Genomic DNA, 144,179 nt, shown 5'->3' with positions numbered 1-144,179 from the left:
AGCAATGACTGTATTTTCATAGAACAGCCATACTGTGAAAGAGTATTATTGCTCCAATTCAGCATTTTTAAAAAATATGTCTTCATTCCTGGAGAAAAATCCTAAATTGCCCCTCATTAAGTAAAGATCCTTCAACACCTTTAAAGTTAATCTTACAGGATGCTGAATAACAATATTAAATAATTGCTTTAACAGAGATGACTGAAAAATGTGCAGAATTCAAAAACACCTACCTTTTATATTTTGAGCTTAACAGATCCTAATAAAATGTTCACAGAAATTAAAATATTTTCTAGTTCATTTTGATAGAGAGACAAAATATTGCCTCTCGTAGTATATGAAGTACAGAAAGATACCATTCAGCCTCCAAAGTAGTCATATGAATCCTGTGATTCCTTTCCAATTGTATTTGCCTGACCTGGCTTTTCAAAATAGGAGGCACTCTGTAAGCTTGATGGAGCTTTGATTTTTAGTAGGAGAGGATGGACTCAGCAGGAAAGCAGAACTCGTAGAAGGAGCTTCAAGCTGATAAGCAAGACTCAAAGATGTGTCAATCAGGACACTGTTCTCTACTGCTGTGTGCAAACCCCCTGAGTTTCTTTGCGTTATATATTTTAAGTGAAATCTGTAACTCATTCTTCCTGAATGAGAAGGTAGGAATTTTCTCACACTTCTTGAAAACCATTATCCATGGAGGACAACTCCATTTATTTATTAGTCTTATAAAGATATAAGTTTCCTATGTATACTGTTTGCAACTGCACTATACTTATTACTTAATGACACTTTAATGTTTTGAACTTTGGAGGAATAAAATACGCCTCATACCATTCTATAATTTATCAATAAGGTAACTCTTTGACTCCTTGCTGTTTCTTTTTTTTGTTTGTTTTTCTTTTGTTACATTTTTGTGACAGTTTAGGCTGTGCCTTTAAGCTTGGAGGTACAGTTGGTGTAAAAAGGAAAACAAAAGAAAGATAATTCTAAACGAATTTCATTGGTAGATGAGTGGGATGCAGTTTTACAATCGTACATTCTGTTCTCACTCTCTGTCTCTTTCTCTGAGAATGCATGCATACTGCCCTTGGACAGAGAGGCCACTTATCAGCAAACAAGATAAGAAAAAAAACTAACGTCTTAGCAAAGCTTTGAGCTGACTGAAATTGCCCTAACATCCTTTTTTTCTACTCTTCTCTTTTCTTCTAATTAACTGGAAGGAAAGGGGGAGGGAGAGAGGCTGGGGGGCACCTGGGGTGGAATCCTCCTCCCAAGGAAGATTTCTGTGTTGTTTCTTTCCTGTAAATTCTTGTGTAATATTGTAAATACTGTATATTTTGTATATATTCATTGCATTCCATTATTGCTTGTAAAATACAGCTTCATTCTCTTCTCCGACTGGGTTTCAGCTGATCTTTTTGTTGGTGTGGATGGGCTAAACCATCACACTACAACATTTTTTAAATGGAAAATGTCTCTGATTTGTTCATGTAAACAACAACATAACTAAAAAAAAAATCTAGAGAATACTGTTTTATATGTATATATCCCAGTTAATTAATCCACTGAACTTAAATTTGGAGTTACATTTCATTGCACCTTACAAAAAGCTGTTCATGAATGCCTGTATGAATATTTTTTTACGTATTAAATTATCACTGTGTTACCAGACTGGTGGACCTTTGTTTGTTGTGTGTACCTAGGCAATAAAATTCTGGTACAGAAGGAGATATCTGTCTCCAGCCATTTTCATTTCACTGGTTGAAAATATCCATGTTGACCTACCGAAAATGTTGGTAGGTTGATGGATGACAACATCACCATTCTGCAAGCAAATTAATCACATTGGATGCAAATCCCAATCAACTTTGCAACTTTTGCCAATAGAAAAGATGTACAAAGCAGCACCAATAACGTAGTTTTGAAATGGTGCAATATTGTTGCAACACATACAACAAATGGAGAGTAAAACAGATTGGTAAAACAAGATCAATCAAACCACAGGCAGCAGTTTGGGTTTACACTGAAGAATGACATGAGATTGTATTTTACATTTTAATCCCCTGACAGAGCACAGAATATAATGGAATAGAGAATACAGAATAAATCAGGTTGGAAAAAAACTTTGAGATCATCAAGTCCAACCTATCACCCAACACCATCTAATCAACTAAAATATGGCACTAAGTGCCTCATCCAGGCTATTCTTAAGCAATTCCAGTGAGGGTGACTCCACCATTTCCCTGGGCAGCTCTGGACAGTGTGCTGCCCCAGTCCTGCCTCATTGAGCTGCAGTTGTAGATCTGCCCTGGCTTGTCTGCCTGGGATTTAAATGTGCCGCTGCAGCATTCTCTGCCCACACTGTGCTGGCCTTTTGGGAGAGAAATAACTGGCCTGGGAGGATTGAGGGGGATGTGCCGCTCTGCACAGTGTGCTGCCCCAGTCCTGCCTTGGTGCACTGCAGTTGTAGATCAGATATTTACTTAGAAGAGATATTTACTTAAAAGGAAGTAAAGCTTCTTAGTATTTAGTGTATTAATTGCAACTGATACTCTAGTAACTGGTCACATAAAAATTGCAGGCAAGTAATATTTTTGTGACCTTTACAAAGTAACCCATTTTTAACCAAATTTTGTTCCAACCGATAAATTTTTTACTGTATATAAGTCTTCAAATATTTGATTGTTGATTTAATTTTACATAAATTAAATATCAAGCTCAACAGAAATAGTTTGCTACAGTTTTTATAAGGTAAGAAAAATGCACTGTTTCACAAACTACTACAACTTCAACATAGAACTAAAAACATGAAGTCCTCTAAAAGCAGTTAGGGGACAATTAATTTAATACCACCATACTATCACATAGAGAGAATTTTATTCAATAGATCACTAAACAGATATATATGAAATTATACACAATGGAAAATTAGACTCTACCACTATTCTGTGTGTTTTATTTCCTCTCATCACACTGAGTTTTATGCTATGTTAAAGGTTAATGCCACTATTACTGCTTTCACTGTCTGAGTTTATTGAAAGCCTTAGGACATATAATTTAGTAAAAACTACTTGTGAGGGAAGAGAAGATTCAGCTTTCTTCAGTGTAAGAAATGAAAAGCTTCTGAAGAAGGGGAGTTTTTCAATAACCAAATATTGCAAACACAGCAGCAGGAGATTTCAAATACTTGTACAATACTACTTTTCCACAAGTGGTCAATGGACCCAATATAGAAAAACCTAATTTTGTGAAGAGTCTCGTGATGATAAGTATTAAAGCCCTGCAGTTTAAGAATAAGAGTAGATGAAAATCTCATTTCAATTTCTAAAAAAGCATGTGGCTAGTCCTCATGACTGCAAAGCAATGCATGGAATATTAACCCAAAAGCACCCTAGAGGCTGAAAAGAAAGAAGAGAAATGTAAATGAACTAAAACTTTCTTTTCTTTAACAGTCTTGCAAGTTTTGGTGCCTGACTCATGCATTTTTAGCCTTTTTGTGTTGGCAACAGTTTTGGCTCTGACTAGTGAACTAGTTCAGAATCTGAAGGTAGAAGGCAATTAAGTTGAAATTCAAAATGTAATGATGGAGTCCATGATTCTGGAGTATGAAAGGAGTGACAGCAGCAAAAATGTGACAATGTATTTAGAAAAAGAAACATCGATAAAGTCTGGAAACAGGTTGATATGGCCCCAATGGAAGGACTTTAAAGCAGAACCAAAAGAAAGGTAAAAAATGTGGAGTTTCAGAGCAGCTGGCAATCAGGACCCACAATTGCAAGAATGGATGTGGAAGAAAGATAACTATGCGGACAAGTAAACAAATATGACTGTAGCAATGATGGGGATGAATCCCTTTATTCAAAAAGTAAGTATTTCTAATTGATAATCTTGGTGAGTTCCTTGAGTGTGACCCATGAAAAAAGCATTAAAGATATAATTCTGTTGATAATCATCTTTAGAATATATACTGATAACTCACAGATAACTCACAGATACATTTTATAAAAGAATTCAGCAGAACTGGAAGATTTCTATACATGCTAGAAAAAGAATCTCAATTAATGAAAAACACCTAAAAATAAATAGACTAATTAATTGTCTGTCATGTTGAATAAGGATGATACAGTTTAATTTCTAGCCATGAAAAACAAAATATAGGCATTGTGTTTCAAAAATCAGTTATAAGAACAATTAAACACTGGAAAGAGTATGTAGAAAGAATGTCCATTGAAGGAAATATAAGAACAATATATTCAAGACTGGTTTAGTACTTTCAGTCTATGTCAGAGCAGGGAATATGTTAAATCACTTGTCCAGTTTCCTTTCATGTCGTAGAGGACATTATAGCAAACAAGTGTAAAAAATTTGCACTTTATTTAGGAGTCTATCCCTCTAAGAAAAAAAATATTATTTTTTTGTGTGCTTAAAGAGATTTATGGTTTAAATGCAGACAAATTCTCAGTGAGACTGATACCAGTTTTTCTTGATAGCCTGTTTATTACTATTCTGATGATGAGTTATTTATTTTTTAATAAAGTTTATCAAAAGGTAGTAGACATTATAGACAAATTCAGGAACATAGTACACTTTCTCAGTTCCAATGTGGGAAGTGATTGTGCCACTGTACTTGGGCCTGGTGAGGACACAGCTTGACTACTGTATTCAGTTTTGAGTGCCACAGAATAGGAAAGACATTGAGGTCCTGGAGTATGTCCAGAGAAGAACAACAAGGCTAGTGAGGCCTTATGGCCTTATATGGAAGGCTGGAAGCTGGAGAGCATGTCATATGAGGAGTGGTTAAGTGAGCTGGGATAGTTTAGTCTGGGGAAGAGAAGGTTAAGGGAAGATCTTACTGAAAGGAGGTTGTAGTGAGCTAGTGCTGGTCTCTTCTCACAAGTAGTTAGTGATAGGATGAGAGGAAATGGGTTTACATTATGCTAGGGGAGGTTTAGATTGGACATTAGGAAAAAACTTATTTACTGAGAGAGTGGTGAGTCATTGGAACAGATTGCCCAGGGATCTGGTGGAATCACTATCCCTGAAGGTGTTCAGGAAGCATGTTGATGTGGCACTTCAGGATATGGTTCAGTGGTGTAGTAGTTGGGTTACACTTGGACTCAATGATCTTAAAGGTCTTTTCCAGCATTAGTGATTTCATGATTCTATAATCCTCATCCCTTAATTCAATAGGTTAACTCAATGTGATGTGCATTAACTGACTTAAGAAAATATATATTTTATAATATATTCTGTGAATATATACTAAGGCAATATACTGTGAATATATACTAAGGCAATTCAAAAAGTGACAGCACTGAAGGGTTAAATTCAGGGAGCAGAATTTCAAGCAATGCTCGGCTGATAGAAGGGGATGTTTTAGCCTTGATGGGTTGTAAACCCTGGGATCAGAGTACAGCTGTGTAGATGAAAACACAGAGCTGATTACAAATGGTCATTGTGACCTAAGAGTAAGAGCTTGTAAATATTGTGGCAGAGTCCCTGGTCTTAGGTCTAACGTCTGTTTAAACCTTGATAAGTTATATGTGTTAGTGTGATACTTTTTTGTCAGCCAATCATGAGTTTGTAACTGTCGCTTGGACAGATCTAATAACCAATCACAAGCTGCTTTTTGATTGTGTTAGCCTTTATGAAGAAAAATTTTGGATAATAAAGTGACACTGCTTGCAGCAAGCTGCGTCCCATCTCCCAATCATGGTACAGCACATCTTAGGATAGAAAACTAAGACAATAAAGAGAAAAATGGTTATTCCCTAATAAATGAAACATCTATTTAGAATTTTTTTCCAGAAACAACTTATACACAGTTTGTCATACTTTGTTTTATTCCCCTAAATGCCAAAGATAAAAATCCTCACCTTGTTGTGGGTTTGGGACTTTTGGGGACTTTTTTTCTTCTCTTTTTTTCTTTCTCTTTCTGTGCCAAAAGCAATTGGAAGCAGAAAGGTAAAGATATTTTTCTACCTTTAAGGGTCCATTTGCCATCTTTTTGGATTTGTAATAACTGTTAAGCTTGATGGCAGCTCAGGCAGGCTTATGTTCAAGTGCCTTCTTCAGCCTAATTCTTCTTAGGCATACTAAGGTTTCAGTTTTGAACTGCCTGGGTTAGAACTCACTTTTGCTGTTTTTTGGTAAAACTAGTAAATAGCAGCTAATACCGGTTGAAAAAAGGTGACATGAAAGAAGAGGTGATATGAATTGAAGAAAGCCAGATGTAATATTTTTTAAAAATCTTTCCTTTCACAATAATTTTTTGCATAATTGGTTAAAACAAAAACCAGCTTCATTGTAATTTATGCTTACCCTTACATTGCCTCGAGAACTTCAGCTTACCAGGGAAAGCAGCAGAGTATACAAATCTATTTGCATCTGATGATCTTGTGCAAAAAGGTAGATTGCAAGACTATTTCTTGCAAGGGAACATTATAAAGTCTTCCTTGATGCTGCCTCTTTTTACACCTGCCTTGATGCTGCCTCTTTGACACCTGTCAAAAAGTTATTTGTTAAAATTCAGGCTAACAAATTAATCACATTACCAAACATCTAAAGAAGGTACAAACAAGACTCAATTCAACAGAAAATCACAGTCAGAATTAAGCTACAATTTAATCTTGATTCTAGTTTTGTAATATTATGTTCTAAATTTTTTTTTTTAATTTTTTTTTTCTTTCTTGCTGGCCTAAATAAAAATAGCACAGAAGTCACAACAGCAAGGACTTCAAGGACTGAGAGTTAGAATTCACCATGCCTCTTGTGCTGAAACTGTGCATATTATAAGTGGAGAAGAAAGTATTAAGAAAGGAGATGGTAAATGATGATGAATATTCATAACAGGAGAGAAGTCAGGAGTCAGGAACCTACAGCACAGGGAGAAGGATTAGGTGGGTTTAATGTATAGTGTATCCACTACTACATGAAAATGCCTGAATTCCTCTCTACACCTCATCTGGAACTTTTATTTCCCTTGAGGTGAATATATAACACTTTGAAAGCCAGGAGCACAAAATTAAGATTTCTTAGATTTATAGAGCAACTAGCCAGAATTCAGAAATGGCTTAGACTGACTGGAAGTGTGAAACATTTAAGTCAGGGTGTGAAATTCGAAGTTTTAGAGTTACCATGTAAATAAAGTTCCATTTAGAGTAAAATTCAAGATATTTAATATAGGAAATGTACTGCTTTCTGATAAGCAGCTTCTAGGAAATATATCAAACAGAAAGCTGCAATTGCCCTATGTGCTCGTAGTTTCTAAAATGTTAATGACTTGTTTAGAAAGAAGAAATTGAGGTGGAAATTGTGACAGAAAGAACTGTGTGTATAGTGAGATATAAAAAAAGAACAGTGTATGTGTAGTAAATGGCAAAGTCACTCCATTGCTCTCAAGAGTTCTCAGAACGGGTGTAATTGCCATGTACTAAATCAGTCATGAAGCCATATTTGCCCTTGCTATCACTACCTATATTAACATCTATAACCTTCTAGCATGCATATATTACATTAAAATCTATTCACTATGACCACAAAACTATCTCATTTTAAAAATGCCCATAAGCAAAAAGAAACTCTTAACAGTGATAGCTTAAAAATGGAACAAGTCAACTACAAAGACAGCTGATAAGGACAGGTGTAAATATGATATTTATATTCTATAAAGGGAAAACCAAACTAAATAACTAAGATGTTTATTTACAAAAGCAGATTCTTAGAGTACAACATTTTATGCTGTGCTTGCAAGAACTGTGATTTCTGAAAACTAGGAAATCCCAGATTTTTAGACCACAGACTGATTTTTGTTCATTTTCACTGGATGTGCCAACACTCTCAAAGCATGCACTTTTTCAGTCTCTCTCTGTATTATATGTGCCAGCTATTTGAGTGCTGAATAGCTCTGGAGGATTACCATTTTGCTACATTCTGTTTCATCATTCTTCTGCATGCAGTACTAACACAGCACTTTCTTTAAATCATGATTAAACACCCAGACCTCATTCATATCATATGCATTTTCCCCATACCAAGATCTTTGCAGTCTCTTGACAAATACTCTTCAACACAGAACTGATGTCAAATTTATACGGTATTAATATACATATGTACCTTCTTCATCTGTCATCTTACACATACAGGGAAAAGTTTCATTCCTTCCTAAAGAAACATGTTGCTGACTTCTTAATCACTTTGTCACAGTCTCAGCCCTGGTGAAAGCAAACTGCTCCAGTGAATCCAGAGTCTGACTTGCTGGAAAGTTGCTCCGTGAAGAAGAATCTGAGACACACAACATACTAAGTATGAGTTAGCAATGCACCCTTGTAGCCAAGAAGACCAGTGGTATCCTGGGATACATTGAATGTTATAAGAAGGTTGACGGAGATTCTTTTCCTGTTCTGCCCTATTGAGGTCACACTTGAAACATTATTTCTTGTTCTGGGCTCTCCAAGGAAGACAAGGACATACTGGAGAGAGTTCAAGTGATACGAAGATGACTGCAGTACTGTTGCATCTCTCTTACAAGGAGAGGCTGAGAGACCTGGGATTGCTTAGCCTGGAGAAGAGGAGTCTGGGAGTCTTACCAGTGGTTATCAATATCTAAAGGATGGGTTTGAAGGGGATGGAGCCAGTCTCTTTTTAGTAGTGCCCAATGACTGGACAAGGGGCAAAAGGCACAAACTAGAACACAGGAACTTCCACATAAACATAAGGGTTGACTTTGACCGTGATGGAGATTTTCAACGCCTGCCTGGATGTGATCCTGTACAACCTGTTCTAGATGAACCTGCTTTAGCAGAGAGATTGGAGTAGATGGCCCCCAAAGGTCCTTTCCAACCCATGTCATTCTGTGATTCTGTGAAGTAACAGATATATCTAACACAGATCTTTTGTCTGTTTATTTGTTTGAGGTTTTTTGTTTGTTTGTTTGTTTTGAAACATCCATTCAATAATTTAAGTGTAATGAATGGAAGAGTTTATTCTTGGACCACTTGATCACATATGTAATGTATAGCATTCCCAATTGTATGGATTGGCAGTTGAATAATAATCTAAACTGGCTAAAATTATATAAGCAATCCGCCAGAGGCATATAAATGATCCTGCAATGATGTGCATACATTATGATAAAGTAATTTTTACTCTGGGGAAGAATCAAATAGATAATGGGAGTGGTGAACCTATTAATCAATTTCAAGCAGTAATTCACAGTTCAAGTATTGAAAAAGAAAATTGTTTCATGTGTGCAAATACTAAGAAATGGAATCCTCATTAACACTGTCTAATCTTTTTAGTCTGAAGTACATAATTTATCTGAATTGTGTAATTTAAAGGTCAGACAAATCTTCCATTTTTCAAACACAAATACAGACCTGAACTTTCAGAACTTCTAACATCCAAAAATCCATCTTGCTCCATAGCTAAAATTCTTGCCAGATTCAAGTCTACAGCTTAGAGATGCTGAAAACATTTCTCAGTCTCAAATTTTATTGTCTTAATAAGTAGGGATCTCTTAAAATAAACTTTACTTGAGCCAAGAAATTGTTTCCTTTTTTCAGAATTTCACCTGATAATTCCAATGGCAGAGATCTCAGGGCAGTTTGTAATATACTCAGCCTGATGTCATCTTTTTCATAGTTATAGAAGGTTTTATTGGGATTCTGTTTGGGGATTCTTACTGAAATATATACTATTAAATCACCTTCAGCCAGTTGCTGTGTTCACAGCTGCAGCATATCTGAGAAAAGACAGGCACTTGGGCTGAATGTAATATCAAATTATTTCATTTTCCTCTGACTGTTTCCAACTAACTTGTTAGGAAAAATCCCACAACAACCCCACAGATAATAAATTCTAAAGTTTATGTTCCAGTCAGGCTTCTATTAACAATAAAATGTATTTTAAATATGCAACCAAGATGTGCTTCTAAAGTATGCAAAGTTTGTTTTATCTATAATGTTTGTAAGTTTTATAAAATGAAAGGCAAAACATCTTTTCATTTAAATAAATGCATTTTGCTGGCATGATTTAGACATGATTGTGCTTGTGTTGGGAGGAAGAACACCTTCAGTCATTGAAGGCATAGTGAAAACATTTTTTCCTCCTGTTTACATGGAACTTCCTATGCCTCCACTTCCATCCATTGCCCCTTGTCCTGTCATTGGGCATCACCAAGAAGAACCTGACTCTATCCTCTTGGCACTCAGCTTTTCACAGTAGTATCACAGTATCACAGTATCACTAAGGTTGGAAGAGACCCCAAGGATCATCAAGTCCAACCTGTCTCGACAGACCTCACGACTAGACCATGGCACCAAGTGCCATGTCCAATCTCCCCTTGAACACCTCCAGGAATGGTGACTCCACCACCTCCCTGGGCAGCCCATTCCAATGACGAATGACTCGCTCAGTGAAGAACTTTTTCCTCACTTCGAGTCTAAACTTCCCCTGGCACAGCTTGAGACTGTGTCCCCTTTACATATTTATAAACATTAAAGAGGTCGTCCCTTAGTCTCCTCCTCTCCAAAGTAATAAAGAGACCCAAAAAGCAACATAAAGGCAACTGAGAATATATCTTTGATAAGCCAAGACTGAAAAAATTAATGCTCCCTTCTGATCTTAAGGAGACAATCTGAAGGCTTGGAAGACTGCCATAAGATAACAGGAACACTGTAATAATGTATTAGTCAGGTTAACAAAAAAGTTTTAAAGCTCTTGAAAGAGAAATTCTTATTTTCATTTTACCACTTTGAGAAACATATTTTACTGTTTTACTGATTCTTGTGGTTCCATGGTCATGCCTGTAAGATGTATCTGAATTTCTGCTATCAGTGGTTGGAAGATGATTTGCTGCCTTATGAGGCAAAATTCAAAACTATTTCCAATTGTTAAAATTAAAAGAAAATTTAAGTAACACACAATATAGCATATTAGTATGCTAGTTGGAAAATATGTTTTCTCATAAAACTTCTGAATATGAAATAATGAAAAATAAATTAAAATTTCCATATTCATTAATCTGCCAGCAAGTATTTTGAGGAATAGATTCCTTTTTAAAATATTCTACTATTAACTTAGTTTCTCTAACAGAATCTCCTCAGATGTTGTCTAGTGTTAGTTAAGGCAACAAAGAGGATGAGTTGCCTACCACGTTCACTAGCGTGCACTTCAAAAGATCAGACTTTGGCCTCTTCAGAGATCTGTTAGGAGCAGTTTCATGGAATGAAGCCCTGGAAGACAGAGGGGCCCAACAAAACTGGTTAATATTCAAGGATTATCTCCTCCAAGTCCCAGAGAAATGTGTCCCAACAAAAAGGAAGGCATGCAAAAATGCTGCCTTCCCTGCATGGAAGGCAGGCAAAAATGCTTCTGTATCTGTGCATGGATAAAAAAGGTGCTACAGGACAAATTTTAACACAAAAAATAGAGGTCTACAGAGGGTGGGAGCAAGGGCAGGTAGCCTGGGAGGAGTACAGAGAAGCTGTCTGAGTAGACACACAGCAGGTCAAGAAAGCTAACGCTATGACAGAATTATGAGTAGACAGAGAGCAGGTCAAGAAAGCTAACACTATGACAGAATTAAATTGGGCCAGAGATACCAAGGCTACAAAAAAGTCCTTGTTATAGGTACATAAATTACAAAAGAAAGACTAAGGAAGAGGTTAGCCTGCTCCAGCAGGGGACAGAGGATTTGGTCACCTCATATAAGTTTAAGGCCAAGGTACTCCATGACTTTTTTGCTTCAGTCTTCACAGGAGGGATTCTAACCACACCATCCAAGTTACAGAAGGTAAAAGCAGGAACTGAGAAAATGAAAAACTGCCTACTGCAGGTGAAAATCATGTTGGAGACCTCCTAAAGAATTTGAAGTTGTAAAAGTCTGTGGGACCTGGTGGGATATATCCTGAAGGAACTGGCAGATAAATTTGGTAAAGCACTTTCCATCATATCTGAAAATTCCTGGCAATCTGGTGAAGTTCCCACTGACTGGAAAGGGAGAAACAATGCCCATTTTCAAAAAGAGACAAAAGGAAGTTCCAGTGAGCTACAGACCCATCAGTCTTACCCCTGTTTGGCAAGATTATGGAGCAGATCCTCCTGGAAGGCACATGAAAAATGAGGAAGTGACTGGTGAAAGTCATCAGGGCTTCACCAAGGGTAAATCATGCTTCATAAGTTTTGTGGCATTCTGTGATGGGTTCAGCATCAATGGACATGGACCCATGTAAAGTTGACACTGTCCCCCATGATGTCCTGGTCTCCAAATTAAGAAGACATGGATTTCATGGGTAGAGCATTTTGTGATAAGGCATTGGCTTGATAATTGCACTCAAAGAGTTATGGTCAATGGCTTGATGTCTAAATAGAGACAAGTGACAAGTGGTGCTCCTCACAGGTTGATACTGGTTGATACTGTGACAATTGTTTAACAGTTTTTTCAGTTTCATGGATGGCTGTGGGTTTATTAGATTGGATGGGAGCAGAGGGAAAATGGGAAAGAAAAGCAGTGGGAAAAACATAATTCAAACATAATAGCACCATTTCCCTGCACTGAAAATCATGGCGTTGTCACAGAAGCAGTTCCAAGTTTCGTGGTGGCAGGGGAGCAGTGCTGTGCTACATGGTCCTCTCCAGGCTGCAGTGTGAAGCGGGGCTGTGGCATGTGTCTTGTCTCTGGTACGCAGGCAGCAGTGGGAACAGAGCAACACGGAGCCGACGGGTACAAGCCACCTGCTGCAAAGCCCTCCAGGCACACAGGCAGTGGTGGCAGGAGAGTGGCAAGGGGCTGTGCAAAGTAGGCAGTATGGAGTGGCGGCAGGAGCACAGCAGCAGCTTTTCTGGCCCCATGCTCCCTCCTGCTTCCCTGAAAGCCCCCATTTCCTCTCACCCCTAGGAGCTGTGCAGAGTGCTGTGTGCAAACCTGCCATTCAGTTGCACTGTTTGAGACAACCAAAACACCTTACAGACATGAAGCTGTGTGGTGCACTTGACATGCTGGAGAGAAGGGATGCTATCCAGAGGAACCTTGACAGGCTTGAGAAGTGGGCCAGTGCTAACCTCATGAAGTTCAACAAGACCATGTGCAAATTCTTGCAGCTGGGTTGTGGCAGTCCCAAGAACAAATACAGGCTGCATGATGAATGTATAGAGAGTAGTCTTGAGGACTGCTGGTTGGTGAGAATCTAACCATGAGCTGGAAATGTGCACTTACAGCACAGAAAGGCAAATGTATCCAGGGCTGCATCAAAAAAAAGCATGACTAGCAGGTCATGGGAAGTGATTCTCACCCTCTTTGCTCCCCCCCTCTCTCATTAGATCATGCCTGGAGTACTGTATCCAGCTATGGAGCCCCCAATACAAGAAGGACACAGAACTGTTAGAGTAGGCCCATAAAAGGCCCACAAAGATGGTCAGAGGGTTGGAGCACCTCTCTTATGAAGACAGACTGAGATTGTTGGGGTTCATCTTGGAGAAGAGAAAGCTTCATGGAGACCTTATAGCAGCCTTCCGGTACATTTGGAGGAGGTCTACAGAATAGTTGGAGAAGGATCTTTTACAAAGGCATGTACTGACAGGAAGAGGAGTAGTGCTTTTCAACTGGAAGAGAAGTTACATTTAGCTTAGACATAGGAAGAAGTTCCTCACCACGAGGATGGTGAGGCACCGGACGAAATTGTCCAGAGAAGTTGTGTGGCAAGTATAACCACCCTGACAAACACAAAAGTCTGACAGACACCTGACAAAGAGTTGAGCCTTGCTAGAGGGTTGCTAGAAGCTGATAAAGATCAGCTTGGCACCTCACAGACATTAACTGGTGCTTCCAGACCCAGACTTCTACCCTCCTTTTGTGTGATTCTGTGGACTTGGCCCTGCACCTAATTAGAAATTGTAGCAGTGCAGTACAAATCTAGTTCCACTACAAAGACATTTTGATTTTGTGTCCATGCAGCAAGTAGCTTGGCAGTCAAATGTTCTCCCCTTAGAACAGGGTGCCATCTGAGGAGAATTCCACAGATTGAGTGAACCCTCACCCTCTCTTTGGTGAGTGTAGATTTTGGGTACCTTTGAGTGGGATGTTTTCTCTTTATGACTGAGTGCTCACACATTGCGGTTCATTTTTCTGGAAAGAATATTCCTTAATGCTTAAGGTTAAAGCTTAACTGGTTGTGCAGTAGTATATTCCTGACCTACATTTGAACTTGTAATTGAATTATGTTGGAAGGAACCTAGGGTAATTTTGGTTACAATAAATCCACATTGGCTATTATTATGCATTTTGTGGGCGCTTCTCGCAAGCTCCAGCCCTGGAAGTGTTCAAAGCCAGGTTGAATGAGACCTGAATGAAGCCAACCTGGCCTATAAGGAAGTGTCCTTGTCCAATGCAAGGGGGATTTGAAATGTACTTTTGTTTTCTGTCTTCACAGTTTAAATTCTTACCATTTTATTTATCATTCATGTTTGGTATGAGTGAGAAAGACTTCAATGTCCTTACACTCTATTTTATTAGATGTCTGAAAACAACGGATGAGTACTGAGTAAGATAGTATCTCGATTCAATTTGTTTTGCTGACCTCACCTCTGCTCTCCTTTTTATTCCATGTCTTTCTATTTATCTAATCCAGTTATTTGTCCATCTTTAAAAGATATCTTTTTGGTAGGTATACCTCCTGGAAGCTTTGAGCAGTAACTGTCTTTTACTGTGTCTGTATTTCCCATTAGATTTAGAGCCATTAAAATGATTAGGAGATTGGAGTATCTAATATGCAAGGAGATGCTGAGAGAGCTGAAACATTTTAACTTCAGAAAGAAATATCTCAGGTGCATTTTATCAATGTGTGTAAGTAGATGATGGGAGGGGGATTCAGGAAGACAGTCAGATTCCTCGTGATGATGCCCACTGAAATAAAGATTGAAATACAAGAACCTCTACAGAAGAACAAACTTTTTGTACTGTAAGGAAGCACAAACACTAGGGAAGTGTCACAGCTGGAGTGACACACTTCACTTGAAAGAGAAAAGTAGTAATATGTTTATTAATATAAATCAACAATTAAAAAGATCAATAATAAATGTTACGGTAACAAGATTTGTTGGCATGATACACTTAATTATTTACTATACAGAGGACAGGGTCAGGCAAAACTGTCAGGGAAACCCTCCCTTTGAGTTAAGAGAGCTGGTCTGCTGCTATGTAGTAGAACTCAAGAGGCCCTGGCGCTGCCCAGTATTTATGGAATAAGACAATCAACTTAGAGTCACATTTGCATGCCAGCTGTATTTTGGATGAAACATACTCAACTAGCCATTAGCTGATGAGCAAAGCTTATAGCCTTTTTTGTGTTGTATCTGTGTCTTTAGAGTTCAATTTAACCAGAAGCAGCCCTCTCAGCCACTGCTGGTGGCTATTGCTGTAAGCAGATAGGGTGAGTTGAAGCATACAACAAGCAGGCAGCCAAAAGAGGTTGTGTAATCTCATCCTTAGAGATATTCAAAACCTGACTGTACACAGCCCTTGACAACTTGTTCTAACTGATCTTGCTTCAAGCAAAAAGGTCTCACATTGCAAGTAATGTCCGCCTACCACAGACCCCTAGGACTCTTACTGAAACTATCTGGTGAACTTAATGGTTGCCCCTCTCAGTGCTCCAGTTTCAGAAAGTTAGAATACTTGATAGATTTATTAAAGTGACAAATACAACAGATTCAGGATTTCTGGTGATAAATGCACTAACTACAAATAATGAGTCTGAAGTTAGTAACTCACAGGTAACATCCCACGATGTATCTTTGCAATAGCTTCAATATACAGTAGAAATACTAGCAAAAAGTTAATCTGTATATTGAACGTGCAATTTTTACCAAGAATGCATCCCTGTTGTGGTGGGTTGAGAGAGGGCCTAGCTCTCCCTCCCCCACAGAGTAAGAAACCACGGCTAAACTCAGTCGGAGAAAAAGCAGGCTATATTTACAAGCATATATGGGAAGCAGGTTATATATAAAACAATATATATATACAGGTATCTTACAATATATACAGAAATATACAGCAAATAAACACAATCAGAGACCAGACCCCCAACAGAGGGGGCTTCCCCCTGTGCCCTCCTCACCTGTCTTGGAGGAAAAGGAGTGTAACCTGTCAACCATTCCTGTTTCTGCTAAATCTTCGGTCTTTCCCCTCCAGAGATGTGTCCCCTCATGGTTTTTTATATAGTAACCTTGTCTGTCTCTCACTTCCATGATTTGAGTGGGAAGTTGAGTAAAATGGCCATGTACATTTAGCATGTACTTTATTTGGCTCATTATCATACTGAGGTGTGTAAACCTCAATATTCATTTCAGTCCATAAGGAGTGGTCATAGTCAGTTTTGTAGTATGCATGTGTATGTACAATAAGATAGGTAGGTTACATCTATTTTAATATGTTAATTGACAATGATCCAAATATGACTAAAGTTGGAGAGCTGAATTATTCTACACATGACTCAGAGTAAAAACAAAATTAAAATAAAGTTGGAAGTTAATCAGATTATTGTATAACTCAAAAGGAAGATTAATTAGTACTGATTTGGAAATAGAAGGAAATATTTTTGCATTCTGAGGAATTATGTCTGTCTTCCTTAAAAAGACTTTCAAAATTATTTTTAAAAATATTTTTAAAAAACCCTTACATGTGGGAGGTGCATTTCCATGTAAAATAGGAAATATCTCTTGAGACATTTATTTTGTCAAAAAAAAAAATCCCTTCTGGAGGCATGGGAAAAGAGAATTTTAATTAGCTTTAAACTGTGTGACGGTTTGCACTTGGTAGCTTGACTTTTAATGTCAGTGGTTACTCAGAACACACTGCATTTGCTCAGCCATGTGACATCTTATGTCTCTTACAAAGATAAAGTTTCATTTTCTTTTACAAGGTCAAATTTCTGAGGAGCAGTACTGATAAAACTGGTTTGGCATCAAGTACAAGAAGCTATCATGCTGTGCTAACCAGCATTACTAGAATCCATGTGTTTGTAACAAAGCTGATAAACTATGTGCTGCAGTGACTTAAGTTGTTCACAGCCTGTTTACAGGCTTTACTACCTAGCACTTTTAAAGAAAGGGGAGTATAAGTGAATATTGCTGGAAAGAATTTTCCCTTTCACATAGAAAAGATCTAAAATATCGCTTTATCACTTCTTAGTAATTAACTAGACTTTGATAGTCTGCATCTGATTTGGAATCATAGAAACATAGAATTGTTAGGGTTGGAAGGCACCTCAACAATTCTCTGATTCTATGATTTAATCCAAAACTGTTTATCTTGCATTTTTAGAATTTCACACGTTCTCATATTTAAAAATTTAATCTCTATTAAAAATTGCTGTTCCTTGCCTATGATTTTGCCTAAATGGTTTTTCCATAATAAATGTTAATATCATTATTGTTTACAATCAGGTGTGAGTACAGTTAGCACAGCAAATATGGAATCAAAATAATTAATAGAGATCATTTTTCTTGTGCTTCATGACCAACTTTTTGTCCAGCAAGTCTCCCTGGTTGTTTTCTGTCAAGTTGCTTTCCAGCCAGTTGGCCTCACAGCCTGTCTAGGTGTCTTCGTTTATTCTTGCCCAGACATGAGACTCTGCTAAACTTTATGAGATTCACATCAGCTCATTTCCCCAGATTTTTTGAGGTTACTTTGAGTGACCACCTATCTGATAGTGCCACTTCTCCCAGTTTTACATTATCTGTGAACTTCCTGATAATGCACTCTGTCCTATCATCTAAGTTCAAAGAAGGGCAATGAAGCTGGTGAAGGGTCTAGAGCACAAGTCTTATGGGCAGCAGTTGAGGGAACTGGGGCTGTTTAGTTTGGAGAAAAGGAGGCTGAAGGAATACCTTATTACTCTCTACAATTACCTGAAGTGAGATTGTATTGAGGTGGATGTTGGGCTCTTCCTCTCTAGTAACAAGTGATAGGACAAGAGGAAACAGACTCGGGTTGCACCAGGGGAGGTTTAGATTGTGTATTAGGAGAAACTTCTTCACTGAAAGGGTTATCAAACACCAGAATAGGCTCCCCAGTGAGGTGGTTGATTCACCGTCCTCAGAGCTGTTTAAAAGCTGCATAGAGGTGGTGCTAAGGGGCAGAGTTTAGCATTGGGTTAATGGTTGGACTCAATATCTTAAAGGTCTTTTCCAACCAAAACAGATGTATGATTCTATGATCTCTCCCTACAACTAACTGAAAGGAGGTTGTTATGAAGTTGGGGTTGACCTCTTCTCCACATAACAAGCATCAGGATGAGAGGAAATAACTTCAAGTTGTGCCATTTTTAGAAAAATATTCTTTACTGAAAGAATGTTTAAACATTGGAAAAGACTGCTCAGGGAATCACTGTCCCTGGAAGTGTTCAGAAAACATGTAGATATGGCACTCAGGGACATGGTTTAGTGGTGGACTTTGCAGAGTTAGGTTAATGTCTCTACTTGATGTCTTTTCCAACATTAATGATTCTATGATTAATGAAGATGTTAAAAAGTACTGAGCCCAGCATCAGCCTTGGGAGTACATTATTATTGACTGGCATGCAGATGGATTTTGTGATACTGATCAGGATGCTCTGAGTCTAGTATTTCAATTTTCAATGCACCTTCAAGTCCAAAGGACTCTGAGTCCAAATGACTATGCTATGCCATAACAGATTTTACTATCTTATCACTGAAAACATATTAAATCATACATAAAATCTGCTTTGGTACTTAAAATTATCAGTAAAAGCATTTCAGTTTAATTTATTTCTTTAAAATACCTTTTTTGGTGGGGGTGGTATGTTTGGTTTATTTTCTTAGATAAGTGCTTTCTATACTGAATCATTAAAAATAGATTAAATTATATTATACTATGGCTAGAAAATAAGATCATCCCTATAGGGAAGTAAGATCTATAACCAGAATTCATACCAAAGAATCATAGAATAACTTCAGTTGGAAAAGACCTTTAAGACCATCCACTAGTCTAACCACTGACCTAACAACACTATTGCCTTTAAACCATGTCCTGAAGTGCCATATGTACATGTATTTTTAACACCTCCAGTGATTCCATCACTTCCCTGGGCAGCTTATTCCAATGCATGACCACTCTTTCAGTAAAGAAATTTTTCCTAACATCCAAGCTAAACCTCCCCTAGTGCAACTTCAGCCCATTTCCCCTTGTCCTGTCACTTGATACTAGGGAAAAGAGACCAACCCATACTTCACTACAACATCCTTTCAGGTACTTGTAGAGAGCAGTGAGATCTCCTCTCAGCCTCTTCTTCAGACTAAACAATCCTGGTTCCCTCAACCACTACTCAAAGACTTTTGTTCCAGACTCTTCATCATCTTTGGCCCCCTTCTCTGGACATGCTCCAGCAACTCAACATGGTCTTCATGTAATGAGGGGCCTAAAACTGTACAGAGTACTCAAGGTGTGGTCGCATCAGTGCCAAGGGCAGGGGCACAATCACTTCCCTGCACCTGCTGGCCACGCTATTCCCAATACAGACCAGGATGCTTTTGACCTTCTTGGCCACCTAAGAACACTGTTGGCTCATATTCAGATGGCTGTCAATCAACACCCCCAGGTCTTTTTCTGTTAGGCACCTTTCCAGCTGCTCTGTCCCAAGCCTGTTAGCATTTCATGGGGTTGCTTTGACACAAGTGCAGGACCCATCCCATCCCTGGAAGAGTTCAAAGTTAAGTTGGATGGCACTTTGAGCAACTTGGTCTAGCAGGACGTGTTCCTGCTTCTGCTGAGGGTTTTGCAAATAAATGACATTTAAGCTCTCTTCCAACCCAAACCATTTTATATTTCAGTCCCTGTAAATTTGTGTATACAATAATCAAGTTGTTGTGGGTTTTTTTTAACAGGTAATTCAAGTCTGTCAATCTGTAACTTCCCTGGCTTAATATCTGGGTGTGAGTTCATACATAATCAGGAAAACCATGGTGTTTAATTTTGGCTGTTTGTTTGGGGGGGTTATTTATTTCAAATACTGTTTACAAAACATTACATAGACACCCCATTCCTTCAAAATATGGCTAAACCTCCTAAGTACATGAGAATATAGTTAGTCAAAAGACCTCCGCAGAGATTCAGCTGTCATATAATGCTGAAAAATACTCAGATACAAAAGACTAGTTTTATGATACCAGGAAACTACACTTTAACTGTCTGCCTGCCTGCTTTTCAGACTGCTCCTTCTTTACTGAAAAAATGTGGCTTGTGGCATAATGAGTTATTTTAGAATGGCACTCTCATTAAAAAGTACTATTTTATGGCTTGAAATTTGAAATAAAAAATATGGAAAGCATTTTAAAATATGCAGAGTTGCACACAAGTTTTAGCAAAGCAAAAGATCTTTCTTAAGGAAACAACAAAGTCAGTTTTCTTCTACACCTATCATTTACACAGAATAGAACTGTTCTGAGATCTGCAACTGCAGCGCACCAAGGCAGCAAAGGGGCAGTGCACCATGGGAAGCGGTACCTCCCCCCCCGCCATGCCCCTGAGACAGCTTTTCTCTCCTGAGAGGCCAGTGAGGTGTGGGTAGATTCCTGCAGTGGCACATTTAAATCCCAAGCAGATGAGCCAGGGCAAATCTGCAACTGCAGCACACAGAGGCAGGACCAGGGCAGCACACCATGCGGAGCAGCATGTCTTTCCCCCATCCCCCTGAGCCAGCTTCTCTCTCCTGAGAGGCTGGCACGGTGTGGGTAGAGACTGCTGCAGCAGCAGTGCTTTCACCAGAGGGAGGGAGGTGCTAAGTCATGTGGTCTTGTTCCTGAAGTGTTCTCCAGTTAGGTCATGCAGCCAGCAATAAGGATGGTTGCAACTTGTTGTAAAGCTGTCTTCAAAAGATCTGTGTCGACCCAGACTGAGGTCAAACATAAACAGGCAAGTGTTTGGGGCACTAGAAGCAGAGTGCCCAGGTGGCCAGGAAGGCCAATGGCATCCTGGCCTGCATTAGGAATAGTGTGGCCAGCAGGAGCAGGGAAGTCATTGTGCCCCTGTACTCTGCATTGGTTAGGCCGCACCTTGAGTACTGTGTCCAGTTCTGAGCCCCTCAGCTTAAGAAGGACATTGAGACACTTGAACGTGTCCAGAGAAGGGCAACAAGGCTGGGGAGAGGCCTTGTGCACAAGCCCTATGAGGAGAGGCTGAGGGAGCTGAGATTGTTTAGCCTGGAGAAGAGGAGGCTCAGGGGTGACCTCATTGCCCTCTACAACTACCTGAAAGGTGGTTGTAGCCAGGAGGGGTTTGGTCTCTTCTCCCAGGCAACCAGCAACAGAACAAGGGGACACAGTCTCAAGCTGCACCACGGGAGGTTTAGGCTCAAGGTGAGAAAGTTCTTCACCGAGAGAGTCATTAGTCATTGGAATGGGCTGCCCGAGGAGGTGGTGGAGTCACTATCCCTGGAGGTGTTCAAGAGGAGATTGGACATGGCACTTGGTGCCATGGTCTAATCATGAGGTTTGTGGTGACAGGTTGGACTCGATGATCCTCGAGGTCTCTTCCAACCTTGATGACACTGTGATACTGTGATATTTCTGTCTAGATTTTCATGTCTCTACTTCTATTTTATTTAGTTTAAGTCTCATACAGATCTTCTGCTTTCCAAAATGGTTCGACTATGGCAAACATTGTATAAATATTTTGCCACACAAATAGGATTGCAGTGTTGATTTTAATAATGTAAAATGTCTTCATGAGGAAGAAAAGTAGTGGAAAGGAACCCAGTGGCATCATTATTTATTAATGAAAATTCATTAAATAGTCATATAAGAACAAGAATTGAGCATGCACTTAAGAATTATTAACATAATAGTTTTATTTATCATCAGAAATGTTGCTTTAGAAAGCGGCCTGTTTGTATGGAATATTATTTTTAATAGGTTCACTCAAATATGCAACAAAGTACGCTCAAAATGTATACAAGTTGTTGGCTGGTATAAAGTTAATTTTCTTCATAGTATCTCCTATAATGCTGTTTTGGATTTGTGACAAAACCAGTTGTTAACACACTGATGTTGCAACTGTTGTTTAGCAACACTTACAGAGTTTCAAGGACTTTCATCTTTCCCACACCACTCCCACCAGTGAGTAGGCTGTGGGTGCACAAGAAATAAAAAGAGGATAAGGCTGGTACAGCTGTCTTCAATTGACCAAAGAAATATTCCATGGCATACCATGTCATGGTCAGCATCAAAAGTTGTCAAGCATTGCCTAAATGCAGATACTATGAGAGACCTTGCCAACTACTCCTTAAGAAAGGTACAGATTTCCATTAAATTGACATAACTCATATAACACTAGATGGTAGGTGAAGTGCCTATTATATTATTGCATATCCCTGCTCACTACAATACTTTTTCCATTAAACTATAAGGAAGAAAGGAGAAAGGATTTTTTTAATTTGCCTTTTGAGAAACTTGCAAAATTAATCAGTTAACAAAGCAATGCTGTTGATAGGAACTGGACTGAGATTTAAGGCAACACTGCCTTCGATATTGCCTTCAATTCTCAGACACCTGAGTCATTGCAGTCTCATCTTGTCCTATAAGAAAAGATATATCCTAAAATCCTTTACATAATAGAATCAGACTTTAGAAAGACATAACCAAGTACCTCCACATTTCTGTTGCCCTTAAATCACAATTCACAACCACTGTGTGGAGTTGGGTTTAATGGCTATAAAATCCTCTTTCAATTTACATGTCATACAAATGACAGAAACATGCTGTAAAGAACATTACTATTGATATTGTTGTCCTTATGTTGACAAACACAACTGACTTCTTTTTTCCCCATCTGTGATTCTGACAACTCATGTAGACTCTGATTTAAATTCCTTATTATATATGGTCAAGTACCTTAACTAAAGGAAGGCTTGCAAATAAGGTCACCTACTAAAGGGAGTTGGTTAGCTCTTGGATTTGGTTCTTTTTTATAGTAGTCTTTTAAAACAAAGGATTGCACATTGTCACCATGAAATGTCATCGTAAGAGATATTTTATTCTCAAAAAAAATATATAATTCTACTCTTTTCATATTTACAATTGTCTTTAAAATTTAATACATATTTTTCATTGCTCAAAATCATTCTCCAACAAAATATATGTGTGAAAGAGCTAGGGGAAAAGTATAAGCCTTCGTATCCAGTCTGCAATTTATAGAATTTATAGAACAAACGTCATATTGTAGAAATCAATGGAGGCTTTGTGCTTGTCATGGGTGGATAGATCTGATGCTGCTTCATCTTTTGGCAGATTAAATTATTCCATAATGAGATCTATTTGGCTATGTCATTATGATATCAACAGCCAATCTAGTGAGTTTGAAATTGTTTGGGCAGCTCTACAGAACATGACAGTAGTTCCAATGTACCTAATTTAAGTACCACCATGTTAAATGCTAGCCCTTTTTAAACGTGTTCACGGGAAATTACTTTTTAGCTCCAAAATATAAAATACAATACAGTGCTGTAAATGTTAATGTACACCTGTTTGGAGAATTAAATTTGTAATTTTAATATAAAAAAACAACCCACAAACAACCACAAAACAGAACAAAACCAAACAACCCCACCAAAACCAAACCAAACAAACAAAAAGCCAGAAAAGAAACACAGAGTGCAGATCAAAAGGATCAGTGCCTAAAGGGTAATTCACTACCAGTTCATCCTATGGCATGCAATGAAAGAGATCTATAAATACAAGAATGTGGAAAATGAATGTTTGTTTTCTATTTAATTAATAAAAATTATGTAACTGATCACATGATACTGCTATGTGGCTGAGTCAAAGCCAACAAAATGTGGTAGAATAGAATAGAATAGAATAGAATAGAATAGAATAGAATAGAATAGAATAGAATAGAATAGAATAGAATAGAATAGACCAGGTTGGAAAAGACCTTTGCGATCATCAAGTCCAACCTATCATCCAACACTATCTAATCAACTAAACCATGGCACCAAGCACCCCATCCAGTCTCTTCCTAGACACCTCCAGTGATGGTGACTCCACCACCTCCCTGGGCAGCCCATTCCAATGACCAATCACTCTTTCAGTGATGAACTTCTTACTAACATCCAGCCTAAACCTCCCCATGTGTAGCTTAGATTGTGTCCTCTTGTTCTGTCACAGGTTGCCTGGGAGAAGAGACCAACCCCCACAAAGACAACCAGTTTACAGTATACAGAAACAAGGAACTCTGATATTTCCCCTGTAGAAAGTGTTTTCATGTTCCCAAATATTAAGCTTGTTAATCCTCGAGGCATTCTAAATCAACCCTCCTTAAGACTGCTGTGTCAATGGGCTAGGAGGGATCACTTCCTCTAGGACACACACCCACAGTGCATAGTTGCAGTAGAGAACATTACCCCATAACAGAATAAATACAGTGATTTAGAAAGCAACTATCATATCAAACACAGGAGATAAATATATCCCCTAAAATAATACTATACAAACCCCATATTTTTATTATTTTCCTCTTTTCAATATACAATCAATTTCCCTGTAGTTAATCTGTTTTCTTCTCTGGAACTTTGTTATTACTGTATTTACATTTTTATATCTCTTTCTACACATTCCAGTTTTATCCATTTTTATGCTTTCTTAATTCCACAATAAACTAATGTTACATGAGGCTCATGTGAGCCAGAGGCACGATGCTCTTCCAAAAGTCATACAACTTACTTCTGTTTCAAATGTCTGCAGTTGTGGTTGCTTTAGGTAAGAACTGAAGATCACCATTCATGTTTTAAACATTTTTCTTTGTCAATATTAAATGGTCTTTGTCTGCATCTGGGGCAACCATTTATCCTTCATTATTAATAAAAACAGCTGATCTCCTATCAAAGCAAAGTTCAACCAATTCTTCATTTAACAGGTAAGCATTCATGCTTGGTTCTGATACCTAACAGTGATGACAGTAGACAGCTTTTCCTTTAGTTTTATTTTGCACTAGAAGATCTCATATAGCTGCAGTTTTATAGTAAGCGTAATCACTGCCAGTATTACTCTGGTATGCACGTTTTCATTCCCTGAAGGTTTTATAGTGATGAGTTTGCAACTACTTCTTCAACAGCATAACTGGATGGCACATCAACCTCAACTGGTCTCTCATTTGCATCACTCATTTAGCCTACTGTATACTTATGATTTTTATGTAATCCAATTGTATACTACTGTAATGCAGGGAGTATGCAAATAGAAGACAGATGACAGCAAAACAAATTCTTCACAGGGAACAGAAAACATTATGATGCATATATGAGGCACGTAAGAGTTCAGATTCTTGCTGGAGAATATTTTGTGCTCATACTGTTTCCTGGACTTTCAGTTCAGAATTATTCTTTAGTAGCTGGTTTTCCAACTCTTGTTTCTGCACACATAGAATCTGTAAGTGGTTCTACTTCTTGAAAATACCTCCTTTTGGGTGCATTGAGCTGTTTATTTGGTGAATTAATATGTAAACCCTTTCATTCTGATTCTGTTGTCACACTTTTGTTCTGAATGTGATTTGATTCCTCCCAGGTCACAAATGTCTGCCTTTGTTTGTTTTAATTTTTATTATGGTTGGGTTTGGTGTATGCCTTTTTGTTATTGTTTTCATTTGGGGGGGTTCATTTGGTTTGTTTGTTTTTCTTTTGGTCTCCCTCATATCCCTGCATAGAGCACAAATCTATATATAAAACATGCCATGTAATTTCTCATATTTGCTGGTAATTCTTTATTCACTTTAATTCACTTTCGAATTTCTATGTCCCATTTCCAAATGGTCTGCCATTTTGCAATTCATTTGTAAGATTCAGGGAGCTCACACCTTTGCCAAAACTCACAGCAGAACTCTCAAAATCAGATCATTCATAACTTTAGAAGTGAGTAGGTAAAGCAGAAGTAGTTAACTTTTAGCGTATTTTCCTACATCCTTCCTAAAGCACCTTCTACATCACAAAACTGAGTAAATAAATTCTTAGAGAAAACTCCATCTGGTTTTGTCTTCATGCATGTACATGGAAATGAAAATGTTAAAAATATAGGAAAAAAGTCATTATTTCAATGGATAATGTCCTGTAGTAACACAGCTCATTCTCATGAGCCACTTCCCTCACAGACAGATGGCAGAAAGTGACACACAAAAAAACCCCAATCTCCAAGATAAGGATAAGGTGCACAATTACTTTAGCCTTATTTCACAGAAAAGCACAGCAAAGCAGAAGCAGCAGCAGAAGCCAGGGATATAATGATTCCCCAAGCCAAGCATGTTGAAGACACCCCAGTGGAAAAGACCAGTATCCCAAACCTGGAAACAGGAAGCATCAACCATAACAGGAAGCCTCTCATATTACAGTCAGAACTTCAGGCCCCATGATACTTGGCTCTAGCCAGTACTTACATATTAAAATTGGCATGATGTCAGCATGGTATTGAATGCACATCAGAACATTTAACTCAACCCATGACAGACAAAAAAGATTGTTATTTTTTGTCCATGTCTGCTATGAATATTTATTTTACATTATTATATTGTTAACTGTTGGAAAGAGCAAAACCACGAACAGAATTGAAATCGAAATTACTAACTGCATATGTTCATATGTTTTAGAAGCAGCTTCTCATTGTCCATCATAATTTCACAGCATATTAAATATTATTTTTTTCTGTATGTCATGGATATTTTCAGCATTAGAGAATATAAGAAGCTCATTAATTACCTTGTAGTGCCATTACTTTCCTCCTAAATTACATGGTTGATTCCTATTTTATATGTAAGACTTCAGTTTTTAAGATAATGTCTTTTTTTTTTCTCTTTAAAAGATTTACTAAAGCAATGAGATCAACTTCATGATTAAATGTTTTGACATGAACAGCTTATCTGGTTTCTTGAAGAGAGTGGTTGCAGATCATCCTTTATCATCAAGTACAGGAATGTAAATGCAGGATAGATTATAAATACTGAAATGGTCTTGTAGTATAGTTAACAATTTAAATGATTTTCTAGAGATTCAAAATACTGATGGACAAGAGAATTTAGTCACAAAGCTGAGCTATCTCCCACCAGATAGCAGTGATCACTACTGCATTAGTACAGGCAAATCGAAAATAACAACAGGGTAATTAAAGGGCCATCAACAAAAGCATTTCTAGTTTCAAATTAACACCTCTACATGTTCCAAATGTATATGTACTGTCTGATTTTTGTTTGAATGTGTTACAAATAGGAGGAAATCAAGCTGAAAAAAATTGTAAAAATATATATGTTTTATTTAAAACTTAGCTCCACCTCCCTCATAGCGTAATACAAAATTTATAAAGGTCCAGATGTTCAGTTGTGGGTTATCTTCACAATAGTAAGGGCTGCAAATAATTTGAGCACAGCATTTGGAAAAGATAAAACTGAAATTAGTAAATATCCCACTCTTAACAGGAAAGAACTTCTTGGGGACTCAGCAATACATATCAATGCTCACAAACACGTTTCGCTGATTGTGGAAATTCCTGTTAAGGTCACTTCTTAGGGGAGGATTCTCCTAAACTGCTCCAGCTGTTATATCCACACATGGGGAAGGAAACCTGAGACAAAGAGATCTTCTCTCTGCAACTGCCACATTTTATGAAAGCCAAGTTTGTCAGACATCACAAAGGAACCATTTCCAAGTCCAAACAGAGAATACAAGTGAGCACCAGGAGAGACAACCATCTTTTCTTGCCTAGACTTGTGCCCAGCATGGCAGGGCACGTGGCTTGGGAGGAGAGGTCATGTGAGTCTACTGACCTGCAGCCCTGGGTGCAGTAAGGTATCTCACCCTGTCTCACTCCATTCCAGCTTCTCTGCTTTCCCTCAGCCTGGCTTCACAGGCTAGGGAGGAGCTGTGGATGCACTGCCACAGAATGTCAGTAATCCTGTAAATTGAGTAAAATGAACAGTGTTCTCACAGCTGGGTTTAGCAGAATTTTAACTACAGGCCTCCTTTTACTCTTGAAGCTGAATTATGAGTTACCAAGTCATATTTCAGAGATGAGTGGTTTGCAGCCTCATATCATTGGAACTTTCTGGCTCACACTTCAGCATTTCCAAATCAGGTCACCACTACACAAGACATCCGTGTTATTGAGTTGCTCTAGTTTCTGCTTGCAGAAATGGACTTTTTTTTTGCTGCAATTCTGTACCAGTGAGTTTCACATCATAAAATGTTAATGAAATCCCTTCTAACGTTACTACTATATGAGGAATTTGGAATGAAGTGACTATTTATGCCATACTAGTTTTCAGCTGCCGTACTTGGGAGCAGAATACAGAATTAACCAGGTTGGGAAAGAACTTCAAGATCATTAAGTCCAACCCATCACCCAACACTATCTAATCAACTAAACCATGGCACCAAGCACCCCATCCAGTCTCTGTTTAAACACTTCCAGTGATGGTGACTCCACCACCTCCCTGGGCAGCCCATTCCAATGGCCAATCACTCTTTCTGTGAAGAATTTCTTCCTAACATCCAGCCTAAACCTCCCCTTGCACAGCTTGAGACTGTGTCCTCTTGTTCTGGTGCTGGTTGCCTGGGAGAAGAGACCAACCCCCACGTGTCTACAACCTCCCTTCAGGTAGTTGTAGACAGCATGAAGGTCTCTTCTGAGTCTCCTCTTCTCCAGGCTAAGCAACCCCAGCTTCCTCACCTTCTCCTCACAGAGCTTGTGCACCTCACCAGCTTTGTTGCCCTTCTCTGGACATGTTCCAGCAAGCCAACATCTTTCCTAAACTGAGGGGCCCAGAACTGGGCACAGTACTCAAGGTGTGTCCTAAGCAGTGCTGAGTACAAAGGCAGAAGGACTTCACTACTGAAAATAGAGGCAAAAAAGGTGTTGAGTACCTCTGCCTTTTCCTCATCTTTAGTTATAATATTCCCCTCCATGTACACTAATGAGTGGAGGTTGTCCTTGCCCCTTCTTTTGCTATTAATGTATTTATAAAAGCATTTTTTGTTGTCCTTCACAGCAGTGGCCAGCCTAAGCTCTAAATGGGCTTTTGCCTCTCTAACTTTTTCCCTACATGACCTAGCAATATCCTTAAACATTCCATGGTTTACCTTTCCTTTTTTTCCCAAGATGTTATACCCTCTTTTCCCCCTTAATTCATTCAGAAGCTTATTGCCCATTCAGGCTCTCTGTCTACCCTGTCAGCTCATCTTCCAGCACACTGGCACAGTCTGTTCCTGTGCCTTCAGGATTTCTTTCTTGAAGTAGGTCCAGCCCTCCTGGACCCCTTTGTTTTTAAGAGTTGTTTCCCAAGGTACCTTCTGAGTTAGTTCCTTAAGTAATCTGATGTCCAGAGTGGAGGTTTTGTTGCTGCCCCTCTTAGCTTGACTGCATATTGAAAACTCAATTATTTTATGGTCACTGGACCACAGACAGTCTCCAACCACCACATCTCCCACCAGCCCTTCTCTATTTGTAAAAAGAAGGTCAAGCAAAGCCTTATCCCTGGTAGGCTCACACAGCAGATGTGATAAGAAGCTATCCTCCATACACTGTAAGAACCTTCTAGACTGCCTCCTCTCTGCTGTGTTAAGTTCCCAGAAGATCTCTGTCAGGTTAAAACAGCTCATAAGAACAAGGTCTGGCAATCTTGAGACAGCCTTTAGCTGCCTAGAGAGTAATTCATTAACCTCTTCATCCTGGTTGGGTGGTCTGTAACAGACTCCAACCAAGATGTCAGCATAGTTGGCCTTTCCTCTAATTCTCACCCACAGCCACTCAACTTAATCATCCTTAATCTGTAGTTCCATGGTGTCCAGAGCCTCCCTGATGTATAGGGCCACCCTCCACCCTTCTCCCTCACCTGTCTCTCCTGAAGAGCCTGTAGTCATCAATTACAGTGCTCCACTCATGCGAGTCATTCCACCATATTTCTGTGATGGTGACTACATCCTAACTTTCTTACTGCATCAAGGCTTCCAAGCTCCTCTTGTTTGTTACCCACACTGCGTGCACTAGTGTACATGCACTTCAGTTGAGCTGCTGGTTTCACCCCTGACTCCTGCTTACTACCCTCAGACTACTGTCTTGGGGGACTTGTTTCAACTCCTTCCCCCTGCAAATCTAGTTAAAGCCCTGTCAATGAGTCCTGCCAACTCCCTTCCTAAAACCCTTTTCCCAACCTATTCTTTATTTGTGAAAATGGACAGCTAATCTTGTTTAGGAACATGTTTCTTTTAAACACTATGCAAGTGATGATAACCAATTGCATAGCTGGGGATAACGTTGTGTCATACTTAGAGCAGCAGAAATAGCATTACAATTATTCTTTAATTATAATAGGATATAGGAATAGAAGCTGGTCTGAGTTTTTAAAAAGTATGAGTCCCTACAAATTATTCAATCAAAAATGTTAGAACATTCAAGAGCTGACCATCTCTCACTTCAAGTCTACAATTAAAATTATTATATTAGAAATTTTGGGTTAGTTTTGAAGACAGCTAAAGTCTATTAACTCTTATGTTTTCAGCACTGTCATTCTTTAGGGATCAAAATATTTGTGAGTAAGTTCTCTGGTGTTTTATATATTTACACAAAGCAGTTCAATTTCTTCACATATCTGCGCCTACAACAAACTTAACTGACAAAGTATTTCTTCACCTGTGTGGCCCTGAAGCTTTTTCTGGTCATCATTACTTACATCACATCTTGAAAAGAAGATCCTATACAAAATCATTGGGGGAAAAAAAAGGAACATTCCAGCTTATTCAATTAAGGCTGGAGGTTAGGAAGAAATTCTACACAGAGAGAGTGATTGACCATTGGAATGGGCTGCCTGGGGAGGTGGTGGAGTCACCATCATTAGAAGTGTTTAGGAGGAGACTTGATAGGGGTCTTGGTTCCATGGTTTAGTTGATTAGGTGGTGTTGGATGATAGGTTAGACACAATGATCTTGAAGGTCTCTTCCAACCTGGTCTATTCTATTCTATTAATTCTATTCTATTCTATTCTATTCTATTCTATTCATTCCATTCCATTCTATTCTATTCTAGTATGTTGTGACTAGCCTATTCAAAGAATTCCAATTTTCTCTCAACACAGTTCATATGCATGGCATAACACATCTGTAAAGAGCATTTTGCTCATCAAGTTACTGTGTTTTGCACTAAAACATATAATAAATTAATAAAAACTAAAAGCAGGTGAACTCAAGTTCTTTCTCTATTGGCATTTATCAATTTTGAAATTGTTTATTCCGGAGAATAAGAGTTCAAAATCAGGCTATTACCTTAAAATAGATCGTACAATTCAGTTAGGTAAAAAAAAGTAAGATACGTCAGAATGCCATGCATGAACATAACAGCTAAGAATTTTACATAGTCATTGTATGTTCAAAGATTCAAAATAATGCAAACATTATTTTAAATTCACCTGATGAAATAACCAGAAATGTGGAGGTTTTGTCTTCTTTCCCTGAACTTTGTTTACAAGTACTACTTACTGGAAGATGGATGAGCTTTCTCTGAAATAGCTGTGCACTGCAGTGTGAAGCAGATGTGGGGCTTTGTCATCCCCTTTGCATTTCCTCAGGTTGTCAGCTTGTGTGAGGGTTTGGTGGTGGTGGTTTTTTTTTTCTCTTTTTGGCTCCCCCACATCATCTTTTTAACATATGCATTACTTATTCAGAACTTTTTAAAAATGCATGTCATTGAGTGGAAAAACTGCTCTGAGTTCACAGATGTGAAAATTCAAACCAGGGGATAAATTCTAAGCCTCAAGTACCTTAAAATATTGGAAAATTCTAGATGACTGCAGGACACAAGCTGATTAATGTTTAGTTCTACATAATAAACATCGGGGAAAGGGATTTGTTCTTACTGTGACTACTGTCTGTGATACAAGCAAGTTCTGTGACAGTGCTAAGTACACAGAGGAGGAAGGGAGAAGTGCAGTGAAACTCCAGGCATCACTCTTTTTCATTCTTTTTCACCAAGCTGAGAGGAGGGGCCAGATAGAATCTACTTAATAGGAAGTTAAAGGTGTCAGTGCTAACTAAGTTATCTAAGCCACACTGTGGAATTTCTTCTTCAGGAGCTCAACCCAATAAAAGTTTTAGAGTTTTTAAATATTCCATGAATGATGAAGTTCAAGAATGGCATGCAAAAGATTCCTACTGAAATGGCTCTGCCCCCCTTCATGCATCAGATCTCAAATTAAATTCTTTCTGGCATATAAAATTATGCTGTAGAAAAACCTGCCACATACAAGATTGTATGTGCAGATTAGAACAACAGCTACTTCCTGTGAAAAGGAAAATAAAAAGGCTGGAGAATTGGGCAGGGAGAAATTTAGTGACATTCAACAAGGGCAAGTGTAAAGTCTTGCACCTAGGAAAGAACAACCTCATGTATCAGTATAGGTTGGACTTGTTGGAGGGCAGTGAAGGGGAAAAGGATCTGGGGGTCCTAGTGGATGGAATGATGACAATGAGCCAGCAATGTGCTCCTGTGGCCAAGAAGGCCAGTGCCATTCTGTGGTGTGCTTAGTAGGTTGAGAGAGGTTCTCCTCCCCCTCTGCTCTGCCTTGGTGAGGCTGCATCTGTAATATCATGTCCAGTTTTGGGACCCTGTGGCTGTGCATCCAAACCCCTCTCCCCCCATGGAGATGGTATGGGGGAGAAACAGAGAAAGCATGGGAAAAGAGAGTAAGGAGGAAGGCCCTTCCCCCTCCTCAAGGCTGTGGTTGGTGGACACACAAGCGCTTCCCCCCAAGCCGCATGTCAGGCATAGACTCCTGCACCCAGGCAAGGCTGGGTATGCAGAACCAATGGTAATCAGTGTCTGCCCTTTTTGGCTTTTGGAATATGCTTTCTGGCAGCATTTTATGACAAAAATTGCATGGTTGCATAAAGCAGGTCTGACAGCACATGCTCTCTCTTCCTTGGGTTTTTCATTCCCACATGTCTGGATTAAGCAGCCGCAGTACCTGGAGGATTTCCTGATTGAAAGAGACACCAGAGAAAATTATCACAATCAGAAAATAGCATTGTGAGTAGATTTGGAACATTCTTAATACTCCAGGATATACCTGCCTTTTGTTAGTAGGGGTAACACACTGCTTTTGGATTCATCTTTTTCCAAATTCTGTTTGTCACGTATTTGTAACCGTTCCTGTATTCTAGAGATACTCTTCAACTGAGCAAAGAACCTGCATATAATATTTCCATAATGTTGGTATATATGTCATTACATGGGTGATAGAGTTTAAATTAATAAATAAGTTATTTTTTTATTAATTCCCTGTCTCACCCTTTTCATATGTGACACCATCTCAGTTAAAGAAGGACAGGGAACTACTTGAAAGAGGCCAGGGCAGAACTACAAAAATTATTAAGGGAGTGAAACATTTTCCATGCAAGGAGAGACTGAGGGAGTTGGGGCTCTTGAGCTTGGAGAAGAGAAGACTGAGAGGTGACCTCATGAATGTTTATAAATATGCAAAGGGTGAGTGCCAAGAGGATGGAGTCAGGCTCTTCTCGGTGATGCCCAGTGACAGAAAAAGAGATAATGGGTGGCAGCTGAGACATAAGAAGTTCCAAGTAAACATGAGGAAAAGCATTTTCACCGTGAGGGTGATAGAACACTGGAACAGGCTGCCCAGGGGGGTTGTGGAGTCTCTCTCTCTGGAGATATTCAAGACCCACCTGGATGCATTCCTGTGTGATTTGGCATAGGCAATCGTGCTCTGGCAGGGGGGTAGGACTAGATGATCTTTTGAGATTCCTTCCAAACCATGGTGGTTGTGAAAGCACTGGAGGCATCATGGGGCTGTCCAAGCTCACTCTAATTCCCAAACTATGTGGTTTTACTGATTTCACACACAAGTTCAGTACACAGAGGCTTTCTGAGAGGGGTGGGCATTGCCTCTTTCCTCAAGCTGCATCTTCTCTCTGGATGCATCTGCAGACAGTGCCTTCAAGCTTATTGAAGCCTCCAGCTCCTTAAGGATTACAGAAGAGTAGAGCTCTGGAACAAGAGCTGGAGAGAGCCCGGAGCAGGCAGGAGGAGACCGTGTGGCAACTGGCAACTGAGAAGGCAGCTAAAGAATCCTCTGCAGAGAGTTATCAGAGGAGCAGGGAAGCCGTTAGATGCCTGCAAGAGCAATTAGACATGTAGGGGCAAACGTTTTTTTCTTTGTCCCCACACAGCACACTGGGAGTAGTTCTCTTAACAGGCCCTGAAGCACCATAGCTCCTCAGGCCCATCTGGGGATGTTGTAGCATCCTTTTGGTTCTGGATGAAACCAAATAGCATCCTGGCTTATCAGAAATAGCGTGGCCAACAAGACTAGGAAGGAGGTTGTACTCAGCACTGGTAAGACTGTGTCTTGAATATTGTATTCAGTTTTGGGTTCCTCATGACAAGAAAGACATTGAGGAACATGTCCAAAGAAGCAAAACAAAGCTGGAGAAGGAATCTAGCACACAAGTTTTCAAATGAGTAGCTGAGAGAGCTGATATTGTTTAGTTCAGACAGAAGAAAGCTCAGGAGACAGTTCTCTGCAAGTTCGATAGAGGATGTACCACTGTCCTCCATACCCAGTTCTCCTTGTTGCTGGAGAGAAATTCAAAGGGGATTGTAGAGAGGTGAGTGTCCATTTCTTTTCCTAAGTAGCAAGACTAGGACAAGAGAAAATGTCTTCAAGTTGTACCAGGGGAGGTTTCAATGGATTATTTAGAAAATTTTCTTCACCTAAAGGATTAGAACAGGCTGCCTAGGAAGTGTTGAGTCACTATCCCTGGAGATATTTAAAAGGCTTGAAAAATGTGCACATGGGTTAGTAGTGGACTTGGCAGTGTTACATTCACAACTGGACTCAAGGATCTGAAGGGTGTTTTCCAGCATAAATGATTTTATAATTCTATGATTCTGAGATTCAATTATTCTAAACTACAAAAGTCTTCTGTGAGATTTTTTATTTCCTTGAAACTTCTGACACCAGATCAGTGTCAGAGGCAGGACAAGCTGCATCTGGTATTCAATCTGTTAAACCAGTTCTGCTTTCCACATTTCATAGGATAGTGTATATTGGCATTTTCATAGTACTTTCCAATCAAAAATCTCAAAACATACTCAAATGTTAATGCATGAATACTAGGAACCTAGAAGAAAGAAAATTAAATGTTGAAAAATGCACAATCCCAAATTAAAAATAAAATTAAGTTTCTTCTTAGCTCTGCTGCAAGTGTATACCTTCAAACCAGATCTAATCCTGAAGTAAGAAATCATATTGGAAAATAAGGCCTCTATTCTTCATTATCATTGATGGCTTTATAATTGGTGTGACCATTATCTATTCTATTTTATGCCTTCTTTATTTTTAGCTATATTTCTCTCCTTTTATGAGGTGAGTGGTGTTAAAAGTCAGTTTATTCTTTTTTAATTGGTATTTGGACATCATGTAAATTGAAACTGTCTTCTCTGACTCAGATCTTCTGGTTTCATTTTGCATACACCACAGAGATGCTTCAATGAAACACACACTTTTTTCCTCACTCCCCATCATCCTTTATCTCTCTTTCTCTCAGCACTGAAGAAAAAAGGAGTGACACTTTTCATGTCTCTTTGAATTAATTAACTACATTTTTTGCCTGTCTCACTTTGAGCATTTAACTGTCATAAGGGCAGAGCAAGGGTCTTTTCATACATTTGGAAATAATACATTGTCTCTTAGGAGATAGAACTGTCATTTGTTTTCATTTCACCAGTATGTCACTCTTGAGATTGATATATATATTAAAGTCTGCTTTCTGAGAAATGTAATGAAACAGATGAAGTTTGTTAAACTACATTTTATCTGAAGCATAGTATTTTACTACAAATAGAATGAGGGATTATAAAATATACTTTGAAATTCAATACTGCTTTGTTGATTATATTATTGTAATTCCAGAGTGGAACACAGAAAACAAGTTGTTCCCTTGGCAAATTTTTGGCTTCATTATACAAGCTTGTCTGTATTTTATTCATTCTTCTCAGAAACATTAATTTTATACAAATACATTAAAATATTATTTTCCTCATATTTATTATTATCTCATAAGTTGCTGAACTTTTTTTTTTGCCTGCAAGAGTAGGGAGAAGAATCAAATGTACTTTCTGCTTTGTAGACCTTAAGGGTCAAGAATACAGAAAGGTTTGGATTTGACTTATCATTTACCTGTTCATTTGAAGGCAATTCCCAAGATGCTGCACTGAAGACATCTAGCATTTAGTAGACAAGTTTTGTGAATGCAAACTGAAAGGAAAGAAAAAACTAAAGCCCTTTTCCTATAAATAGGGTGTATGAAATGTTTTCCTTCTAGAAATAAAGAATCTATGACACTTTTCTACTGATTCTATTAATTTTATCTATTTTCAAGGCATCTATCACAGTAATCCATAAACATGCATGTTCTTGTTTTGTATTCTCTGCGATTCTTTTTCCTTACACTCTCATGTTTTCCTGTGTTGTCTTAAAAAAAAAAATTCCAACAGCACTCTGTTTCTTTCTTTCTGCTGATGCTGCAAACCAGGACTCAAGAAATACAGAAGAGGAAAAGTTTTTGATGTTGTTGCCATTACAAAAATATCAAAGTGTGTTGCTACAATTTTTGAAGTACATTTTCCTGCAAGGCATATTTTATTAACTGTAAGTTGTACAAAGAATTCTGACCACATATTCATCCAGTATTTTAATAAGCATCATCTGTTATGGTATGTTGGTTTATCAGAGGATGATGATGATAGTACTTTTCTGGTTATTGGAAATGGGTCTGTCACATAGTTCCAGTTTCTAGTTTTGGGGGTGTTGGCCTCTTCCACTTTGCTGTGTCCTGGCTTGGATGCTGTCCTTTTCTGCTCACTGTCTTTTTTTACTGATTGTCTTTTGCTGGCTTGCTTTGTTTGCTTTTTCACATGGTATTTTACATTGTATAATTTCATTAAACTCTCCTTGTATCAACCCATAGGTTTTTTTTGTGTGTTTATCTCAGTTTTGTTCCCAGTCTTTGGGGGGAGGAGGGGCTTGTTTGTTACAGCAGATTGTCTTAAACTAGGACAGTGTCTTTCCAGTTCTAAGTAATATATCTGAAGAAGGTATCACAGAATCACAGTATCACCAAGGTTGGAAGAGACCTCAAAGATCATCAAGTCCAACCTGTCACCACAGACCTTGTAACTAAACCATGGCACCAAGTGCCACATCCAATCCCCTCTTGAACACCTGCAGGGATGGTGACTCCACCACCTCCCTGGGCAGCCCATTCCAATGGCGAATGACTCGCTCAGTGAAGAACTTTCTCCTCACCTCAAGCCTAAACTTCCCCTGGCACAGCTTGAGACTATGTCCCCTTGTTCTGGTGCTGGTTGCTTGTGAGAAGATACCAACTCCTTCCTGGCTACAACCCCCTTCAGGTAGTTGTAGATGGCAATAAGGTCTCCCCTGAGCCTCCTCTTCTCCAGGCCAAACAATCCCAGCTCCCTCAGCCTCCTCCTGTAAGGCTTGTGCTCAAGGCCTCTCACCAGCCTTGTTGCCCTTCTCTGGACATGTTCAAGTGTCTCAATGTCCTTCCTAAACTGAGGAGCCCAGAACTGGACACAGTACTCAAGGCGTGGCCTGACCACTGCTGAGTACAGGGACACAATGACCTCCCTGCTCCTGCTGGCCACACTATTCTTGATCCAGGCCAGGATGCTATTAGCCCTCTTTGCCACCTGGGCACACTGATGGCTCATGTTTAGGCAGCTGTCAATCAGCACCCACAGGTCCCTTTCTGTTTGCAGCTCTCCAGCCACTCTGACCCCTGCCTGTAGCTCTGCATGGGGTTGTTGTGGCCAAAGTCCAGCACCTGGCACTTGGATTTGTTGAATGCCATCCTGTTGGACTCTGCCCATCTGTCCAGTCAGTTGAGGTCCCTCTGCAGAGCCCTTCTGCCTTCTAACAGACCAACATTTGCTCCCAACTTGGTGTCATCTGCAAATTTGATGATGACTGACTTAATCCCCTCATCCAGATCATCAATGAAGATATTAAAGAGGATAAGGCCCAGAACTGATCCCTTGGGGACACCAGCAGTGACTGGCTGCCAGCTGGATGTGGCACCATTCACCACCACCCTCTGGGCTCGGCCGTCCAGCCGGTTCCTAACCCAGCACAGAGTGTTGCTGTTCAAGCCACAGGCTGACAGCTTGGCCAGCAGTTTGCTGTATTTATCAAATAAAGGAGTTAATAAAACAAATTCTAGAAATCAGTTTTAATCTAACTTTGAATATATGCTTAGAAGATGTTTTACATTCCCCCACAGAACGGAACAGAAAATCTGAGTTAGTTGTAATGGAAAGAGAATATTTGTCCAGGTAAAGACAGTGAAGGATTCAAACTAGAGTTTGGCAGGCAATGGAATTAAGTAAGATAATGAAAAATATTTAGTGTCAATTAAAATATTCTTCAGTAAACTGGGTATTAATTTACTGTAACTATCCTAAAATATAATATGAAAGGACAATGTAGATTAGAAATAAGTAATCAATTCATAATAAATCAATTTTGCATCATTGACAGTGGCAGGGTACCTAAACCATTCTTTGTTATGGTTCCTGGCTATGAAAATTTCTCTCTTAAATTGCTAGCTAGTAAAATCTACTGAAAGTGAATACTTTTTTTTTTTTTATTTGCACAAAATTTTGTATTTGGTGTTCCTTGCAAGTGCTTAAACTGCAGTATATCATTTAAAGTTTCCTGAATGTAAATCTCTGAGAATGTATTTAAAATAAGTTAATTAGAATTTGTAATTGTAGAAAATTAACATAAGACTCAGGATAGAAAAGAATATGGGTAACTTAATGAAAAAGTTACAATCAAACTTTGCAGTCGACATAGAGGTTTGCTTATTAACATCCCAGCCTAGTGTGTGTGTGGGGGGGGATGGGGTGGTGGGGAGGCTGGAGGGAGGGGGTGGGGAAAATGTCAGGGAAAGGACTGAAAAATGTTAGTAAAAAGCTGCTGGGATTGGTTAAGTGACATTGACATTTTCTGTACCAGAAACTTAAGGAAACGTTAAAGCTATTAACTGTCAGTCATTACTGTGAGTGGTTCTAAATTAAGGTTTTTAGAAAATTGTAGCTTTTTTTCTTTCCCCAAGTTCCACAGAAGCCACAGAAGTGGTTAGAAATTGCTGTTGTAGAAAGTCAACGGTAAAGCAAGACATAGAGGACTACAGTATTAGTGTAAACATCACTGTAGTGAAGTGAAAAAGAAAGAGAGTTGGAAACTCAGAAATATGGAATAAAATCAGTGTGCAATGATACAATTTTTCTTTTTTTCCTAAAACATGAAATTTGGTAAAGTCAGAATTACTCTTATTTTCTTAAGAAATAAACAGTTTTATCACCATGCTAGGAAATGTTCTTCATTGCTTTCTTCCTTAAGAACTCTCTTCCCTGGAGATAATATCTGTAATTCACTGAAAGCACAGCTGGAGGAAGTAGCGAGAATGCTAAAAATTCATGCACCTATGAAGTTGGAGCCTGTCTGTTTGAAGCAGCTCCTTAAGGATCACACATTCAAGTTATCCCATAAATCCTGATCTACTGATAATTGTTTCTCATAGTTGTAACATATGATCCTAACATTATTTCACATCTTAGATAATTGTCTCTCACATTTTGATTTTTTAAAAATACATAGTACACATCACAAATGTATCTGTTGAGTGCCAATCAAGATGTCTGAAAAATTATCCTCATTTTAACCCTACTATGAAGCTGAACTGAAAGGCTGCTATGTCATCCATACAATTACAGAAAAAAAAAAAAGATAAATGTATAATCTTAAACCAAGAAATAATTTCAAAAGAAGTCTGACTGCTAATGCATGACATTTAAACTGTGCAGTCTTTGAATATCTTTTAGTAATTGTTATGCAGACAAACTGAAAGATATTTATTTAAATACTATGTAAAAGTACTTCCTAATGAGGTATTTAGAATCTGACCATAACTATAGCATAATGGAAGATGATTAGTTACGCACAGTTAGCACATAGACTATAAGACATAGACATGCAGTAAAACTACCACACTCTTCAGCAGACAGTGCACGAGCCTGCTTATTGTTGTAGGCACAGATTTTAGTGTCTCCTTTGCCTTGTCTGCTTTCCTGCCAAAGTAAACATGATATTTGTTGTTTAACTATGTTTTTAATGCTTGCTACCATGCTGTCATTTTTCTGTTGGTGGCTAAGAGCTCAGATGGCAGGTCCCCAAGTTGCAATATGCTTTTTATATATAAATCTATTTTGAAACTGTTCTTTCATTTAATCTTTTCCACCCACAGTCATTGCCCATTAACCTAGACTACACTTAGAATACATTTTTTTCTGTAATGAAACATGTCTGCTCATTGTGCCTCAACTGAGACATTTAGGAGTTTCTTCATGCTGAAAAACTTCGCATAAGGCACTGTTACTTTTGGAAAGTTTGGACCCATGCCTGCTCGGTACAGCTTCACCCAACTCTTCCTTGGAAATGCAAAGAACTGTCACAGCCTGTTCATTCTTTCTGAGTACTCAAAATCACAGAATCACAGAATATATCTGGTTGGAAGAGACCTCAAAGGCTATCTAGTCCAACCTTTGACCTAGTACTGAAGGGCCATGTGATGAAGAGGTTATTAATTTCTTAATATAGAATAGAATACATAGAATACATAGAATAAACCAGGTTGGAAGAGACCTTCAAGATCATCGCGTCCAACCCATCACCAATCCAACACCGCCCAAGCAACTAACCCACAGCACCAAGCACCCTGTCAAGTCTTCTCCTAAAAACCTCCAGTGATGGCGACTCCACCACCTCCCCAGGCAGCCCATTCCAATGTGCAATCACTCTTTCTGTATAGAACTTTTTTCTAACATCCAGCCTGAACCTCCCCTGGCGCAGCCTGAGACTGTGTCCTCTTGTTCTGGTACTGCTTGCCTGGGAGAAGAGACCAACATCTGTCTGTCTACAACCTCCCTTCAGATAGTTGTAGAGAGTAATAAGGTCACCCCTGAGTCTCCTCTTCTCCAGGCTAAGCAACCCCAGCTCCCTCAGCCTCTCCTCGTAGGGCTTATGTTCCAAACCCCTCACCAACTTTGAAATATGAATTTTATAAATATTGTTAATAATTATTAAAAGTAATAAGAACTGATTAATCACTACTTTATATAAATATTCTAGTGCACGATTGTGAAATGCATCCCATAAGTGGTTTAGTATTTATTTTTTACCTAATCCGAATATTCACGGAATTACGTTCTATTAATGAAGGGTGCAATTCCACCTCTTGTCCACCAGGTGGCGACTCGACAAGACGTTGGCGGCTGCTTAACTATACACAGGGATACTACAACGTGTCAGAGGCTTGAACTAGAAATGTTAGGCTGCTAGACGCGGGTGCTTTGAACCGAATGTTAGTGACGGGAAAGAACATGGAAGGTACACTGTGTCCTTTGTAGCAGGCTGCTGTCGCCGGGGCTGGCTCCTAGGCTGGTCTGCACGGCGACAGTGGAGGCAACCTTCTCCCTCCCGCGGCAGAAGAGAGGGGATGGAATGTTGGCTAGCCGGTAGGCAAGGTCGCTTCGCAGGACTCAGGCGGCTCCCTCCTGATAGCAGGGAGCAGTCCTGCGGAGTCATCCCCGGCAGGGCCAGTACGGCTGGTTCCGGAATGGGGTCGTCCCTCGTGGCAATGACCTTCGGGGCTGGTGAGGACGGCTGCAGGGAAGAAGCACGGCTGCATGAAGCAATAGCTTCCCCTTTTCTTGGCTCGAAGGAGCAGTCCCGGGTTTGGAGCACAGGGCACGAACAGTGTTCTAGATTTCCCTGAGGTTCACAGGGCACGGAGTAGCAGAAGTGGCAGCTACTCTTCTCATCCCGCAATGGTGGGGTCACGCAGGCATGTGGCTGGTGCTGATCCTGCTTTCCTGAGCTGACACACAGGGTTGTGCACCTCGTCAGTATGCTGCTTAAAGCTGAGGCAGATGTTTGGACTGCCAAACTCAGATAAGTCCCTTCCCCAGCAACTGGGCGATCTTACCCTTGGGCGTCCAGTCCTCTTGAAGACATGGTGGGCTCTTCCAACCAGTAAGACTGGTAATACAATGCTGTAGCTTCTCAAGTCTCCCAGTGAAGGTCCCTCCTCTGGAGGCTCTCAGGGTGGTATGACCATAGGCAACTACTTATTAAGGCTGGGCACTCTTGTAAACAACCATCTTCAGCCTATAGAAAGCGTGGAGCTAGAATTATGCCCGTACTTGGTATTAGCACAAGCATCCCATGTGATGGGTGCATGCAGTTCTTAGTGCCACCTGGCTAACAACTTGGCCTTTGTTCCCCTCATGAAAGGAGGGGGACATGTCCACACGCTAGTACAAGTTTCAATATTTGCAGCATAATGCTAGGCATAATGTGCCTTCACCATAGGTCAACATGAAACCATGTTGCTAACAGACAGGTCTACACCTCTTGAACACCCCCAGGGATGGTGACTCCACCACCAGCCTGGTCAGACCATTGCAATGTTTGATAACCCTTTCTGTGAAGACCTATTTCCTAATATGTAGCCTAACCTCCATGGGTGCAGCTTTTAACCATTTCCTGCTGTATTCTGTTCCTTCTGCACAAGATCCTGAACTCCACCACCTCCTGATCACTACAGCCAAGACTGTTACCATTTTGCTTTAACCAAATAACAAAGCCATTTAGAGAGTAAGTTACACATCCAAAATTATCCCATACTACTTTTCCATCATTTTGTACTATTTAACTAGCTATTAATAAGTCCATTTTTTCCATAGGATAATTCCATTTAGTAGGGAACTTGAAAAGTCACAGGAGATGTCTTTAAACACCATGTTTCTGGAAGGTAGGAAAGTTATATGTTTATTATAAAGTTTGTCTCCATTCTTATTAAAAATTACTTGTAGCCTTCTAGAGTTCCTACACAAAATCTTAAGCTCTGATTTCCAGCACTTTGACCTTGAAGCATTTACACATAGAAAAAAGAGAATGGTTATGCATAGAAAGTAAAACAAAACAAACCAACCAACCATTTAGTGAGAAGACATTGATTAGGCAAATGTACCATCATTCTTTTTGCACAACATGTCATCTTCCTTTACACTTTCCTACACTTGTTCCTACATGACTCACCTATTTCCCCTTTTTAACCTTTCCCCTAAACATTCTATAATAAGTTTTTTACTATCCCAGAGGTCCTTCCTCGAGTATCTCATAATACTTGTGCTTATCTTTATTCACAATTCCTATCATTTACAAAGTTCAAGCTGACCTTCTTTAAGGCTAAGCTGTACCTGAGTAGTTTTGTTAAAGGTTTATCTGCCAATGGCTGAAAAGTTGAGGTCTTCATTAATGTCTCTGTCATCAGCTGTTTATTAGGTTTGTACACCCAAGTGTTTAATTTATCACTTTTAAATATAACAGCAAAAAAATCAAATAAATTAAAGAAAAAACCAAAACACACACTTTAAAATAATGAGTAAAACATTTATTTCACTTTCACTGAGTAGATATGCTGTCACATTTCACATACTTTAGCACAATTTCAGACAAATCCAAAGGTCCTGAACTGTGAGGCTTGCAAGTTCTCAATAATAATGCAAAATCATGTTTGTCAGGCTACAGTAACATACCATGAGGGAGCTGCAGGAGCAGGGATGATCCTTCACAAGCAAGCCCAAAGCCAAGGATGACCCCAGCACAGGCAGTGTCATCACTGATGGGGCACAGATCTTCTGCATCTGAGTACAGTAAGCAGAGCTCAGCATTGAGGATTACTGGCAGCCAGAATACAGCAAGAAAGGAGTCAAGACCAGGATTTTTTTCCAGGAGGTCAAGAGCAAAATGAGACAGGAGAAAACACAGGAGTGGAGACAAGGATGTAACATGGGGGGCAAAGTCTACCCAGGAGACAAAACCTGAGACAAGGTGCAGCAAAATTTGAAGAGACCCACCTAAGAGAAAAGATACCTGGGAACACAGAACCAAGATACATCCAGAAGCCAGATCAAGAGGCAGGAATGTGCACAGGCATTCTAACAGCCTAGCCTGGGGCACGATTGGGTGCCCAGGCCTGAGCTCTGGGCTCATTTGTTTGGGTGTGGTTCTCAGATTATGATGGTCAGGGTCACTAAAGTCTGTTAGGAGCTCTGATAAGTGCTGTCTGAAATCCCACCAGATCACTTATTCATAGTGAATACATGAGTACATAAACCAGCTGATGGATCAGTATTCAAATCAACCTTTTTTAACCAGATAAGATAGTAATTCATCTCTACAAAATAAAAGTAGCTTGTTATTCCCATACTAAACTGTTAATGACAGTGAAAATGCTTAAACATATTAGTAGACTAAGCCAAGGAAAATAAGAAAATAATACTTTTATAAATAATGTTTGATACATTGTGCCATAATGTCGTAATATTGAAAATAAAATGTACAGAACTTACAATGATATTAATAATGCAATAGCTTTCTTACCAATATATCAAGAAGAGTCACAAATCAAACTCTGATATGTTATAAGCTAATAAATTGTTGAATTAAAAGTATGTGCTCTGTGCTACACTGTTTATTCATTTTCATCTTATGACAGTCATTGCTCTGTGTGTTATGGAGCAGTCTAGGACGGAAAGATGTTCACACTTGACTATCAAGAGTAGAGTGTATTCCTCATATAGAATACATAATAAATGAGAGTGTTATAGGTGGTTGTGTCCACCTATAGCAACATTAATCCATGGGCAGATGACTCAAACCACATTAAGATCTCCAAAAGCAATTCTACTAACATCATTCAGTGAATGCAAAAAGTAATCAAAAATGTTTCCCTTTTGAAAAGCACTATTTATGTAGTTAGTGTAATTCATCTGTAGCCTCTTCCAGTCACCTAGCAACATTTCTGCTGGAAGCTGAATGTGGCTGTAATACTCTGCTCAAGTACATCTGCAAATGAAAGTGAAGCCTTTTTCTTCAGTGTGTGACTGGCAAGGTGGAAACTTTCTTGGAAGATTTTTTGTCTGGTTGGTTGGTTGGTTAGTTTGGTTTGTTTTTTCTGATAATCACCTAATACTAAGTGCTACTGACCAACATCAGAAGATATTTTGATATACTGAGCTTCAACTGGAGTTACACCCTAAAATTAACTTATTCTAACACAAAGAAGTGACACAACTGAAGCAATGTTGAGGTAAATATCAAAAAAATCAAAGCCCAAGAATATATATATATAAAATGTGAAAATTTCCAAGCTATCCTTATTTCTAAAGATCATTATGTATTTATTTTTCTAATTGCCTGGGCCATTGCACCTCAAGTCCCATAAAGTGCAGTATAGCGCTGTCAATTTTCTTGCTTAAAATTTATGAACTCAGTCCCACAGAATATATATCTGAGTAGCATGATCCTTACATACAGACCATGAAGTCACTCCTGTAGCTCATGAAGAAACTGCTTATTGTGAGCAATATGCTGAACACATGCAATTGAGATCTACTACTTTTGTTGTCTGCATCTGCAGAGATTGTAGCAATTATTACTACATCTGGAAGAAAGGTGAACAAAAGAGTAGATCTTTTAAGAAAGATTCTGAATGACAAATTTATTGTTACTCACAGGTATTGCAATGATCATTAATTGACTGTTGCCGGTTAAGGTAGAATTCCTCTCCTCAAAATAAGACATTTTCCCCTCATTCATTGCTGAGAGTATTTTCAAAGAAAGATAAATTGATTGTCTTGTTGTTTTTTTTTCTTCACACCAAGTCAGCAAAAAGAAAAAGATCAATCAATAATATTGAAACCACTAAGCTGGTAATAGTGATATTGAATACAGACATAATCAGATTATACTTGCCTGTAAATAGTTTAGTTGAATCCGTGTACTTCAATAAAAAAGGAATGCTTTGGTTAAGATACAGAACATACAGCATGTATATATACATACATATAGTTATGTTTATCACATGCATATGGACAGAGAGAGTCTAAAAATAGAAATTCCAGAAGACTATTTCAGGAGCAGACTACTGATTAACAATATTTTGTGTTTTTGTAAAAGTTAGTGTGAACATCAGGAGTTAATCACCCATCAAATACTTCAGTGCAACCACACACAAAGTACTTAATCATACATGCATTTATTATCAGGGAAAACCAATTGATTTTACTAAGAAATAATGCTGTGGCATATTTTCTTCATTTTAAAAAATGAGCTCTTTTAAAAAGTTTTTCTTCATGTTTGAACTATTCAATTTTTGATAATCAAATATGGATGAATATATCAAAAACTATGCAGGGATGACTAATGCAAACATTAAAATATTAATGTGCTCCTAAAAGAATATATACATATTTGCAGTAAAAATCCAAATATTTTTAAGTTGCCTGGGCCATTTTCCCTGTGTAAGGCATTAATATTTTAAAACAGGTGGATAAAACACCTGTAGATGGTTTAAGTCTCTAAAAAGGCACCATTATGTATTAGTAACATATGGTGTATGTGCTAATTCAACATTAATGTAACTTCTATATTGCTATGGACAGATTCATATATATTTAGCAAGGGTAAGAACCTAGTCAGCATAGGATGGGATAGGCAGAAGTATATCTGCTGAGGGCCTGAACTTGCAGGAACTATAGCCAGAACTCTATAGATGCACTAATGCCACTAAACCATGTTTTCTGTGATCGAATACGGAGAACAGAAAGAAAAGTACCGTTTGGCAATTTACTTGAAAACAGGGGCATTTTTGCAGCATTCAACATATTTCAAGTGTTTTGTGACATTTCAGCTACCTTACTAGTTTTATTTTTCAGCTTTTCAGCACTATGATTTATTACCTGCTAATAGTTGTTTTGCAAATTCTCAGTATACCTAATTTACTTCATTAGCTTTCCCCCTTGTTTCTCTCCTTCACCCTTAATCTCCCTCACTAACTTTTCTTTTAAATTTTCTTTTCCTCTTTAAACATTCTATCCAAAATATGTCCTTTTTAGTTTTAAGAGCCAAATCCCCAAGCACTCACCTTTCCATTCTTCAGTAAAACTCTACTTGAAAGACTAACTATCTCAGCATTTTATTAGTCAGTGTTGAGAAACATAAATGCTGCAGTGCTAAATGGAGTTATTAAAATTCCTGGTGACGAGGAAGCTGGAGTTTGCCATTTGCTAGTCTAATAGTTATTTTAGATCCATCTTTCTTTTGCAGAGTAGATAAAAAGAAAGTAGTCAGTTTTTGCTTTTTCTTTCATTCTCCACCACTGCACTGCTTGTACCCTGATTTTATTCTCCTTCTGCAGTTTCATAACAACTGCTGGAAAGCTACGAAGCCTGGTTCTCATTCTCTTTAAGTCAATGGGAGTTTTAACTTCAGCTTTAATGCACTCTGTGCATCAAGCTCTTGAAAAGGGAAGCATTTCTGCACCGAGTAAAAGGTTCTTTGTTTCAATGAGTATTAAGTGCATCCCGCCTATGTCTGCTCTCTCAGTGCTCTGTTACAAAGAGATATCATAGGTGAATCTCAATCGACTAGCCTGAGTACAAACAGAAGAATAAATGTGTTAGAACAGCACTCAACACAAGCTTAATTGACCCTGATGAGAAGTGAGATATTTTATCTTGAGGCACGTAGAGAGATTGTTCAACTGTACTGCTGCCAGCAATTTAGTCATCTGTTTAGAACTGTATCCTGTATTATGGTACCCTGCTGTGCCATGTAGATACTTGTTAGTCATGAAATTAATAGCACTCTTATCAAACGCCAAGTGATGTGTCAGTTGCAATATTTTACAGTCTTCTATTGCAAATAATGGCTTCAGTTTCGGTTTTGGGGAGATGGTGGTTTATGTGCAAACCTCATACACAGTACACTACTCTTTCGGGAAGTTTATAATCTAAGAAACAACTCAATGAACTTGTAGGCCTTGTGTTTGTTTCCACCCAATGATAAGAAGTTTAGAGGGATTAAAGGAATTATAGATTAAACCTCATTCCCAAGTTTTCAAGCCATTCTCTGAAATCCTGTTTGTTAAACAGAATCATCAATCAGGTAATGTAGTAAAGGTGCACATAGGAGAAGAATAGGGAGTTAAAAACAAACAAACAAACAAAACAAAACAAACAAAAAACCCCACCACACCAAACACACACCAAAAACAATCTTGTGGGGTTTTTTTTTAACATAAACCTCTCATTTATGTACTGTAACCAACATGAAGTACATATTTTGTGCAAGCTTAAGAAATTATTATTTTTTTTTTTTTAAGTCACCATTCAGGTCACTGAATGTCCCAGCTGCTAGCACTGACCTCATATCTGCATCTCTCACTGGACACTCATTTTAACCTTCCTGTCGCATCATTTAGTTCAATTTACACTATACTAACTGACAGAATAAATTATGAAGTATAACCTTAAGCAAGGAGTTGTTGAGAGAGTTGCTATGTCCTGTCATTAACCATCTGCTATTAGGAGTGTTACTACAGATTGAGCTAGAATGCCAGACTGGATAAAGTTAATTGACTGGTTATAGTTCCATCTATCATGAAATTAGGAGAAAATTTGCCACATTAGAAGAATCACATGAATAACACAAATAAATTTATTTGTTCATTTCTGAAACCTTAGAGAGAAAATAGGACTATATGTAACTTCCTTTGACAAATGATGATCATAAAACCTAAATTGTTGATCTTGTGCTTATTGAATTCTAACCTCAAACTGTACATAGAGCACCATTGTAAAGAGTAAATCTCAATTCTTCTGGCTCATGTTCTGCAGTTGGTAACTGATGGTGTGTTTTTTTTACACGATGACTGTTCTTTATAATGACTTATGCAGGTTATATCTGGTAATTCTACTGAAATTTTACGTCCTTTTTTTTTTTTAGAGAAACAGAATGAAAAACACTGACATGTTAATTCTTAACTTGGTTTAGATGAGATATAACAGCCAAACTAGACCTCCTCAATAACCTTTTCTAGCCACAGATCAAAATGTCTAAAGCCCATAAAAGAATGCATGAGGTCTGCATTACTGAAGAATAAAATCACAGTTTTTCAGTATAGTTTTGTTTTTTTTTTTCAGGAGTGCAAGGCTTTAGTACACAGGATATTATTATTGTTGTTGTTGTTGTTTAAGCATAGCTGATGTTGACAATCATGGGCACTTCAACCGACATTCTTCTAGACTAAATTTAGACACAGTTACACATTCATAAGTCACAGTTACTGAGCTTAGCTTTCTTTCATGAGTCAGATGAATTGACCTCCTTGAAGGTGCCTATTCATCCACATTGACTGTAAACCATAAAAATAAGTCAATAGTAATCAGTCCTGAGCACGATCCATATAGAGTATCCATTGACAAATCTATTTCGCCTGTGGATATCTCCTGTCTGTGGAGGTCAACACAGCCCTTTATGTTGCACACAGAAGAAAACCAACAGTAATAGCTTAAAAGATGAGGTAAAGATGATCCCTTTTCAGTAATGATTTGCACATAGAAGAAGTCAGTAAGAATATAAGGTATTAATAATTTCTTTTGGATTCACTACTTTTTTCATCTGTACTTGGCTTTACATTCACCTGTTTTCCTACTCAGCTATTTTCATTGTGGATAAGTAAGCAAGATGAAGTCAAGGGTTGGGGTGTGCCCACCACTGAATGAGTGACAGACGCTCTCTAGTAACCTCTTTCCCTGTCCAAAGGGGAAGAGAAAGGGAATAAGGGAGAGATTTTCAGATGCAATAAAAAAGAAAATTGAATTTACTTTAATGAAAAGGATTATAATAAAATAAAATACATACAAACCAATATCAAATCCAACCCCTCTGGTGGAAATTGGTCACATTCACCACTGATGCTGTGGCCCATGTTCCAGACTGAACTCAGCAGCAAATGGCAACCTGATTCAAGAGCTAGATTCTGAAACTGAATTCAGGAACTCATGAATAAGGATCAAAGCCAGAACAGACAGAGCCCTCCTCAAATGCTGGCCTTTGAAGAACAGAGTTTGACCCTTGTAATCCCTCAGATTTATAATGAATATGAATTATGTGGAATGGAATACCTTAATGATTTGGGGGTCACCTGTCCAGTCAGCTCCTACCCACAGGTGTGGCATTTTACTTCCTGCACCTCTATGTAGTACACTAAATTTAACAATGACTTTAGTCTCCATACCAATCCTTGGTATGCAGAAAAACACTACATGAAAAACAATACAACTAGAAAAGTCGAGCACCACTACTACTAGAAGCAGACATTGATTGTGAAAACATTAATGAAAGAAAGTAGAGTTACTTAGAAAAGACTGAGCTGAAATTTAAAATCACTGAACAAAATTAGTTCTATTCTAACTCAAACAAGGAGAGGTATATGCTTGGAAGTATTTTAGATCTACCTTACTATAATGCATTTTAAAATAAAAACCCCCAAAATTAAAAAAATTAAATCCTGTACTGACCTTTGTATTTGTATTTTTATTTTCCTAGCTTATTCCATCTGTTCTTATGAAAATTAAACATAAAAATGTGGACAATTCATGATTTGCCTGTGCCTGCCAGAACTATGATGGTCAGTTATCACATGCTGTCATTCCCTGACCTGATGCAAATGTGTTAAGAAAACTCTGAAGGGTACACTTAGCCTGAAGCAAAAGCAATTGCTTGTTTTATTACTGTAAATAGAAGTCCCTTTCCTCCTTGTTTCCTTCACCTACATCCTCAGTGCTGCACAATCCAAGGAACAAAAATCATTCCTATTTTAAAAACCTCAAACTGAGTTACTTTGGGTTTTTAATATTTTTAAAACATCTCTGTATTGTGCAGAATTTTTAACATACTTGTAAAACATTTTCCAAAAGGAATCCTTAATTTTTTGGAAAAAGTCAATGGAAGGAAAAAAAATCAAAACATAAAACCCAAAAAACCATCTGGCACTGTTGCTTTCAGTTAAAATAAATTAGTATACCAAGACATATATATTGTAAAAGGAAAAAGAAACTCACAGAATCACAGAACATTAGGGGTTGGAAGGGAGCTCAGAAAATCTTCTAGTCTAACCCCCCTGCCAAAGCAGAATCTCCTAGAGCAGGTCACACAGGAATGCATCCAGGCAGGTTTTGAATGTCTCCAGAGAAGAAGGCTCCACAACCTCTCTGTGCAGCCTGTTCCAGTGTTTGTCACCCTCACTGTAAAAAAGTTTTTCTTATGTTCACATGGACTCTCCTATGCTCCAGCTTGCACCAATTGCCCCTTGTCTTATCATTGGACACAACTGAGAAGAGCTTGGCTCCATCCTCCTGATACTGGCCCTTCAGATTTATAAACATTAATGAGGTCACATTTCAGTCTTCTCTGCTCCAAGTTAAAGAGACTGAGCTCCCTCAGGCTTTCCACATAGGAGAGATGATCTTTGTGGCTCTGCACTGGACTCTTTCAAGCTGTTCCTGATCCTTGAACTGAGAGGCCTAGAACTGGACACAATATTCCAGATATGGCCTCACCAGAGCAAAGGGGGAGATATGTGCTCTGTGCGTGTCATTAAATATATTGTGCCCAGTCCTGCCAGGAAAACCAATATGGCAAGCTGAAATGCCAATTGGTAGAGCAGTTTGTAGAGTGATGATCATTTGCCACAGGCAGGCAAATAGCCCTGATTCATGGGACAAGTAGCTATTTAGTGGGAGATGCTTACATGATTTACTTTCCCCTCTTACAGCCTGTCAACCTTTGGATCCACTTTACAACTCACACAGGTGGCTTTCACCACCTGTTTTCCCATGCTCCCCAGTGACACAATATTCTGTTATCACTATACTCCCGTATGCTCTCATATGGATCTGAAGGTTGGTAAAACATCTCATTATGTACCAACCCTGGGTTCCCACAAGAAGGATGAACCTCTCTCAACCTACTAACCATTCCCTTTCTAATACACCCTTGAATACCATTTGTTTTCTTGGCCACAAGGGCACATTGCTGGCTCATGGCCATCTTTCTATCCACTAGGACTCCCAGGACCCTCTCTTCTGTGCTGCTCTCCAACAGGTCAGTTCCCAACCTCTGCTGGTACATGGGCTTGTTCTTTCCCAGATGCAAGACTCTATACTTGCCCTTGTTGTATTTCATTAAATTTCTCCCAGCCCAACTCTCCAGCCCGTCCAGATCCTGCTGAATGGCAGCACAGCCTTCAGGTGTGTCAGCCAAATTCTAAAAGAAAATGAGTAAAGCACTCTAAAACAAATTTTCAAGTCATATGGCAAATCACAGATTTACTGAGGTTGGAAAGGACCTCTGGAGACCATATGGGTCAACCATCACTCTTGCTCAAGCAGAGCCATGTATGGCTGGCTTCCCAGGACCATGTCCAGACAGCTTGTGAGTATCTCCAAGGCTGGAGAATCCTCAACCTCTCTGGGCAACCTGTGCCAAAGCCTAGTCACCCTCACAGTGAAAAAGTGTTTCCTGATGTTCACATGGAATCTCCTGTGTTTCATTTAGTGTCCATCCATATGGAAGATCTCTGCATAGTTAAGTTCCCCCAGAAGGACCATCACTTTGATAATAATAAATGTATTTTTATCTTAAGTCACAGCTAAGCACTCTAATTGGTCATCACTGAATAAAAATAGAGCAGATTAAATTGTGTAAACCTCACTGTATAATTGACAAGGTTTCCATCAAGTTATTCTGTTAAAGAAGTAACAAAACCAAAATGCTGAGCATCAGGTATAGAAGAGATGGGATGCACTATCCATCATCATCTTCAAAAAGTTACAACACATCTTTGGTTTCCTGAAGACCTACGATGTTGGCCAAACAATCTAGAAGGATTAGGGAAGGTTTTATTTGAGAATATTAGTCAATTTTAAACAACTAGCAATGGATATGGATATGTATAATGAACTTTTAGAGCCAGACATTGCTGTCTTTGAGAGCTATAATCAAGCTTATCCACTCAGGAGCATGATTTTAAGTTATGAGATGCAGACCCAGAATACAGAACATACATTTAAAGTTAGCTACATTTCTCCACAGGTGATACTGGTTTCATAAAGGAGAACTTTCATTTAAATTAAAGACGCTGGTGCACTGTTTAATTTACAACTGCTTTTCAAGCTTTTACTGAAAATATGGAATTTCCACATGGAGATTTGAATTTCAGATACAAACAACAGGAGGTAACCTCACATTTATTTATCAGTAGCAGTTCAGTCACATAATTGCATGAAATGCACTGTTGAGCTTGAGAGGGATCAGGGCTACCACAGCCATGACTAGTCAGTCATTTTGAGCAATCTGTCTAATTGAGGTGTCTAATTTGCATCTAAATTTTAGGCTCTTAGTAAATCCTCCTAAAATAAATGATTGCATGTCAGTTGAGTGGGACCTGGGAGAAATCTTGAAGAAAATTTTATTAGTATAAATATAAATGCATATTGATTGATATTGGTGAATATTGGCAATAACAAAGCTAAGTTTCAAAAGGAAGTTAAATCTCAAGTTTGTAGTTACAAACAACTACATACTGTCTGGGCAATGGAAAGAAACTTTACTACTATGCAAAATAAGAGAATAAATTTATATTAAGGCATAGCATTGAATGATTTCAGATTGAAGATTTGGCATTTTATTAGACCTACTTGATAAAATTCAAGTCTACACTTTTTCTACAGTTAAAAATAGGTAAATGTTTTTCAGTATTTTTTTCTCAAGCATTTCATTAATTAGGCCTCATTTGAAGACCACGTGAATTTTTCATAGGACTCTTAAATAAGATTGTTTAATAATGCAGTTTAAAAGATATAGTTGAATCCAAGTAGATATGTATCCAGGTTTTAATGTTTTAGGCTTTTAAATATATTATGGTGATTAATAAATTGGTTTGTATTGGTTTGTTGTTTGTTTTTCACACGCTTGTTTTTCAACTTGACAAAACTGAGGCACTTGACTGAAAAATTTCTAACAGATAACAATTACTAAAAATGGAGCCCATCATAATAGCCCTCCATATTTCTCCTACAATGTTCCCCAGTGAATGTAAAATAGCTTATCATTTGGAAGAAGAGACACTAAGAAGAGTGCCATGGAGGGTAAACAATCTCATTTCAAAGAAACAATACAAATATTGTTTCATACCTATCACATATTTTTGGTGATCCTGCTTGTCTAATCCTACCCAGCTAGCAACAAAGCACAATGAAGCCATTCTTACACACTTCCTATGGGATAGGGAGAAGAAAACACAAAGGCTTGAGGGTTGAGAAAAATGACAGAAAAGGCTCACTCAGCAATCACAGGATCATAGAACCATTTTGTTTACAAAAAACCTTTTAAGATCTTAAGTCCAACTATTATCTAACTATTATCTAACTCTACCAAGTCTGGTGATAAACCATGCCCCTTAACAACACATTTATTCATCCTTTAAACACCTCGAAGGATGGTGATTCAACCACTTCCCTGGAAAGCTTATTCAATGTTTGACAACCCTCTCCATGAACAAGTTACTTCTAATATCCAACCCGTGGTGCAACTTGAGGCCATTTCCTCTCATCCTAGCACTTGTTACTACTACTTTCCAACCATATGCAGTAACTCCTTCTTTTTAGATTGAGCACCATCTTGATTAGTGAAAAAAAATTATTATACTACTACAAAATCTCTTATTTCCTTTCAATCAGAAACAACTAATATCACCTTCAACTCTTCCTATTTATTCAATATGTTTCCTGGAAAAATGGACAGACATCCAAGATATTTGGGAAATCTGCCTGTTATCCTCTTGTCTCTCTTGTAAACCTATTATGAGTGTTCCTGTACTCTACAGGTTCAGGTGACTTCAGAGTTTTTATTTCTATTTTATTTTTATTTTTGTTGTTCTAAAGATCTCAGCATTTCAAAGTGGGGTCTGTTCTTGCTCATGTTGTAAAGGAAAGAAAAGCTCTCAATATTAGCAAGCTAGGCTAAGATCACTTAACTCATGGGCATCTGTACTTTAAGTCTGCTTACAAAGCATTTGACACTGTCCTGTACAGCATCCTTGTCTCTAAATTGGAGACATGGATTTGACACATAGATGACTCAGTGGATAAGGAATTGGCTGGATGGTCACAATCAAATAATTGTGGTCAACGGCTCAATGTCCCAGTGGAGACCAGTGACAACTGGTGATCCTCAGGGGTTGGTATTTAAACATATCCTGTTAAATATGTTTGTCAGTGATGTGGACAGTGGTACTGAGTGCACCCTCAGCAAGTTTGTTAATGACACCAGTCTATGTGATGTAGTTAACACTGCAGTGAAGGGATGTAATCAAGGATAGGTTGGATGGGGCTTTTAGAAACCTGATCTAGTGGAAGGTGTCCCTGCCCTTGCCAGGGGAATATTTAATGTCCATTCTAAATCAATCTTATGATAATCCTAAACTGTGAAGTCTAAACACAGATCAAGTTCCAGATTTCCCAGATTTCTATAGAAACTTTTGACTCATTCAAGATTATTTCTGGGGATGTCTCACACAACACCATGTCCCTAACAGCCACATCCACACACTTCTTTAACACCCCCAGGGATGTGACTCCACCACCAGCCTGGTCAGACCATTGCAATGTTTGATAGCCCTCTCTGTGAAGAAGTATTTCATAATATCTGGCCTAAACCTCCCCTGCTTGTAAGCATTTCCTCTAGCCCCATCTCTTGACATCAAGAAGAAGGGGCTGGCCCTGTCCCCACTCCAACCTCCCTTCAGGTAGTTGTAATGGTCAATAAGGCCTGCCTTCAGCCTCCTCTTCTCATAGAATCATAGAATCAACAAGGTTGGAAAAAACCCCAAAGATCAGCAAGTCCAACCTTCTCTCAGCTGAAGAACCCAGCTCCCTCAGATGCTCCTCATAGGTCTTGTAATCCAGGCCCTTCATCAGCATTATTGCTTACATTGTTGGTTACAGGTTGGACTTGATAATCTATGAGGTCTTTTCCAACCTTATTGATTCTATGATTCTGTGCTCTTCTCTGGACATGCTCAAGTACCCCAATCTCCTTACTATAGTGAGGGGACCAGAGCTGAACACAATACTCAAGGTGTGGCCTCACCAGTCCTGAGTACAGGGGGATGGTAATCTCTCTGCTCCTGATGGCCACAGTGTTTCTGATACAAGCCAGGAAGCCATTTGCTTTCTTGGCCACCTGGGCACACTGCTGACTCATATCCTGTCAACTGTCAATCCATACCCCTAGGTCCCTCTCCAAGTTGCAGCTTTCCAACCACACATCTGGAGTGTGGCAATAAAATTAGAAAGTGTGGAAAGGATTCAGAAGCACCAGGCAGTCCGGAGATTCACTGAGAACAGGGCACAGAGGCTGAAAGGGAGTAACAGGAAGAAGACACAATCCAGCTATCACAGGGATGGAAACAGAAGGCAAGGAAGGATGAGAGTTTTCTCTTGGCAGATTTTTCCATGAGCTAGAAACAATAGAGTATACTGATGCCTGAAAGTATGACCCACCACCAAGAACACAATAGGCAGAGAAAATTTTAAAAAAAATAATATTCAGTTGTTGTTTGGTTTTGGTTTTGTTTTTTTCCTGAGCTAGTCTCCTCAAGTCCTTTCTGTTTAAAATTTTCCTAGGGTTTTATAGTCTGTATGCACATAAAATTTGCCTTCTCTTTTTTTTCAGTGGGCTGATAGTTCTTGTGTTCTAATTCAAATACCTTTTGGTCTGTTTGGAAAAAACACACTACAAAAGAGCTAGTCAGATTCCAAAACGCTGACTTATTCAGGACCTTTTTATTTATTTATCTGGGGATGGGATGGAATTCAGGGAAGTGATCTAATCTACCTCCTACTCCAAGATAAGATCAGATATAGCTAGCTATTTCTGATTATTTTAATTACTGTTAAAAAGTATAAGCAATAAAAATCTCAAAACTTTTCTAAAATGGTAAGTCCTGAACTACTTTTGTCATAAAAATATATTTTTCATAATTCTCTTTCAATGCATTTTAACCTTGACGCTTCTTAGCTGATTCACAGAAGACAGAAGAGAGCTTTTTCCTATTCAGTTTACCCCTGTCTTTTTCTATTTGAAGTTTTATGGTTGGTTGGTTGGTTGCTTGGGGGTTTTGAGGTTTTGTTTGTTTGATTTTTTGTTTGCTTGGGTTGGTTTTTTGTTTGGGTTGGTTTGTTTGCTGCTTGGGGTTTTTATGTTTATTGTTAGACGTTGGCATCCATTAAGCAAAAGCTTTTTCTTCAGAACAATAGTAGTCACTTGGATGTAACCTACAAGGATCAGCTAGTCCAACTGCCTGACATTTTCAGCACTTAGCCAAAAGGTAAAGCAAGCTGCAAGCTGTGAAGCAACTGCATCAGCACCGGCCAGCTCCGTGCTGCGCCGAGATCTTTAGAAGAGGAAAGCGGGCTCCTAGAGACACGGAGACAGAAAGCAAGCGAGGAAAGACGTGACCTGACCCAACTTGGAGGCTCTCGCGAGGTTGCCTGAGAGGGCAACAAGGCTGGGGGTGTTCCCGGAGAAGCCGTGGGAAATTTAAACCCCGGCGGCACCGGCAGAGACTCTCAGACTGCGAGCTGGAGGCAGCAGCCCTCTCACTAGCTGCAACCTAGTGAGTGGGACACGAGAGGGAGACAGCTGGGAGCACTTTGCCATTGATGCAGGCAGACTAATAGGCATAGGGAGTGCAAATAGTGACTGAGTGTACCCCAGGGGCTCCTTTTGAATTAACTGAGTTGGAACCCAGGAGTGGGTTGTGAGGTATCCTGGGGGCTCCTTTTGATTTAACTCAGTAGTTGGCATGAGCAGGGTATGTGGGCAGGATACAAGGTGCTTCAGTCTTACTGAAGGCATAATGGTGGCTACTTGGAGGAGGAAGACTCTGCTCTCTGCACCTACCAAAATGGATATTGGCCCCCAGGCCACAGGTTGTAAGGAATGACACAATCTTTTACAGGCAACAGGGGGCAACACTGACTATGGGTGTGTGAGGTGTGTGAGCCAGTTGGCACAGCTCCAGTATGAAGTGATAGAGCTCAGGGAGAGGTGAGCAGGTTAAGAAGCATCAGTGAGAGTGAAAAGGAAATTGATAACTTTCACAAACTGATCTTTACAAATACAGAACAGAAGTCAGCTCTTAGTGGAGGAGAAGATTCGCTATCCTCTCATCAGGTAACTCCCCAGACTTCCTGCAGCAACTCACATGTGCAGGGTCAATGGGAACAGGTAGCTACCAGGTGAAACAAATGATACAAATGGATCAAACGTGCTCCTTTAAGAAGTACACCACCCACAGTACCCTTGTGTCTCAGTCCAGAGAGGGAAAGAGACTCAGTTCTTTTGAATATTTCTGTGTTATGAAATTAGAGGCACAAACAAGGCCAAAATAACAACAACGAGGCTATTTATTAACAGAAATAAAGTGGATGGATCAGAAGGAGAGAGAGAGAAAACAGAGTGAGAGAGAGAAGGGGGAGAGAGAAGAGGAAAGGAATCATATTACCACACCCCTCACCCTCTCTTAACTCCCAGTTACGGCTTAAACGATCACACAGTCTCACATCTCTGCCCGGTAACAGTATGGAGTAGACCCTCCTGAAAGCACTGCTGAGGCAAAAGAATAATGAAAAGGTGATTGGGCACAATCACAGCTTCACCAAGGGCAAATCCTGCCTGACAAACCTGGTGGCCTTCTATGACAAGGTCACAACATTAATAGATGAAGGCTGAGCAACTGATATAATTTACCTGGACCTGAGCAAAGCCTTCAACACTGTCCTGCACCACATCCTGGTCACCAGGCTGGTGCAGAATGGATTTGATGGATGGACCATTCAGTGGATAAAGAAATGGCTTGATGGCCACACCCAAAGAGTTGCTGTCAATGGGTCCATGTCCAAGTGGAGGCCAGTGACAAGTGAAGTCCCTCAGGAATCAGTACTGGCACCAGCCTTGTTTAACCTCTTAGTTGGTGACATGGACAGTGGCATTGAGTGCACGCTCAGCAGGTTTGCTGACAACACCAAACTGTGTGGTGCAGCAGACATGATGGAGGGAAGGGATGGCATCCAGAGGGACCTCGACAGGTGGGAGAGGTGGGCCCATGACAACCTCATGAGGTTCAGCAAGACCAAATGAAAGGTCCTGCATCTGGGCCAGGGCAATCCCAAGCACCAATATAGGTTGGGCAGTGACTGGCTTGAGAGCAGTCCTGAAGAAAAGGACCTGGGGGTGCTGGTGGATGAGAATCTCAACATGAGCCCCCAGTGTGCACTTGCAGCCCAGAAAGCAAATCACATCCAAGGCTTCATCAAGAGAAGCATAGCCAGCAGGTCCCCCTCTACTCCACTCTGGTGAGACCCTACCTGGAGTACTGCATCCAGTTCTGGAGCCCCTATTAGAGGAAGGATCTGGATGTGCTGGAATGTGTCCGGAGAAGGGCCACCAGGATGATCAGAGGGCTGGAGCACCTCTCCTATGAGGACAGACTAAGGGAGTTGGGGCTGTTCAGTCTGGAGAAGAGAAGGCCCTGAGGAGGCTTTATTGTGGCCTTCCAGTATCTGAAGGGGGGCTACAACAAAGCTGGTGAGGGACTTTTTTCAGGTGTCAGGTAGTGATAGGACTAGGGGGAATGGGAAAAAAATAGAAATGGGTAGATTCAGATTGGATGTTAGGAAGACATTTTTCACCATGAGGGTGGTAAGACGCTGGAATAGGTTGCCCAGGGAGGTGGTAGAAACCTCATCCCTGGAGGTTTTTAAGGCCAGGCTGGATGTGGCTATGAGCAACCTGATCTAGTGTGAGGTGTCCCTGCCCATGGCAGGGGTGTTGGAACTGCATGATCCTTGGGGTCCCTTCCAACCCTAACAATTCTATGATTCTATGTAATTAAGGGCATTGTCTGCCTACCTCCTAAACAGTGGTGTGTTTAAGCAAGTCATGATTGTTAGATGTTTATGATGATTTTCATTATTATTTTTTAAATTTAAGGTTATTCTGGTTTTGGATTTTTGTTGGTTTTTGTTTGATTGGCTGGGGTTTTTTTCGGGGGGGTGTAGGTGGTTTGTTGCTTTGCTTCTTTGCCAGGTGGTTAGGGTTTTGGGTTTTGGTTTTGTATTTTGTTTGTTTGTTTTCAATATAGATCAAGGTGTTGCTGCTAATTGATCGAATTTCTCCATATATTGAACATTCAGGAAAAGAACAAACATTCACAAATCATGATAAAACTGACAGAACTGACAGTGTTCAACATACAAAATCAGTCCTGTACTTGTAAGAGAAATGCTACCAGGGGTACATTAGTGAAATACCTGTTTTTAAGAAAGCAAGTTGCAATATTTTCTCTATGATTAAGAGAGAAGAGCCTTAAAATGTCTTCAGTAAAAGCCTTAGAGATACAATAAATTAATAGTTCTGTACTGAAGACTCCTCTTTCAAATATTTGTGACACCGTAATGGTCCTTTAAGATGCTACCAGCCTGTAAAATAAAAGCAGTAAACTCTTCAAGTCCACTTGACTTGTGGACTTCTATTCCACTTCTAGAAGTGACTCATCACTTCTATTCCAGCATATTTCTACATACACTTTAGAATACTAGTACACACTTTTCAAAGGAAAATAATTTCAAGATGCTGGAGTAAATCTTACAGTACCAAGATAAAAAAGAAACAAGTTTCTGAAATGAAAACATTGCACTCTTCAATAGCATGTTATCTTCTCTAATCCTTTGCAATTTATTTACAGACTTAATAAAGAAAGCTAAACCAATGAGTCAGAGTACAATACTAAATTCAATACTGGTTTATGTTGATCAATATTATAATTTATTTAATGCAATTAAACTTCTTTTGTGATTTTTGTCTACTGCACAATGTTCCTTTAAGTTGACTTGCTGTTCATTTAATTATTTCAGGGAGACAGACATTTAAATTAAATTAAATCCAAATACTTTGAGACATGGTGGGCACTTAGCAGCTGCTAATGTGAAACACTAAATTGAACTGAATCTAAACAAGAATTTTAGGAACGCTCCCTAAAGGAAATTAGTTTTCTAAATGCTCTAATTTTCACTTTTCTTTTAGCAGAAAATGTTTCAAGGGGAAGACTTCCAAAGTAGGTAGCTTTTCTTTTTTTCCACATTCCTATGACAGTGGGCACAATCTTACCCATCAGCAGAATCTCACAATGTGTGTGATTTTTTTTTCTGCATTACTATCTTCCACATTTTTATTCTTCTTTAGGATAAATTTTCATACCTGAGATAGTCATATTTCAAGAAAAATTAATTATATTGTACCATAATAGTTAACTCTAGAAAATCTAAGTTAATTGCTAAACTTATTTGAGCTATTAGACACATTTACGTCCTCTCTACAAGCAGAAGATCAACCAAATCTGTTTATTCAACAAATTAATCACATGCAGTCCTGTTTTCTCACATTTGCTATTTACAATGCTTGCTGATCATAACATCTTTGTCATGAGCAGGTTTTTATCTCATAAGAATTCACATAGTATTATTGTAAGCCTGAAAGTTTGTTGTCTTTTAATCTGCTTCAGTACATCAGAGCTCAACAGAAAATATAAATTCATAATTAAAAACAAAGTAATAACTACTTGCATTACTGCAAAGAGCAGCAAAATATCAAGACAAATTTAGCAGTGACAACTCAGACCCTAAAATACAAAGACAAGAAAAAACATCTTAAAAATTAATTTAAGAAATTCTTTTGATCTTAGGAGCAATATGTTGGTTTTGAATGCGTGGAAATTGCTATTATGACTGCACGTACCTTTCTACAGCAGATGTTTTTTGGGGCATGCAGGTATCTTAACTGACAGTGCTTTGCTCATCTTGATGTGTAAATGAGATTAGGAGGAAAAATATATCTTATTTCAGTTTTTAAGATCACAGAAATCAGAAAAACATTCCAGTTGGAGAAGACCTTTGGGATTATCAAGTCCAACCAACAACCCTACTCTACAAGGTACACCCCTAAACCATATCCCCAAGCACCACATCCAAATGACCTTCAAACCCATCTAGGGTTGGTGAGTCAATCAGCTCCCTGGGCAGCCCATTCCAATGCTTGACCACTCTTTCTGCGAAAAAACTTTTCCTAATGTCCAGTCTAAACCTACCCTGTTGTAGCTATGAAATAATTAGAAAGTAGAAGAGGATTAAATAATAGAGTGAGAGTATTTCTAATAATGACTTAGAATAGTTTCTAATAAGTTAAAACAACAATTTTCAGCCGCACACTGTTTATGTAGTAGGAAACTGAAATAGTATTATTTACTCCAGTTTTTACTTAGCTAATCATGGTATCTATTCAACAACTAGTATCAACATTAATGTTTGTGTATCTTTCCTGGTTCCTCTGTAAGATTTTGAATATTCATGGGAAACGCATGAATGAAATGCAGCTGATATTTCTTTATGTAGGTGGTGAAACTTGTTCCACTTGTCAAATACATCTAACAGGAAAAAACACAAACTGACACAAACTTACATGATATATACGATATAGACACATATCACACAAACTAAGTAGTGTTAAACCTCTATGATTTCTTTCTGGCAGAGTCATACTTTGCTCAGACACAGAACTGATTTTTTTTAATTTAAACTAAGGATATATACAATTTTCTATGCCTCAACAATATGCCTTTGACTGAAGCAAACTAGAGGGACTTCAGAAAGTCTCAGAACAACCTAGCAGTTAGGACTGAAGCACAATTATGATATCTGGACTTCCCTTATTATCTGTGAACCATAAACTTAAAACCAGTTGACCTGCATTTTAACTGTCTATACATTTTACCCCACATATCATGCTTATTTTGAACACTTCAATTGCAAATAAATTGTTAAAGGTGTGTTAACTGAAGTGCCGGGTTCTGCACATTGGCTACAGCAGCCCCATGCAGTACTACAGGCTGGGGTCAGAGTGGCTGGAGAGCAGCCAGGCAGAGAGGGACCTGGGGGTGCTGGTTGATGGTAGGCTGAACATGCCCCTGCAGTGTGCCCAGGTGGCCAAGAGGGACAATGCCATCCTGGTCTGCATCAGGAACAGTGTGGCCAGGAGGAGCAGGGAGGTCATTCTGCCTATGTACACTGCACTGGTTAGGCCACACCTCGAGTACTGTGTCCAGTTCTGGGCCCCTCAGTTGAGGAAGGATGTCGACCTGCTGGAGCGTGTCCAGAGAAGGGCAACAAAGCTGGGGAGGGGTTTGGAACACAAGCCCTATGAGGAGAGACTGAGGGAGCTGGGGTTGCTTAGCCTGGAGGAGGCTCAGGGGAGACCTTATTGCTCTCTACAACTACCTGAAGGGAGGTTGTAGACAGGCAGAGGTTGGTCTCTTCTCCCAGGCAACCAGCACCAGAACAAGAGGACACAGTCTCAAGCTGCACCAGGGGAAGTTTAGGCTGAATGTTAGGAAGAAATTCTACACAGAGAGAGTGATTGCCCATTAGAATGGGCTGCCCAGTGAGGTGGTGGAGTCACCATCATTGGAGGTTTTTAGGAGGAAACTTGATAGGGTGCTTGGTTGCATGGTTTAGGTGATTAGGTGGTGTTGGATGATAGGTTGTACATGATGATCTCGAAAGTCTCTTCCAACCTGGTTTATTCTATTCTATTCTATTCTATTCTATCACTTCAGACAAGCATTGGAAATGCAAAATTAAAAAAAGAAAGGAAAAAGCTTCTCAGTCACCAAGGCCAACTCATAATTGCATATATGTAATTCACATTGGTTGGTGATTTTGTCTCCTTATGAGATGGCTGTTTTTTCCTTTTTTTTTTTTTTTTTCTTTTTAATGTAAACTTATGTTGATAAAAAACTGCCAAGACAAATCTGAAGAGTACCCTGTAGTGCTTTCTAAAATTCTATTGCTGTAATTAAGAAATCGTAAAGCTTTCACTGGGTGTTGACTGTGTTCATGTAAAAGTGAACGAGAAATAATTTGTTTCTACATTAACAGCAATGGGCCAGACATTTTGAAAGATATGATTATTCTTTTCCTCAATAATTCTCTCATTAACAAAAACATGTAAGAGATGCACCATTTATCATCTCATTCTAAAAAGAAGGAAAAAAGGAAGAATTACCTAAGCCAGGCTAGACTTTGTGGTGTAGAAAAGCAAAGCCTAAGCCAGTATTTTTAATTTCAATATCAATATTAATTAAAGTATTACACAGGCTACATAAGAGCTAATTGTGGTAGAGTGTTAGACTGTACTTAGTTTTTATCTCTTCTTATATAAGCACCATAGAAAAAAAATCTAACACTCTCTCAATTTAGAAACTGAAAGTATCAGAGAGATACTCAGCAAAAGACAGAATGATTAAGAAATGTCCTGACCAAACAGGCAATAAAGGTACAACACAAGACCCCTCATCTACCCTTTGATTTTGGCTCTTTTGATTAACGTGTCCTTGTCACAGAGGGCAGCCTAATTCTATCACATCCAAATATTCTAGGTAAAGTGTATTGCACATGTGCAGGCTGCAGGCTTGTTTGTCACATTATTGCTGGCTGTCACTTTAAAGGGTAAGTGTCCGTTTGAAGAATGTGTAGTGGCTGGAGGGTCAGAGGATTTGCATAAAGTTTGGAAAGAATCTCTTCAGGCACAAGGTGTGAGATATTACACTTTCACATGTGCAAAAAAAGCACACATGGTTCAGATCATGGAAACTGGTGTCGTCATGCCTATATATAGCTTCTGGGTTTGAGTTGTTGTCTTTTTTTTTAACTGTCTGAGTATAATACATTAGCAAAACTTTCATCAAGTTGAACATCAGACATTGATTTACCATTCTGTTGGTCAAATTTTCTTTCTCTTTAGTGTAATCATGATCTGCTGCAATGTAGTATTTCTGAATGACTATGACAACTCAAATTCAAAAATATTTATGTTTCTTATGTTTAACTCAATGATTCTAACCCTCAGGAACATAAAGAACCGAAGTAAAGTATTGATTTAAACACATATAAAACTTACATAATCATACCAAAGATGTTTAAGTGTATACCAGAAGATGAGATGTAGTGACCACATATTTTTTTTTTTTTGCAACAGATCTGGAGAAAGAAATTTCTTGATTTTTATTAATTTTTTTTGGTGGTTGGTTGCTTTTCAAATTGGACAAAGGGCAATTGTCTTTACGCTAGGAAAGTTTCTGTGAAATAAAGATTCCTATGCTACAAAGCCTGCACAGCTTACTGAGTTTCTGTGACTAAAGCATAAAGATATTAATTTACTTCTCTGTTTTTTGTAGTAATGTGCAAACTTGTTACTCTTTCTGCAACTGAAATGCACATAAAGAAGTACACATTCTGCAAATACATCAAAAAAATATAATGTTAACTTCACATAGGATAACATTTTTATTCATGCCATGTGTTATTTTTTGTTGTTTTTTAAATCAACATCAATCAGGGGTATTTAAATAAGTATCCATGACTCTAGGTAGGATGTCATGAGAGCTGACTAGAGGGGCAGAATCACCTCCATGGACCTTCTGGCCACACTTTGATGAAGCCCAGGATACAATTGGCTTTCTGGGCTGTAATCCCACTTTACCAGTACATATCCAAGTTTTTGTCCACCAGTATCCCCAAGTCCTTCCCTGCAGGGCTGCTCTCAAACCATGCAACCCCCAGCTATTTTGAATTGGGATTGGCCTGACCCACACACAGGACTTTGGAGTTGGCTTTGTAACCTTTGTGAAGTTTAGACAGTCCCACTCCTCATGCTTGCCAAGGTGACTCAGGAAGACATCCTTTCTTCAACTTGGTGTCATTTGCAAGTTTACTGAGGGCGCACTCAATCCCACTATGTCATTGATATTAAATGGTATTGGTCTCAGTACCAATCCTTGAGGAACATCACACATTATTGGTTGGCTCTTGGATATTAAGCAACTGACTGTAACTCTTTGGACATGGCCATCCAGCCAATTCCTCATCAGTTCCATTTATCAAACCCATCTCTCTCCAATATGGAGGGGAAAATGCTTTGAAAGATGACATCCATACCTCTTCCTTGTCCTCTGATGTAGTCAATCCATAATGATTCTTCCAAAAGTATCTCTTCAATGATCGCAAGTCACATAGGTGAGGCTCACTGATTGGTGTTTCCCTGGGTCCTCCTATTTACCCTTTATAAAAATGGACATGAGTTTCCCTTTTCAGTTACTGGGCCCTTCACTTGATTGCTATGATTTTTCAGTTATGATGGAGAGTGTCTTGGCAACTGCATCAGCCAATTTTCTCAAGACTCTGGGGTGCATCTCACTGAGGCTCAGGAATAGTTCCTAATGTGGTTGCAAACCTGATCTTCACTTATGGTGGGAGGGATTTCATTCCCCTACTCCCTGCCTTGAAGTTCAGGGGTTTGAGAGAGGTTGTAACTGAAACCAGGCAACATTTTTTAAGTACCCCGGTCTTTTCCATGTTTGTTTTCACTGCTTCTGTTTTATTTATCAGGAAGCAAACATTTTCTTCAATCATCCTTTTCTGGCCAGTGTATCTATAGAAAACTTGCTATAAATTGAATACCTATGTAATTATAGGCAACAATACCTTCTAAACTAGAACTTCATTAGCAGGATAAATCTTCAAAGGGTAAAGGCTACCTAATTCTCATCAATAAAAATCTACCCAGGAAAACTAAATAAAAAAAAAAATCTACCCAGGAAAACTAAATAAAGAAGTTTAAAGAGGCTTGGGGAAAAGGAAGCTTTCTTCTTTCTTTTTTAATAGATACTTAAATAGTGAATTGAAAATATTTATGTGACTATGATGGATTGTAAACCAGATTTCTTGGGTTGCAGTATAACTTGGGTTTTTTTAATACATAGTTAAAATCATTACAGCATATTCACCTTAGATCATGGCTTCATTGTAGGCAAAGGAATCTCAGTTCAGGAGATTTTACTTAATTAAATTTACTTCCAGGTATTACCAACTTCTGATGACTGATTCAGGCATTAGGGGGAAAAAACCACAACACTGTAAGTAAAAAAATCCAAAACTAACCAACCAAAAAAAAAAAAACCCACAACAAACCAAAACCGAGAAAAACCAAAACCACAAAATGCCAACACACACAAACATTTAAGTGCTTATTAAGGATTGACACAAGCGGCACAACTCTCCTCCTCCCTTCATAATTTCACTTTCCTGGTTTTGATGCAAACTGCACGTAGTTTGTCCAAATTTACCCATCTTTCTCCTCCCTTATGCCTGCTTCTCTTTGCTAAATGCACATGAACTGGGATCTCACAGACTTCCCGGTCTAGCTGCATAAATTAGAAAACAATGGGGCATTCAGGGTGATACTAGTGTCACTTAGATTTGGCTGTGACCAGCTCAAGGCAGCTCAGGATTTCCTTCACACAGGGCACTTTGTATTCCCTAGCACCCCCAAACTTATTACAGTACAGGTTAAACCCACTACCAGGATATAGCAGATATTTCTGAATGTACAGAAGAGAAGCATTTAGTGCCTGTATGACTTGTATATGAATGACTTGTAATCTCTGACTCCACTAAATGATGGATCTCAAGAAAGCAGGACAAGTAAGTTTCCCTAAACTAGGTTTCTGATGTAATGTACATAAACTTTAGGTTTTAAAGGCTCCAGTGCAGGAACAAAAGCTCTTGGATTTTATGTTTTGGTGTGTGTTCTGTTTTCAATGTTGGTTTGAGGTTTTCGCCCTGTGTTCCTTTGGTTCCACTGTTATATTCTGTTTCCTAAATTTGTAAGCCTATGGATGTCTATCAACATACAAAATTTCAGGGGCACCATTAATGAGCACTACAGACATTATGCACTCTGTAGCCTGGTAGGACAATAAAGATGACTGCTTTGTAGACAACTTGAAATTAATTTCCACAGGACTGCACATCAGGAACTGTTCCCAAATTACATTTTGCAATATTCTGTTCTCAGGTCTGTTGAGTAAAATCTTCTCCCCAGGCTGCTCAGATATATTTGAGAAGAAAATATAGCTGTTGCCTACATGAGTTATGCAGTCATCTGAAATATGAATACCTGAAAGATAGCTGCTTAGTATCCAACACCAATGTTGGTTACTTCCATCTGAAAGAGAACTTTCAGGTTGTTTATATGAAATAGATCTATACATAACAGTGATTTCTCATTCTTCTCTTCTGCTTAACTAGAGGAGAGTTCCAACATGCAATCAATTTTTTTTTTCACTTTGCTGAGGGTATTCATTGATCAATCTTTCTACCTTTCATTTTTTTATTCTAAATGATGAATATAACACTTCGGCCTGCCTTACTGTCTTCATAATGAAATTCCTCTCCTTGGGTATAAAACACAAAGAGTGTGATTTTGCTTAGGGAACTCTGAGTAGCAGAAGGACTACTGTGATGCACTTGCATGCTAGTAGATTCTCCTGAGCCTTTCCTTTGCACCTAAAAATTGAAATGTTGGACAGTTTATTGTATCTGGGCTATTGAATCTGTTTAAGAATGTATTGAATTGCTGTTCCTCTTGGTATGTTTCACATATCAAGCCAGTAAGTAGAAATTCTCTTCACAAGGCCCCAGGAGTACAGAATACTTTTCATAAGTGGAAAGAAACCCCCTCCAAGTACTATAAATTAAACATAACTTTATGAAATCAAAAGAAGTCCAAATGGTGCACAGTACAGAAACTGTGTTCTGTGCAGTTCCGTTTCCCTGCAATTACGCTGTAATCTCTTAAGCAGTGGTTTCAGAGAACTGTAAATTACTTTTCCCTCTGATTTTAATTATCATATGCAATGCCTTAGAATAAATTTAACCAGTAAGAAAGCTAAATTCTGTATTAGGTACCTCTGTTTTCAGCTTGTGACTGCTTCTTTTGAATTACTCTGAAGATGGTTTAGATTAAAACGGCTTAGCTAAATCCAAAAGATGAACTACTACAAAACTATAAAGTAAAAGTTTATTATACAAACACTCAGTGCATAAAAGCAAGTTCTGTTGACCCAATATTTATTACTACTGAACATTTTTAAACTCAGTGCTAATAATATCATTATGTTGAAAGTGGATGCAAGGTTAAAATACTAAGATCATCCACAAACGTCCAAATATTTATTTGTGAAAATATATTCTACACAGTACATGTGAAATACTGAATATAAGACTGTATACAGAAATAGGCAATTCAGACACTATCAGAAATTCAAGTATATTTTCAGACTGTACAGAATGAAGGAGGAAGGCACTGACAGCTCAATCTCTTTGAGCCACTACTGAAAAAAAAAAAAAAAAATTTTTTAAAATCTAGTGTCCACCAGTCCTTGGTTTAAATTACAGCAGTGTAATTATTTGTGATGCAGTATATAATTTTAATTCCATTGTCTTGTGTGAGTTCAAGAATTTTTCCTTAGGGCTTTGTTTAGGTAAACTATATGTTGAGTTATACAAAATTGCTTGAGTAGTTCTACAATTGTTTGCCTGTTAGAAGAGTGGCAATTTTCAGTTTAAAATGTAGGAGTAATATCTTTTCAATAAAGATTTCTTCATCAAGCTAAAAGGATTGTCTATCTGTACACATACCTATAGCTATACTGCTTGTCAGGCTAACATTTTATAGACACTATCTCTTTATTTATGTCTTAGAAATTCTATCCAACAGAGTACATTTTTGTCACATTAAAATGATACATTTTTTTCTATATAAAACACCCCTGATTAAAAATTAAATCCTTTTCAATTACAACCATAGGCCATAGCAGTAAAATATAACATGAAGGAAAATGCAATTAAAACTGTAGTGACCATTTATGTAAATCAAAAGTCAGTAGTGAAGCAAATATAATGAGCTAGTCAAATTGTGATTAAATCAGATTTGTTAAAGTTCTTTCAGACATAAGTATTCACAGAAGCCAGACAAGAAATTTTTCTGTAATTCTATTTTTTTGGACCAAGTACTGGGATCACTTATGAATTATTGTGGTCAACCTGAGTTACATGAGCATAAAAACCTGAGTTACATGAGCATAAATCTTATTTGTGCCACTTCAGTCTGAGAATTACAGCCTGGTGGCCTTTATACCTGCATGACCTTAGCAGTACAGTCGCTCAACCATCAAATCAATTATCTCTACCCAGGAATAAAGACATCTATATTTGAAATAAAAGGAATTAACTGAAAAACCATTCCTGAGATGTTAACATCTGCTTTAATTTGTACCTCTCAGAATTCGTGATGCATAGGAAAATGTCAGAGTTGTCACAGGAAATTTAGTCTCTGAACAAATTCAAGAGCCCTTATCTCTTCAAACATAATTTTTAGAATTATCTCCTGTAATGTTATTCTTCTGTTTCCAGGAGGATCATATTTTCATATATAGCCAGTGCATTCATATGAAATATTTTTTCTGTAATTTTCAGAAATTCTGAGTATTCATACTACATCCAAACCAGACTTGTGCTGTATGACTTAAACATTTATTTTATGTCAGGCAAGTCGATCTACAAGTTAGGGACTTCTCTGTTAATATTAAAAAAAATGAATGATGTGGTACCGCAATCTCAGCTCTACAAAAGTTCCAAAGAGAGGAAAAAAAATCAATGGTAGTGGAGCAGTACATGCTAAAGGCAAAGTTCATAATAAGAATTAATGTTGTAAAAGGAATACTTAGATAGTGGCAAAATTCAAAGATTGTGTAAATTCAGTATATCTAACCATCTCAATTCCAGACTTCAAATACGACTGAAATCACAAAAGTTGGCTCAGATCTTTATAGAGACTATTATCAGATTTTAAGTGTTAACTTAAAATAGCTGATTGATAATCAGAATACTTCCATGTAAATGTATCTTCTTGGGTAAGGGAGAATGAGGCAAATATGTAGGTCAATGGTTACAGGAAAGCTTTCAAACAAGTACTAAAAGAAAAGTACCCAGAGAGGTGGTGGAGTCTCCACCTCTGGGGACATTCAAAACCCTCCTGGATATATTCCTGTGTGACTGTCTGGGTCAAGCTGCCTTGGCAGGGGTGTTGGACTCCATATCCAGAGATCTGTTCCAACCCCTAGCATTATTTGATTCTGTGAATGAGAGAAAAAGAAAAAGGGGGTTAAGTATATAAATAGTTCCTTCCAGTCAGAGCATTCTACACTAACCAGATACATTTCATAGATGATGTTTAGTTTTTGTATAGGAAAGGAAATTAAAGAAGATCATCTTTGACATCTGTAAACTAATTTTCCATAAAGAAATCTCACATAGCTAAGTCTTCCTTTTCTGCCATGAAAATTATAAATATAATTAAAACACTTGTAATTAGAAGAAAGTTTTTAACTACTGAATTCTGGTTCTAGGAGAGCACTAGAGATGGAGTCATGTGCTAAACAAAAATTTCAAGATTAAATTATCATGAAAGTATTCAGTAATTTGGAAAGTTTTGCCTTATCTTATATTCCTGTCTTTCATTACTGTAATTGCTAATATACTTGGAAGGTCTTCCAAAACCAATCCATAAAGAATGCAAGTTTACAGATTTTCAAATTAAATAATTAAGAAGGAGATGTAGATTTGCATAGTATTTGTTTCTGCAAATGTTGCATATGAATGGATAACAGTTATTCTTATATCTGTGTCCTGGTTGAAGACAGCCTGCTTTCAAAAGCCCCCCACACACAGCTGAGAGGAAAAATAATACACACACAATAAAGAAACCCTGGGCTGAGATCAGGAGTGTTTAATGAGATGATATGATGTACAATTAACTTAGCCTATTTACAGAACAGTGCAGCAAAATGCAGAACCAGCAGCAGAAGCCAGCCATAAAACAAGCCCTCCAGCCCCAAGCCTCCAGAAAAGACCAACACCCCCAAAATGGAAATCAGAAGTAGCATTGGGAAACAAGAAGCCTCTCAGGTTACAGTCTGAACTACAAGCCCCATGATTCTTCAGCCAGCACATTCATTTTAAAGTCATCATGGTATTGAATACACATCAGCATATTCAACTGGACCCATGACAGCCTGTTCTCACAATAGACATCTTTCTTCCTTAGTGACAAACACTGATGGTGGTATTAACTCGGCAAAACAGATACTAACTCCTGAGATAGTAATCCTTAATTTCTTTTAGAAGAGAATAAAGTTATCAGTAGTCTGCATGGGCTGACCAAGGGGAAATCATGCTTGACTAACTTGATAGCATTCTATGATGCCATAACTGAATGGGTAGATGCAGGGAGACCACTGAATATGGTCTACCTTGACCTTAGCAAGGCCTTTGACACTGTCTTCCATAACATCCTAGTGAGCAAACTCAGGGAGTGTGGGATGGAAGAGCAGACTGTGAGGTGGATTAGGACCTGGCTACACAATAGAGTTCAAAGAGTGGTGATCAATCCTGCCAAGTTCAGCTGGAGAGCTGTCACTAGTGGAGTCCCCCAGGCATCAGTGCTGGGTCTGGTCCTGTTCAACATCATCAATGACATTGATGAGGGAACAGAGTGTCTGCTCAGCAAGTTTACTGATGATACCAAACTGGGAGGCTTGGCTGATACACCTGAAGGCTGTGCAGCCATTCAGTGAGACTTGGTCAGACTGGAGAGCTGGGCAGAGAGGAACCAAATGAGGTTCAACAAGGACAAGTGCAGAGTCCTGCATCTGAGGAGGAATAATAAACTGCACCAGTACAGGCTGGGAGGTGATCTGCTGGAGAGCAGCCCTGTGGAGGGAGACCTGGGAGTCCTAGTGGATATCAAGTTATCCATGGGACAGCAATGTGTCCTTGTGGCCAAGAAGGCCAATGGGATCCTGGGGTGCATTAAGAAGTGCGTGTCCAGCTGATTGATGGATGTTCTCCTCTCCCTCTACTCTGCCCTGGTAAAACCTCATCTTGAGTACTGCATTCAATTTTGGGCTCCCCAGTTTAAGAGGAACAGGGATCTGCTGGAGAGGGTCCAGCAGAGGGCAATGAGGATGATTAGGGGACTAGAGCATGTGCCTTATGAGGAGAGGCTGAGGGACCTGGGGCTTTTTAGTCTGGAGAAGGGAAGACTTAGAGGGGATTTAATAAATGTTTATAAATATCTGTGGGCTGGGAGCCAGGAGGGAAGGGACAGGCTCTTCTCATTTGCTCCCTGTGATAAGACAAGGAGCAATGGATGTAAGCTGCAGCACAGGAGGTTCCACTTCAACACAAGGGAGAACTTCTTTACTGTAAGGGTCACAAGCACTGGAACAGGCTCACCAGAGGGGTTGTGGTGTCTCCTTCTCTGGAGACTTTCAAGGCCTGTGTGGATGCATTCCTCTGTGATCTGAGCTAGATTGCATGGTCCTGCTCTGGAAGGGGGGTTGGACTTGATGATCTCTTTGGGTCCCTTCCAACCCCTGACATCCTGTGATCCTGTGAACTTCTCAAATACAATGGCTAGTGGCTTAGTAACCTTGCCTACCAGTTCCTTCAAGACCCATGGATGTATCTTGCTAGGTCCCATGGCCCTGTGCACCTTCAGGATCCCTAAGTGTTCCCAGACCTGATCTGCACTTCCTGTGGGTGGCTCTTCACTTTCACAGTTCCAGCCATTGCTCTTTGTGACTTCAGTGGTGTGGCTCAAGTGATTATTAGGGAAGACTGATGCAAAGAAGGCATTGAGTACTTCAGTCTTTTCCATGTTACCAGTAACCAGGTCACCTGACTCTCTCTGGAGAGGCCCTACATTATTTCTTGTCTTCCTTTTCGCCCTGACATAACTGTAAATTTTTTCTGTTATCTTTAATGTCCCTGGACAGATTTAATTATATCAGGGCCTTAACCTTCCTAGCCTGGTTTCTGGTTTCTCGAACAATTTAATTGTATTTCTCCCAGGTTACCTGTTCTTTCTTCCACCCTTCGTGGGTTCCCCTCTTATGTCTGATTTTGACCAGGAGTTCCTTGTTCATCCACATATGCCTCCTGGTATGTTTTTTCTGATTTCTTCCTTTAAGGGATGTCTTGCTTTTGAGCTTGAAGGAGATAATCCTTGAAACCATACCAGCTTTCCTGGGATCCCAATCCCTACAAGTTTCATCCCATGGTACTCTACTAAAGAGGCTCAAGGAGGCCAAACTCAGCTCCTCTGAAGTCAAGGGTTTCAATCTTGCTGAGCATCCTCCTCTTCACTTCTCTGAGGATCTCAAACTCCACCATCTCCTGGTCATTACTGCCAAGGCTGCCCATGAACTTCACATTCCCCACCACCCCCTCCCCGTTGGTGAGAACAAGGTCTAGCATGGCACCTCTCCTCATTGGTTCTTCTGTTGCTTGGATGAGGAAATTATCACCAATGCATTCCAGGAATCTTCTGGATTGCTTGTGCCCTGCAGTGTTGTCTCTCCAACTGATATCAGGATGATTAAACTTGCCCATGAGGACCAGGGATTGTGAATGAGCAGTGACTCTTTATCTGTCTGTGAAGGGCTTCATCCACTTGGTCTTCCTGGTTAGGTGATCTGTAGCAGAACCCCACTGTCATATCCCCTACCATTATAAAATTACCATAGTTTCTGGCAAGAGACTCACCCTTATATATCTGTGTCTGGTGGAGGGGGTTTGGTAATTCTAAAACCTACTTCAGCTTTAATGACTTCATCAGTAAATGAACCATCTGCAAGATCCAGTAGAATGAGTAAACCTTGAACCTATCTATCATTTGCCAGTCACTCAGAGAAATTAACAGAGACAGACTGAAGTGAGAAACCCTCCAGCATTCTTAACTGCACACTTCATAAACAATACTGAGGTCTTCATCAAACTGAGTTTCTTGAGTAGTCCAGGATGTCATAATCAAATTATACAGTAATAGTAACAGACTACAAGGAAAGAATATACCTTTGTGCATTGTGCCTACATGATGAATATTTTGGGGTACTCTGTTGCCATCTCTCCCCCTCAGTGAATCACTTTGACTATTCCATACAATCTCTACTATCAGTATGGAGCAGTTCACTAAACAAATATTCTGAATGTTCTTTTTCCTGAAGCAAATTTTTAAGATAAAAGGACTGTAATTTGGCTTCCTTGTCTTCAGGGTATTCGTGTTGGGATCTTGTTATTACTTACTGTCTTCAATCTTGTTCAGTCACCAGTCAGCATAGCCATTTACTTATCATGCAAACAAAGTTAAGGTTATGTTTAAAATAGTAGCTTCCATCTGTTTCCAGCCCCAATCATAAAAAATACAACATTCTGTTCAACTGAAAGAGTGGCTGCCAGTTTTGTTCAGAAATATAATTTAGCAAGTGTAATAAATAAGAAATTAAACTGTAATGAAATAAAAAGCTTTTAGATTGACTTGCACAGTGCTGCTGCTTGGCTGCTGTGTATAAAAGATAAAAATAATGTATGCAAATTAGATGAAGTTGAAATTAAAGATGTCTATCAGAGAATGGCTAAAGAGGCCAATTTTATTTTATTGTTTGTAAGTGGATAAATAATTCTCCAGTAGGCATGAAAACAGCGGAAACATGTTACTAAGTTCATTTGGGCATTTCATTCACTTCTCATTCTTGCTCAGAAACTGCTGGGGAAATAGTTCTAAAGTCACAAAGATATGTTAGGCTACTGTCGTTTCAAGCTGATTTTTTGTAGGTTTACTTGGATCAGATTAATGCAAAATGACATAAAACATACAGTATGTGTGTACACATATTTATTTTAACATAAGTTTCCCAGAAATAGTTACTTGGGGTTTGGTTTTGTTTTAAGCTATAGTGCCAGAAACCAATCCAGCAGAAAAAGAAAATAAATATATTTCTATATAGAAATAATAGAAGATTTTTTTTTTACTTAATTAAAATTTATTTATTTAAAATTAAGATTTACTTAAAGAATAAAAGTGAGACAAAACTGTCACAAGAATGCATCAAATGCAGCATTTATTATTTAAAAGATCATCACCCCTTGTGCTGTTCACAATTTAACTTATATATACTACTAAGCTATTGACAATTGCTGATGTTGCAGCAATAAAACAGCTTTTACTTTTTATTTCATGCCATCGTACTTTCCATCATTCCCTCATTTCCTTTTAAAGGTGCACAAGGCCATGATATATTTTTTCCTTAATACTAATTGCAAGGCTGTTTAAAATTACCTGTACATATATTCACAGGTTCCCAGGTGAATGGCTGTACAGTGACAGTACAATGTCCTCTGCATTGGTTTTATCCACTTGTAGCCTTTGTAAGTTGTAAGATCTTTGTGAATAAGGCAAATCTTTTTGTTTAAATATGCACAAAACCTAACAAAATAATCTTTCATTTTTGATGCAAATAAAATTGTCTAAAATACTGTGTGGAAACTCCTAAATGTTTGTTTCAGGATTTTATCCTTAACAGCAGTGTTACTGCTTCCATTTTTTTCAAGGAAAGTTGACAGTGAGACATAAAAGAATACTCCATGAACTCCCAGGTTTGCCTGAGCAGCACAGTTAAAGTCCTCTGAGAAGCTGTATGTTCAACAGCAAGGACTACACAGCGTCAATGATCTGAACAAGTGTATTGAGTGCACCCTTAGTAAGTTTGCAGATGACACAAAGCTGGGTGGGAATGTTGATTTGCTTGAAGGTAGGAAGGCTCTGGAGAGGGACAGATTGTACTGATGTTCCAAATTCAGTTGTTTGAGGCTCATCAAGGCCAAGTGCCAGGTCCTGTACTTGGGTCACAATAGCCCCATGCAATGCTACAGGCTTGGGCCAGAGTTGTTAGAAAGCTACCTGTAAGACTAGGACTTGGGGGTGTTGGTTAACAGCCATCTGAACATGAACCAGCAATGTGCTCAGGTGGCCAAGAAGGCCAGCAAGAGTAGAGAAGTGATTGTGTCACTGTACTTGGCAAGGGTGAGGCTGCACCTTGAATACTGTATTCAGTTTTGGGCCCCTCACTACAAGAAAGACATTGAGTTGCTGGATTGTGTCTAGAAAAGGGGAACAAAGATGATGAAGGCTCTGAAGAACTTTAATAGAGAATTCCTTGTGAGTGCAGTTGAACACTGGAGGGCTCTAGGATGCCTGTGTTTACAAGGCTTCCAGCATGACCTCATGATCCAGTGCCAAGCACAGAGTAATCTTTGTTCCCTGTCAATGATGTAACAGCAGCAACTATCCTCTCATGTGTATTACTTAACAAGTTCCCTTCAAAATCAAACTTCTGTTTGTTTTTTTTTTTTACTTTCACAGTTCTGTACCTACCACATTTCTATTCAAACTAAACTTTAAAATATACTGAGGTAGGAGTTCTCTAACTCCTAAACAATGGCTGTCTAAAACGCCAAGTAGCATGTTTCCATACCACTAACAAGTACATTTTTTCAGTTGACCGCGTTGCATAATTTCTACTTCAATCTGATTTTTTTTCTTTTGGAATGCATCATCTCAGTGGCCTTAACACAAAACCTGGCTTTGAGTCATGTGACAGTCCATATCTAATAGGTGACTGTTTCCTTTTGTTTTTCTGTCTCACAGAAGTAATGTATATCCTCGTCTTCATGTTTGAGTGATGTGGTAATACATCACAGCCTTCATATTATTTACAAAACTGAACAGCAAAAGGAAAAAAAGGCAAAACCCACGCATGTATGGAAAGAATAGCAATCATAGCTTAGCAATAGAAATGTCATCACACAAAGTCAAACAAATCAAGTACTGTGCAGTATAAACATAGAATAGTTCTTGCTGATTGACTTTGGAAGCAGGGATTGTCTGAAGTTCATGGATTCAGGAGTATCAATGCAACCAGTACCTAGGGACTTTTATCTGATTCAGTGAAATACATCATCTGATAAGAAGATTAATTTCAGCACTTAAAATATACTTCAGTACAGAAGTAGAAATTTCCAGATTGTGAAATCTACTAATATTCTTTAAGAATGGAATTTGATCTACTCTGGGAATTTATCTAAATCATTATTTGGGCCAAATTTCACTTTCTATTTTTTTTCAACATGGGGTCTCTGTCAGGCAAGAAGTAACTAAAGCTTTTAGAGGTGACCCCACACAAATTAATTAATGCTTTGTTGAAAACATGAGACTTTGTCTTGAACAAAGTGCAAATAGGTAATCAGAGAAGATGCTGCAATGTGAGAAATTAAGTTAAAATAAGCCACTAATCACCTAAGGCATTTGTCCAAGAATTCCAATGAAATAAAAGAACAAACGAACAGTGCTAGTGGGAAAACTATGCAATTAAAATTGTGTCCTGCTCCCAGTAAATTTAATGAGTCTTCATACAGTGACAAAGGAACCAGGATTAGACCTTTCATCATTAAATAGCTATTAAACCAGAGAGCAAGAGAACTGACAACATTGTACTTCTTTTTAAAGAGGTGCTAAAGATGATCCAAGAAATTATTGCCTGAGATGCTTTATCTTGGTGTTAGGAGAAAATGTTCTAAAACAAAACAAAACAAATCCATTAATGGAGAAGTCATAAACCACCTAAACCTAATACATTAGGGAGAAACTAGTAATGACTTTTGAAAGGTGAATTATGCCTACTAGAATTCTTTAAGGACTCTTTAAGGAGAGAAACGTGTGTACTTACTTTGATGCAGTTTCACATAACAGACCTTGATCCTCTGTAAAGTGTCATTAAACTACCATAATACTAGTCTGTTGAAAAGGCCTCGTACAAATAAACAGTATGAGTTAAAATAAAGAACAGCCAGAACTACCAAATCTTTCTATGTAAACAGATTACATAAAGTCTTCATGACTATTTTTATGGCAGGTCCCACACTCCTATTGCTAAACATCAGACTTTGAATGAGTGAAAACAGAGGCACTATTTAATAACAGCCACTTTCATATGCATTTAGGGAAATCATGATTTCAAACCTCTGCATATCTTTTTATTACATATATGAAGTGATAGCTAAGGCAAGAATGGAACATTTAGTAATGTTGCTTTGAAGATTCTTTTAAATGGAAATCTAAGTGTATTTAGATTCTAAATATAGGTGCCTACAAAACTTTTTAAAGTCTATAGATTTGATAGATGGCTATCAGTGAATATTATTACAACTGCATGGTTCATAAAGTATGGTAAAGCTGAGGTTTGGTATTTGTGTTAGGGGAGTTTAGTGGTAGAAGAGGAGGGGGCTAATGCTACAGGCTTCTGTAAGAAGATTAAAGGAACTCTCCCAGCTCCAAGTCAGACCCATTTCTGGCTGGGAGCAAGCCAACCAGTGTCTCCACGACAACATATTTAAGCCCTTTTAAAACCTGTTGGGCAACTTTGGTTTGTGGGGTTTTGGGTTGGAGACGAGTGGGACGTGATAGAGACAGCCATGGAGATGCCAAGGTCAGTGAGGACAAAGCAGGAGAGGCATGCCAGAGCAGCCATTCCCTTTCAGCTCATGGTGAGATGGTGGGCTGTGCCCCTGGAGTCCACACAGATCACTGATGGAAGCAGAATGCTATCCACAGCCCACTGAGGATCCTCACATAGAGAAGGGGACAGCTCCCAAAGAAGTATGTGATTCTGAGGGAGGGAAACCTGCCTTGAAGTGATTTATTGCGAGGATTACAGACTATGAAAAGGATCCATGATAGTGGGAGAAGTTGGTGGGGGACTTTCTCTCATGGAAGCGATGCCACATTGCTACAGGGGAGAACTGTGATGGGTTTTACCCCTGAGGAAGAAGGAGAAACAGAAACATTGAACAGATTGGGACAAATTGAAAACAGTATTCCCTGCCCCTCTGCACCACTAGCTGGGAGCAAGTAGCAGAGCTGGGACCAAGAAGAGGATAGGGATAGAGAGAAGCTAGTTTTAAGATCCATTTGTATTTATCACTGACCTACTCTGATTCAGTTGATGAAATTACAGTTGTTTTGTTGTTTAAATTGACTGTTTCCTCAAGTCAGGTTTTTTGACCATAGTTGATGTGTGAACTCTCCCTGGCCTTTGACTAAACCCTTCTATTGTGTGTTTTTTTCTCCTCCCTATCTATCAGAAGAGAGTAGGACTGAGGGAGTGGCTGCATCACATTTAGTTCCGGATGGGTGGGCTTAGATCCCAGCAGGATTCAACATGCAGTGTGCTGTTTCAAAGAAAATGAGTCATGTGCCTATCACTCAAAATCACTGATATTTAAAAAGATGGACCAAGTTCTTTCAAACTGTTCTGCAAAGTCTCTCCTGTTGTTGTTATGGATATTGAGAGACAACCAGAATGTTAGTGTTAGAAGAAAGTCATTCTATGACCAGTAAAGAAAGTAATTCCACCTGTCTGCAAGCTTAAGTGCTTTTCAGCTTAGGTGGCATGGTCTGAGACAAAGGCTTGTTTCTTACTCCTAGACTTGAAAGAAATAAAACCAATTAAGTCCATGACTGGCATAACAGTGTAAAATTTAATTATATTATAACTCTTAATGTAAGATGATATAAGCATCTCATTTTGTCCTTTTATAATTTTACCCAGAATGAATTCAAGAATAAAAATTTATACATTCATCTGGTGAAAATCAACTCCATCTATCACTAAGAATCTTTCACTTCCTTTTCTATAGAAGCTCTTGGTTAACATAGTTAAGATTCTATGGGAGATCTATCTTAAATGTGCAAAAAGTTGTGATTGTGGACTTGTCCAATCTTTTTCCTTTTAGTCTATTTTGCCAATTTGTAAAAGTATGGAAATGTCATTCAACCATTTACTGCTATGATCACAATACCAATCTTTCTTATTCAAACTTATTTCTACAGATGCACTTAAAGTTTTATGCAGCAACACTCTACAAGCTATTTTTGAAAACTTGGCTCTTAGGATCAAAATCTGCCATTGGATTTATTCAATTATATGTTCAGTCTATGCTTCTAAATTTGCCATCATTTCTTCACAGAACACCCATCTACATTATGATTCATATTAACAGGGAATTAAAGCTTAAGAATAAAACTGAATCACATAGAATAGAATAGAATAGAATAGAATAGAATAGAATAGAATAGAATAGAATAGAATAGAATAGAATAGAATAGAATAGACCAGGTTGGAAGAGACCCTCAAGATCATCGTGTCCAACCTATCATCCAACACCACCTAATCAACTAAACCATGCAAACAAGCACCCTACCAAGTCTCTTCCTGAAACACCTCCAGTGATGGTGACTCCACCACCTCCTCGGGCAGCCCATTCCAATGGGCAGTCACTCTCTTTATGTAGAACATCCTCCTAACCTCCAGCCTAAACTTCCCCTGGTGCTGCTTGAGACTGTGTCCTCTTGTTCTGGTGCTGGTTGCCTGGGAGAAGAGACCAACCTCTGCCTGTCTACAACCTCCCTTAAGGTAGTTGTAGACAGCAATAAGGTCTCCTCTGAGCCTCCTCTTCTCCAGGCTAAGCAGCCCCAGCTCCCTCAGCCTCTCCTCATAGGGCTTGTGTTCCAAACCCCTCACCAACTTTGTTGCCCTTCTCTGGACATGCTCCAGCAAGTCAACATCCTTCCTAAACTGAGGGGCCCATAGTCACAGAATGTTAGAGGTTGGAACAGACCTCTAGAGATAATCTAGTCCAACCCCACTGCCAGAGCAGGATCATCTAGAGTAAGTCACACAGAAACACATCCAAGCAGGTCTTGAAACTCTCCAGAGAAGGAGATTCCACAACCTCTCTGGGCAGCCTGTTCCAGTGGTCTGTCACCCTCACAGTGAAAAAGTTTTTCCTTATGTTTACACAGAATCTCCTGTGCTCGGGCATGCACAGGGAGGTGGTGGAGTCACCATCACTGTGTTTAAGAGACTGAATGGAGCACTTAGTGCAATGGTTTAGTTGATTAGATGGTGTTGGGTGGTAGGTTGGACTTGATCTCAATGGTCTTTTCCAACCTGGTTAATTCTAGTCTAGTCTAGTCTAGTCTAGTCTAGTCTATCAATGTCACCCCTCAATATCCTCTTATCCAAGCTAAATAGACACAGCTCCCTCATCCTTTACAACTTGACTTTTGAAGACATTCTCTGACTGGTAGTTCCAGCCATAGAAAAAGTTTCCTTCCTTGATTCAAAATACTCCAAAAATGCCAGCTTTCAAAGTGCACTGCACGAAGCAGACTAAAAATGGTTATGTTTTTCAAACCTCATCATACATGTATATACAAACATCTGCTGAATTTCTTCAATTTATTTAAATACATCTTTCAGTAAAAAAAAAAGAAAATTGATATTTTGGGCAAATATTCTTTATGACTTCCTAATGAGGTCTATTATCTGTGAGCTGCTTAGAGCTAAGTAATAAATATGATCTACAGAAAAGTCTTGGAGAAACCAGAAAAAGGTGCAGCAAGGGTTAAGAAGGTAAAGAAGAAGAATCAATTTCCATCACTAAATCCACAGAATATAGACTATATATATTAGCAGTATGCACTTCTGTATACACTATTCCAAGATCTTTGGAGTTCCTTTCCTTTATAGTCTTCACAGTATCACAGTATCACAGTATCACAGTATAACTAAGGTTGGAAGAGACACCAAGGATCATCGAGTCCAACCTGTCTCCACAGACCTCATGACTAGACCATGGCACCAAGTGCCATGTCCAATCTCCTCTTGAACACCTCCAGGGACGGTGACTCCACCACCTCCCTGGGCAGCCCATTCCAATGACGAACGACTCACTCAGTGAAGAACTTTCTCCTCACTTTGAGTCTAAACCTCCCCTGGCACAGCTTGAGACTGTGTCCCCTTGTTCTGGTGCTGGTTGCCTAGGAGAAGAGACCAACCCCTTCCTGTCTACAACCACCCTTCAGGTAGTTGTAGAGGGCAATGAGGTCACCCCTGATCCTTCTCTTCTCCAGGCTAAACAATCCCAGCTCCCTCAGCCTCTCCTCATAGGGCTTGTGCTCAAGGCCGCTCACCAGCCTTGCTGCCCTTCTCTGGACACGTTCAAGTGTCTCGATGTCCTTCTTAAACTGAGGGGCCCAGAACTGGACACTGGTCTTGTGTCTTAGAAGAAGAATGGAGATGTCTAACACTGAGGAAACAAGTACCTATACTCAAAAACTTAACCTGCTTTCTCATGATTCCTCTAAGTATCTGTTGTTCTCTAGACACGGAACTGTAAAGGTTCATCTTATCCCTGAACAGAAACAGTGTTGTGATTTAACTCCAGGATTCAGCTCAGCCCTACACAGACACTCATTCAACCACCACAGAGTTGTGGGGAAGGGAAACAAAAAGCTGATAGTGAGAAAACTCATGCATTGAGATGAAGGCATTTTAATAAGTAAAGCAAAAGCTGTGCATGAAAGTACACAAAATCAGAGATTCTGCCACTACTTCACATCAACACGTTAGGTGTTCCCTGGAAAGTAGAGCTCTGTCACTCATAACTGTTAGTTGGGAAGACAAATGCTCTAACTCCAAACATCCCTCCTTCCTCCTTCTTTCCCTGAACTTCTATTGCTGAGCATGAGTCATGGTACAAGATAGCCCTTTGGTCAGTTGAGGTCACTTGTGTTCCTTTCTCTTGCATCTTCTGAACATCTACTAAGGAATGGTGCAGAAATAGCATTTCCAAAGTTGTCTGAGAAACATGCTCAACTTTTCAGACATTATAGAAATTACTGACCTTCAGGTCAAAGCTAAAGGGGTCTTTTAGACACTTAAAGCCAGAGGTATAGACTCTGAACCCTGGCCTCCTCTATGAATATGCATATAGAATCACAGAGTCATAGAATGGTTTGGATTGGAAGGGGCTTTGAATATCATCTAATTCCAACCCCTATGCCATGGGAAGGGACACCTCTCACTAGACAGGTCACTAAAAACCCCATCCAACCTGCCCTTGACACCTGGCATGTGACTCTCAATCTGTGTTTGTCTCCTTCATTAGGATAGTCTCAGTGAAAATACAGTGTCAGGTTAAATGTTTTCAGATGCATCTTTGAAGTGTGTTAGATTTCTGTGCTTTGCTCTCCTGTTGAACATTCACAAATGTGACAACTTTTTAATGAGGCATGAAGGGATTACCTACTTTTTTCCTTATCTGAAAGCTTTCTTTATTACCATTACTGTGAGGTACACATTTGGACATGCTGTATGCTTATTCTCCTGCAGTTTGCTTTCAGATTACTTGCTTGAAGGGCTTAGCCTGGCAGTGGTATTCACAGAATCACAGATTGTATCTGGTTGGAAGAGACCTTCAAATTAATCCAGTCCAACCTTTGACGCAGTACTGAAGGGTCAATATTAAACCATGTTGCTATGGGCCAGGTCCACACACTGCTTGAACACCCCCAGGGATAGTGACTCTGCCCTGGGCAGACCATTCCAATATTTGATGACCCTTTCAGTGAAGATGCATTTCCTAATATCCAGCCTAAACCTTCCCTGGCACAGCATGTAACACAGTCACAAAAAAGTGATGCTTAAAAATTTAGTCATCTAAGATGCAGTAGCTAAGCTGATGTAGGTGACACATCTGCCATAGCTGATAAGATATGTTGTTAGGTATCAGTAACTATGAAAGAAACCAAATGGAGCTGAATGTTTTTATTGAAAAGCTCTCCTATCAGTCTTGTTTCTTGCAAAGCACTGTAGTTTCACTTCTTTTGTTTGTTTTGAAAACCTTCAGTATTGATTATTTTTGCGCTTAAAAACTGGATTTCTTTTTTTTCCTTTGAAACCTAGTTTCGATGCCTCAGGAAGGTTAAGTTTCTTAAGAAAAGATGTAGCATAATGAGAGGATATCAGATTGTAAATGAGGTACCTCTTGTGGGATTCGAAAGCTTGTAGCTTTCAGAAGAACTCTCAGTAAAATATAATTATTACAATTTCTTAGCACATCACTCTGAATCAAGTTCAGTGGTGCATTTTGTAGCCAAATCATAAGATTTTTTTTCCCTTATTGATGAGAAATGCATTTTAATCTGCAAAAATGATATATTTCATGAAATCTCTAAACTTTTACTTGAAAGAGCTGGGAAGTTAGCTTACATTCTGTAGTTTGCCAAAGTCACTGTCATGATTATATTTTCAAAGATAAATTTGATTAGTGCCATATATTTGTATTCTAAAAACAACAAAAATAGACACATATATAGCAGCAAGATAAGGACAGCTGATTAACAGGTAGAAACTTTGAATGAGTAATGATTCTCCAGGTTGAGGGGGGAAAAATAGAATAGAATAGAATAGAATAGAATAGAATAGAATAGAATAGAATAGAATAGACCAGGTTGGAAGAGACCTTCAAGATCAAGATGAACCCTGAAACATAAGTTCCTATAAATACATTAAAAACAAAAGGAGGACTAGGGAGAATCTCCATCCACTACTTGATGCAAGAGGAAATATGGTGACAAAGCATGAGGAAATGTTGAGGTGCTCAATGTTTACTTTGTGTCATCCTTTAGCAATAGAACTAGTTGTTCCCTGGACACCCAGCTTCATGAGCTGGGAGACAGGGAGGGGAAGCAGAAAGAGGTGATCACAGTTAAAGAGGCAGTAGTCAGTGACCTGCTATACCTAGACTCACACAAGTCTATGGTGCTGGATTGGTTATGCTTAAGAGTACCATAAGAGTTGACAGATGCCCTTTTCTGTTATTTACCAGCAGTCCTGGCTATCTGTGGAGGTCCCAGTAGACTGGGACGATGAATGTGACACCCATCTAAGAGAAAGGTCAAAATGAAGATCTATATAGCTGTCAGACTGGCCTTGGTGCCCAGAGAGGTCATGGGACAGTTCATCTCAAGTGCCTTTATGCACCATATAGAGGACATCCAGGGGATCAGGCACAGTCAGAATGGGTTTATGGGAGGCTAGTCCTGCTTAACAAACCTGAGCTTCTATGACAAGACGACCCACCTAATAGATGAGGAAAAGTCTGTGGATATTGTCTACATGGACTTCCATAAAGCCTTTGACACTCTCTCCTGTGTAATTCTCATGAAAAAAACCTGTCTGGTCATGGCTTAGATGAGCATATGCTCTGCTAGACAAAACACCAGCTGGATGGCCAGGCTCAAACAGTGGTGGCCAGCAGAGTTAAGTCCAGCTGGTGGCCGGTCACAAGTCATATTTCTTGGAGCTCAGTATTAGGACCACTTTTGTTTAACATCTTTAATAATGATCTCGATAAAGAGTTACTGTGCACCGTTGGTAAATTTGTAGATGACACCAAGTTAGGCAGGATTGTTGATCTGCTTGAGGGTAGGAAGACTCTACAGAGAGACTTAGACAGATTGGATCAATGAGCCAATGTCAATGGTATGAGCTTCAACAAGGCGAGGTGCCAGGTCCTGCACTTTGTTCACAACAACCTCATGCAACACTGCAGGCTTGGGGAAGTGCAGCTTGACAGTTGTCCAGCAGAAAGAGACCTGGGGTTTGTGATCAACAATCATCTGATTATGAGACAGCAGTGTGCCCAGGTGGAAAAGAAGGTCCTAAAGGAGACACCTTTGTAAGTGTTGCAAGAAACTGAAAACATCTATTGACAGTCTAATCACAGGTAATGAAAATTTGCAACTGTAAAACTACTCTGCACAACTTTTGTTTAGGTGAATCATAAGAAGGGAGAACTACACACTGATAAACTGAAGAACAAGAATTATCTTGAAATAAAATATACATTTAATTCATATTAATCATAGTACATAATTGCATAAGAACAAACACACAAGTTATATATATATATCTCAAGGATTTGAGCTGGCAGTTGCCAAAACAGCATCGATGTTCACTTTTCCAAATAGAATTCAACATTCTGCTCTAGGCCTACATTGAGAATCACTGCCTACAGGTATAGATTTAAAGGTCTGCCTTTAAATTTAATTGTACCAAAGCAAGCTCTGGTATCTTTCTAGATTCTGACTGGTGGTGTGACAGACAGAGCTGGCGCTAATCTTATTGTTAATGTCAGAGACCAAACCCGACAGGAGCAGACAAGATAGGCTCTAGTGAATGACAGAGTAATCAGTCTGGAATAGAACTAGCTCATCCATAAAGGATCAGACTTGGGGAAATCACTATCAGCATGTTCACATGTTTACTTCTTTTCTCACACTGGTGGCAGTTAGATCACTTAACAGCATATTTCTTTGTCAAACATTATTTGAAATTCATGTTATTCTAACACTGCAAAACTAAAGGGATAAAAATCATTCAGTCTGCCTGTGTTATCAGTGCTGAACATTCAAAGGTATAGTGTGAAAATAATTCCAGATACAATTTTAATAGAGGCTTTTGTTGAAAGTCCCCAGTCCTGAATACTTTCCTTCAATTCACTGTCACAATAGATCATTGTACATATTAAGTCAAATTCTTCAAATAAATAAAAAGGGAAATTGATAACTGTTCTAACATCAGTAGAATTATAACATGCTAATCAATTTGAAACCTTTGTGAATTAATAAAACAAACGGAGTCATAGCAGTAACAGACCTGTAGCCTATAAATTCAATGGTAGTAGGAAGGGTGAGGACTTAAAGCTACAGTTAAGCCTCTGAGGTTTTGTTGGCTACATTCCATATTTCTAGTATCTGTCCATGACCCCCTTATTTATTCTTCTAGACAGATATTAAAGGGTCTCCATGTAGCCCATATCTTGGGCTAAACTACAACAGTTACTCTGTCACACAGTGAATCCTTCCCAGCAGAGAAGGGGAATCAGGAAAATGAGACTCACAGGCTGAAATGTAAACAGACAATCAAGTATCCAAAATAGTTCCAATGTCAATGCTAAGTATATAAGGTTAAATATAGTCCAGCAAAGGTACAGTATCCACAACTTCCAAAAAGTCAGTGTTCAGGACCAGGGACAAGAAGGCCCAGTAGAAAATCATAGGAAGTTTCCTCCTTTTCAATGAGTATGATGATCATGGTATGCAATACAGCTAGGAGACAAGTCCGCTGTCCTGGATGACTCAGAACTGCTAAAGGCCTGGAGACCAAGACTGGCCTGTGATTCTACTCCTGTAAAACCAGTACATAGGGATACATTTTCAAAGATTTTTTTAATATAAATAATTTCCAATTATTATTTCAATATATTTTAAGACTACAGCAATCTGGATGTTTAAATTTGAGGAGGGAGAGGACCCCTCAGAGCTATTTTCTTGTGACACAGTGTAGACATATGTATGCATCAAGTGGGCTATCAGTATTCAGAGCAATGAAAAGGAGTCTTAGCTTTGTGGTAATTTCTGGTTCATATATGATCCTGTGGTGGTTGCTTTTTCTAAATAATGGAGAAATGACTTTTCATCATTTTCATAATGTGTGACTCTAATTACAGGAAAATAAAAAATGCTGTAAATAAGAACAGATTCTTCTTTGGGTACATGGACAGGCAGATATGTTCTGATGAAAGCAAAAATATTTAGGTTAGCATACAATTACTTCAATATATTAAATGGTTTTTCGTCTGTTTGTTTAAAACAAAAAATCAAGCAACTTACATGATTAAACATACACAGTATGCCAGACATTTTATCAGAATTTTATAGTGACTTTAGTATATGTAACTACCCTTGCTTTATTTTAATGAAGCTTCCAGGTAAAGAGAGGGACTTTTATGTTGTGTTTTCAGAGTGGCCTTCAGTGGCATCTTCATTCATATTTTTGCAACATACCTTCCCTATATAAACAAGGTTGTCTGCCAGTGAAACAGAGGTGAAAATAGATACTCAGTTTCAAATTTTCTTTTTGTCCTGGTATGTGATGAGGTCTTCACAACTGCACCAGTTTCAGTGACAGCTGCATTACAATAATATTGATGATACTCAAATGACCAGTTTACAGAAGGATTTATGTATTTGCATTTGTCTGGAGGGGTTATTTTTCATGAACTGACTTCAGCTGCATGTAATCACAATAATACTGTGATGCTCTTTGAGTATAAAGATCCTGCAGTGTCCCTTTTTTTTTTGTCTTGCAAACAGAGGATTCTGTCTTACATCCCCATTCTTTTTGCCTGCCAGTGACTAATGTGATTCTAGATAAGTGGGACATTTTACACTGGGGTCTTATTTTAAATGAGAAAGAGAGGGAGTAGGACCATCAGAATTTCTGCTGATGTGCAAGTCTCCTTGAATATGATTCAGCAGTCCCTCTGCAGCTCCAGGGCATGCTCTATATTGTCTTTTTTTTTTCTTTTTCCCCCTAATTCATCTGTGGTACAGCTTTAGATGAACTGTGCCAATTCTGAATTTCTGGAAAGATCTTAAACTGTTTTTCTTTCTTTCAACTGCACAGTGGTACTAACTTTCCACAAGACAGGTTTATTGACAATTGTTTTTTTAAGTCCTGGTGCTGTTGAAAGCAGCAATAAAAAATAGAGTAGTTGTATATTTCTAAGCAGAATGAAATTCTAAATCAAATTAATTTCATACAATATTTTGGCTCCAGAAGGTCAGATTTTAGATTTTGAGTACAATGTGAGCCAGTTCCCACTGTGTGGAACACAGGTCATATAGTTAGCACACCTTTTAAAACTCACTTTTCAAACATTTTTCATCAGCTATATTTTTGCCTTTATGTTAGGTATTTTGGTAAAGCAAAATGTTTTATCACAGCTGTCTCTGTTACGCTTGTTTTAGTTTCCAAAAGGCTTTGTTTGGATGCCATAAACATTTTAAGTAGAAAGTAATCCGTTCAAGTTGTCCAAAACAATGAAAAATCTCCAACTTTTGGGTAAAGTTTCTGATTAGTAACAAAAGTTTTGAGGTACATTAATTGGGTTTTGAGTGAGCTAATTAACCATCTGCTGGAAAAATAGTGACTGATTCAGTGCTAATCTGAGTGTATTTTAATTGCAACAGAAGAACAAGCATTCATTTATAATAAATCAATTTTCTCAATATTTCCAATTGAATAAATACTAAATGCTTAAAAGCAGTATAGTAAAGGTTAGATCTCAAATGCAGGCAATCAGAAGAATGTAATCCAAGTGTAAGTAATAACCAAAATCATGTAATGATTCACTGAAGTGAACCTTCTCACCAAGAAAGGCTGTGCAAACTGCATGTCGTGGAGTTCAGTGTACTTCATTTGCTTCTTATTTATTTCCAGGTGATGTTGCAAGTTCAAGAAACATGGTGCCTCTCAGTAAGCTATAGTTTCCATCTCTAATTTCCCAAACAACTCATGCTCTTAAACTCTTAAATTGAAAATGGTGAATTTTCTTTTCTTTTCTTTTTATTTTTTTACCATGACATTCAATTATGTAATTGGAATCTAGAAGAATCCGAGGATCAGAAGCACCTAGATTTTGCCTCTTTTCCGAAGACAATGAAAATAAGACTTTTAATTTAAGGCAAAGTTGCCATAAGAAAGATAAATTAAAAAAAGAAAATTAAAACAATTGAAAGAAAGAAGCAGAACACAGGGCAGAATATAAAACATTTCAGGTTTGTATGAATAAGTTTTGAGATATTAAGCTTAACATGGGGGATGGATGAGAGTTAACTTTTACATTAGTTCAGTTTAGCATAGATGTTGAGGCATACATGGCACTCTTTGACAACTGGAATATACAATCTATAAAGAAATGAGGAATCTTGGATCTTTCACATGTTCAATGTTTAATGAGAATCTCCTTACAACTAAGGAGTAGAAATATCTTAATCTAAGGAGTAGAAAAATCTAAGGAGTAGAAAAATCTTAATTACTGAACCATGCCGATTCAATGCAGTGTAGTCTATGAGCAAATACATTTTAATTAGAAGTTGTTAATCAGTGTTAGTTCTTATGTGATCCTGCTTACACTTTTAAATACAATCACTCTTCTACCTGGCTGAATCAGGTTATTTTATTTTATTTCAGTATCAAATGACCAATTTATGGAAGGATTTCTGTATTTGCATTTGCTTAAGTGGGTTATTTTTCATGGGTTGACTTCAACTGCATGTAATTGACTTTGTGGGGAAAAAAAAGTTCTAAAGAACACATTAAAAGGTAAAGAAATATGGAAAATCTAAAATAAATGGCATTTCTGAAGCAGATTTAATTTCTGAACTTCAGAATGTGCCATATTGTAATTACAAAGATTTAGGTAAATTTAACTACTTTATGTAAACTCAATAAGGCAAATCCAATTGTGTTTCATTTATTTTAAGTCAATTATGCTGTATAATATGTTTCCTTCAGTTTGCAGGCAACACTGGCAGCAGCCAAGCTGTTTATGAAACTTCAAATTAAATTTTTGGACATAATCATGATGCAATGCAGAGGCAAAACAAGATTAACAAAAGAATGATCAAAATGAACTAAGACTAATAATTTAATCTTTCTATTCTTAAAGATATATGTATGAAATATGTGAATATGCATTGAAACTACAGAAGCCTTCAAACATTCCATTTTTCACTGTCTTATTCGGGAAGGGGAAAGTAGTATTTGGATAACTAAAACATTGCAAGAGAAATGTTTATACTTGACATATATGTTAACTGCTATGAAGTCATCTTCTGTCTTTAATTCCATGTCACATATTTCACATCCATCTCAGAAGCAAGAAAAGGAACATTTCCCAGCCTAAGGCTTTTGCTCTGACTGGAGGCAGAAATAATTTTTTTACTTCTTCTTTGGAGAAAATGATGGTCAGTTTCCACAATACAGATGTTGAAGCCTTTTGAAATGCAGACATAGGTTCGTTCCAGAAATCTTTGCTATACCTCACAAAAGTATGACATTTATTTATTTTTCAATTTATATACATGAATGTTTTTATGTTATTCAAAATATTTCAACTGTTCCTTTTTTTCTACAGTGAAAAGGAATAGTGAATAAGAAATCTCTTTTTTCTCTATACTGAAAATTGTGGTTTAGGAGCTGTTAGCAGTAGAACATTTGCAAACAGACAAAACATCAGACAGTTTGGGAAGTGTCTTTTATTTTCAGAAATTTCTGAGAGTAAGTACAAGTCACTTTACCAGTGAGATTCAGATGATACAATTAATTTCTGGAGAGATTTTTTTTGGTCTAAACCAGCTTGAATAATTGATTGAACATCTGGGCTCTCAGAGTTCTAGTAAATGAGGTAACATCTAGCTGGTAGTCAGTGACCAGTGGTGTTTCTTAGAGCTCAGTTTTAGGGCCACTTTGGAAATGATAACAAATTAGGATGAACCATTAATGCCCTTGAGGGTAGAGAGCCCTTACAGATAGATCTTGATAGAGTGTTGTACAATTGCCAACCATGTAAAATTAAAAAAGTGCCAGATTCTGCATCTGGAATGGTATAATCCAGAATGTATGTATAGACTGGGGGACATGATTGTAACCCTTCATAAAGAGATTTGGGATGTTTGGTTGAAGGTAAACTCAATATGAGTCAACAATGTGCCCTAGTGGCCGGAAGTTCTAGCTGTATGCTGGAGTGCATTAAGCACACTATAACTCAGCAGCTGCAACAAGTGATTGACCCACTTTTACAGAAAATTGGTGCAGCCTCACCCCTGATAGTGTGTGCAGCTTTGAGCTACATGATATGAGAAGGATGTAAAGATATTTTGCAGAGGGCTTACTCCATAATAAGTTACTGATTAAGTGACCAAGTCTGTGCACTGGAATGTAGTCCCCATGCTTTTTCAGGTGCAGGTTCTGCGGGAGAGACCTGGATGGTTTCAGTGGGCTGTACCCACCAAACATGATGGATGACCCTACTGTGTGTAGGAATGGAGAAACAGAACCACAGTTAAGAGAGACTGATGTCCTGGTGTTGCCAAGGGAACCATGAACATTAGTGAACTCTGCTTATTATAATGTCAGTATAACATGAAAACACAAATCCTGGCCTGACGCTACCTGCCTCCAAGGTAGACCATGGCTTGTGCACGCCCCCTTGGGCCCAGGCCACACCTCAGTCACTCCTCCTTGGGCATGCATGGAAGCCTTACTCATGGGGGGCATAAGAGGTGGAGAGAGGCAGAGTTCAGACATAACAGGTGTGAGGTTGATTATAAAAGATGTCACCCTAGCAACAAGAGGAGTTCTGAAAATTTCTGAAGAAGTTTTGAGTTCTTCTAAAGAAGTAACAAGACTTTGACAAAAAGCTTTCCCCACTAAGATCAAGAAGGACTGTCAGGTCTGGACCTGGGACCAGAGAGACGTCTTTGGACCGTTGCATTATTGGTAGCTGTAGACATCTTTCCTATTCCCTTCTTCACTTTACCTTTCCCCTGAGGTTTTTGCACTTTAAGATCACAATGATGAACAATCATGAGTCCACTGTTCAGACCGTGACACACAATCATTCTTCTTGCTCCCCACTGGGCTTTCATCAGCAGATACACATCTTTGTTGTACTGGGGAGCCCAAAACTGGAGACTAAAAACTATTCCACACAAAACTATTCCAGGTGTGGCAACAAAGATATTGAAAGGGCCAGAGGGCATCATTTATGGGGGATCACTAAGGATATGAGATTTATTTGGCTTAGAAGAGACTGGGTGCTGTCTTCAGCTCCTCTTGGGGGAAAGCAGAGAGTGAGATGGTCATCTCCTCTGATATCCTGTGACAAGATTTAAGGGAATCACTTAAATGCATCATGAGAACTTCAGATTTGATATTAGGAAAATGTTCTTCTCTGATGATATGGTCAAGAATAGAATAGAATAGAATAGAATAGAATAGGAGTAGAATAGAATAGACCAGGTTGGAAGAGACCTTCAAGATCATCGCGTCCAACCCAGCATCCAACCCACCTAATCGACTAAACCATGCAACCAAGCACCCTATCAAGTCTCTTCCTAAAGACCTCCAATGATGGTGACTCCACCACCTCCCCAGGCAGCCCATTCCAATGGGCAATCACTCCCTCTGTGTAGAATTTCTTCCTAACATCCAGCCTAAACCTCCCCTGGTGCAGCTTGAGACTTTATCCTCTTGTTCTGGTACTGGTTGCCTGAGAGAAGAGACCAACCTCTGCCTGTTTGTAACCTCCCTTCAGGTAGTTGTAGACAGCAATAAGGTCACCCCTGAGTCTCCTTTTCTCCAGGCTAAGCAACCTCAGCTCCCTCAGTCTCTCCTCATAGGGCTTGTGTTCCAAAACCCTCACCAACTTTGTTGCCCTTCTCTGGACACGTTCCAGCAAGTCAGCATCCTTCCTAAACTGAGGGGCCCAGAACTGGACACAGTACTCGAGGTAAAACTAGAACTAGAAAAACATCTCCAGGGAAGTGGTCAGGGCCAGTCACCCATCAGTGTCCATGTCACCCATCTCTTGGAGGTGAAATGCTGCAACAACATAGCCTTGGTGCTCGGCTCATCAGTAGCTGAAATAACTGGTGTGTTATCAACACCCATCTACATTACTGCAAAACACAGCACTGGGAAAGATGCTCTCAGAAGAATTAACTCATTCTCTGCTAAACCAAATGCAAGCATTGTAAAAAAGGAAGAAAAAAGAAAGAAAAACATAATTGTTTTGATTAATTAAATACAGGTAATTTTCATTGTCTGAAATTACTCATAGATCCATATTCTCTATCCACAGAAGCTTTATAAACAGGTATATTTAATGTGTTCTCTTAAAACTGTTATGAAAGTAACAACACAAAAATAAAGCTGTACATTAAGCATGTGAATCTCTGATTGCAGCCTAACTAATACTAAAAATTATTTCTCCAGCCACATCTCCTATTTTCTAATATGTATAATTATGGTAATAAAACATTCATTTAATACATTATCTGATGAAGTGGGCCGAACTAGATTCTCCAATGAAGACACATGGAAATCTATATTCAACTGATGTGGAATAATCTACTTTCTTGTCACTCCTTTTCTGTTTGCATTAATATTTGAACTCTACCCACTAGAAATTGTTTGTTTGGGGGGTTTGTTTGTTTGTTTTTGTTCTTGGGTTTTGGTTGTGATTTTTTCTGTTGTTGTTGTTTCTTTTACTTTTCACTAGTACAGAAAAGATATTATATCCTGTTCAAACATCAAAATCTGCACTAACTAGAAGTCCTTAGGATATTTTTGGCATGCCTCTAAGTAATCTTTTAGCCTAAAAGACATCTTTATTTCAAGATCATTCAGCAAAAAAATTCATGGCATGTACTGTAATGGAAAGGAAGAACAAAAGTACTGTTTAATCTGCATTTAAATTGTAGATTTTGTTTTCACTGATTGTCCCATTGATTTTCTCTTGAAAAAATCACAACAAACAAAAACAACAAACAAAGCAAGGGAAAGTGCTTGATCCATGATGCTTTCTTCATGTTGTTTCAATTATGCTGGGGTTTTTCTTTTGACATCTGCTCTTATCAATCTCTGTGAGACAAGCAATCCAGTTTCTTATTTTTTTTTCTACAACTCTAATTTTCATTATTATTTCCTGGAACATTCATCTCTTGGCCAGCATAGCAGTTTGTATTAGACATAAGAATTACTTCATCTTCTTGCAAAGTGCCACATCTCTATTGGATAACACTTTGTCAACCAAGAATTATTTTATCCATAATAAAATTGTATATGCAAGATAGCTTTTATTGCAGTATTCACAAATGTTGAAATTACTTTAGAGGAAGGCCTTGACTTGGACAGAAAGGTAGAAATATAAAAAGAATTCCCTTTCAGTTTCTCTGAATTAATTTACAGATCCTAGAAGCCCTGAAGAAAAAATATTATTTTGTCAAAATGAAAAGTACATATCTCCAGGGTTTTAATTCAGTATATACTCATTTGACTTCTACAAGCAAATATCTCAGATTTGCAACATGATGAAAAAGTGAGAAAATAAAAGCCTGAACTTCTAGCTGAGGAGAAGCACAGGTTAATATTTGCTTTAGACTTGTAGGAAGCTATTTGGAATGCTTTCTTGGCTATGAAGAAGCAATTTTTATGAATGAAGCAACATCTGAGGAAATTACCTTACTTTAGATTGTGAAAGGCTTAATATTATCAAATAATTGAGAAACCTGGTGCTCCAAAGACTTACATCAACTTCTAATTGTGTTTGAAACTTTTTTAAAGGACCTTGATCTGTACTGCTCGCTGTTTTTCTTTAGCTTGTCACAACAGAGAACCACTTTCATACTGAGACAGGAAACAAAGAGTCTAAGTTCCATATTTTCTAAATAAATTTTCTGACTGTAGAAAATCAAAAGATCAAAACCAAAGAGTGACTTTTACTGACATTCTTTGGTGACAGAAATCCATCCTTTCACCTCCAAAAGCACTAATCTTCTGACTAGTTCACACAGGCTGACTTGTTCAGGCTGATTTCATGCCTTAAGTTGTATGTTACTTCATAAGGTTGAAGCAAGCATCCCAAACGTTGGGGGGGGTGGGGGGGGTGGGGGGGTGGGGGTGTAGCACCTCTAACTACAGAACAGCTTTCTATGCATCCCTTTATGAGTGTCCTTCCCCAGTCCCCAGGGTCAATTAATTCATATGTCTTACACAAATATAGCCTTAGCAACAGCTACATAACAAAACAAAACCAGTTTATTTCTTCTCTGTTGTTTTTAGCTTCTGCTACGTAATCTAATTATTTATAGAATTAAGAAAGGACTCATTTCTCCATCCTTTTTGGTAGGCTCTACTTTACTCCACAGGACCTATGAAAGACTCAGGATGTTCTGTAACTGCATCCAAAAATTTGCCAGGACATCACATTGCAGCTCAAAGGACACTAGACTCTTGTGCCTGTACAGCTGAATTAAGCCCTCAAAATGGGATTTAGTCTGTCATACAAACACCTCTATTATAAACATATATTGTCATTTTAGACCCTTCTTGACACCTGTAAGGTTATAAATGGCTAACAACGTTGTGACACTGCTACAGAAAATAATGTGGATCATTGCATATATCATCACCTTCTAGTCATGTGAGATATTTCAGAATTCATTGACTGTACTGAATTGAACTTTTTTGACTAGGGAGAGTTTAGACAATTAGCTGTAAAATAAGTACTTACATATTGGATATATAAATTTAGCTATCTGGACCTCTGAGGTTCAGCCTTACCTTAAATATTTTTCTTTGATACTTAAAAATGTGTTATCCAATAAGTGAATTTTGCCTAATTAAGTGTATGAAGTAATGAAGATTATTAACAAAGGAGGATAGAGAATGTCCTTTAAAGTAAATGTAGCATCATCTTGGGGAATAGCACACAAACAATCTCTTTATATAGACATTTTTAAAAAAAGGAGTTGAGTGCAAGGGGACAATCACCTCCCTGCTCCTGCTGGACACAACATTTTTGCTACAAGCCAGGATGCCATTGGCCTTCCTAGCCACTGGGGCACACTTCTTGTTCATATTCAGCTGCCTGTCAATTAGAATCCCCAGGTCCCTTTCTGCCAGACAGCTCTCCAGCCACACTTTCCCAATCTTGTAGTGTTGCTTGGGGTTGTTGTGACCCAAGTTCAGAGCCTGGCATTTGGCCTTGTTGAAGCTCATCCTGTTAACATTGGCCCACTGATTCAATCTATCCAAGTCTCTTTGTAGAGCCTCTCTAACCTTGTGCAAACCAACACTCCCACTTAACTTGGTGTCATCTGCAAACTTACTGATGATGCACTCTATGTCTTCATCAAGGTGATCCATACAGATGTTAAACAGAACTAGTCCCAACACTGAGCCCTGAGGAACACCACCTGTGACCAGCCACCAGCTGGATTTAACTCCATTGACCACCACCCTTTGGGCTCTTTTGGCCAGCCAGTGCTTATCCAGCAGAGTGTGTGCTCATCCAAGCCACGAGCAGTGAGTTTGTCCACGAGAATTCTGTGGGAAACAGTGTCAATGTTTTTTGAAAGTCTAGGTAGACAATATCCACAACCTTTCCCTCATCCAACAGTTGGGTCATCCTGGCAGAGAATCCTCACTATCAGTACAGACTAAGGGATGATATGATAGAAAGGACTTTAAGATACTGATGGACAAGAAGCTGGACATGAGCAAACAGCGTGCACTTGCAGCCCAGAAGGCCAATCGCATCGTGGGCTGCATCAAAAGATGTGTTGCCAGCAGATCCAGAGATGTGATTCTGCCACTTTACTCTGCTTTTGTGAGACCTCACCTGGAGTACTGCATCCAGGTCTGGAGCCCTAAATATAGGATGAACAGAGACCAGATGGAACAGGTCCAGAGGAGGGACACAAAAATAATCTGGAGGTTGGAGCACCTCTGCTATAAAGACAGGCTGAGGGAGCTGGGGTTGCTCAGCCTTGAAAACAGGAGGCTTCAGGAAGACCTAACAGTAGCCTTCTAGTACCTGAAGGAGGCCTACAAGAAGGATGGAGAGAGACTGTTTACAAAGGCCTGTAGTGATAAGACAAGGAGAAACATCTTCAAATGATACAAGAGCATATTTAGATTGGATGTTAGGAATAATTTCTTTACCATGAGGGTAGTGGAATATTGGAACGGTTTGCCTGGGGAGGTGGTTGGGGCCCCAGCCCTGGAGATATTTAAAAGGAGCCTTGACAGGGCTCTGGGCAAACTGATCTAGTTGAGTATGCCCCTGCTTACTGAAGAGGGAGTTGGACTAGCTGAACTTTGGAGGTCCATGCCAACCCAGACCATTCTATGATTCAATGACTTATATCTCCCTGACATAATAAACTATTCTTGTAGGTTCATGTTAAGTAGCACAACGTTCAAAGCTTGAATAGAGATCATAGTTACCCATTGTTGGTCCTTGGGGAAATCATGCACAGGTTAGAGACTAAGATACAGAATAAAGAATTAAGCATGTTGGAAAAAACCTTTGAGATCATTGAGTCCAACCTATCACCGAACACCATCTAATCAACTAAACCATGGCACTAAGTGACCCATCCAGTCTCTTCTTAAACACTCCCCATGATGGTGACTCCACCACCTCCCCGGGTAGCCCATTCCAATGGCCAATCACTCTTTCTGTGAAGAATTTATGTCATGGTAAGTCCAAACATTCCCAGCACAAACCCAGACAGACACTAAGGTGACTAGACATGGTCCCCTTCTCCCGCCTCCTTCCTGCAGGAAGCCAGGGTAACATGGGAAGAGGAACAAAGGGGACAGGACCATGCATATCTGGTAAACAACGCTGTATCTGGGGTAAGGGCATGTGTTCTGGCCACAGCCTGGCAGAACCCCTTTCCATTGGGTAATTATGTGCTGGTTTCATGCCCTATTTGTCCAATCGGTCTCAGGCAAGAACTTATATAGAGGCTAGTTGCCTGTGCCTTGTGTTTGTCTTATTTAGTCTTACTTAGCCTTGTTTAGTCTTGCTTTGCCTTGCCTTTGCTTTGCATACTTGAACCTTCTTGGATTTTGTCTGGCTTAAAACTGCCTCAAGTTGCATAGCCTTGAGTTGCCTGGTCCAGTGCTTGGGATATAGCCACGAGCATGCACACCACAAGCCAAGAGAGGAGCCACGAGCTTAGGAGTCAGAACCAAGCCTGCTTCCCCTTATGACCAGGATTTTGCTGTGTCTCAGTTCACCCAGGACAGAGCAAGTGCCCGTCGCAAGAAGCATCATTAACATCCTGCCATCTGCTGAAGCCAGACCAGCTATTGATGACCGCGTGGCATTCCTGCCGGCAACCTGCCCCAAAGCCTCTAATACACAGCAGCAGCACTCCCTACCTGAGTACAACCAGCTGTGAGTAATTAACTAACTGCCTCTTTGACAGTACTGTTCTTGTTGAGTTTCCCCTCCACTGTGATTGAGTGCCATTTTGCTCCTGGGGTATTCTCTTTCAGTTAGTTCCTCCCAGTTTGCATAAAATTGTTTAAATTGTTATAGTTGCCGAAATACTGTACATTCCCAGGTAAATATATATATATATAACATGTATCAAACCTTTTGATACATGTTGGCAATTTTCATATTAATAGAATTTATTAATATTTTTATTAATATTGCAATATAATTTATAATAAAGGAAAAATTATGTATCCTTTTCAACAATTTCTTCCTAACATCCAGCCCAAACCCCCTCTGGCTTGAGACCGTGTCCTCTTGTGTTGGTGGTTGCCTCGGAGAAGAGACCAAGCCCCACCTGGCTACAACCTCTCTTCAGGTAGTTGTAGACAGCAATAAGGTCTCCAAACAATGTCATACTGAAGTTCATATAAACTTTATTTATTTATATTCTGTTTAGTGGTCATCTTTCCACAGTTCTTTTAGTTATCCTCTGTCATTTAGAAGTTTTAAATAGACTGCTTTTCCCACTGCATGCCATTTGCAGTATTTTATCATCACTGTCTACTTTTAGCCTGCAAAGATAAATGGGACCTAATAAACTGCCTTCATAACCAGCTGGATCAGTTTGGAACTATGGAGTTTGGAAATGTGGAGTTTAGCCCATGCTGATTCAATATGCAAGCAGGGAAGCCAGCCACTTTTTTCTTTGCCTAGTAGAAACACTGGAAACATCATTTCTTCTTTCCCTTTTCTCAGTTAAAGTGTCTATGTTAATTGTCCATTGATCTTCAAGAGGGACAAAGATATCTAAAATTACTTAGAAGTTCTCCAATTTTTTTTGTTACTCCTTAGAAATTTTCCATCTTTAAGAGTACATTGGCAGTTGTGCTAAATATTCTATGACTCTTCAACCTATTCTTGAGGTTTAAAAAGAATTTTAAGTTTGTTCATTTCATGGTACATGAAAATCTGTAACTCCATTACAAAAAATTCATTTCAAAAGTACAATTATGAACTTTGAAAAATACAAAGAATAAAACTTTAAAATCAAAACTGAACCCAAAGAGGCATCATCTTCCACTATTTTAGGAGGGTCTCTCTTTCTTTTCTTCTTTGTTTTCTTTTATTATGCTCAGCACAGATTTTAATTTTGTCATTTCTCTTCTGCTCGATCTCTGTATGTTAAACAAAAGATGTGTCATTATCAAAATTCAAATTAAACTACACTAGAAACAGTATATATCCGCCTAACATACTGCTAAATGTTTCTGTGTTTCCTTTTGCTCCTCTGAACAATTTTATTCTTCCCTACTATATACTCATCAAATCATATAGTGGTCTATATGTATTTTTACTGGCAGGTAATGGCGATTCTACTTAGGTATAAGATTTAGTAGACTTATGGTGTTTTACCTTAAAAATCTTATAACCAGAAAAGAACACAGATTACTTAGACACATTTTGTTTTAAATCGAGATGTTGATGTGCAACATAAATATATTTCAGAGAACTTCTGCATAATCATACTTGAAAAACTTAGGAAATTGGCTGTGAGACACAGAAGAGAACAAAGCCTTTCAGTAAGGATTCTCCAGTACTCACTGAAGTTTATCTTAAACTGCATGGAATAGAATTTGATATTTCTTACAAAACAAATATAAAACAATGTATGGGATTAGTAATTTTTCATTATGACTGTTATTTCAGACTATGTGGAGATACCCAGGAGACCAGTCCTTACAAGTACTTCCACATATGCATTGAAATTAGTGAAAAGAAACTCATGGTATTAAAGATAGACATAATCACAGATGTTCTCAGGAAATTAACACTATTCCCTATGTTACTTATGCTCATTCTGTGCTTTTATCATTGCATGCATGCTGGGTATTACATGAAGAGAAACAGGAAACTTTATTGTAAGGATAGAAGGCACTTTGGATAGAAGGCACTTTAACACTGAGAGAGCAATAGTCCTACAAAAATAGGTATTTTAAAGTTCCATGTATTCTTCCCATCTCTCTCTTCAAGAAAAGACAAAAACTTTATAAAGCTGCAAAGATATTTAAAGCAGTAAATATTAAAGTGACTTAAACATCTAATGCTATTGAATTATGATATGGAACACTGTAGAAAATATCATATATCATTTTACAAATTCTTACTATTGCTATATATTAAATAATTGTGCATTTCTGGTTCTTGCAACTCTAGCAATCTTCAGCAGGGCTATATAAGCTCCTCAGAAAATTCACAAAACCACTCAAAAATATGGAACAAAAAGTGTTATATACAGAGCAACGGATAGATGGTGTCTCTTGAATCTAGAAAATACTGTAGGGACAGTAGGGGAATGGCTGATGTTTATAAAAATATGTGTAGAATAAAAAAAAATGAACTGGGAAATAGTAACTTCTCAAGATATGAGAAGTAAAATTATGAAGGAAAATATATAGTCTGTCACAAAACAATCTTAGGTTGCTCCTCATGCATTGTAAGAACTGTGGAGTATAGTACCATGGGACCCTGTGAAAATGGTTTACACAAATGACAAAGCAAATAGATACGTTTGTGGAAGAGGAATGCAAACCTTGCTTTAGAAGAATATGACTTTCTTTCTGACTCCATGAAAGTCTTTTGGTTTAGGGTTTTTGGTTGGTTGGTTGGTTTTGTGTTGTGCTTGTTTTTTGTGGTTTTTTTTTTTTTTTGTTTATATTGTATATTTAAAAATCTTAAGAGAGTGAAGTACTAACACAACAATACTGTCATTGTGCCTAAGATTTTAAGTATGATCGTTGTATAATCTGTCACAGGATCTTTTGCCTTCCTTAGATTAGGATTCATTGAGATGTGAATTAAAGTTAAACATTTAAGGTTACTTTGTTTATATAGCACCTACTTTGTTTCTTCAGAACTTGCATATAGTAAATATGAACATAGCTAATCAGGAAGAAGACAGAAAGATGCAGAAAAATATCTTATTAAGCTATCCTGTTTTTCCAGTTAGTCAATTTCTATAGTTCTTCTACAGTAATCTCATTTGATGGTGAGACATAATCTTCACTGCTTATAACAAGTGATTTTTAAATGTTCATCATTTTCTGAGTGCCAAATCTGAGATATAAAAACTCAGATTTTCTGAGAAAATTCCCTTTATAAATATTATTAATTAAATTCTACCACTATCTACTGACACAAAATTCTAAGCTATTATGAAAAATAGAATCTGAGATGACTTAGACTGGTCACTCAAACTAAGTGGAAAATATTTGTATTAATCCATCTATATCTCAGTTCTTTCTTGTAAAATCTGGACTTCACAGTACTTTTTGGTCCCAATCTTTTTTATTTTGTACTCAGAATTAATTTCATAGATTCTAATCAATAATCTGCTGAACTACATATAAGATGGAGGGGAGGAAGTAAAGAAGTATACTTAGTTCAGTAACTGAGCACTGTCTATTACCTTTCTGATAAATGTGAATAAATCTAACAATCTAGACTACAGAAATAAAGACAAAATACCCTATCTGCATAAGATTAAATTAAAACTACATAGAAATTTTCATAATGACATCTTATAAATATCAGTAGTTAGGTTTGCAATATCTGTTCTAAGAACATTTGTTTTCTTTACTGCAAAGTGTATATTTGAGTCCATGCATGTGCAAATAAAATATATATTAAAAATTAACGCTTCTTCAAATTTTCCATCCTGACAGATGCATGAAAGGGCAAGACTTAAACTTTTTTTGCTCAGTGTAGTGTCACAGATTTTGCCATGTGTAAAAAGCAATTTTTATTTTCCAAAACAGCTGTTCACAAAGTGGAAATGTATTGCAGATTACATAGTGAGGGGAGCAAAGGCTAAAGACAGCAAACGGCAATTTTGATCCATCTCTTTAACCGCATGAAGATGATTCACTGTAATGAAGCTTAAGTTGGATAACATGGGTCTCGTTAAGCAAATCCAAAGAAAGAACTCAAAATCTGATGATTTTTTACTGAAATGTCCTTTATATGCTCTCTCCAATTCTGTTTAAATAGTGTTTTGTTTACAACAGTTGCCTTTGCATTTGGATGAACAAAGCGTTTTACAGACAAGCCTCTTTGCTTGCGTGCTTCATTTTTATATCTTTCTATATGTTCTTATAAATTTGGGCAACAATTAATGGTGTACTTTTAATGCCTTTTTTAATGGATCTATATCATTATTGGAATATCTGAATCACTTCCTATAACATTGTTTTACTATGAGGAAAGCAAGCAATTTATCACTTTTCTCTTAATTTTTTCTTTTTCTTGGATTGTACTAGTGTTTGTGATCTATTTTAATATTGGATCGGTTACTTATGGCACTCTAAAGAAGTATAAAGCTCCTTACAAATGTATTCTTCAACAGAAAACATTTCATACTTGGATTTTAGAACTATTTCACACATAGTTCCCTTTTGAACTGCAACTGTCTATATCCTATTAGAAAGAAATACACAGAATGTAATGGTATGTCACATATTTTTCCAAGAGGGTATTTCATGCATATACTCTGAAAGCATCTTACAGTTATTTAGCCTTTTAAAAGTATTTGATAGTAATGGAAAGAAAATTATTAGAAAGCTTTTTCATTTCATCTCTCTTCCCTTGTCAAGTTCATTCCAATTAATCTACAATATTTTATGTTGGTGGGTTGTTTAAACAGTTGATTGTCATTTCTGTTCACATTAAAACACATCTATATTACCTATATGTTCAATTTATTTCTTGTATCTTACCTATTTTAGGGTGAACACTGAGATAAACAGAACATCTTGGTCACTGTTTACAGGAAATGCAGATTCCCAGGGACTGAGGTTTACTCTAGCAATAGATAGGAACCAGGTAACACCACAGAACAGAACACCATGCTAACTGTAAAGTAGAAACTTTATATGTATATCTCAATGCCTGGCCTGAAAGTTTAAGTGATCCTCTATATAACAGTATCACAGTATCACAGTATCACCAAGGTTGGAAGAGACCTCAAAGATCAAGTCCAACCTGTCACGTTTGGGAATGACTGTTCTGAAGCAATGTGCATGGAATGAAAACCCAATTGCAGTGGAGTAAGCTTTTTGAACCCATTTTGTTCATGCTTATGCCAGAGAAAAAAAACACACCATGGTGATTATCCTCAGTTGCTGTTACCCAGTTTCTCCATTTGGAAAAGGAGTTCCTCTAATTCTGCATTATGACAGAGACTTACCAAATTTTGTCACCAAGAATAGTATACATTGCTTGTATTGAAAATCCAGAAATTATCAATACTTTGTGTGTGTGTATTATTAGAAGCTCAGGGAGAAACTTGATTTGAGTTCAGACTAGTAACAATGGACTGTGATGAAACAGAATAAAAGAGGAGAGTTCTCATACAGACACAGAATGAGATTTCTTCAGATTAGTCCTTGATAAACATTTGTAAACATTTGTGTATGGCATAAAAATAATTTGAAGAGAAATATGCATGCCTCATGCTGACAAAAAAATGTGTTTGTGCCTAATAGACTGCAGGCATTGTCTGAGAACTGTTTATTCTTATGGAAAGATTGCCCCGTACAGTGCTGCCAAGGACAGTTTCAGCTTGAATAATTAACTATATAACAACATTCACTTAAGTTTCAGTGAACTTAACTTCTGAATTTCTTAGACATCACTGGGGCTCATGCCTTCTTTGTCCTCCCTTCCTACTGAATTGAAGGAATTCGATGTGGCATTAAAAGTAAAGTAGGAAGGACAAACTGTGGTGTGAAAGTGTGGTTTGTTCTTCCAGCTATGGGACCTAACTTTCTCATAATTGAAAAAAATTTAATAATAAATAAATACAAGATTATGGAAAATTATGTTTTTGTTAACTAATGGAACAGAACAAAGTAATTGGGATTCTACCTCTTGCACAGGGATTTTTCTGGACAGTTTCTAAATTCATAAAAAGTTGTTTGTAACAGAGGACCTGTGTTTTCTTGAGAATATACTGTAGTCTTATGTTTTACTAAATAACTGTACTCTGATGCAGTAAATCAAAATTATGTATTTCTCATCATGGCTCTCATATAAAATATTCTGGTAGATTCCATATCCATCAGACAAATGCACTGTATGAGGAGAGCATTCAAATAGTACTGCAGTTGAAGATGGAATTGTTTCTTTCTACAGGTAAGGCTAATACATTCCTATATGAATTGGTCAAATAGCTCTACTAAATAAGCCTGTTCAGGAAAAAGACAATACAATTTACTAAGTTATTGCAGTCATCAAAGAAAATAGTTACAATGCAGCATCCTTATGTATATAAGTAACAGGGGTAAGAAAGGAAATATGTATATAAATATATTTAATATTTTTAAGAACGTAATTTCTTTCTGTATGATATGTGAATAATATATGGAAATGTCTCAGAAATGATGCTAGGATATGAAGCACTCCTTGGAGACTTCAAATTAATAATAATAATTTAAAAAATGTACATATTGTCTATTTTCTGTGTTTTTTTCCTCACTTCTCAGGTAAAGAACTTATTCCATATTTATCCTGTTTACTACTAGGAAATTTGGAAAGATGTGAAGCAATAAGAAGATGAAGTGATGACTTACAGAAGGAATACATAACCACAGATTTATTTTATTTTTTTTAATTTCTTAATCTTTTTTATCTCAGTAGGGCACAAGGTTACACCAGCATTACAAGAAATGTTCTTCTTGTTCTCCTTCCTCCCCCTGGAGCTGTTGCGTGGTCATACAGTACAATGACAGAGAGACAAAAAAGTAACACAAAATACAGGAGTTATCTATATGGACAAAGGCAAAATAAACTTGGGCAGCTGTCTCCTAGCACACCAGCTTCAACAGTAAATAATTCCCTTATGGAGTACAATTGAAGTAAATATTAGTCTTGAAAAAAAGATATTATAGACAAAATTACTTCTAAATAACTGATGAAATACAAGGTGGTAAAGTACTTTTCTGAGGCTGATTCTTATGACGCACTGTTTTATTTCTACTTCATGTTCAAATTTTTTGTTATTGAAGATATCCACTTGTGTAGGTATGGATGTTATTACACACATATATAGACACATACATATATACACACATATATATGTGTGTATATATATGTATATACATATATATATATATATATATACAAACACACATACACACATATATATCTCTGTCTGTGTATATGTGTAATAATTTGCTAAGTTCAGGGGTAAGAGTTTGATTTTTTTTTCTTCCTTTGAGCCCTTGTAAGGGAATTTTATTTTTATACTCAACCAACCTTTTTTTATGTTCGTTTCCTAACATGAACATGGAACAATTTAACAGTGCTTTCCAGATAGGAACATAAACACAATGCATGTATTATATCAGCCTAATAGAGACTGATAAATTTTATAAGACATTTATCTATTAAGTTGCAATATTTTCAAGCAACACACATTGTGACTGTCTTGTAGATACTGTTTTATAGTTTCCTGGCCAACTACCTTCCATGACTGCTGTTATTTCTCATAACTATAGAATTCTGGAAGATAAGTGTGGTTAACTGGGGCACTGTGGGCATGGGGAAGAGCTGAGATCATATTCCAAAAGTAGCTTCTTTTCAAAAAATTAACTGATGAGCCCTATTTAGATAAATAAAAACCTCTTGGCATTTGTATAATTTATCATACCAGCAGTAAGGTGATATGAAGAAAGCAAAATGTATTTTCTGGGAGTTGCTGTTCCTGCAATTGAAAGTTAATTTTCCTTTCTTTGCTAAAGCAAAAATCCTTCTGTCTTTTTCCCAGGTTCCATTCCCCGCACCAGACTGTCAAGGTAAGCAATCAGCAATGGCAAATAAGAAATACTGTTCTGAGTTGTGTTGCAGCAGTGAAAAATCAGGTTGCCATCCAAAGCAGTAGGAATCTACACAGTCCATGCTTGCAAATTGTTATGTGAATAAAACAGATGTGTGTTTTAATGATAGATTGCACATTTGGAAGATAAACAATGTATCTACCTTGTTTTCTTAGGCTCTGTAAAAAAATCAGCAGGAGCTTGAAGACTTGTTATTATATTGTTTGTTTGTTAGACCATTCAAGAGCATTATGCAATTTTTGATTCACCAAAAATTAAATATTCTCTTTCAAAATCATCTTTTTAATGCTGGTGACTGGATCTAAGGGCAAACGGTACAAACACTGCATTGAAGATCACTGTAGGTGAACAGTCATTTGTACCAGTAATTAGACAGAAAATCATGTTGAAGCAAAGACTGGAAATGCTGGGACTCGACATCCTTAACATTTTTAGTTTTAGGTCTTGCAGGCACTACATGAATAATCATATATTTATTTTCATAAACAGCTACCTGTTGTCTCAGTGGAGTTACTGAGAAGGAAAAGTACTAAATTATAAACCTAATTACACTGTAGGGAATTTCAGCCATTTCAGCTCCTCCATTTGTTCTGTAAAAATGTACATTCAAAAATAGCAACCAGATAATGAAAGAACACACAAGGTTTTGTTCTTATGCACCTTCACTTGTTTTGAATGCCTTTGGTGAGTGATTAATTCTTTTTAAAGGTCTCCAAATATCAGCCATTATGGTGATAACTCACACACAGGTATTTCTGCTTTCAGACTCTCTCTTTTAGTGTCCTCTGTCACATCTTTTTGGTTCATGCTATCAGCTTAGATTTAAACTGTTCAGAACTGATTGAATACTAATCACTTGTTCCCTTTCTTTCCTGCAGCTCCTGTTTCAATTATCTTTATGGACCTGCTCTCCTTCATGTCACTTCCTTTTCTCCAAGCTTGTTGGCAGCCTCAGCACTGCAACTCTGCCTCGGACTAATAAAATATATCTTACCAGTCTCATCTGACCTAGACAATTTCTTTCTTTTTCTTTCTTTATGAATCCTTTATTTCCAGTGACAATTCATTCAGACTTCTTGATAATTTCAGGATTTTTAAATATCTTAATGGTTCTAAGAGTAAGAAAACATTTCCTACTATTACTTATTGCCCAGACTGACTAGTATTTTCCTTAATTATTTGGATAATGTCAATGACTTGCAAATAATATGTAACTGAGTTGAGGGGAACTACAGAGAGAAAGAAAACATATTTTATATACATTATGAATGGAATAAGAAAAATGATCTCAAAATACAGCAAAAGGTACCAAAATTGGCATTAATGAACACATTTTCCAATTTTAAATGAAGTAAGACAAAAAGAAGATTGTCTGGCTAGATTATGACACAAATATCTAGCTGATAGCTATCATTTCAGGGAAAGAAAGAAAACATGACCTTTCAAGGTTGCTTCTACCCTCATTTTCCTTCTAGCCTGGCTTTCTACTCCTCTGATATGTGACATAAGTAATCCTCTTGCCTCACTTATCCTGTACCCTTCATTTATCTCATAACTAAGACGGTTTTATCTTCCCTTCTACCAACACATAATGAGAGGTAATCTCCAGTTATGAGAAGCTCAAGGTATATTCAATGTGCTGTATTCTTGTTTCACTATCCTATGTCTTCTGCTTGCATGCCAAAGACCTTTCTGGATTTTATTTACCTTTTCCCCTTTTATGACTTGAATAGCTTCATATTGTAACTGGTTTTGAACCTACGAACACCTCTTATTTGCAGCATCAGTGCAACATCAGTTAATTTTTTGACTGAGTTCTGAATGAAACATGAGAGTATGCCCTGGTTAATTCACCTTAATTGTACCTGAACTTATAAATCTGGTATTCAGTGCTGTGCCTGACATGACTCTAACATCTTTACTTGCCCTATGGTCAGTTCACACAACATTTTCTCAAGAGCAGTTAATTTGCTTTGAACATGCCTTCTCCTGCTATTTTAGAGTGTCTTGATATTTTGTGCCATTTTCTATTCAGGCACTCTTTTAGCACATTCCAGTAATTCCCACGTGTGACCTTTTTACTTACTCACTTTACTTAATGGCACCTCAACATGTCACACAAGGTTTAGCAGTGACCTTGGATTCTACAGGAGCAGGTGTAAGCAAAAGCCTTCCTACCTACCAATCCTTAGTAGGAGTATCAAGCATTATCATTTCTAGAAGCAACCACTCTGCAAAACTATACTGTTAACTTTAGAAAGTGCAGGTACTTAGAAAAGACTGAACTGAAAAGTAAAATCACTGAACAGAATTGGTTCTGTTCTAGCTCAAATCAGAGCAGAAATAGGCATTTCCAGTAGATAAAGCAGATGACAAAGTTAAGTATCTGCAAAAAAATCCCTTTCTCTAAGCAACACCAGTTAATGGACAATGTAATACAGCAAGAAGTAGAACCAAGCTATGATAACCTGATTGCAGAGACAGAAAAAAAAAATTATTAAAACTTAGCATGTTCATATTTTCTGTGTTTTATCACAAACCATAGGCTTTATTGTCCTTCATGACTGACTCATTATTTGTAACTGGAGTGATCAGGCTGTTTTTCCCACATTGTTACAAAAATTTGCCTCAAAATGTTGCCTTCTACATTATTTGCAAGCTTAGAGATACTGACTGCTCTGTGAATTGTAAGTACAGATGAACTGTGCTGTGTGACTTTGTTTTGAACACTGAAAACTTGCAAGATGTCTTATGTTTTATTTGTGAAGTGACTGTATAATATGTTCACATTAGGCTTCAGTAAAAAGAGATGGTGACTTTGAGTCAAGATCCTCTGAAAACCTTTTATAACCCCACCTGCAAAGTGCACTACTGTTTTTATCTAGCTGTAATACTTTGCTGCTTCTTTTATCTTTTATCCCATAAAATGACTCAGAGGAAATGGGATTAATATTGTGATACTAAAGTGCGTGTAAAAGCAGAACACTGAAGTGAAATGTATTGGCAAGGTATGAACATCTTAAAATAGTCCACATGATTAGGATTTAAAATTTAGTTGTTTATGCTACAACCAGTTCATCCCCATCAAGAAGTTTGCATACACTCAGCCATCTAGAGAAAAAGTAATTGAGAAAGATTGACTGTGAATACATCTATTTAGCTTGTATAAAGCTGACTGAAGGTGCACTTAAACATATTTGTTATACATTTGGCATATAGAAGTGGGTTTACTGAGTTGTTTTTTGTTGTTTGTTTAGTGTTTGTTTTTCTTTTGTGTTTGTTTTCTTTTCTTTTCAATACCCTAAGTAATCCCATTAACGGATTTCCCCAAGAAAGTGAAAGCTAACAAGGGGGCTGCAAGGTGACACAAGGAGTGTGGTTTTGTGTGCTCACCAAGAATTTGTTACATTCTGTGAATAAATTAAAAATCCTTTAAAGGCTCTAGTGCTTCAACAGTTCTTTAAAAGGATTTTGAAAGTTAAATCAAGAAGATTTTTGTCTCCCCCACCATAATTTCAAATAAACAGCTTAAAGGCAGCCCGTTATTGCTACCTTTTGAGGGTTTGTATGTTGTACATGATGTAAGAATTGAGTAAATATCTATGAAGCCAGGTGGTTACAGATGTTGTAAAGTTTTAGAATGCTCCACCAAAACTGAAACTCTAATAAAGAGATAGGCAAAGTTTGTGCAAAGTGTTTTCTTCTTATGGGTAAAATAACTAAGTAAATTAAATAGATTCTCCACTAGAATATGTGTTTCCTGCTAAGATCCTTTGAAGCTGCTACATTTTACTTATGCTCGCTCCTCCCCGCAAATCTGTTAAAATTTGCATATTAAATGTCAGCAGTTTGTTGCATATTGAAATATTAACTTTATTCATATGGGAATTTTTTCTCCTGTTGAATAAAGAGTTTTAGTGCCAGTCCTAGGAAAGGCTCAAAAAATTTAAAAGGCTGGTTAAATTAACTCTTTTTTTTTAATGTCTTTGTCCCTCTGCTGGGATCTGTGTAAAATTAAAAGATCTGTTTCTTTGCATTAGCAAAAAAGGTTATTAAACATCTACAAATTGTATTTTTTTCCTGATTTTCATATCTAATTCCTTTTTTTCCATACTAGAAAAGGTCTCTCATATCAAGCAAGTCTAAATCAAACTTTAAAAAGAAATCTACTTCAGTGTCAGGGTAAGCACAGCAAAGGAAATTCAATACTTACACAGCCTTTTCTGATATTATATCTCACTTATTTATGCTATTCAGGCACCAAGAGACACAGTAAAGCAATAATCTTCAACTGTAAAATATGTTCTACCCCTAAGGGTAGAACATCAGATTATGATTTTGTAGGAGCTTGCTTTGTCCTCAGTGGGCTTTGCTGGATGGCTTATGAGCTGAACAGCCTCATGTTTGGTAAAATAAGTTGATACACCACAAGTAGATTTCTTCCCTGTAGTTTTCCTGCATGGACCAGTCTAATGGATCCCATATTGCTGTGTCCTACTCAGCTGAAGTAAAGAGACTGTTTCCAAATGCAATGCTAAAGTGAGATAGCACACTCACCAGAAGCACAGATACTCTTTATCCTTCTTCTCCAGGTTCTTTTATGTGAGCTACAGTGTGGAGAGTTTTGTTTGACTGTTTGGGTTTTCTTGTTTGTTTTTTTTCCTTTCACTATGTATCAGAGCAGAGTTGATGGAAGTCAATGGGATAATGACATTTCTCTGAACTTATTTCATATTCTGCAGTTTTTTGAATGTTTTCAATCATTTTTACACAGCCAGAAAAACTAAGAACTGAAATTAAAACATAATTGCTTATTAAAACTGAAATTAAAACATAAATGCTTATACTAAGATATTGACTGCCATAAGAAAAATGGAAGTTGGTTATGCTCTAGTGAATGTCTGGTAGGCTGTAACTTTATTTTGTGGACTTTCTAGGGGACTGGAATCATTTAATCTATTCAGAAAGTACAACTTTGTTTCAGATTATGCCTTTACTAGTGTGTAGGGTGCAGCCTACAGGAATACTGCACTCCAGCTCCTCTTTCATACCCTTCCTGCTTCCCCCCAGACATCTTCAAAATCAATAACGTGAAGTGAAATATCCAACCACCACTGGAAATGTTAATAAAAGTTGATAAATAAGTAAACACAACAGAGGTGAACTAGAAATAGAAATCTGTAAAATTGTTTTCTCTTTAGATTGTAGCCTGCAGTCCTTCATTCTTTGCTTTTTTAGTGGATGGTAGAAAAAGACCTGCCCTGCTCAAACTGCTGCTAACCACAAGATACCAATTAAGTCTCATTCCCTCCCTTTCAAGAACTAGGTATTGACAAATGCCTTTACATTACCATAGCACTGAATGTGCATGCAATTAGCAAAGGCACAGCTAGCTTAGTACCAAACTAAAATGGCAATTTTGCGCTCCAAAGGATACTACTTCCACAATTCAATGTCCCCAAAAGCTATACATGGATGGATGACAGGTGGCAGAGTTGCAAGGGGAAATTGAATGATTAAGGAGTATCAGAAAAGCTGAACAGATAGATAGGTGTAGCCAGGCTCTGCTCTACATAAGACATGGGAGCAGCAATCAACAGGGACACAGGACCAGATGTGCCCTGTAGCCTGCCCCTGCCTGACCAGAGACAGTAACCTGGATGAGGGGAGTGAATGGAGGCAAGTTCATGGCTGAGGCAACAGAGAAATTTCTTCCTGTCCCACCTCATTCCCCTTCCCCCAGGTGCCACTGAAAAATGGATAAGAGGCTCTGGTTGAGAGAAACCAGGCAAATGAAATTGTGGGTGGTGGGCACACAAATAAACTGCTCATGGCTTAGATGTGCACACGCACTGACTGTCTGGCTGAGCCTAGAAGGAAGTAGTCAACATAGTGGCCAGTCACAAGTGCTATTCTCCAAGGCTCAGTATTGAGATCACTCCCGTTCAATTTCTTCATCAATGACTTGGATGAGAGGATCGAATGCACTCTCAGTAGGTTTGCAGATGACACAAAATAAGGTGGGAGTGTTGATCTGCTTAAGGGTAGGGACCAAGAAACATTGGACCAATGGGATGAGCTTCAACAAGGCCAAGTGCTGAGTCCTGCATCTGGGCCACAACAACCCCACTCGAAGCTACAAGATTGGGGAAGATTGACTAGAGAGCTGGGGGATGGAAAGGGATCTAGGGGTATTGATTGACAGGCAGATGAATATGAGCCAGCAGTGTGCCCAGGTGGCCAAGAAGGCCAATAGCATCCTGGCCTGTATTAGAAATAGAGTGGCCAGCAGGACCAGAGAGGAGATTGTCCTTCTGTACTTAGTGCTGGTGAGGCTGCACCTCAAGTACTGTGTTCAGTTTTGGGCATCACAGTACAGGAAATACATTGAGGTGCTGGAGCAGGTACAGAGAAGGGCTGCTAAGCTGGTGAAGGGTGTGGAGAATGAGTCCTATGAGGAGTGAGTGCAGGAACTAGTCTGTTTCATCTACCAAAAAAAAGACTGAAAGGAGGTTGTGGAGAGGTAGGCATTGCCCTTTTCTCACAAGTACCTAACAATAGAATGAGAGGGAATGACTTCATGCGGCACCAGGGAAGGTTTAGACTGGACATTAGGAAAAGAATTTTCATGGAAAGGGTTCAATTCACTCTCTATGGTTTCTCTTTAATAAATAAATAAAGAACTATTTAAATAAATAGAAGTTAAGGTCCACTTCTAGTTTCTGGCTTCTAGCTAGGAATATGACTAAGGGGCTTACCAAAAGTCCATCCATTTGAATGTGTCTTATCTCTAACAGAATTCAAAAGCTGATGCTAAGGACAAAAAGTGTATGAAGAGGAAACTATAAAAAGGTTTCTTCCAAGTATACTCACAACTTCTAATGTTCTTGAGCTCAAGTACTTCCTTATCTAGAGGGAGTTTCTGGGTGCTCATGTACTTGTATTTATTTCTGTTTCATGAACTTATCTGGGCTTTCTGTTTCCATGAGGAATAGGCATCTTCTGCTTTATTTTTATTATTAATAAGATTGCTCTGCTTGGCAACTCAGTCAGTATACAGATTTATTTCTGAACTTTAGTGTCTCTGGTAAATAATATAATGTCCATACATAAAATCTGTGCTGTGTGTACAAGTATGTGAGAAAAATGGTGACAAATATTTATATTTTGATGCAGCAAAACAAGTAAAATAGTTGCATATGCTTCCATATTCATCACATGCTGGGAAAATAAATATTTTATCTGCAAGTACACTTGATTTTTCCCAATATTATGGCAGTAATTAAAAGAGAACCAAAAGGTTCCAACATTATTATTATTCACAACCAGTTTGGGTTTATAATACAGCTGTAACTGAAAACTGAGACGTGAGGTTGCACTTGACATATCATAATATGCAGCAGGATAGAATACACTTTCATCAAATGCATTATCATTTTAAAACTTGGGGAGACATTAATATGCTGGAGACAAGGGCTGCTGTTTAGAGGTATCTCAGTACAGTACAGGAAGTAGGTTGACAGGTATCTTACAAAATTCAGCAAACCAAATGCAAAATCTCTATGTAATCCCACAAAACCCCATGCAGCAGGGCAGGCTGGGGAACAACTAGTTAAGAAACATTACAAAAATAGATATACAGGTCCTGGTGGACAATGAAGTGAACATAAGTCATCAGTGCATCCTTGCAGCAATGAAAACTAATCGTGTTTTGGGTGCATTAGCAAATACATAATCAGGTTGAAGGAAGTGATTACACCATGCCACTAGGCACCTGTGAAACTGCATTGCAAATAATGTCTTGTTTACTGTCTCTCTCAGTACAACACAGATATTGACAAATTGCTACAAGATTAAAGGAGGGCTGCTAAAAATTTTGGGCTCATGGCCCCTTGCATATGAGATGAGGCTGGGGACCTTGTATTTTTGCTTTGGCCTAGATGAGTGAGAAAAAATCTAAGGGTAGAGGGAAGAATCTAATTTTAGTCTTCAGATTATTGAGAAATTGTACTTAATATTTTTTTCAGATGTACACAGCAGTACAAGAAGCAGTTATCACACATTGCACAAAGGGAAATTATTGCTCAATATATGGGGAAAAATATTCATGAGTGTGGTTAAGCATTGGAAAACATTTCCCAAGAAGAGAGTGATATTTCTATTGAGACATTCCATACCTAACTGAATGTAGAGCTGTCTTAGTCCAGAAAGAGGAGAGAGACTTAGTTCTTTTTAAAACATTCCTGTGTTGCAAAATTAAGGTACAAACAAAGATAAATATCAAAAGTGAGGCTACTTATTGAAGGATGAAGTGAATGGAACAGAAAAAGGATGAAAAGAGAGAGAGGGGAAGAGGAAAAATGGAGAAGGATAGGGAGAGCAGGAAAGGAATTATATTGCCACCCCCAAGTCACTTTTTCTGTCTGTGGCAGGAGGAGATCATAGGAAGGGTGCTGCCACTTTGGCTTGGAGGAGGTCCAAGGAGGGAGAGAGAGATAAGAGGTCCCAGAGTTCATGTTTCCTTGTCTGCTTGTGCTGTCCTCAGCTGGAGGCGGGGAGGAAGAGCTTGTGTCTTCCATGTCTTGTGAGGTTTTTCCCTTCTTTGGTGTCTTCAGTGGAGCTCTTCACTCTTACAGAGGGCAAGGTACGGTCCTTTGGGGGGAGGGGGGGGGGGGGGGGACTGCTGCATCGAGGCTACGTGATGATGATTTCTCCCACACACAAGCTGGTATAGGTCAATGCTTTTTATTCAGTTCTTTTAATCACAGCTTCCTCCTGGCCCCTCACCCTTAGTTCAGGTGTTGACTCCAGGAGGTCTTCTGCCTGGAGGGGCCCATCCCTCTTTGCTTCTCACCTGCTTATCAGGCCAGAAGGAGCTTTGTTACACATTCCAGGGAGTCTGCCCATTACACATTTTGGGGCTAACCAGGACAGGTGATATTCTGTTGCATCTTTCCACCTCCCTCCTGCTTCTGGGGCAGCTATTGTCTGGTGAGCAGATCTTATCCTTTGTTGGATGTTCCAGTGGGTCTCCTACCACACTCCTCCCCCAGCAGCTGTCTGAGGAAGCAAAGGTGATTTTATCTTGTTGATTTACATGTACAAGAAAAGGCTCTCACAAGGGCCTTGAACAATCTGAAATCAGTGCTGTTTTAGCAGAATTTGGACTAAATGACCTTGTCAAGAAGTAGGATTGTTCTTATTAAAAAGTGTGATGACACAAAATTTCAAAGCAACAGAGAACACTATTTGTTGATATCTAATTTCAGAGGAAGCTATTTGTTGATATCTAATCACAAATCATCTCCAGTTTTAAAAGATGCATCAAAAATCCTTGCTATCAAACCTGCAAATGCCTGTGCTAGTTCAGTCAGCATTGTGGTTCAAATTTGAACACAAGGAGCTCATCTGTACCAGTGATTCATATTTGCATACCTGCATTTTCTTTTCTGTTCTTTACCCTGACCTTGTGCTTAGCAACTTCATCATTTTGACAGCTGAGGATAAGTATTCATTTAATTTTCTCTGTACCTAGATAACCTTTAATCTAAATACCATACTTCCTCCATAGCAATATCAGTATGTTGGGTTTTTTGTTTGTTTGTTTTAAATGGGTTTGCATGACTGAAGAACTTTGATTATTGTAATTAACTTCCTCACAAAAGCAAACTCATCATGATTTTTTGGTAATTCTTCCTTTTTCCCTGATTGGATGCAGCTGTCTCACCTGATCAGTACTCTTTCCATTCTTTATAAGGTTACTCCTTACTCTGGATACCTTTAAGTAGTTATCCACCTGCTTATGTCTGAAACAGTTTTTTAAAAGATGTTTTGTCCCTTTTAATGGGATGCAAAGTCACTTACTTTTTCTGACATAACATATTCCAAATTTCCAACACATTTATGTCCTTACTTACTAGTTCTTTTAATATCACATTAGAAATAAGACCCCACCAAAACATACCATAACTGTCAATGTCTTAAATATTCTTCTTTATTAGCAGAGAAGTAACATATATAATTTCCATTTATTTTGGCATGATAATGTCAAGTCTTACTGACATCATCTCATTTTATCTTGGTAAAATGTCCATACCCTTATCATCATCACATAGTAATTAAGAGGATTTGACTTTGTGAAGTGGTCTGTGGCAGAATTGCACTGACATCTAGGAACATTTGTGATAGCAGTAAGATTCAAGGAAGTAAGTGAAAAAGATCTTTTACACAAAATTACTGTTGCTGTTCCTGTGATGATTGCAAGTTTAATTGAAATACTTCTGCCATTACTCACACACTTGATCTTACATGAAATGCATCCACATTTGTCCTCCTTCCAAAACTAAACTTATGTAAGTTTAAGCATCAGTGAAAACATCCATGGCATTTATATGTTTAGTTTTCGGTCACAGCAATGTTAAATGGAAATAAAATATATTAAGAGTATACACTTCAACTGTCAGTGTGCCTGCATGATTTGCATGGAATGAGCCCTGTCCCATGGCAATAGAAGTAATCCTTTCTTTTTTTTTCCTTTTTTTTTTTTTTTTTTGAAATCTATTGATTTATTCTTAGTTTTATCCCTCACTCACTATGTGAATTTAGATCAGTCATTTCACATGTGTTCAGTTTATTCATCAAAAAATTGGTTATCCTAATACTTCAGTGCTTCAGAGGGGTGTATTGAGAATTAGCAAATAAATTGCATTTTCTGACCATCATATCAGAATAATAGTATTAAATCTTTTTATTGGAAGAATTTACAGAAAGCCATTTCAGGGCTAGCTACTAAGAAATCCCAAATACCTCTTGCTTCAAATGCCTTTTCAGGGTATTCATTGTTTACAAAACATTACAATTAAAGTTGTTAAACTGATAAGCAGTTACTCTTGACAGAATGCTAAAAAAGATTATATGCCAGAAAGCATATTGTCCAATTCATTGTTTTTGTTCAAAATGTGAAAGACAACATTATAAGACACTCTGTCTGGTGATTGTTAGGGAAATCATCTAAATACTTGACTACAGCTGTCATCAGGCTAAAAGACTATCTATAATTTCCTGAAAATTACACCCCTAGCCTCAAGTTATGGAAAGACCCTGCCATGTCTATTTATGCTTAGGATATTAATTACAATGACACCCACTGATTTCAGTGCAGTTGGGTAGACAATGACAGTCCAGGAGGATTATTTTATAGGAACATTATCTAGTTCTGATTTTTTCTTTTATGTATGCCTCAATCAAAGATAAGAACTCTATTGTATTGGGCATGGTAAAGTTAAGTGATCAAAAAGATAGCTTCTGTTCTAAATAGCTCCCAATCTAGATACCAGTAAAAATGCACCAGGGAGATGAGGCAGCAAATGGAGTAAAAAGAGTAAGGTTGTAATAAACATCTTAGCTCACAGTTTCTTGTATAAAGTTCTGCATAGTCACACAGCACCAAGAAGGTTGCCAGATATTTTCACCTGGAATATCTTGCACAGTTGTATTTAATGTGTTCTCCCAAGAGTAGCAGAGAAATACAGATATGAACAGTGATAGAAGAAGAAGTCATGTATGGTTCTTCTTCCTTTATTGATGAGTTCTATAATAAGTATGATATTTTATTAGATGCTTTTTCATTACCCATCTTGTCTAATATTTTGTAGTTTGTTGTATCTTTCTCTTTTTTTTGACTACTTTAAGAAGGAAATCTGTTTTTTGGTTGGTTCTTATTTTTTAAGTAGATAAATCAGAAGGACCTTTCAGGAGAGCATTCAAAGAACAAAGACATTTCCAAATGCACCTTCTTGTAACCCCAAAACAACAATTTCAGGCCAAATTATTCACTCTGAGCCTTTCAAAGAATGAAATTATGTGAACCTTAAGTATTTATTTTAGGCTCTTTCTGTTCATTGGCAAATATATAAAAATTAAGTGTGGAGTCTTAACATCTTTACTCTGGACACACTTTTGTTTTCTAATTGACAATGGAAATCTAAGTTGAATTTTCAAAGATGACTGTTTTATTTCTTACCTTTATGGTAGTCCAAAATTATTTCAACTTCCATTTTGAAGTAATTTAAATATTTTAGAAAGTAATACCCTACACTGCTGGTAGAACTGATATAATATATTGTTTATTTTATTCTAAAGCCATGGTTTTTTCCAAGCATGAAGAATTTGGAATTACATCGGCCAGAATTCTGGAATTACCCCAAACATTCCACCAAGTAATTGAAGAACAGGTTGTGATGGATAACGTTGGGTTTCAAAAGGAAGATTAAATTCATAATCTGGATTTGAATGTAGATATAGAAGCTGATCTGCAGCAACTACATGAAACTAAAGCTGACATACAGGCTTTAGGGGGAAAATGAACTATATGCAGTAAACAAATGTTTGGATTTGTTTTCAATTAATATTTCACATTAAGATTTCCATTCTTTGAAAAAAGCATTTAATTTCAAGATCCTTTCTGCTGCACTGCCTGACTACAATGGTAAAAGAAAATTAGTTATGTTATGATCTACAATAACCTGGATGATCAACAAGGAAATGGTTATTGTTGAACAACACAGATACTGTATGTGTTATATTCTTCTTTCCTCTCTTTCACTGCTTCATCTCTGCTAAACACCAGCATTGCTTAGCTATCTGTGACCCAAGTACAGTTCACAGATGAATGCCTCTCAAAGACAGGAATTATATGAACTTCTATAAAAGATCACATGACTATCTCTTTCATCTAAAGCAAATCTGATTTAGAATACATTTCTGTTTCTTAAGAGGACATGGATCAACAAAGAGACGATACGCCGTACTACATTCCATTTAAAGGAGTTCCAACCTGTAACAAACAGCCTCAACTAAAGTCTTGAATACCAGGCTCCTAACTATCATGTATTAAGAAAAAAAAACTAACAAAAAAAGAAGGGTGATAAAAATGAGGTATTTGTTTTTTGGCCTTTCCCCGCCCCGCCTTGACTTCCTCTACCTTGCATAGAACAACTGAAGATTGTGAAGCTCACTTGTTAAAAACACCTGTGCCTACACTAGTCCATAGGGAAATGAGAGTCCTTAGGCCTCAAAAGAGTTTAAAGTGCTACTGGGAAATCCATTTTATTCTGAATGGCCATGATTTTTAATCTAGTTTCATCTACAATTTTTAGCTGTGTGTGTGTATATATACATAAATGTATATATACATAAATATATGCATAGACATATACATATGCATAGACATATACATATACATACATTCTTCATACTTTGTATGTAGAAGTCTTTATTTTATATTAAAAATATGGTAGGTTTATATAATTTTTATAAATCTACGGTATTTTAAGTGTGTGTGTGTGTATATATATATGCAATCTCTATACAGCCATATGTATCTGTAACATATTTGAACAGTATTTATAAAATTTGAAGGGTTCTGTATGTACAAAAGTGTCATAAGTTTTGATTTTGAATTTTATGAAGTTTTATTCACTATTAGAAACGCAGAAAGTGCAGTAAAAATCTGCAGCACAGGTTATCCAAGATTAAGGATTTCATATGCAATTGTTGTAAAGCAAAGTTCAGCTGTGACAATTTATAATGCAAAATAAAGAATTTCATTGCAGAATTCACTGGCAACAGAGATTATCAAAATTAGTGATAAAAAGTCATGGGTCAAGAAAAGCTGTGTATTTTTATAAAAAGTAGTAATATCTATGGCTGTTACAATACAAATTTGGAAATACTTGTCATATTTCAAAACTTAAATCAGCATAAACCAGAATGAAGCATAGTATGAAATTCAAATTGTATCAATAAATTTAAATTACACCTAAATCCTTCTCAATTCAAACAAAAGATACTGGATCCTTCTCTCTTCCCCCTGTAGGCCTAAAAATTCTCTGTGATGCTGTTAACCTTGACCTTATTGCATTTATGGTCCTTGTGTATGGAGATTTAAAAGAGATTCAGAGGAGTGACGTGAATTGTGCAGCCTCATAAATTCCTTTTTACTGAACAAGCAGAAAGATGCACACATCCCAGAATAAGCGTTGTCTAAACCAGTGAGTCATGTAAAGTAGTACAGTCTACTGTAGTTCCAACAGCATGTATAATTACATTTGTACTAACACAACAAAACTGACAGATACATATTTTTCAAGCCTGAATCAACCCATATCCCCGTCTTGGGGGAGGGGGTTGAGAGTGTCCAATGTCCCTTCATTGTTCATTGCCGTGCAAAACATGGTAAGATGTATTTATGTATACTATAGAACAAAAGCTGCTACTTCCAACAGCAGCAAAATTGGTAGAACTTTATGCTCACATATTTGCTTAATTTTTATATGGTATGGCTCTTATACTCTTTCTGGAAATAATAATAATGGAATAGTACAACAGGAGCCTGAGGTATTGCAATTCTATCCCTAAAAAAACATGGTCTCAAATATTGATGAGATCCGTGTTCCACAGTTGTTCCACTGGCTGGATGGCCAGGCACAAAGACTTGGTGGCAAGTGGTGTCCCCCAAGGCTCAGTATTGGGGCCAGTTCTGTTTAGTATCTTTATTAATAATTTGGATGGTGGGATCGAAGGCACCATCATCAAGTTTGTAGATGACATTAAATTCAACGTGAGTGTCAATCTGCTCAAAGGCAGGAAGGCATTACAGAGAGATCTGGATGGTTTAAATCGAAGGACTGAGGCCAACAGAATGATATTTTAAAAGACCAAGTATTAGGTCTTTCACTTTGGTCACAACAAGCCCAACAATATTACAGGCTTGGAGGAGAGTGGCTGGAAAGTAGCCTGGTGAAAAAGGATCTGGGTGTGCTGGTGGATGGCCAGCTGAACATGAGCCAGTAGTGTGCCTAGGTGGCTAAGAAGGCCAGCAGCATCCTGGCCTGTATCAGAAATACATGTCCAGCAGGAGTAGGGAAGTGATTATGTCCTCATACTTGGCCTTGGTGACACCACAGCTTGAGTACTGTGTTCAATTCAGGGTGCCACAGTTTAGGAAAGACATCTCCAGAGAAGAGCAATGAGGCTGGTGAGGGGTGGGGAGGGCATGCCATACAAGGTGCACCTGAGGGATTGTTTATTCTGGAGAAGAGAAGGCTAAGAGGAGATCATACTGCTCTCTACAACTAATTGAAAGGAGATGGTAGTGAGCCTGGTGTTGGTCTCTTCTCCCAGGTAACTAACAATAGGATGAGTGGAAATGGTTTTCAGTTGTGCCAAGAGAGGTTTAGACTGGACATCAGGAAAAAAATTTTTACTGAGAGTGGTGGGCCATTGGAACAGGCTACCCAGGGAGGTGATGGAGTCATCATACCTGGGGGTCTTCAAGAAGCACGTATATGTGGAGCTTCAGGATGTGGTTTAATGATCATGATAGTTGGGTTATGGTTGGACTCAATGATCTTTTTCAGCCTTAGTGATTCTGATTCTATGATTTCCGCATTAAAGTGTTTTAAATTAGCAAAGAAAAGTATCTCTATGAACATGAGCTCAACAGCAACAACAAAAGAAAATCAGATTGGATTCTATACCACTAATTACTATGTAAATACCTCAAAATGTATACAACTAAATAGCTTGCAGCATCCAAAACCTGATAAAACTGTAAATAAGGTACATTTGCAGAACATTAATAGGCTCTTTTACAGTGTTACATCACAAACTATCTAAGTGATCTAAAGGATACTGCAGGCACAGATGTTATTCACCCAGATGGTTTCCTAGATGAATTCAAGCTACAAGGCTTCCAATTTAGTTCATACAGATACAATTTGATGGGGGATTTTGAAAAATATTTTTGGCAGCAATGTTTCTCATTTACATAGAAATACCTTGACTAACTAGACAAATACATATCTTTAAATCTATTGCCTATTCTACTTAATATGTAGTTGGAAATTTGGCTTTTTAATGGCTTTATATTAATTACTGTACTCAATCTCTGGCTCCTCAGGCACAGGACTAAGATCTTTGGTTTATGATTTTTCAAGCACCTCAGTTATAACATCACAGAATCTAACATATAAAGAAAAAATAGCGTTAAAGTAAACACCATAAGAAGTGTGCCTGACAGACTGTAGAAAAAAAATAAGTTGTAAATCTTTCAGACAGAGATAGAGAAAAGACTTACCAAGTCTTAACTCTGAAAATACACATCACAGTGAAAAATACAATAAATATTTATAGTAACAGAAAATAAATAGAGTTAAGGATGTAAGTCTGAACTGAGAGATCAAACTTGTATCAGTGAAGAAGGAATGAAACTTCTGTTCATTGTTTATCACACTCAGGGCTGTCATTTATTGCATAGTTGCAACCATCTTTCATCTATGTTACTTAATTTTTAATCATTCAAAGACTGCAACTGCTGCTGTATCATTCCAATAGTCAATGCTTTTCTTTGTTTTTATGCATCACTTTCAGGAGAAAAGAAATATAGCTATCAGTTTAGAAGTGAGAGTAAGTACTTGAAAAAACAACCAACCACAACAAACACACACCAAAAAAAACCCCAACCAACCAACCAAAATATGTCCATAGCATATTTAGGTTCAGGTATAATTTTTAGTTAAAGAGAATGATTAATTTTGATTAGTGGTACTTCTTCCTGGAAAAAAATAAATCATATTTCTTGTATAAAATGTTGCATGAAGATGACTATGTTTTGTTCTATTTTTTTCTACAGAAAAATAGTTTAGTTAAATGAGAAAGTGCACATACAGTCATGTGTGTATGTTGTGGCGAAACTTGTGGTCAAAAATGCACAGTATAAGAGTGCCATCTTCTGGACATAAAATTTCTTACATGTCTCATTTCAATTTAATCCTTGGCTCCTAAGAAATATTCGTTAAAGATTAATGATGTTTACTTGCCTGTTTGCCCTGTATTTCCCTTTTCATTTGTCCGTGCTAGTTTTAAAGTTAGTAGTCACTGTACAAACTCTTTTCTAAACAAGGACCTAGAGAGTATGAACCTGATAATCCATCAGAGTTTAGACTTTCAAGTTTATAAGGAGTTGTACAATCCCTAAGGGTTAAAACAATCAGACCAATAAACTTCTCTCAATAGAAAAGAACCAGTGCTACCTTGTTTTGAAGTTTTAATCCTTTGTCTTTATAAAGTTTGACAACTCATTGTCAATGTTTTCTTGTTGTCTGAAATTTGAAACCAAGTCCTCTATTCTCTTCATCTTGTTCTGTATGAGAAACAAGTAGCTGATTATTAGAATATGAAACTATTCTGTCTGCCTGGGAGGCAGACACACACCCATACCCACACTTCACACAAAGTCTCTATAATCTTGGGACTTCTGGTCAAATTACCTCTGTTTCTAATAAAAATGATAGAGTGAAGTTGATTTTAATCTTATAAGAAAGAAAATCCTATGTTCTATAAACAGACAAATCAGGAATGCAGTAATAGCACAATTATCCTTGCCTTACAGAAGAAGACCTTGTATACATAAATTGCATGCTTAAAATGCATGTTAAGGGTTTGCACTGTTTGGGAGTGAGGCCTTGGGAAAGTGATGTGTAAAATACCATCTTCCCTTCTTGCCTTGGAACACAATAAAATCAAATCTCACCTACTGTACTTCAGACAGGATTTTGCTGTCTTTGTTTATTTTATATATATTTCTTCAGCTCCTACCCTTCATTTTTCATGTCATTTTTCATATTATTGTTACCAAAGCCAATAATATTTGTCCTGTATCTCACTCATTCCTTGTGCACTTAAAAGCCTCCAAAATGAAATTCTCCTTTTTCTCTGCTCTTACCTTCCCAGATTAAATATACCTATTTGTCATCCTTCCAAGTTCTCCACTTTCTGTTGTCAACAGTCAGCCTGCCCTTTTAGACCTCCTGTCCCAGAGGGATTTTCTCTTTGACCAGACCCTATTTTCTGTTCAGCTAATCAACAGCATGCTGCACATCTTCCTTCAAGAAACTAAAAAATACGGTCTTGTAACTTTTGTAGATATTTCTTTATTCCCAGCTCAGGATCAAGATAAAAAAAAATTAAAATAAATAAATTAAACTTTCTAAAAATATTTTCATCAGATTAAAAAAGTGCATATGGCACTTGTTCAAGGTTATCCTATCGTCAGTATGTATATTAAAACACTTCTTCACCTCCTCGCAAATGATAAGCCAGCTAATTTGTTTGAGTTGGTAATAACAGAATGCTTGTGTTGCTTTGGTTGCTATTTTTCAATTTTATATTCCAACTTATGTCATCCTCTGTGAAATGCTAATACCGATTTGGGAAATTTCAATTCTCACTTCTATATTCCCCTATACCGACAGTTTGAAATTACATTGTTATAAATATTCTCAAAACAGAAGTCTGGAAAACTGGCAGAAAACAAAGATGTCTTCTCTGTCTTGTCACTGTCCCTCTGTGGATGATGGATGCAAATTAAAATGCACACGGAGGTTTGGGAGACAATTCAAGAACAGCAAGCAAGTCAATACTCAAGGGCATAAATGCATTGCAGTACCATAAACTATTTTGCAGACACATAAAACTTATTCCTTGCTCTATTGCTTTCAAAATCATGTTTTAAAAAAATTATAAAAATTAGATGAGGCAACTTGTAGATTTATTTTGCAACACTAAATTGTGCAATGGGGACATCTAACAGACTGAAAAAATAACCAGCTCTTTACCCCAAATTCCCTATAGTCTTACATTAACCAGGAGGAATTGAAGTATAATAATGTAGGAGAGCATTATAAGACATAATGAAAAATACAACTTAAAACAAGAAAAAAGTACATAGTTATTGTGTTTTGGCATGCTAGGGCCAAAGTTCTTAAGTTGCTCTCTCTCTCTGCAACCACACAGAATATGAACAAACTGAAAGTAAAGAGATGAACAGTCCTGGAAAACACAACTGGAAGAGGCTTATTCAGACAGTACTCTTTTATTGTAAGAAACCATGTGTCACAGTCCAAAAGTAAATTGAAAATGCAGAGACTATATGAACTGAGACAACAAAACACTTTAATCACATATATTCAACATATATGCAGAAATATGCATTTTCACAAAAGTACACAACTTCACTGTTCCAGCCAGTAGGAAGGTTGAGCAAGCCAGAGTAATGATCGTGGCATGAGGCACACCCTGCTGGAACCAGGGCTATTGGGTCTGCTGGATATCATCTCAGGGGGCTTTTCTGTAATGTCATCACTACTGCCTTTGCAATTGCTCTTCCTTACAGAGTATTTTATTCATTTTGTTTGGTTTTTAGTTGATGGGGTTCGTTTGGTTTTGTTGTTGTGTTTTGGGTTTTTTTCACTGTTTATTCTCCTAAAGCATATTCCAGAGCCTTGCTTAATTTCATATGTCTTTTTTAGAAGTTGATTAAATTTTATGTTTGGGGCTTTTTATTCACAATCACTTTCTGAAAATATACAGCATTACTTCAGTTTCCAGCTAGAGATATTTCTTATAGTTTATGGGCTAAGTGAAATTCAAGGAGCCCTGTTGCATGAAGTGAGGGGTAAATATAGTAAGAAATGAATCCCCTTGTGTTCTAGCTGAGTCCTCAGAGATTACAGCAGCTATGTGTGGATGTTAATAATATGCTAATTAGGATGGGTTGCCTTAGGTCCAACACAAGATGCACAAACAGTCCAGTTTACTGTAGGTCCAGTTGCATTTCAGCAGTCAGATGCACAAATAATACAGTTTATTTACACTTGCAGCGTAAGTATACATTCTTTACCATTACCAGTGACATAGGAACTTAACTGCAGAAATCACTACTCAGCTTTAACAAAATACAGTTGTCCTTACTTACATAATTACATGGGACAAAATGTATTTGGTAGCATAGCTGAGGATGGAACTTACCAAAAGAGTATCTTTTCTCAGGAGGACAGTAAGGATAAAGCCCTTCCATTTGTCTTTGTTGTTCAGTTCTCAGCCACAAATTGAGTTCTAAAAAGGGCTAATATTTATACTTCAGTTTTCTATGGTACAAAGTGTAGGGGTGGGACTGTAGCCACATCATTAAGCCGGTTTTTCAGTCGCACAAATATTTCTTGATGGACCTTTTGAATTTGATGTCTTCTGTTGGGTACAATCGTCTTCTGACTGGGAAAAAAATACTTCTGCCATTAAAAGCTGATGATTGGATGGGAATATCTAACTGCTGTGATAAGCAGGACAAAATTAATACCAGAGCCACACGTAGCCTCAAACAACATTCCTTTCTTTGGCATCACAACACCGTGTCTATTTTAGACCTGGATGCTTATCAGAAGTTATGAGCTTTCCTATTTCAAATATCTTTCCTTCCAACAAGCCCTCAGAACAATCTTGAAGCTGACATTGTGATCTAGCATAAAATTTCCCCAATTTTAATACAGTTTCCATTTTATTCAGGGCATTAGAATATTATAGCTCAAACAATACTAAATCAAACTCCATGTTTTCTGAAAATGTCAACACATCAGGGTTGTCTATCTAGTCCCTTACCTAAAATATTAAGTATATCATTAGCAGTCCCAGCATACTCATTACTCATGGTTTTGCATAGCCTTTACCTAAAATATTTTTTTCTTGTTCTATGACACTCCACACAGACACTTTTAATGAAGTTCAGGGAGAATTTCTAGACAAAATCAGCTGACAATGAAAAAAATCAAGTAATCTGGCACAGTCTATTTTTAATAAAAGCCAGTACTGTAAGTGTTAGTACTGCAACATTAGAAATAACTGTCATGAACCTTGTGTTAAAATTGTGAGTGTTAATAACATCTTCCACTGAAAGTAATCATCGGCTTTGCCAGCAGTTTCACTGAAAGTTGCTAGACTACTGTTAAAAGGTTTTGAAAATCCTATCCTTAATATATGAGTATTAATTGGCTCAACATTTTCATAGGTCCAAGATCAAAAGAAAAAAAACCAACCAAGCACCAAAGCAGCATGACATTTTAAAGTTACTTCTAATTATAGAAATCCGACAAAGTATCACCTCTAAACATTCACTGTGAGACAAGCATGAGAAACAAATCTGCTAAGACAACCTTGTATATTTAAAAGGCAAGCTACAAAATCATAATGGACAACCAAGACCCTTTAGCTACAACTAACCTACTGTCCACATGTCAGGTTCTATATTTTTTTTTCAACTTTTCTTTCACAGTTTGACACTGACTTACCTGGATGTCAAAGAAAATTAGACTAAAGAAAGGAGATATTCCTAAGTAATAGTGAATAGGTCTACTGCCTTAAAAATGGGAAAAAAAATAAATAATTAAAAAATAGCTAATTAGAGAGTTAGAATCCAAAAATAATTTTGATTTATCATCACAAAGGTACAACAGGCAGAGTTGATGTTAAAATTTACTTTGAATCTTTACATATGCACAGAATTAAATAGCTGTAACGACTTAACATTTGTCACAGGAGGTGATCTCCTTTTCATTCTCTTGATTTTCTAATTTATTTTTTTAACCAAAAATAGCATCTTTTTTCTATCTAATCCATGGCTAGATTAAAAAAAAAAAATCACCATACATACATATTGTCACAGGAGTAGCTTAAATAACTAGCTGAAAGAAGTGTAAAAGTCTGCAACTCTTTATGCTTCAGGAGCAAAATCTAAATTCACTAATGCTGCAGTATTTTAATTTCTATCTGATAGTCAGTCATCTTCAGTTCAAGGTCTTTGAAATAAGGACCTAACAAAGAAAATGGAAAAGTTCTAGATAAGACTGCTTTTCTGGTCCATAACTCAAGAATATAGCCAGGAAAATGCATGTAGCTCTGCTTTGTCAAAACTACAACCCCAGTAATATTATGAATATAAAGTTAATAATTTCTGGGTATTTATGTTCTAATGAAGAGATGTCAAAATATGATTCCTCCTTGTTAGCCTGTTGTCAGAGCTCGAGAAAGTCTTTTGTAAGAATGCAACGATAGTGTAGTAGGCAATGAGTAGGAAGAAATATTCTTAATATTTTATTCAGTGCTTTGATATTGTCTGAGATCTAATAAAAAGAAGATATTACAGGTCATTCCTATCCACAAAGACATTCTTTTAAACATTGATGTTATATAATTCAGTCAAATAATCCAGGCTGTGAAACCTTCTAATATCATTTCACAACAGGATAAGTAAAATGAATATGGTGTTAATTTGGACATGGACAGTTAATTTCCATACAAAGAAACACACCTTGCAGAGTTTAGTCTCTGCTATACACACACAAACCAGATTTATTATCTTAGCTATTTGAAAGTGTATAAAATCTCAGCTACTCTACTGAAAAGAAAGCAAATGCATGGATTTGCTTCACAGGCTTCTCTTCCTCCAACTGCCAAAAATTATTTTGTGCTTTGTGACATCTTGCCAGACCACTACATTGTACTTTTCTTTATTTCTAAGAACTTCTTAAAATTCCCCTTCACATACCAGAAAATTTCTTGGCACATTACTATTACATCGGCAGAGTTTATTTCTTTTTAACTGAGATAATCAACATCAGAAATTCCATGAGCAGTGTTTTGTTATGGTTTTGTGTTTGCTTTTTTTTTTCATTTTGCTCCTCTGTCACCAAGATCTTCAAGCACTCATTTTTCCAATTACTAATACTTTTTACAGGGTAATACTTTTTTCACTCTTATTTGTTTCTAGTTTCTCATATGTTATGCCTTTCTATTTAGACATATCTCTGAAATGGGGTAAGAAAAGGAATTGGGGCAAGAAAAGGAATTGCATGAACATTGGAGGGAAAATGTAAATTCTAACAAAGCATGAAAGTAAATTTTAGAAGTAACAATAACAACTTGTAAATGGCTTAACAGAGAGAAAACATGAAATAATAAATGTGTCTTTCTTTTAGTGAGTGTCACTGTTTAGCCCATTTCTGGGGCTAAAGTATAGCAGTTACACTATCAATGACCTCACCCACCAACAGAGAAAGGGAATGAGGAAAAGCAGAGGACTGTATTTTGAAAAGGAAACAGATTTGCTGAATTAGCCAAATTAATAGCAATATCAGTCTAAGATATATGAATTTATACTCAGCCTATCAAAGTGCAACTGTCACAATATCTGGAAAGGCAGTTGTCAAAGGCAGAAGAGGTAAGATGAGCACAATGAGGAGAAGGCCAAGCACAAACAGTTCAACTACCTTCAGGAAAGTAGGTCTCCATCACTTGGGAATATAAACAGCATGACACTGAACATCTCCTCCCTTCCTTCTTCTTTTCTGACATTTATATGCTGAACATGATGTCATACAGTATGGAATATCACTTTGGTCAGTTAGGGTCGGCTGTCCCAGCTGTGTTCACTCCCAAATTCTGTTGCACACCCAGCCTTCTCACTGCTGGAGTGAGGTGAAAAACATAAAGGGTCTTGACTGTGTGTAAGCACTGCTCAGCAGTAACTGAAACATGCCCGTAGGATAAACACTTTTTTTCAGCAGAAATCCAAAAGATCATCCCATTTCAGCTAGTATGAATAACATGAGCTGTCAAAAACAACATAACACTAATAGGAAAAATTGTGAAAGATTAATACAGAAATTATTGAACTGTTCATATCTTTAAAGCAAGATAAATGCCCTTCTGAAATATAGATTTAAAGAAATATGTTATTGAGATCTACATGAGAATAAATGGATAGAATTCCAGTGATGCAGGCCAAACTCAATGATCTAATAGAATTTGTGGCCTTAAAATACATGAAACTGTGAAGAGTTAACCAATAAACCATATAGTGATATTTTTTCTCCTGTCCAGTTCAGCCATTTATATACAATAAACCCTCCAAGAACAGAAAGAACACACTAGTACTTCCTTTTATGTTACACATTTGTATCTACCCTTGAAGGTTAAAATCTCTATAGTCAAATAATTGTGCTGAGTCTTTGTAGCTCTGTTCATGGAAGACTTAAAGGAGGATAATAAACACAGTCTCCCAGAATCTGTTGCTAAAAATTCAGTGGTAGCTACATTTATCAACTTCTCATACCTGCTCAAATTTACTGAGACAAAACTTATTTACGTAAGACAAAAGAGAAATACTCATAACGTACTGACAGTATTGGAACTAATGAGGTAAACATGACTTTCTCCTCTCCAAAACTATCAGAAATGTTGACTTGCTGGAACGTGTCCAGAGAAGGCCAACAAAGCTGGTGAGGGGGTTGGAGCACAAGCCCTATGAGGAGAGGCTGAGGGAGCTGGGGTTGCTTAGCCTGGAAAAGAGAAGGCTCAGGGCACACCTTATTGCTGTCTACAACTACCTGAAGAGAGCTTGTAGACAGGTGGGGGTTGTCTCTTCTCCCAGGCAGTCAGCACCAGAACAAGAGGATACACTCTCAAGCTGTGCCAGGGGAGGTTTAGGCTGGAGTTTAGGAAGAAGTTCTTCATAAAAAGAGTGATTGGCCATTGGAATGTGCTGCCCAGGGAGGTGTGGAGTTGCCATCACTGGGGGTGTTTAGTAAGAGACTGGATGGGGCACTTGGTGCCATGGTTTAGTTGATTAGATAGTGTTGGATGATAGGTTGGACTCAGTGATCTCAAAGGTCTCTTCCAACCTGGTCTATTCTATTCTATTCTATTCTATTCTATTCTATTCTATTCTATTCTATTCTATTCTATTCTATCCTATTCTAAATCCAAATAACTTTGGATTATCTTTTTGTAATTAAATATCCTCTTTCATGATTTGCATCAAAACTGATTCAGAAAAGTCCTGTTGTGTGCTGTGTATAAATTACCATCAAGAGAATCAGAGCTTTTTCTGTAAAATATGTATCAACTCACCTCAAAACATGTATTACTTAATAAGTGATTTGGTCTTGCACAAGAATTTTATGAACTAATGATCTTTCAGATGTGTCACCTGTTATATTACAGCAGGTTATTTTGGCACAGAACATTGGAAAGAGTAATTTTTCAACACACCATGATAAAAATACATAAAAATCCTTACACTGAGTTTGAGGATGTCTCTCACTTTTCCCTTAACAAAAAATATCTTATCTTAGAAGTTAGTAATATAATTCCATTACTTCTCAGATTCTGATGAACCTGTGCATTAAAAGTAACTTAATTACATCTTATGGGTATTTGTTTAAAACATTGCAGAAAATGTGTTTGTCATTCATCATAGACATCAGAACAGTCCTTCACTTTTCAGAATCCTTGGTTTGGCAGTGTTATACAATGTTCTACAATGTTCCCACTTTCTGAACCAAAACAGTAATGGTCAAAGACTGAAAAGAGAATTCATAGCATTTAAGTTCGTAATAGGAAGAATCTAAGAAAAAAATCCCTTCATCTGTTGATTGTGTCTATCTTTCTTTTGTTGATAAAATCAGTACTGTTAGAGCTATTATTTGACTTCTGATATTTTCTACGAAATCTTCACTTCTGTGTTCTTTTTCTTATCTGGAGACTGAATAATCTGTAGGCTCAATCAGTTTTCACTACTGCTATTTTCATCAAATTGATCTGGTAAATTGTGTTCCTCCTCAGTTCCTCTGTTCTAATACATTTGCCTAGCATTTTCTAACTCATGTGAACTGTATATAATGCTTTTCTACTTCAAATTGCAGCAGACAAATAAAATGACCTTTAAAACTGAGGACAACTAGCAATGCATGCCCAAGAGTTAAGCAACAGATTTGTGCATTTCAGACAAATGAGGATAAATTCTCCATTTCTGCAGTACCAAAACTTCTCTTTTTTTTTTTCTTCATTTTCTTCTTCAAATATTGTCTCTGTGTAGGTAACACATTACAAAAACTTAAACCATGTCATGGCAATGATGAAAACTGAAGAAGAGGAAACAAATATATTAGCCTAAACAAACAAACAAACAAAAAAGCCACCACCAAACCAAACAAACAAACAAAAAAAAACACACACAAAAAAAACCCCAAAATGAAACAAACAAACCAAAAAAACTTTAAACTTCTTTTGAAGTTCATTTCTTAGGCTGAAAGATATCACGGGGAGATGACAGATCTGCTGCCACTGGGTTAATTTAAAGCTCCTATAAATTACATCACCTGGCTAAACTTGTCTCCCACAACCTTATACTCAATGAAGATTCATTATAGAATGTCAGATTGACATGAATTTTACATGAATGAATCCTCAGTTAATTGCAAGTAGAATCTGCTTCTTTACATTTCCTGAGCAACAGAGAAATATGTTACCCTAAGAAGCATAATAAATTTATCACAGCTAGAAGCTCATCCCAGCCTAACCAGCCTTCTAGTATGACTGCTAAGAAAGAGAGGTAACAGTGAGAAAGAAGCTTTCTGAGAGACATCTTCATGGATTACTTTGCCCACTGATCAAAATCAAACATTCTCAGAGGTATATTTGATACTTTGTATACCGTGACTGTGTCTCCCCTATTGAAGCAATAGCAAGGGAAATTTTGCTACCTCAGGAATGTTGCCAGGATACGTTATGATGAAATAAAAGTGAAGACTATTCCTGTCATGGTTGGTCATATGAACTAGAAGGCTAGGAATTAATCAGAGTTTGTATTTGTTTGTAACTACAACCTTAAATGTTGCAGTGTAAAGACCTTTTATCAATGAGGTTCAGAGAAATTAAAATTAGAAATACTTCTCTTGGTGAGAGACGTGATACACTAGTTTTCAGGGGGTTTGCATGGCAATATAACCCTTATAAGTAATTTAGAAATACTTTTGAGATATTTGCTATTTTGACTCATTAGTATTCAGAATAAGTTTTCCTCTGATTAATCCTTGATGTAGGAAGTTAAGAAATTACATATTAATACTATCTGGGGACATAGTACAACTGTAATTCATCTTTTTCCTAATTAGAAGTGTAAGTATTTTGTATAACAAGATGCATTTTCCTTAGAGGATCTGGATTTCAAAAACAGTCACAACAAGACCATCAGTATCATAAAATCATAGAATGTTTTGGGTTTAAATGTACCTCAAGGATCATCTAGTTCCAATCATGGGCAGGGATACCGTTTACTAGATCATGCTGCTTAAAGCCCCATCCAGCCTAGCCTTCAACACTTCATGGAATCATGGAATCATAGAATCAATGAGGTTGGAAAAGACCTCAGAGGTCATCCAGTCCAACCTATCACCCAACACTTCATGACTAACCATGGCTTCAAGTGCCATGTTCAATCCTCTTTTGAACACCTCCAGGGACGGTGACTCCACCACCTCCCTGGGCAGCACATTCCAATGACACATAACTCTTTCCAGACTCCGTGAGGAGCTTGTTCCAGTGCCTCCTCACACTCATAGTAAATAATTTCTTCATGTTTAAAGCCATTATTCCTTGTCCTACCACTGCATACCTTTGTAAAAAATCCATCTCCAGCTTTCCCGACGGCCTCCTTTCAGTTCTTGAAGGCTGCTATAAGGTCTTCATGCAATCTTCCCTTTTTCAGGCTGAACCACCACATCTCTCTCAATCTGCTTTTATAGGAGAGGTGCTCTAGCCCTCTGATCATCTTCATAGCCCTCCTATGGACTTGCTTCAATAGGACCACGTCCTTCTTATGCTGCAGGCCTTAGAGATGAATGCAGTACTCCAGGTGGGGTCTCATGAGAATGGAGTAGAGGGGCAGAATGACCTCCCTTGACCTGCTGCTCGTATTTTCTGGGCTTCAAGCATACACTGAAGTTCCATGTTGAGCTTCCTGTCAGCCAACACCGCTAGGTCTTTCTCCACCAGGCCAGTTTAAATCCATTCTCCATCCAGTTGTTATTTGTGCTTGGGATTACCCCAACCCAGGTGCAGAACCTCACATTTGGTCTTGTTGAACTTTTTAATATTTTCATGGGCTGACCTTTCAAGCCTCCCAAGGTCCCTGTGGATGGCATACATTCCCCTCAGAGTCTTGAACAAATCACATAGTTTGGTGTCATCAATAAACTTGCTAAAAGTGCAGGTAATCTCACTGTCCTTGTTGCTGACAAAGATGTTAAACAACAATACATCCCCCTGAGGAGTGCTGCTTGTTACTGGTTTCTGCTCAGACATTAAGCCATTAAACACAACTCTTTGAGTGCAAGGATCCAGTTAATTCATTGTCCACCAGTTGGTCAATCTGTCAAATCCATGCCTCCCAAATCTAGAGATAAGTATATAAAGTGGGACAATGTCAAATGTTTTGCGCAAGCCCACGTAAGTAATATCAGTTGCTTTTCTCTTATTCACCAATGCTGTAAATCCAGGCCACCAAATTTGACAAACATTAAGCCATGTTGACTGCTACCAATCACCTCCTAGTTTTCTATGTGCCTTACAATAATTTCTGGGAAGATTTCCTCCCTGTCCTACCAGGCACAAGATTTGGACTGACTGGCCTGTAGCTCCTTGAGTCTTTCTTTTTTGCCTCTTTGAATATTCATAGATTCATAGAATGGTTAGGGTTGGAAGGGACCTCAATGATCATCTAGTTTAAACCCCACCTTCCACTAGACTGGGTTGCTTATCCAGCCTGGCTTTGAACACCTCCAGGAAGGGGGCATCCACATCCTCTCTGGGCAACCTATTCCAATGTCTCAGCACTCTCATTGGAAATAATTTCTTTCTATTATCCAGCCTAAATCTCCCCTCCTCATGATGATGAGGGGCAGGGAGTAACTGAGATGTACCTAATTTTTAAGAGCTGTTCAATTGAGAGCTGAAGAGCCCCAGTTATAACAAGTCCTTGCTATTGCTTGTCCCATGAAGCTACAAACAAGGCATATCACGTTCAAAGACAACACTGAACTCCCCAAATTTAGTCAGTTTTAGCATTTTAAGAGAAACCCCCAGTTATTTTAAACTAACCACATCACTTTAGTGCCTCCATGCTGCTATACTTTACTTTTCACAGACACTTGTGAAGTGAAAGACTTCTGAACTCCAACCCTCAAGCGTTACTCAATAGTCAGAAATCCTTGAGGCATGCAAGCAATGAACTAAGGGAGCTAGATGATCTTTGACTCACTGCTGCTGAAAGAGCTTTAGCAGTACAGTGGAACTAATGCAATATCAACACCATTTCCAGTCAGTGGGAGCTAATTGGCCCCAACTTCTCAATTATGATGGATAATGGCTTAACTGACAGTTCCCTCAGGACCTGCTAATGCACAGCATCAGCTCCCATGAACTTGAACCTGAACTGAAACCACTTCAGGTTTCATAGATTGTCTTCAACTTCATCTTCTGTGGTGGGTGTTTCCGCATGCTCTTAGTCTCTGCCTTTGCCTTCTGCGTCTTGGGCAGTGTGTCTGGAGTGCTTGCCAGTGAAGACAGAAGCAAAGAATTCTCTGTGTAGCTCAGCCTTAGAATACATAGAATACATAGAATAAACCAGGTTGGAAGAGACCTTCAAGATCATCGCGTCCAACCCATCAACCAATCCAACACCACCCAAACAACTAACCCACGGCACCAAGCACCCCATCAAGTCTTCTCCTAAAAACCTCCAGTGATGGTGACTCCACCACCTCCCCAGGCAGCCCATTCCAATGGGCAATCACTCTTTCTGTATAGAACTTTTTTCTAACATCCAGCCTGAACCTCCCCTGACGCAGCCTGAGACTGTGTCCTCTTGTTCTGGTACTGGCTGCCTGGGAGAAGAGACCAACATCCGTCTGTCTACAACCTCCCTTCAGGTAGTTGTAGAGAGTAATAAGGTCACCCCTGAGTCTCCTCTTCTCCAGGCTAAGCAACCCCAGCTCCCTCAGCCTCTCCTCGTAGGGCTTATGTTCCAAACCCCTCACCAACTTTGTTGCTCTCCTCTGGACTCGTTCCAGCAAGTCAACATCCTTCCTAAACTGAGGGGCCCAGAACTGGACACAGTACTCGAGGTGCGGCCTAACCAGTGCAGTGTACAGGGGCAGAATGACCTCCCTGCTCCTGCTGGCCACACTGTTCCTGATGCAGGCCAGAATGCCATTGGCCCTCTTAGCTGCCTGGGCACACTGCAGGCTCATGTTCAGTCTACCGTCGACCAGCACCCCCAGGTCCCTCTCAGCCTGACTGCTCTCCAGCCACTCTGACCCCAGCCTGTAGCTCTGCATGGGGTTGCTGTGGCCAATGTGCAGAACCTGGCACTTGGATGTGTTAAATCTCATGCCGTTGGACTCTGCCCATCTGTCCAGCCTGTCGAGGTCCCTCTGCAGAGCCTCTCTACCCTCCAGCAGATCAACTCCTGCGCCCAGCTTGGTGTCGTCAGCAAATTTACTGATGATGGACTCGATGCCCTCGTCCAGATCATCAATAAAGATGTTAAAGAGCATGGGGCCCAGTACTGATCCCTGGGGCACACCACTGCTGACTGGCTGCCAGCTGGATGTGGCACCATTCACCACCACTCTCTGGGCTCGGCCCTCCAGCCAGTTCCTAACCCATCGCAGTGTGCTCCCATCCAAGCCATGGGCTGACAGCTTGGCCAGGAGTTTGCTATGGGGAACGGTGTCAAAGGCCTTGCTGAGGTCCAGGTAGACTACATCCACAGGCCTCCCCACATCCACCAGGCGGGTCACCTGATCATAGAAGGAGATCAGGTTGGTCAGGCAGGACCTGCCCTTCCTAAACCCATGCTGGCTGGGCCTGATCCCTTGGCCATCCTCTAAGTGTTGTGTGATTGCACACAGGATGACCTGCTCCATAATCTTTCCTGGTACTGAGGTCAGGCTGACAGGCCTGTAATTCCCTGGCTCATCCAACCGGCCCTTCTTGTGGATGGGTACCACGTTGGCCAGCTTCCAGTCATCTGGGATCTCTCCAGTGAGCCAGGACTGATGAAAAATCATGGAGAGTGGCTTGGCCAGCTCATCTGCCAGCTCTCTCAGCACCCTAGGATGGATCTCATCTGGTCCCATGGACTTGTGGGGGTCTAAGCTGCTGAGGAGAGCTCCTATCACTTGCTCATGGAACACAGGGAAACTATGCAGCTCCCTGGCTCCTTCTGCCAGCTCTGCAGGCCAGCTGTCTGGTAGACGTTCTTTCCAGCTTCTCCATGTCACAGGTAACCAGGTCTCCTGCTTCCTTCTGGAGAGAAGCTACATTTTCTCTGGCCTTTCTTTACGCACTGAGGTATATACAGAATCTTTTCTGGTTGTCCTTAATGTCCTTTTCCAGATTTTATTCTAACAGGTCTTTATCTTTCCATTTCTGGTCTCTGTCTGCTTGGATAATTTCTTTGTACTCCTCTCAAGCTACATATCATTGATTCCATTCTCTGTAGGCTTCTTTTTTGAGTTTGTCTAGGAGCTACTTGTTCATCCACACAGGCCTACTGGCACCTTTTCCTGGTTTCCATTTTGTCAGGATGCATTGGTCCTGGAGGAGATGCATTGGTGGAGATGATCTTTGAATACAAAGCAGATTTCTTGGCTCTCTTCTACCTCCAGGGCTGTATCACATGGTACTCTGGCAAGCAGATCTCTGAAGAGGCCAAAGTTTCCGCTCCTGAAGTCCAAAGTAGGCAACTTTCTATACACCCTCCTCATTGCCCTGAGAATATTGAACTTCACCATTTCACGGTCACTGCAGCCAAAGCTGCCATCAAAGACAGAGACAAAAAGTCATATGCCCACCAGCCCCACCTCTTTGGTGAGAACAAGGTTCAGCATAACACCTCTCCTTGTGGTTTCTCTATTACTTGCAGAAGGAAGTTCTCATTGTAAGGGACCAGATCTGGCTCAGCATTGTTGGGAGAATTGTTTGGGACATGGGGGGCCTGGCCTTGCCCCCCTGGAGTTGACCAAGGGGCTCTGGGGCCTGGGAGACTCCCTAGCAGGACTTTGGGGCCCTGCAGACTCCCTGACAGGAGAGTCAACGGAAAGAAGAGTTCGGAGCCCTGGAGATTGCATCAAGTGTGCACTTCACTGCTGAACTGGAGCAGGTGGCTATTTTTAGCAATGGTTTGAAACTATAAAAGGTGTTGCAGTATGGTGGGCTGGTTGTCAACTGTTGAGGGTGTCACCTGCCAGGAATGAGTCAGCTACTGGGGAGATTGCTGCTGCTTGTGAGCATCACCTGCTGTGAGGAGCTGCTGCTAAAGAAATGCTACTGCTAGGGTGAGAGCTGCTGCTGGAGCAACCACTGCTGGGGAGCCACTTGTGAAGGAGCTGTTTGCAAAGAGTCAGTTCCTGAGAAGACAGATGATAGAGAATGGAACTGTTGAGGACTGTCTGGGCTGCCATCCTGCCTGGCCCCTGCCTGCCTCCCCAGTTCATTTTATCCCCACTCACATGATTGTGACACACACTCCTTATAGATCAGACCACCACAATATTTATACCTGTTTCCTGTTAATGAACTGGTTTGGCACTTGACTCTGTTAGTCTGAATTCTGTTCTCGAGAATGTTAAGTTAGTCACATTAAAGGTCCAATTGGGCACCACTCAGAAGTTAAGCTCAGCCACCCCCAGCCCTTCTGATTTCTGAGGACAAGCTGGAAGACAAGAGAGTTTAACTTCCACCAAATTACCCACTGTTGGACCATGACACTCATCAACCCATTCCAGGAACCTGCTAGATTGCTTGTGCCATGAAATGTTGCCTCTACAACAGATCCCAGTCACTGAAGTTCCTCAGGAGAACCAGGGCTTGTGAATGTGAAGCTGTTCCTATCTGTCCAGAGAGGGCCTCATTCAGTCAGTCTTCCTGGTCAAGTGGCCTATAGCAGCTGCCCACTATAATGTCCTCTGTCCTTGCCCTCTCTAATCCTGACTCATCATCTCTCCGTCAGTATCTCATTCTTGCCCAGGTGGAGATCCATACACTCCAGATGGTCATTGACATAGAGGACTCCTAAAGAGTCTGTATCTTTCCATTCCAACACTCCAGTTACAGAAGCCATCCCACTATGTCTCTGTGATGCCAATATGATCATAACCCTGCAGGTATGTGCAACATCTCTGACCCATCTTGTTTATTGCCCATTGTACATGTGTTTGCATAGAGACATTTATGTTAGTCCTCCTATCAAGCAGTCCTAGTGTCTAGAGTGCTGGAATTAATTTGTGCTTCTCTTCAGGTGCTCTCTGAGTTCTGGGCATCTGTTGCTGCCACTAGCATCAAACTGATTGGATGCATTGTGGTTCTCCTTGCCTGGCAACTTTAGTTTAAAGCCTTCAGCAAACTCTTGCCAAACTCTTCAGCAGTTCGACAAGCCTAGGATCAAAGATGTTCTTCATGTTTTCTCAGTCCGGAAGAGAAGAGAGACTCAGTTCTTTTTTGAACATTCCCATGTTGTGAAATTAAAGGCACAAAGGAGGCCAAACATCAAAAGTGAGGCTACTTATTAACACAATAAAGTGGATGAACCAGAAGAAGTAGGGGGAGAGAGAGAGGAAAAAAATGGAGGAAGAGAGAGAACAAGAAAGGAATTATATTGCCACACCTTCCAGCTCCCCTTCCCCCAAGATGTTTTTGCTGGAGGAGGTCTGAGAAAGGGTGCTTTGGATTGGAGGACATTTCATGCTTGTTGACTAGTGCTGTCAACAGGGAGATATCCCAAAGTCTAAGTCCTTCTCTGAGCAGCCGCCAACATGTGTCTTCAGTGAAGATGTCTTTTTCTCCAGGAGTTCTTCTTTTCTTTTCACAGCAGGCAAAACTTAGGGCATGGAGAGAGGGTTCCTGCTCTGCTGCTTCCAGGCTGCACGGTGATGCCTTTTTCTCTCTTTGTCTGTCTTTTGCTGTCTGTTTCTCTCTGCCCAAGCTGCTAAGGTTCAGTGTCTTTTGTTCAGTCAATCATAGCTTCCCCTGACTAATGTCCTAGTCACATTAATGATGCAACTGCCAGGTGTGCTATCAGTGGGCAGAGCTGATGCAACAGACAGGTTGATCACAGCAATCTAATCCTTTTGTTGGATGTTGGAGGGTCTCTTCACCATCCCCTCCCTGGGCAGCTGTTGTCTGGATGTGAAGCAAAGGTGATTTTATCTTCGTTGATTCACATGAAGAGAGACAAGATTTAGTATCTTACAATGTTCTGTGACAGACGGGCCCCATCAGCCCCCATTAGACTGGGTTTCTCAAAGCAAGTCCCATGATCTGGATGTGACACCAGTCCCATAACCAATTATTGATTTGCTAGATTCAAGTGGCCCTTTCAAATCTTTTCCTTTTGACAAGGAAGATGAAATACTACCTGCATTCCAGAGTCCCTTACTGCTGCTCCCAGGCTGTATCACTGTTTCCTGTATGACAAAATGACAGCAGATATTGGATTGCATGAGGCTTGGCACTCATAAAGTGACATACCCAGTACCAGCCCCTAGTAATCAACATGTCTCTCCAGAGAGTGCATCAGGTTGGCAGAAGGGTGCCTCCATATTTCTTAGAAGAAAGTCAGCTAACTACTATCACCTATCACCTTAGTCATACTGATTGCTATACAGTGTTATGATCATAAGGAGGTTATTAATATTCAATAGGTGGAACAATTAATTAAAATATTAATAACTTTATGAATACACCCCACCCCAGAAAATATAAATAAAACCTATTTACTGGTTTGAAATATTCAGTTGTGGAACAGATATCTCACCAGCAAGAACATGTAACAATTTAAACAATATGAGCAATAATCCAGAAGCAACAAACAGCAATTTAAACTGTAAAGAAAAAAGGAAACATGAGCAACAGAGCTGGAGATTGACCACAGGGGTGGGGAGACAGGGAAACTCTAGAATTCTCTAGGGCAACAGACCTTTAACAGATGCTTATAAAAAAATCAGATTTCACAATTACTCACTGATGGTGGTACCACGCAGCATGCTTGGGGATTTAAACAAAACCAAAATGGCATCGACCACGTCAAAGCTGCAGGAGCACAGTTTCACTTTCTGTTGGCTTCTGCAGCTTGTTGCTAAGGCACATACAGGGTTTATCTCCGAAGGCTTTGTAGCTGAAAGCTTTGTAGAAAAGAGGTTGCTGCTGAAGCTTTCAGGGCTTGTTGGCTTGGTAGCTTTGCCTTCTTGGAGAGGTTCTTCAGCTGCAATCTTCGCAGTGGTGCTTGTTGCTTCTTCCAATAAAACAAAACTGTCCCGGGGACACTTGGCTCCTCCTGGGGTTTGTCTCTCATCCCAGCAAGATGCATCCATTCTGCTCCTGGGCTTTACAATGCTATACAGCAAGGGGTCTTGCAGTCTTGTCTGGGTAAACTGAAGCACAGCTGAGATTCCAGTCATCATCTGACTGCCGGGACTTTTCAAATATCATGAAGAGTGACTTGGCAACTACATCAGCTAATCCCCTCAGGATTATGTGATGCATTTCATCAGGTCCTATGGACTTGTATATCTTCAGGTTCCTCAGATGATCATGCACTTTTTCTTTGCTTGTAATGAGAGGGACTTTGTCTCCCTGGTCTCCATCTTGTGGGACATCAACATGAGATCCATGAGGAGAGGGGTTGCCAGTGAAGACTGAGGCAAAAAAGTTGCTGAGAACCTCATCCTTCTGCTCATCACACTGGTTCCCCACTCTTGCTCATCATAGGGGGAATGCTTTCTTTAACCTTCCTGTTCTGGTTTACGTACCTGTAGAACCCTTTCTTGGTTTGCTTTATATCCCTTGCCAAGTTCAGTTCCAGCTGCACCTTGACCTTCCTCACCTCATCCCTACACAACTGGACAATGTCCCTATACTCTTCCCAGGATGCCTATCCATTCTTTCATTTCCTGTGTAGTCCCAGCTTGCCCCTTAGTTTGATCAGCAGGTCTCAACTCAGCCATGGTGGTCTCTTGCCTTCCTTGCCAGATTTCTGAGATCTCTGATGCTCTATAGAAAGCATTCTTACAGATATACCAGCTCTTTTCTGCTCCCTTGCCCCTGAGGTCCATTTCCCACAGGGTCCTATTTACTAACTCCTTGAAGAGCTACAGTTTTGCTTTCCTAAAATTTAGAGTTTTAACTATGCTTCTCACGGGCTTCCTACCCCTTAGGACAGTAAACTGCACTAGTGCATGATCACTGAAGCCCAGGCTGCCTTCAGCTGACATCTCTGATGACTTCACTTGCACTTGTGACCAAGGGGTCAAATAATACATCCCCTCATGTAGGACTGTTAATTTCGTGTCTTAAGAAGTTGTCATCTAGGCACTCCAGGAGCCTCCTGTATTGTCTACAGCTAACTGTGCTACTTTTCCAACAGATGTTGGGGTGGTTAAAATTCTCCAGAAAGATGAGAGCTTGTGATTATGGTGTCTCCTCGAGCTGAAGTAAGAAAGCATCATCAATAGGCTCCACTTGATCAGGCAGCCTGTAGTGGACTCCTACCACAAGGCTCCCTTTGTTGTCCTGATCTGTGATTCCTATCCATAAGCTCTTGAGCTGCTTGTGGCTACTCTTTAATGACAACTCTTCACACTCTTCCCAGTTCTTTAGATAGAGGGCAACACCACCACCCCTTCATCTTCTTCTGTTCCTTCTGAAAAGCTTGTATCCATCAATAGCCACACTCCAGTCATAGGATTCATCCAACCAGGTTTCTGTAATGGCCATTATGTCACAACTTTCCTGTAGCTGGGTAGCTTC

At 38.5% G+C, this 144,179-nt stretch overlaps 1 protein-coding gene across 1 annotated transcript; it reads right to left on the bottom strand.

The window, feature by feature from the left end:
* Positions 1 to 41,651: 41,651 nt before the first annotated feature.
* On the bottom strand, positions 41,652 to 143,485 carry LOC128897327 (uncharacterized). The gene is given in 6 exon segments (XM_054162917.1): positions 41,652 to 41,914; positions 68,442 to 68,577; positions 137,507 to 138,523; positions 142,773 to 143,112; positions 143,114 to 143,263; positions 143,391 to 143,485. Coding segments are annotated over 6 exon segments (2,001 nt in total).
* Between the last annotated feature and the right edge of the window lie 694 nt (positions 143,486 to 144,179).

Source organism: Dryobates pubescens, chromosome 7 (genome assembly GCF_014839835.1).
Source record: "Dryobates pubescens isolate bDryPub1 chromosome 7, bDryPub1.pri, whole genome shotgun sequence".
NCBI lineage: Eukaryota > Metazoa > Chordata > Aves > Piciformes > Picidae > Dryobates > Dryobates pubescens.
This window is presented reverse-complemented; position numbering and strand designations above follow the sequence as displayed.